This window comes from Schistocerca americana, chromosome 3 (genome assembly GCF_021461395.2).
Source record: "Schistocerca americana isolate TAMUIC-IGC-003095 chromosome 3, iqSchAmer2.1, whole genome shotgun sequence".
NCBI classification, from domain to species: domain Eukaryota; kingdom Metazoa; phylum Arthropoda; class Insecta; order Orthoptera; family Acrididae; genus Schistocerca; species Schistocerca americana.
This window is the reverse complement of record NC_060121.1, coordinates 979,419,381-979,535,210: the sequence shown is the minus strand read 5'-3', so window position 1 is coordinate 979,535,210 and position 115,830 is coordinate 979,419,381. Positions and strand designations below refer to the sequence as shown.

Genomic DNA, 115,830 nt, shown 5'->3' with positions numbered 1-115,830 from the left:
CGTCATCGGTTAATCACTAGACCGAACGCCGCTTACTTTTTTAATTTATGTTTTTCAAAACAGTAGTCATACTATTTCGTACATATTACATTTGAAAGGTAATGTGATGAAAAGACAAGTGTATTTGCATGGACTTTTACCGAATTTCCAATGTTATTTGGGTATTTGCTAATATATGTTGTCGCAACAAGTACTGTATTTATAATTATCTAGAACTAAACTACCGCACACATAATGGTTTCACGAAAATATGCCTGCAATCGGGTAAGGCACCGAAACTGCTTTCCATCTGGAAGCTTTGATCTGCAGACACAGGTTTCAAGGACGAGGGAAAGGCCTGGAAAGCCCGAGTCAGATATCGTCAAATACAAATGTGAATAACTTTACTCGCTAATACAATGAGTTACAATATGCCAGAATATGAGGGTAATGTACGATTAACCGTCGAATGTGCTTTATACAGGATTTGCAGGATGATATTTTTCACACATACACGGAAAACATGAATATAGACAGGCAAGAAATGACATCTGTCACCTTTATTTCAAGGCGTCAGTGCCACGATCCTTCATAAACCTGGAAAAACACGGACAGTCACCAGGAAGGAGAGGAAGACCTGTTTCTACACCAAGATCCCAGAAAAAGGGACCAGTTTGTAAAGCGGCAGCTGAAGTGAGATTTCAGCAACAGAATCATTGGCCGAAACTTTTGGACATAAAAAGTGCAAACGGATGTCGTTATGACATGTGCAAAAGGAAAACTAAGTATGTTTATATTGCATGTAAGGAACCTCTGTGCCCAAATTGCATTCAGTTTCCAAGAAAAAAAGAAATAATTAACAGATGAGGACTCAAGAGTTCTCACGTGCATAGCGTTCACTCCAGTGGACGTCTCTGTATTTTGCAACTTTGAGTAAAACTTCATATTTTGTGGTAGTAGACATTTTTGTTTACTATATAAACCTCATTTCAAAAAGTTTTTCTCACTTGTTAATAATTTATGCGTGACAGGGATAAAATAAGTATTTTATGTTTCCTTCTTAGGTTTTTATTCTTTTATTCATTGATCTTGTAGAAACTAAATCCATGCATGTTAACACGGATTTAGGTGATGAAAAACTATTTTTGGGTATTTTATAGGCGTGAGGCCCCAGAAACAGCTGCTTTTTGAAGCAGTTATACCTAAGATAGAAATGCTTCTTAAACCTGTTATGGAAATCTCTATAGCAATTCAACGCCATTTGTTGCTGTTTGAATAGATGTTACAGTACATTATCTGCTAAGTATAAAAGTGTGTAGAAAAATTTCAAATATATTTTAAAATTTTTTATGAATTTCTGGCTCGACAACTTTGTAGAAGGCTCTTTCATATAGTATTTTCCAATATATGCTACCAGAAGAAATGCATCACTATCAACATCATTTAATTGACAAGTGAAGTGACGGGTAGTTGACCATTGTAGGAATGTATGACGATATGATATGATAACAAATTCAGACCAAATGAAACACACATAACACAGTAAACGGTGCATATAAATTTCCATCAATACATGGTGTATGCCCTCTGGCGGCAATGCAAGCGTGTATTCTCGCATGCAAACGATCATAAGGGTGCCGAATAGCATCCAGCGATAGATTGCTGCAGGCATTTTGCGCCTTCTGTTGTAGTTCGACAATAGTTCTTGCAGATCCTGGAGAATGATCAAGTTACAACACGTTCCTTACAAGATCAACTGGCGATACATCTGGTGATTTTGCTAGCCAGAGAAGTTGTTTTACACCACTAGAAGCGTGTTGCGCCGCAGCCGCCGCATCTGGCCGTGCATTGTCCTGTTGGAAGGGGTCATCAGCTTTCTGTCGTAGAAATGGCAGTAGCCCAAGGATAATAGCCTGCCCGATGTAGCGGGCGCTGGTTACTTCACCCTTCAGAAACACCAAGTGTGATGGCGAGTTGTAACTCACGTCCCCCACACCATGAAGCCTGGGATGGGACCCGTGTGATGTGGGAGAATGCACTCTGGATTAGGCAGCTCACTGGGTCTACGCCACACTTCATCACTCACACGCAGACGGAACCCATTCTCATCACTGAAGACAACAGAGTGCCAATCATTTCGGCAGTCAACTCTTCCAGGACACAAGAGTGGCCAGAGTCACGTGTGAACTTAATCCTGCTGCAAGCAGACGGCTGCTAATGAGGCCTCATGATACAGCATGTGCAACGTGTGCCACAATTTCGGCCCTGCATGATGTTCCGGGGTCCGCCGCTGCTCGCAAAATGCGTCGATCTTGACGCGTGTCTGCCCTGCACGAATGTACAAAACCCGGTATACAGGTGTGGGAATGTTGCAGAGACCACTGCTGAAAGCAGCGACAGCCCATCGGTATATTGTGCCTAACATGTGCAGCAGTCCGGCAAGACATGCATCCAGCTTCCCACATCCCCACAATGGCACCCCATTCAATAGGCTGAAGCCGTTCAAGAGGAGTACGTTCTCGTGAGTGGGGCGTGGTTGTGCCCTATGAAGAATGTTGCAAACACTACTCACCTCGAAACTCAGCACAGTTACTGCCTGCAGAGCCAAGGCTGAGGACGCACATATAGGCCTCCTGAGCGCTATCATATCGACAAAGACCGTGACAAATGACTCATTAATACTACAAGCCGTTAGTACGCACATATTATACAGGGTGTTTCAAAAATGACCGGTATATTTGAAACGGCAATAAAAACTAAACGAGCAGCGATAGAAATACACCGTTTGTTGCAATATGCTTGGGACAACAGTACATTTTCAGGCGGACAAACTTTCGAAATTACAGTAGTTACAATTTTCAACAACAGATGGCGCTGCAAGTGATCTGAAAGATATAGAAGACAACGCAGTCTGTGGGTGCGCCATTCTGTACGTCGTCTTTCTGCTGTAAGCGTGTGCTGTTCGCAACGTGCAAGTGTGCTGTGGACAACATGGTTTATTCCTTAGAACAGAGGATTTTTCTGGTGTTGGAATTCCACCGCCTAGAACACAGTGTTATTGCAACAAGACGAAGTTTTCAACGGAGGTTTAATGTAACCAAAGGACCGAAAAGCGATACAATAAAGGATCTGTTTAAAAAATTTCAACGGACTGGGAACCTGACGGATGAACGTGCTGGAAAGGTAGGGCGACCGCGTACGGCAACCACAGAGGGCAACGCGCAGCTAGTGCAGCAGGTGATCCGACAGCGGCCTCGGGTTTCCGTTCTCCGTGTTGCAGCTGCGGTCCAAATGACGCCAACGTCCATGTATCGTCTCGTGCGCCAGAGTTTACACCTCTATCCATACAAAATTCAAACGCGGCAACCCCTCAGCGCCGCTACCATTGCTGCACGAGAGACATTCGCTAATGATATAGTGCACAGGATTGATGACGGCGATATGCACGTGGGCAGCATTTGGTTTACTGACGAAGCTTATTTTCACCTGGACGGCTTTGTCAATAAACTAAACAGAACTGGCGCATATGGGGAACCGAAAAGCCCCATGTTGCAGTCCCATCGTCCCTGCATCCTCAAAAAGTACTGGTCTGGGCCGCCATTTCTTCCAAAGGAATCATTGGCCCATTTTTCAGATCCGAAACGATCACTGCATCACGCTATCTGGACATTCTTCGTGAATTTGTGGCGGTACAAACTGCCTTAGACGACACTGCAAACACCTCGTGGTTTATGCAAGATGGTGCCCGGCCACATCGCACGGCCGACGTCTTTAATTTCCTGAATGAATATTTCGATGATCGTGTGATTGCTTTGGGCTATCCGAAACACACAGGAGGCGGCGTGGATTGGCCTCCCTATTCGCCAGACATGAACCCCTGTGACGTCTCACTGTGGGGACACTTGAAAGACCAGGTGTACCGCCAGAATCCAGAAACAATTGAACAGCTGAAGCAGTACATCTCATCTGCATGTGAAGCCATTCCGCCAGACACGTTGTCAAAGGTTTCGGGTAATTTCATTCAGAGACTGCGCCATATTATTGCTACGCATGGTGGATATGTGGAAAATATCGTACTATAGAGTTTCCCAGACCGCAGCGCCATCTGTTGTTGACAATTGTAACTACTGTAATTTCGAAAGTTTGTCTGCCTGAAAATGTACTGTTGTCCCAAGCATATTGCAACAAACGGTGTATTTCTATCGCTGCTCGTTTAGTTTGTATTGCCGTTTCAAATATACCGGTCATTTTTGAAACACCCTGTACCATGGTGCCGCTAAACATAGTCCTTGAGAGTGTTACATTTCTTCTCAGGCATTTGAAGTGCTTTTCCCAGGTTCTGGAATGAGCAAACTGCCGTAACGTTTCTAAAGATTTTCTGATACTGCCAAGATTACTGTAACAGCTACGTCAGTTTTTTTAACACTCACCGACAGACAAGACCGATTCTACCATGGGCCCAGCCGCAGCTGACACGAGGGATGCTGCCAGGATGAAGAGCGGCAGCACGTGTGGAGCGAGGACGACCAGCACTCTGCTGACCACGTGGGCTGACAGGCACAGCAGCTGCTGGGGGCGTCGGCCGTACCTGTCGGCAGCAAGAGTCAGCTCAACCCGTGTGTCGAGGTCCTGGGCAGTCCAGCTAGCAGATACACTCCCACGATTATGCGCTGCTACTTATAAAAGGATATATTCCAGTTATATGTTGATGGACTTTGTAGTTGGGACAGAAAAGAGCAGAGACTGGAGTAGCCAAGGCCTTAGACAGTTTACGAGTGACTGTTAAGACTTTCGGCTCTGTGGCCGTACGCGAAAGGGGCGCCTGTGTCGGCCGTGTGGACGGCTCCTGTATCCCGTAACGGCGCAGCTTTCCAAATGGTTCAGATGGCTCTGAGCACTATGGGACTTAACACCTGAGGTCATCAGTCCCCTAGAACTTAGAACTACTTAAACCTAACTAACCGAAGGACATCACACACATCCATGCCCAAGGCAGCATGCGAAACTGCGACCGTAGCAGCAGCGCGGTTTCGGAATGAAGCGCCTATAACCGCTCGGCCACAGCGGCCGGCGCGCAGCTTTTCCGTTTGCTGGAATGTGCTTTCCCATGTGCTCCACGACTTTCGACTGTATGATGGCTGTAGCTGTTCATATCTTGCCTTCTAGATGCAGCAGAGTTATAAGTGTGCATGTAAACTCTCATGAAGAAATGTAAAACAGGAAGGTCTTCCAACGAGCTTCAGTGCAAGGAAGCTAAAGGTTCTGTCTTTTTCCTTCTTTTTATTTTTGGAAAAGTACAAAAACACTGGAGGCAAACATCATGGACAAGGCCGGTGTAGCGTGTGTCAACCAGCTTCACAGCTACTACCCAGTCGCGAGAAACACAATGAAGTGGCGAAAAAACTTTTCTTTCCCGTTTGCGTAACGTCTACTGTGAATGGCTTTTATTTTGTACGTGGATGTCGCCAACCAGAAGACACCTCTAGTGTAATTTGTAAACGGAAGTTAGTATGGAGTTGTTAGTTGCGGGAGCAGACATTCGATCATTGGAACCAACAGCACCCTCTAGCCTGGGTAGAAATTTTGGTCGTCTTCCAGAACAACAAAGGAAACACCACGTGCTACTGTGAAGGTCGCTTTGGCAAAGGAAAGGAAGAGACTGGGAAGCGGATAAGGAAAGAAACCAGATAATCGTACAAAGACAAATTATAAGTATATATGAATTACAAGTCATCATTTTTTGTCATTGAATATGAAATGAATTTGCACTTGTGAAGTTAATTTTTTTGTTTTTATTTGTGAGATAATATAAAACTTTATCTTTGTTAGTCTGTTCCATTTACTCCCTACCCCTCCTCGACAATTACGGTCAGCAGCTCACGGTCTTCTGCTTCGCGATGCTGACTCTCGACCATGGGGCCCTGGGACGATTGCTGGCCGGGTCGGGGATTTTCTCCACTAGGGACTGGGTGTGCGTGGATTGTCCTCATAATTATTTCATCATCAGTGATGCACAAGTCGCGGAAGTTGCGTCAAACACAAAAAAAGTACATGAACTCTGGCGGCCGAACTTCTCAGGATGGGATTTCCGGCCAACAGTGTTACACGCACATTTCATTTCATTTCAAAGAAAAGATGCAGAACACAGAATGAAGCTTACAGTTGTACTTGGACTGGTGGGCCAAAGCGCTAAGACCAGCTGTTGAATATTATCATGATCACCCTTTCGAACGCATACATAAGCAATTCTGCATGGCATGAATTTGCCCAATTGTATACTAAAAATTTTCCACTGAACTGATGTTAATTTTGTGGCGAAGATATCAAAATGAATTCACAATCATGCTCGTGAAACCACTGCAGTATGGTATTGGCCTTGTAACATGGACAGTTATCCTGGTGGAAGATGTCGTTGCCGTCCGGGAACACAACAAGCGTGAAGGGATATAGGTGGTCCACAGCACTAAACATGCAGTCCACATCTGTCAAGATACCTTCGACAGTGCCACAGGTCCCACGAAAACCCATATCAGTGTCCACTGTAGCATAGTAGTACCTCCACCAGCCTGCATCCATGGAACGGTATGTTGAGGATGTTGGTGGAGTAACTTGGGAACACATAGAGGTCGCCCACTACAGAGAATCCATGTTCAGCAATGTACGCTACATGGTATCCTCCAAAACCTCGTGCCTGCACCACCATTACGCTCTGTCTTCAGATCTGCCACAGATCGCTGCCCATTCTGCTTTATGGGCAAATCTCCCACATTCCATTCTGCTTTATGGGCAAGATTGCAACGTCCGTGCTCTGTGACAAGATATGGACATTCGAAACCTTGTCACCTACTCCTGGTTCTACAGTCATTCATCCATTTTCCGTAGATACTCACAACAGCAGCATGTGAACAGCTGACCTGCTACACTGCTTCCAAGATGCTCGTTCCCAGGTGTAGTGTCATAACAGTATGCACTTTGTTGAGTCAGGTGTATCAGTGGCTTTCCCTAATTGCGCCCCACTTACACTGAGGTGGGCAACGGCCTTGCCGCAGTGGAAACATCGGTTCCCGTCAGATCACCGAAGTTAAGCGCTGTTCTGCGTGGCCGGCACTTGGATGGGTGACCGTCCGCGCCGCCATTCGCTGTTGCCATTTTTCGGGGCGCACTCAGCCTCGTGATGCCAATTGAGGAGCTACTCGACCGAATAGTAGCGGCTCCGGTCAAAAAGCCATATAACGACTGGGAGAGCGGTGTGCTGACCACACGCCCCTCCTCTCCGCATCCTCATCTGAGGATGACACGGCGGTCGGATGGTCCCGATGGGCCACTTGTGGCCTGAAGACGGAGTGCTTTTACACTGAGGTGACAAGTGTCGTCGGGTCCCTCCTAATATCATGTCAGACATGCTTTTCCCCAGTGGAGCGCAGCAACTCGGCGTGGTATTGACTCAAAAAGTCGTTGGAAATCAACAGTAGAAATACTGAGCCATGCTGGCACTATATATATCCATAACTGCGAAAGTGTTGCCGGTGCAGGATTTTGTGCACAAACTGACCTTACGATTATGTCCCATAAAAGTTCCATGGGGTTCATGTCCGGCGATCTGGGTGGAGAACTCGCTCGAATTGTCTGCGATGTTCTTCAAACCAATCGAGAACAACTGTAGTATTCCGTCGTTGTTCCGGAACGTGAAATACGTGAAAGGCGCAAATAGTCTCCAAGAAGCCGAACAAAACCATTTCCAGTCAATGGCTGGTTCAGTTGGATCAGAGGACACAGTCCATACCATGTAAACACAACTCATACAAATGTGAGGCCACCACCATCTTGGAAAGTGCATTGTTGACAAATTGGGTGTGTGGCTTCGTTGGGTCTGCTCACACTCGACCCTAACATCACCATTTACCACCTGAGATCAGGACTCTTCTCACCAGGCCAAGGTTTCCCAGTCGCCTACGGTCCAACCGATAATGTTACCACCCCATGAGAGACGCTGAAGGCGATGTCGTGGTGCTAACAAAGGCACTCGTGTCAGTCGTCTGCTGTCTTGATCCATTAACGCCAAATTTCACCGCACTATCTCGACGGTTGCGCTCATCGTACGTCCCACATTGATTTCTGCGATTATTTCACACATTGGTGCATGTCTGTTAGCACTGTCAACTCTACGGGAAACACCACTGCTCTCGGTCGTTAAATGAAGGCCGTCGGCCACTGTGTTGTCCTTGGTGAGAGCTAATGCCTGAAATTTGGTGTTCTCTGAATACTTTTGGCGCTGTGGTTCTCTGTATATTCAGTTCTCAAACGATTTCCCATGCGTCTAGCTCCAACCACTATTCCGCGCTCAAAGTCTGTTAATTCCCATTGCCTTAATCACTTTGGAAACCTTTACATGAGTCACCAGAGTACAAATGATAGCTCCTCCAATGTACTGACTTTTTATACCTTGTGTAAGCGATACTGCTCCCATCTCTATGCGTGCATATTGCTATATCGTGACTTTTGTCACCTCAGCGTAATGCTATTACTTATTGACAAAAGACGAAGAAGAACAAGAAGCAGAGAAACATCCCATCACGAGTTGAATCTGCAGTGACGAGCCAGAACATTACTACCACCACCCACCACGAGATTGTGGCAGTTCCGACGCTTGAAGCTGTAAGGACAGCACATAGGGACTTTAGAAAACAAGAGTGGCACACTGTCAGAAGAGAGTTTTATATTCCGTGTTTCCTGCAGGCACAGTTGTGCTGCGGTACGGATAAGGTGCATCAAAGCGTGCGACTGAAGTGAAGTGACTCCAAAGTTCCAACTACTTGGAGCAGCACGAATCTCTTGGGCAAAACGCCTAAACTGCATACAGATTGCGACAGGGCGGTAAATGAGAAAGGGCGGTTGCAGAGTTCTCGCGAGTGTGCATATACAAATATTGGTTAAAAACGTTATTGCAAATTGTGGCTCTCACATAAGTCTCAGGGGATGCTTTCCACACTTGGTGCATTGGTACACTGTTATAGTTTATGAATTAATTATTCACTCAGACATGAGTACAGTTTATGCTAGGGAACAAATATTTGGCGATTATTATAGCAAAATCAGTTTTTCACGACACAGTTCAGTTACTATTTATTGGCGTTGTCATTTTCTTTCACACAATGAAATTAGCGCTAGTGAGACGGTTTACAGTTTCACTTTAATAATAATTTGACTCCGAGCCCCCAGTAGTAGTAATGTAGGCTGCTATAAATGAAAATTACTCAGTCAATTCGAACAGAATCACAAGTCCCATTGTGCTCATTGTTCTAACATTTTTGGCACGAAATCACAGATCGCCACATGTTCACTTATGACGATGTATACCTCGTAAATCGTACTCACACAAATAATCGTAGCGCTTCCAGTTCATCAAATATATGCTTGCACACTTGCACTACTAAACAATACTCTTTGTCGAAATAAATCGACGCGAAAAAGAATTCTCAAACGATCGTATGGGCCACTCACCCTCCAAAACGACTGAGCAACGACTGACCCCTGGCCAAGATGGCCACTCGCTTATATAGGCTCGGTTGTCCACCCCCCTGGTTATGCAAGTACCAATCTCACCAGTTAAGGTTACAAATTTTGATACATACATCCCTCGACAGAAATAAGTACACCATCGGCACCGCGCTAAAAAGTACATCTCATTTACTATGTTACATTAATTTCTAGGATTATTCTATCGCCCATAAATCAAGTTTTAGTTTTTGCAAAATTTCGCCACTTAGCGCAAATTTGTTTGTTGGCATCTGTGCTGCAAAGTTTTAACATAGAACTGCATACAGCAGCGATTTTAGGCGTAATCTACAGCGATCTACACACTGCGCTACTCAAAATCTTCATGTCTATAATAATTAATTAATTATGGGCGATAAATGTTAATAATAAGTTGCAAACAATGAAAACTATTGCAAGTTAAGTGTATAACTTAACTAGTTTAAAATATGTGTGATGCCACCCAAAATATTATATAGTGGCGTTCTTTACGTTATGAATTTTCTATTGAATTTTATAAACAATTTCGCCTCAAACTTTGTTTATTGCTCTTTACGGGCCTAATTATTTATGAATCTTAACATGTGCCTACGGCACTCGATCCGCTATGACGAGATGTTTTACTGAGCGCTCGCTCATCTCTGTAAGTTGTTATTTGCTACTTTTATTAATTTTTTCAGTATTCGTGATATTAAACAATTTTCAAGTTACTATAACTTTTGCGTCACGTGACTTCAAATAAAGATCGATCTTTCAGAAGGTGCATGTTGCTGACCGCAATCCACTGCCGCATCGCTCTTCGCCGTAAGTTACATAGTGTTCGCGTTATGCGCGAAAAACCAAACAATGCCCCACGCTGCGGGCCACGTGGAGACGTCCCAGCGACCGTTGCAAATCTAGCGCGGGCGCGCCACCCGCTTCCGCGAATCGCGCACCATGTCGCGCGCTCGCTCTCCACAAAGCAATCCTTGCATACTGGAAATATTCACCTAGTAACGGGGGTTTGTACCGTCACAAGATTCATCACGAAATTCTGGGGTATATGGGCCACAAGCAATGTCCCGTCCGCGCGCAGAGAAATGTCGCTAAAAATTTGACCAAGGCCGCACATACATCGGTGCCGCTGACTGGGAAGTTCAGACATCCTAGTCAGCATCAGCCATGTCTGTCCGGCATTGGTCAAATTTTCAGCGGCACCATACAATTTCCATTTCTTCAGCAAGCTGAAAGGACTTCCTTGGGGGAGCGGAGGCGGGGGACAGATTTTTAAACTCTGAGAACGTTCACACAGTGCATCCTGAATGACTACCTGACCAAGGAGCAGATCTCTATCGCCGAGGAACTGAACGACTGGTAAAAAGTTTCCACTGTTGTTTGCAGAGATTTGGTGACTATGTTGAAGAATACTGTTATTTATGTGAATCACTTCGAAGTGTAGTGCACCATTCAATAAAAGCTACTCGGTCTGCGATAATAATGTGTAACTTATGTTTTGAAGTCCCCCCCCCGTATACACGCTGACTTGAAAGAACTTGAGAGAGGACAAGTTACAGTTTCGCATACGGAAAATTATTAAAGATTTTGTTACAACTTTATGGACCTCGAGTGTGACTCCAGAAAACTAACGGCCTGAGCAGATGTTGATGGAGCCTGGTAGGGCGCTAAACATGTGAGGTATTTTTATGATTCGTAGCCCGTACAAACAGCTTGCTGGGAGTTGAAAGCAATTGGCGGCGAGCCCATCCCTCGGTAAATCTTGCCAGACAGGCCCACAGCCGTACAGGGCAGACAGAGTAGCCCCTCATCGAGAAAGGTCTCCAGCAGAACAATGCCGTGATACCTGCCGTGGCGCCAGCAGAAGGCCTGGGCTGGCTGGGGCTACTGTCTAAAGGAACGTGTCTACATAGTGGAGTCATAAACCGGGCATTGTGTGCAGAGCCACACATAATAAAAATTCACGTTTTCGTGTTTGCCGATAGTGCAAGATAGGCCAGATAGCCACTTCCTTCGGCTGCCTCGGTTGTATAAGAAACCTCCAGTGTCTGAAAAACATTTAGAGATAGAATCCTTATTAAACCTCACAGCTAGGACTAACAAGCTCCAAGGCTCAGGCGATTTAGATAAAGAACTTTGAATTGTATCTGTTCACTTGTTGCCATGGCAAGAGACACGACTCCCCCCTCTGCAAAAACTTAAAAAAGCCAGTAATTGGGGGTTTCTTTTTTTTTAGAGACACAGGTTTGTGCTGCCATGTGGGAGGGGATATTTAGCGCCTATAAAGCCCTGTGATTGGCTCAAGATGGGGTGAAGGCGGTGTGTCGTTCCTGTACTTTGTGGGAAAACGGTATGTTTTTCTGGAGAGGTGCAAAGCACTCAGGTGCGGGACTTAAGTCTGGTGAGCACTTCTGGTCAAAGCTCTGGCATGTCTGGTTGGTACTTGGGACCCGTCCTGAGACTGACTTCACTTGCGTGTAGCTTAGCCTGGGGAGCCTGTGGTGAAGTTCTTACAGTGTGACTTCAAACGACTCAGACTACTCGTTTGCTTAGGGCACACTTATTCGTTTTTTGTTTACCAGCCTTGACGTTTGATATCCTTGTGGGCTCTGTCGTATAAGTGAGCCAAATTGGTCCTTGGTGCGACCAGCGAATGTGTGTGTCACACACTGAAATCTACCATTTCAGGGCTCTGGTAGAGAGTAAATTGCGATCCGTCTGCCTGATCGCTAGTCACGTTCCCACGTGAAGGACACAGGGTAATGTACTGCCACTCCGGCATTGCCAGGGCGTACAGATCTCGATCGCCACTTGCTCTCAGCTGCACCTATGTACACTCATGCTCATAAATTAAGGATAATGCTGATACATGGTGAAACAGCGCCCTGGTGGGCGGTTTGTGGGTTTAAATCACCTCGGGCTATGACCATGCTGTGCATTTGACCTATGGTCGTCGCACGGTGGTGTTGGGAGCAGTCCACACTAGCAGAGGTGTGTTGGTGCATGTCAGAGTACAGTACTGCGAGTAAGTGTGCTAATGGTGGCTGTGTGTTGAAAATGGCTTAAAGAACACGTATTGATGACGTTATGAGGGGTAGAATACTAGGGCGACTGAAGGCTGGTCAAACAAAGCAGGTCGTAGCATGGGCCCTCCGTGTGCCACAAAGTGTGATCTCGAGATTATGGCAACGATTCCAGCAGACAGGCAACGTGTCCAGGCGCTACAGTACGGGGAGTCCACAGTGTAAAACACCACAAGAAGACCGATATCTCACCATCAGTGCCCGCAGACGGCCATGGAGAACTGCAGGTAGCCCTGCTCGGGACCCTACCGCAGCCACTGGAACAGTTGTCTCCAGACACACAGTCTACAGACGACTGAACAGACATGGTTTATTCGCCTGGAGACCTGCAAGGTGCGTTCCACTGACCCCTGGTCACATGAGATCCCGTAAAGCCCGGTGTCAAGAACATACATAGTACATGGTCATTGGAACAGTGGTCCCAGGTTATGTTCACGGACGAGTGCAGGTATAGTCTGAACAGTGATTCTCGCCGTGTTTCCATCTGGCTTGAACCAAGAGCCAGATACAAACCTTTTAATGTCCATGAAAGGGTCCTGTATGGAGGTCATGGTTTGATGGTGTAGGGTGGGATTATGATTGGTGCACGCACACCCCTACATGTCTTTGACAAAGGAAATGTAACACGTCAGGTGTATAAGGACATTATTTTGCACCAGTAAGTCCACCTTTTCAGGGGTGCAGTGGGTCCCACCTTCCTCCTGATGGATGATAACGCACTGCCCCACCGAGCTGCCATCTCGTAGGAGTATCTTAAAACAGAAGATATCAGACGAATGGAGTGGCCTGCCTGTTCTCCAGACCTAAACCCCATTGAGCACGTCTGGGATGCTCTCGGTCGACGTATCTCTGCACGTCTTCAACCCCTAGGACACTTCAGGAGCTCCGACAGGTACTGGTGCAAGAATGGGAGGCTATACCCCAGCAGCTGCTCGACCACCTGATCCAGAGTATGCCAACCCGTTGTGCGGCGTCTGTACGTGCGTATGGTGATCATATCCCATATTGATGTCGGGGTACATGCGCAGGAAACAGTGGCGTTTTGTAGCACATGTGTTTCGGGACGGTTTTCTCAATGCATCTCCAATACTGTGGACTTACAGACCTGTGTCGTGTGTGTTCCCTATGTGCCTATGCTATTAGCGCCAGTTTTATGTAGTGCCACGTTGTGTGGCACCACATTCTGCAATTATCCGTAATTTATGAGCATGAGTGTAGATAAACTTCAGTAGATTATATATATCGACCCCAATGGGAGCGAGCATATCATAGACAGATATATGCGTCACACCCACTGAGCTATAGTGGGACATACAGTTCAATGTGAACCCTCGAACCTCGGTGTAACTACGCATATTTCGTAAACGAAAATCACTTCAAGATGTGAAAAGTACCAGATAAATATTGTAGGATTGACCAGGTGCCAAACCCATGACCTTTGGATCAGTAGTATAGCTCTCAACCACTGAGCCACTGAACCACGCAAGTGGATTAATACCGTATTAATACTGTTAAATTAACATTAGGTGACAATATCACGGACTGCGTAACAACAGTATAAATTTCAAGGTTAAAAATTGTCACCTCAAGTGAAGTGAACAACAAATATGCTAGTAACTGCAATGTTTTAAGCCTCTGGAACCTTGTAATCAGGCTATCGACCAGTGCTATGCACGACACCCACTGGTCGTGACCATCCAGATCTCCTTTCTGACCTCCATCAAGATGGATGGTCGGTCGTCTTTCTCTGGATCCCAGGTCATGTTGGGATCCACTTTAAGTGGAATAAACAGTTTTATGAGCAAACGGATGGCGTGGCTATGGGAATCCCCGTACGTCCCGTAATTGCAAACTTCTTTATAGAGAAATTCGAAGAACAGGCCTTATGTACTGCCAGCAAAAAACCAAATGTATGGTTCCGATACGTGGATGACACGTTTGTGCTCTGGAGACATGGCAGGGAGGAACTAAGCCGGTTCCACGAACATCTGAATAGTATAAACTCGAGAATTCAGTTTACAATGGAGGAGGAGGTAGAGGGCAAACTATATTTCCTCGATGTGCCTGTTTTATAGAAACGAAAATGGTTGTTTGGGCCACTCAGTATACCGCAAAGCCACGCACACGGACTGTTATTTGCACCGGGAGTCGAACCACCACCCACAACAGAACCGGGGTGTTATCAGGACGTTAGCGAATAGAGCTAGAAATATTTGTGAACCTGAATTGCTCGACGCTGAGATGGAACATCTCCACAATGCACTAATGAAGAACGGATATTCGTCCGCCGAAATAAAACGTGCGTTGAAGCAGCCACTCAGAAATGATAGTGACGTACAGGCTACTGCAAAATCTAAGGTTTTCCTGCCGTTTGTTACAAATGTTACGGAAAGAATAGGGAGGATCTTGACGAAGTGGAATATTACCGTAATTTACAAGTCCACCAGGAAAATACAGGAATACCTTAAGCCTGCCAATGACGCTCGCAAACCATTGGAAAGCCGGCCGAAGTGGCCGTGCGGTTAAAGGCGCTGCAGTCTGGAACCGCAAGACCGCTACGGTCGCAGGTTCGAATCCTGCCTCGAACATGTATGTTTGCGATGTCCTTAGGTTAGTTAGGTTTAACTAGTTCTAAGTTCTAGGGGACTAATGACCTCAGCAGTTGAGTCCCATAGTGCTCAGAGCCATTTGAACCATTTGAAACCATTGGAAAAGCTGGAGTGTATAGGAACCCATGCAGCTGTGGAGATGTTTATGTGGTACCACTAAAATAACTGTTTCTAAACGTTTGGAAGAGCACAAAGGCAATTGTAGAAGAGGAGAAACGGAACGATCAGCTGTTGCGGAGCATGCTTTCCAGCCAGGGAACCACAATATCCGTTTCGAGGAGACGCAAGTACTAGCGGCCACAAGCGGATATTACGAAAGGCTTTACAGGGAGGCAATCGAAATCGCTAAACACCCTAATCATTTCAATCGAAATGAGGAGGGCGTGAAATTAAACGGCATATGGATGCCGGTGTTAAAGAAGATGTGTACCACCCGCCCACTACTGGGTGATGGCAGCGGCGATCGACGGCGACGGACAGCGGCCAATTGCACTGACGTTTTCAAAACACGTGACGTCACGCCGCGGTGCGGGGGCGCGCGGACACGGAATTTAGCGGCAGTCAGTAGCGAGCCAGTGGGTGTGTTGGACCTTCCATCGAGCTACGGACCCCCTTGAAGATGTCTTCCGCAGTCGGAGACGAAAAGTTGGGAATTGACACAGAATTCATCAACTGACCACGGCATAACAGCCCGGATGATTATAATGGACATAATATTTCCTGCCGTGAAAGTCTACATTTTAATATGATAATAATAATGTACTCTTATAATAGTGACTCAAACGGTAGCGACATGTGAAGAATGTACTACGTATTTGTCGCTATTGAAAAACCAGTCATAAATTCTAAAAATAATTTAACTTCTTATATACTGAAAATAATCAGTGTGTCTTTTCGTGAATTAATCAAAATTATTAAGTGATTCATGATGGATTAAACCAGCCTTAAAAAAATGGCTACGCACATGTCGCCTATGTAGCCAAACAGTAACCCCAGGGCCACTCCAATAATCTGTGAGTAGAACAAGACGTCATTGACGGCCTGCCGGTTGTCGCAGACCCAGTTCATCTGTGACGTCACCGTCAGGGAGAACCAGGTGTCGTCATACTCCCAGCCGTGCTGGCACTTCACAGGTTCCCTGCTGCCGCCGACGTCCGTCACATCGCTCTGGTTGTACATCAGGCACTTGCTGAACGAGGCCCCTTCCCTGTAACAAGGAGGAAATAGCGGTAGGGCATAAAAGAGGAGCTCACTGCGTACTCATGCGACGCGAAAACAGTGGAAAACTAAATATCCAAAATAATTACATCCAGACAAGTAGAGAGATTCTTGATATTACCGAAGAACTTTTCGTTGTGTCATATTAACACGTGACTATTTTGTGACCTTGAATTGCCTCTTCACGCTGTGAAATGCACAAATGTTTTGAACAATGGTACACGCAAAAATGCAAATGTCTGTGGAGGGAGATGGGTAGTAGCTTGGGTACATCCACAAGAAACTAAACGTATTTTCCAAGTACACAAAGTCTCAATATTAGGCTTGAACATTTTTTTTTTCAGCCCATGTACACGCTCTTTTTCAGATGAGCTTAAGACACGATAATAGTAAAAGGCGCTTCCATTGCGACTGAGTTGACGGAGAAAGTTCAGATTAGTCGCAGCGCAACCAACCAACCGGGAATGGAAACATAATCGTAGACTAACGCGCCAAGAGAAATAGTTTCTTAGCAGTGGGAGCAGCATCGCTTCTTCTAGGTATCTGGTGGACGTCATAAAATGTCTGACCCAGTATGCAGACAGATGTCTGATAAAAGTTACAGTAGACATTACTGGAGCAACAAAAGTATTTTATGTACTGACCTAGAAGGGAAATGTTACATCATGAAGCACCATTCCGATATCAGACGGTGGAGGTGTTCATCAAGCAACAAAATTAAATGATTGATCTTTTATTCCATTCGGAATTGATGTAAATCATCAACATCAGTATGAGAAATGATAAGTTGGTGGCTAGAGTTTGGTATGAAGTATATGTCTTTCCATGACGTTCGAGGCGTGCCCTGTAAGTGACAAATCAGGGGACCAGCAAGCCGTTATGGGATTAGTATATTTCTCAAAGTGTTAATGGTGTGAACTGCAGTGTGGGGTCTCCCATTCTCCTGTAGGGTTGGAACCCTGATCATGAAAGTTATGACAACATGATTTACTGTCTGTGGTACAAGCTGTCGAACATTCAGGCCCCCTTCAACAATAAGTCCTGCTGTTCACCTCTAACACGTCTTCATACCGTGATTCCAGAAACTGGAGAGGAGTGGGTCTTGAGACTCGCTGCCCCTCTCCCCCATCTCTTCCCCATCCCTCTCCCCGCACTCGTGTCACAGGGAACTGCGCTGAGACGTGTATGTATTCTTACCGGGCCCTGAGACGAGTCAAGACTTGTTCTAAATTTACATGGTATAATCGGAAGTGACATCATGATTATGTAAGGGGGCCGTAAATCTGTTTCGTCAGCAAGGCCCCAGACAAGTCGAGACTTGTTGACGTGTTAACCCTTTCGCAACTGTGAGAGATATATTTCCCACTAATGGTATTCCTTTACTGCATTCATGGAAATACGTTTCCCCACTTCCGTACGCTCCTGGCCCCTAGTTGTAGTCCGCTGCACTACCCCTGGTTTCTGTTTGTTGCTAAACATAGCTTTTAGGGCTGTGGGAAGTATATATCCCACCAAATAATGATGTTCCCAGGGTTCTTGGGAAGTATGCTTACCACCAAAAGTCGTTTCTGAAAGGGGCTTGGGAAGTATATATACCACAATGTCTTTTGTGGTCCTTGGGAAGCATACTTACCACAAACATCGAGATACCACAATGCTTCTGGGAATATTACCACCGCTGTATTTGCCTGACATCTTGTGGTAGTACACTGTACCAGGTGTATGAAAACTGCTACAACATTCGGTTTGTGTGTATCTCGGGATCACTAGTGTTGTCGGAAGAGTTTGCTTCGCTTCTGAAGTATATGTCTGTGTCACTATTATCAGCTCATAGCTTTACTGTTTTCACATTGTGGTAATTAAATTTTAATATTGGTGGCAAATATAATTGGAACATCATATTATCACTTATTGTTCGCCTCAAAATCTTTCTTTGCTTTTCGTAGCAAAAACGTCAAAGAAGCACGCCTATAGTAAGAAATACACACCAGAAGGAGCATCGGAGTTGCTATTTTCACTACCTAGCGATCCTGAGGATTCTGAAATCAGTGCAAACAATTCTTGCTCCATGGACGTCGATATTTCTAGTGACAGTACCGTAAGTGCAGAAGAGCCATTGGCAGAAGAGGAATGGTCCGATGACACTGCTGTTTTCGACTTTCTTCGCGTTGATACAAAAGGAGAACCAGTTGTCATCCACCCATTGACAAAACACAGCACAGAGATTACTTCCTTTCTTTATTTACCAATGAGATACTGTAGTATGTGGTTCAGCAGACAAATCTGTATGCAGAGCAACAGAAACAAAAACGGCAATCTGGTCAGACTGTAAGTGAGTCAACAAATAACTAGACAAATTTATCTGTAGAGGACTTACAGGCCTGGATTGGATTGAATATCTTGATGAGCGTGGTTGTGTTGCCAAGTGTAGTGCACTACTGGAGTTCAGAACCTGCCTTAGGTGAGCCTTACATATCGAAACCTAAGACATGCAAATGTTTCAAAAAGATATGTGAAACTATTCACATAAATGACAACAGGCTGAATCCTCCAAGAGGGCATCCAAACCACGATAAACTTCACAAGGTCAGACCTCTTATAACCTTTCTGAACAACACAATTCGTAAGCCATACACTGCTAGTAAGGTATTGGCTGTCGATGAAAGCATGATACCTTTCACGGGACGGTCTTCGCTCAAGCAGTATATGCCTCTCAAGCCAGTGAAACGAGGATACAAGGTATGGTGTTCAGCAGATTCAAAGACTGGCTATGTCATAAAATTTGATATTTACACAGGAAAATCAAATGACAGATGTACAGAAAATTCTCTGGGAGAGCGTGTAGTCATTAGCCTCAACCAAGACCTGAAATATAGTAACAGTTTAGTAGCATTTGACAAGTTCTTCACCATAGTGAATCTAGTGCAAATGCTTTTGAACAATGGAATCTACTCTATAGGGACTGTCAGAGCAAACTGGAAAGGGCTTCCTTCAATGATTAAAGATAAATGTACCTTGAAAAGAGGAGAATTTCAGATTCAACGCAAATGTGGCATTGCAGCTATAAAATGGATGGACAATAAACCTGTCACTATTTTGACAACTTCAGACAATCCTAGAGAAACCGCACTTGTCTCAAGAAAGAATATGGATGGCACAACCAACATGGTTACGTGTCCCACAGCTGTGGAAACATACAGTACCATAATAGGAGGTGTAGATCACTTTGATCAACTTAGAGAACGTTATGCAATAGGTCGACGTTCTCGTAAGTGGTGGCATCGGATTCTCTATTTCCTATTAGACATGGACGTTGTAAATTCCTTTATGTTGTACAAAACTAATAAAGGACAAGAGGGATATGATGATCAATTGAACTTTCGATTACTACTCGCAAAACAATTGATAGATGGTTTTACATCCCGCAAAAGAAGGACGTCCAATAACCATTCTAAACAAGAAGAACACCGTACCAGATCACGTTCGACTGGCAAAAGTAGGCGATCATATGTCTGTTTTAGATAGAACCTACAGACGGTGCCGAAAGTGTTCAACAAAAGGTCGTGACAAGAGAACAAAATACACTCCTGGAAATGGAAAAAAGAACACATTGACACCGGTGTGTCAGACCCACCATACTTGCTCCGGACACTGCGAGAGGGCTGTACAAGCAATGATCACACGCACGGCACAGCGGACACACCAGGAACCGCGGTGTTGGCCGTCGAATGGCGCTAGCTGCGCAGCATTTGTGCACCGCCGCCGTCAGTGTCAGCCAGTTTTCCGTGGCATACGGAGCTCCATCGCAGTCTTTAACACTGGTAGCATGCCGCGACAGCGTGGACGTGAACCGTATGTGCAGTTGACGGACTTTGAGGGAGGGCGTATAGTGGGCATGCGGGAGGCCGGGTGGACGTACCGCCGAATTGCTCAACACGTGGGGCGTGAGGTCTCCACAGTACATCGATGTTGTCGCCAGTGGTCGGCGGAAGGTGCACGTGCCCGTCGACCTGGGACCGGACCGCAGCGACGCACGGATGCACGCCAAGACCGTAGGATCCTACGCAGTGCCGTAGGGGACCGCACCGCCACTTCCCAGCAAATTAGGGGCACTGTTGCTCCTGGGGTATCGGCGAGGACCATTCGCAACCGTCTCCATGAAGCTGGGCTACGGTCCCGCACACCGTTAGGCCGTCTTCCGCTCACGCCCCAACATCGTGCAGTCCGCCTCCAGTGGTGTCGCGACAGGCGTGAATGGAGGGACGAATGGAGACGTGTCGTCTTCAGCGATGAGAGTCGCTTCTGCCTTGGTGCCAATGATGGTCGTATGCGTGTTTGGCGCCGTGCAGGTGAGCGCCACAATCAGGACTGCATACGACCGAGGCACACAGGGCCAACACCCGGCATCATGGTGTGGGGAGCGATCTCCTACACTGGCCGTACACCACTGGTGATCGTCGAGGGGACACTGAATAGTGCACGGTACATCCAACCCGTCATCGAACCCATCGTTCTACCATTCCTAGACCGGCAAGGGAACTTGCTGTTCCAACAGGACAATGCACGTCCGCATGTATCCCGTGCCACCCAACGTGCTCCAGAAGGTGTAAGTCAACTACCCTGGCCAGCAAGATCTCCGAATCTGTCCCCCATTGAGCATGTATGGGATTGGATGAAGCGTCGTCTCACGCGGTCTGCACGTCCAGCACGAACGCTGGTCCAACTGAGGCGCCAGGTGGAAATGGCATGGCAAGCCGTTCCACAGGACTACATCCAGCATCTCTACGATCGTCTCCATGGGAGAATAGCAGCCTGCATTCCTGCGAAAGGTGGATGTACACTGTACTAGTGCCGACATTGTGCATGCTCTGTTGCCTGTGTCTATGTGCCTGTGGGTCTGTCAGTGTGATCATGTGATGTATCTGACCCCAGGAATGTGTCAATAAAGTTTCCCCTTCCTGGGACAATGAATTCACGGTGTTCTTATTTCAATTTCCAGGAGTGTATGTATGGTGCTCCTGCAACGTACCCCTGTCTATCGAACCATTCTTCCGACAGTTTCATGGAAAATAAAAAGAAAATGTAACAATCATTTGAACATTTTGTTGAAAAAGAATTATTACTTGTACATTTGTAATGTAAATGTTTTTGAAATAAAGTAAAATAAAAAGAAATCACCGTCTTCTTTTTTTTACATGTAATGCCAACATGTTACAGCTTATAAAATGGAAATGGGATATCTTCTTCCCACCAAAGTGTAAAGCTTACAAGTGGGAAATCGGTTTACCACCGAAAATGTAAGATTTAAAAAAGTGCTGTGGTGATATATTTACCACAATAATTTTTAGACCTAAATCACAAAAATAAAATTATAAAAAAATAAAATATAATAAATTGATCACAATTCTAATTCGATGCAAAAAAAATAGCTTCGCTGAGTCGCCACAAAAAATGCTCCCGTTAAAGGGTTAAAACTTGTACGTGTCTTACTTCTCATATTACAGAGATGCGGGCTGCACATGTATCAGGTTGCTGTCAGAGTGCAACAACTGTGTACTCACTGACTGACAAGAAAAATTAGAGAAAGAATGGCGTACAATGTTAAAAAAGCTTATCTACGAGGTAAATTCTGCACGATGAGCTACCTGGGATAGTGTAGCAATTTCATGTACATGACACTTACCTTAAGGATCTTGGTTTAACGCAAGATTTTGCTGGGACTTTTAACACAATTGAGATATGTGACTACCTAACATCAAACCATGACTTCTGTGTGCATGAACTGGACCAACAAAACAACAGTGTGATTATGAACTACGATAAAAAAAAGTTGGAATAGCTGGTTCAATACCAATGAGATTTAGTTTTAGAGTAACATGCATAATAAATTTGTATTTCAAATCACAAGCACAGGAGTGAACAATGATGAAATCTTATTGCGTTTATAAATTTTCCTTGATATGCACCTGCGAGAAACTTTTAGCTTGGCTAAAGAACAAACTATCATCAGACTGGAAGCTATGATTTACAAATACAGACTGGATGGTGTGTTGGGCCCTGTAGGGGACTAAGTGTATTATACGTCAACTTCTGTTGCACAATAAAATAAGTTAATATTGCCAGTAGAAGGTGACAAACTCTTGCACTGCACGATAAAGTTAATAACCTACTATGGGGTTACTATACTGCTTAACTGACTATGAAAAGTGGTTGAAAGTGGTTAGTTAATAGTCTAGCAAACCTAATTCTTATGAGGCAGCTTGTCGCGCTTGTACTACAAGAGGGTGGGGTCCCCACACGTGTGACTGATGATAGCGTCAGTGAAGCTGAGGTGAAGGAGCTGTGGATGGGTGCAGTTGAGGAGAGGGGAGCCAAGAACAGGAAGCCTTCTCCAAGCTGGTACAAGAAGGAGCTGCCTACAGTGCCTCGCTAACGGTCCGTGCGGGGTGTGGCTGCCCTGTGGACTCAAACAACTGAGTGGGTTGATTGGTGCCTTTTCCCGGCTGAGAGACCAGCGAATCCAGTGGAGGTGTATACGAAGGCCTTCAGATTGCAAGAGCAGCTCTAGCTGGTTGCTTTAGTGGCTGACAGTAGTATTTTGGTCGGTCGAGTGATGCATGCAATGTACAGTAAAGAGAATAGGCTATGCATTGAGTGTACTGGATGATCAGTAATATTACACATGGGAGATCTGTGGTTACGATTTAGCATGTTATGGTAGTCGTGTTGAGGTACGCTGGGTGTGCAGATGTGAGAGCCCGATTGATTTGTTGTTTATGCACCGTGAGTGAGATTGATTTTGTATGTGCCATTGTACAGAATGTGGCCTTGTTATTGTTACGCTGTGAGCGTGACATTTTGTTTTTGCCAGTTTACTGGAAATTATTTTGTTATTTTAACCTGTGCCGGTGATCTGTGTTGTACGTCACATTGTCAGAACACTGAGTTGAGGAATTTTCTTAGGGAGCCCTATAAATGGTTGAAGTAGCTTTGTTTTACTAATTGGTTGAAATTGCTTACGTTGTGCTAAAGATACTTAATGCTGTTTCTCTCTCGTCGAACCCTGCCTCCAAGAAATACACTGGCCTGTAAATAAGTTCTGTTTTGTTGTCATTTTTGTACTGGCAAGATCAAACAGTGGAAAATCCAGGGTGGAATGTAACAACATCATGAAAAGTATAGTTGTTACTCATCATGTAGCGGAGGTGCTGAACCGCAGACAGCCGCCAGATAAACACTGTCGGAAAGTGAGCTTTCGGCCAACAAGGCCTTTGTCCAAAATAGAGAAAACACACACACACACACACACACACACACACACACACACACACACACACACACACACACACACCTGCAAACGCAACTCACACACAAATGACCACAGTCTCTGGTAGCTGAAGCCATTAAGCCTTGGTCATGTGTGTGTGAATTGCATTTGCGTGAGTGTATGTGGATATGTTGGCTATTGCCGACAAAGGCCGTGTTCCCCGAAAGCTTACTTTCCGACAGACTTTTTGAGGTGCCTGTCTGCGACTGAGCAACTCCGCAATGTGGTGAGTAGCAGTTATTCATTTCACAATACTGTATTGGCAAGAAGAATATTTCATGTTTGATAAGTTAAAATTGAAGCTACGTTTGCACAGCCTCCATCCCTAACCCCACTCCAACTAAATCTTATGCCAGGAGTTGAAAGCACTGTTCAGAACGTTATTCCATCGAAGTGTCAAGAAGTCTCCACTGTGCAACAGCGTAAGTCATTTACTCACCGCAAAGTGTACCTTAACCTGACGGTCGCCCACATTTTATTGGAGTGTCCCCGACTGCGCACCCTCCGGCAGTCTTTTAATCTCCCGGGCACTTTGCCTTTGGTTTTAAGCGACAATGCCTCCCTGGCTGATGACGTTTTAAATTTTATCTGTGGTAGTCCTTTTTATTGTTCCATTTAGGGAGGTCCTGCTCCTTTCCCTTTGTGTGTCTCTTGTCCTCGAGTCTCTCGTATTTGGTTGCAGATTTTAGTGTGTCGTCAGTTGGTTGACTCTTTCCCTTTTTTGTTGTCGTGGTCAGTCAACCAGTCTCTGGTCATCTTCTTTTGTTCCGTTTCTTTTTGTCTGGTGTCTTCGTGTCTGTAGTGTTTGTTGCCTAATTTGTGTTCTTTAGTGCCTGGGGGGGGGGGGGGGAGTCTCCTTCCCCTTGGGGTTTTATCTGCTCCGCGCCTTAATGTCTCGCCTGTTTTTGGAATGGGGGACTGATGACCTTAGCTGTTTAGTCCCCCTTAAACATCCCAACAACCACCACTACCACCACCACCACCACCACCGCAGGATAGATCAATAGTATTAATAAGCGATTGGCGTGTGATGTGTACTGTTACAGAGCAATTCTTTAAATACTTTGATAAATATTAGAGACGAATTTCGGTTTCTTTAAGGTACTTTTCTATCAGAAAGCGAAGTTTCCTCTCCGCAGAATGTTGTTCTTCATTGTTTTAGTCCGAACCAACCCAAGAAGTTGCCTTACAGATTTAAGTGTTTACGATCCCAATATATGGTATTTGGTGCTTTTTGTAGCTATAGCTGCGTTCTGCCAAGATATCCTGTTTAAATGATGCATTACATAGAACATCTTAATAAAATTGGCTGCCGCTTACCTCAGGGGTAGATGGGTAAGTAGGGCAGTCACTGCAGGGCTAGAGGATGTGAGAGGGCGATGTTTTATAGTTCGTCTTTCAGTAATGTCAAATCATGGGCACGCATGATTCATTATGGTCGGCTGCTGTGGTGTAAATTTTGACACGAAACTAACACTGATTTGCGAATTGTCGTTACAGAGACGGCCATCTTCAAGAGTGGTACTTTTCTCATAGGAAGGAATATGAAATTAAGGCTGTTGTAATGGAACGCAATGAGTAGAAGGAAAATGACATCGAAAACATTCAGTTATTTTATTCATGGCTGTAATTTTCAGCAACTGTAGTATTATTTTTTTCAGGATAAATTTCAGTAATCAGTTTCAAATAGATTTTATCATCTTTACCGGTTTCGTCGAATTAATTTGTCAAACCGGTAAAGGTAATAAAATTTACTTACAACTGATGACTGAAATTTATGTTGAAAAAATATTTATTAAACGTCTGTGATCGTGTCTGATACTACATAATGCATTTAAATACTAGTACCGTTGCTGTTATTAACAAATTAATCACCCACCCACGCAGACAACACGGAAAAGCTTTGGCGGGCGATTACAGTGTCACAGCTTTGGCGTCGCCGAAGGTGGCGGCAATGTGGAACAGGGGAAAGTCGACACGAAGTTTTCCGAACGATGCCGACTTTCAACGACCAGTACTCGGATCCCAGTGGCCGACTACCACAGCCCTGCTATGGCTGGTCTGTTAGCGGCTCATAACATACCATTTTATGTAGGTTACAAATTAATAATAAGATGGGTACATATGTCGTCCGAGATGCTACCTCACAATGTCGGTATTGGCTCTGATGTCGGCCGTACTGCAGTCATCCAGAGATGATACTTTCCTGCAGACACAGTGTCGTTAGTGAACAAATTAAGAGAGTTGTTGAATCGTCGGAGAAACGACTATATTCTTACATTATGAATGGAACACGCACAACACTGGTGTAACATTCTACAATATTTATTATTTGATACGCGAACCGGTTTTCGGCTGTTACGCCATCATCAGGTACAAAAATAATTATGTGATGGAGTGAAATTTTGTTGGATCAAGGATTGTGAGAATAGGAATAAAACAAGCGAGGTCATTTCAGTGTAAATGTGATGTAAGATTATTTAAGTAAGATGAAATATTAATCAGTGTACTACAAATTACAACAGTTGTACATAAAAGAAAATAGTTTAACAATAAGCTTTGGTGACACATTACAAAGATATTGCTGAACAAAATAATCTTGTCTTTAACAGATCATAAATTATTAGCAGACGTGATATAATAGTGATATTAAGCAGGTGAGTGATGCAGCTGCGAATACACAAAGTAAAATTTTCTTTAACACAGCAAGATAAACTTTAGTAACTGAAAAAGAAAATGGATCATGCGAGTAAGAGGGGTGGTTCACAACATGGTCTGGATGGGGCTGTGAGTAGCCTCTGCAGTTAGAAGTGGTGAGTGAGGAAACTGTATCTGGTCACTCAGTACTAAACTCGGGTCGATGGACATGTGTTTATTAATTACCGTAGTTTCAACACAGTTCATCTTCCTTCCTTTGTGGATGTGATGTAATACTTCTTCTTTCATCTTGTTCTTGTAACTATGGCCTTCTTTAAGGAGGTGGTTCTCAAAAGTAGAGTCTCCTTTTATAAGTTTCTTACATCTACATCGACATCTACACACTGCAAGCCGTTTTGCTGTATGTGGAGGAGGGTACGTTGTATACCAATGTTACTTCACGCAATTGCTGCTCCGGTCACGAATGGTTCGTGGAAAAGTCGGTAGTTGGGAAGCGTGTGTGTGAGGCAAAACTATCTAGGTTTACTTTTGTGTGCCGGCGGAGTGGTTATAGGCGCTTCAGTCCGGAACCGCGTGACCGCTACTGTCGCAGGTACAAATCCTGCCTCGGGCATGGATGTGTGTCATGTCCTTAGGTTAGTTAGGTTTAAGTAGTTCTAAGTTCTAGGGGACTGATGACCTCAGATGTTAAGTCCCATAGTGCTCAGAGCCATTTGAACCATTTTTACCTTTGTGACCTTTTCTTTAGGTATTCGTTGGAGGAAGCAACACACTGGTTCTCTTCTAGAAACGTATGCTCTCAAAATGTTAACAGTGATCCAACCGTAGCACACAACGCTTTTATTGAAGTGTCTTGTAACACATGCCGAGGAGCACACGTTTTTAAACTCGCTTCCCTGGCAGTTGCAGTCCCGATGGTCCAGCCTAAGGGCAGCAGATTAAGCAGGACCACCGGCTTTCACGTAAACACACCCTCAACACGTGGCGGATTTCTCTGCCGCCAAAATACCGCACTGCTGCATGCACGGAACGGAAGAAATATGGCGAGAGTTGTCACTGAAACAAAATACAGTATGTCTACTTAGAAATCTTGGATATTTAGAGTCACACTGTCCAGTAACGTTACATTAACTTCAAAGCCACCAAACTGAGCATATTCATGAGATGAGTCCATCACCACTTAGAATACTTTTATATGCTAAAAACTGTGAAAGTTACAGCAAAATTAATAACTGTCATTTAAATTAATTCCTTAATGAATTAATTGTACGAGAACCTGAGGTGCAACAAATTCAGACAACGCGGCAAATGAAATACGCTTGTTTATACTCGTATTATAATTTGAGAGCGCGACGCAACTCTTCACTGTAACACGTATTACGAAGTCAGCACGGTGTAGGTACATCCACAAGCTGTTGTCTGCCTTAGTTATTTTATAATATTCAGTGTCCTCGATAATTATATTAACTTTCTTTAAATTTGCCATTAATGAATTGCTATGTAACTAGCCTATGGGGCATGCACTATAAATTTTGAGGGCATGAGGTGAAAGGTCGTCAAAAGCTGTTTCGGAATAACTGTTTCCTTAGTTTTTATTTAATTTGCAAACATGTTTTCTTTGTGTAAACCAGTGTTGCTAAAGGTTCCAATGTGTATTTGACAATAACTAACTAAGTAGTAAGACGCATAATGTAGTTTCCAGGCGGCAAATAACCACAAAAAAGAGAGCTATCTGTAAAAACGTTCTCTTTGCCATATCTGAATGATGGCCATAAAAGGAATTTCCATCGTGTGTGGTCTGGGTGGTGAGTTCGGAATAGGCAGTGCTAGAGACAGATTTTGTGCGGCGTATCCGCCACTCCGTGTGTGAAAGACTAATTTTTACGCTTTGTGTTGAGTTCTCAACTTAATTCAGCATCGACGGCTGACAGATGTTGGCGGACTGCGAAAACTCTAACTTTAGATAGGTGTAAGGCTCTGAAGCGAGTTGAAACATTACATTTTACAATGTTGCAATGTGCTGCAGAGAACTAAACTCTGTTTAAATTAATTTGTTACTAGCTAGCAGCGCTAAAGAGAAATTAAATAGATGTTATTTGGCCGTGTTATTATCTATTTCAATTAAATAAGGATGTTTAATTTCTGATTTTTCTGAAGTTATGGTGACTTCGGACTTCGAAACTAAGCGCCCATGTGTAATGTCTCCGTGGTACAGGAGTTCGCTTTGTTCAGATCGGCTGTGATGTTAGCTTCTCTTCACACATAGATGACTCTTGCCGACGAGTTTTTCTTATCAAATCCCTTTCTGTCTTATTTCTTTTATTGTAAGGCCGAAAATCTCAAGTGATACAACTTCATTTGTTAAAATAAACTTAATTTCAGTGATTACTACCTGTCGTCTCCAGTTACTTGGCTATAGTACTTTGCCGTATTTTGCAATTCCCATCATTTACTAGATAAGTCAACAAAATCGAACGATTCTACAGCCAAGTGGCCAAATCGTCATAAACAAAGCGAAGCGTAACCAACGTTTAGACAAGTTATCGAACCTAAAACCTCTGAGGTTACACATTTAGCCCATTTTCTGCTATTAGAACGCAATATTTAGCACTAATTATATTGGTCGAAAGAGAGCGGCCGGCTGACAGCCTTGTTCTGTAGCTGTCTGAGCATCTCCAATTTGCTTTTGCGCTAATTAATGTATAACGAAACGTGCTGCTCTTCTTTGGATCACCTCCGTTTTCTGTATCAACCACATCTGGCTCAGATCGTAAACTGGCGAGCAATATTCAAATACTGGTGGAACGAGGGTTTTGTAAGCTATCTTCATAATGGCTGACTGCACTTCCTAGTATTCTTTCAATGAATTTGGTTGGGGTTTGCCTTATCTGCGATTAGTTTTTTTTTTTTTTTTTTTTTTTTTTTTGGGCCATTCCATTTCAAATCACTCCGTACGCATTCTCTTGGATACATTATGCATGCTAATGCTTCCAGTGGTTGTTCTGCAATCGTGTAATCATACAATAAATTGTGTTTCTACCTTTTTATGCACAATACGCTATATTTACTTACGTTCACAGTGAACCACCAATCCCTCCACCAAACGTTGATTCTCTACAGTTTTCTTTCATTTCACTCCACTTTTCTAACGTTGCTTCTTTTCTGTACACAACAGCATCTTTCGCGAAATGCCTCGTGGAACTTGTGATGTTATCCATTAGGCCGTTTTTATACAGGCTGTTTGTTTTAACTTGAGACAGCTAAATATCTCGGAAACGAGGCATTGTACGAAAAAAATGTTCTTGGCGAAAAGTTAGTATTAATAAGGCTTTGCTTCAACTGGCCACCTTCTAACAACTCTTCCGGCACGAGTGGGATCAGTTTCGTATTTTCAAACCAGAAACGCCCCATTCTTATTGCATATTCGGATTATACACCAAATAGTATGTCCGATTTACTGAAACTATTGTTGCCTATTCGTGATAGGTGGCGCTGTAGTCGACAAATATCAGGTGTGCCTGCTTGTGCAATTAAGAACCTATGCATTTAATTCTACTTTTCATTTAGAACTGGCGTGATATTCCGTAGACTCATGTTTTGTTTCGTAGTCCAATACGACGTGTTGAGTTCTAGTGGTTTAAAACTCCTCGACCGATCACATTTTTGTGAAGATACTCCGTAAGGTCATATTTTGGTTCTCAGTCGACCGCATGGTTCAGTCCCGAACTCCTATTCCGAAATCTATGTGAATAATGTGACCTGCGTCGCTATTTTCATAACCAATCGAAGGTCGGCTGTATTTAGCTAAGTTTTTTTTTGCTGAAGTTGCCCTGACTCTTTGAGAAAAGTGTCTTCAGTTAGTTAGTTCCGTGTTCCATTGATCAATCTCACGATAACCTTTATGATGTGGATCGTGCTAAGTGCATAAGATATGCACACAGGAATGAAAGTTTTTTTTAAAGCTGCAAATTTTTATTTGCTACCTCACTGCCATAAATGGCACAAAATGCATATACACACATCAAAAAAAGTTTTGCATTACCCCGGTTCCCAGAACTCCTGAAGATAGCCGTTAACTGTGGATATTGCATCATAGATACTGTCCCTCTGACGTTCACAGATGTCTCTAACCCCCTCCCAAAGATGTAAACAACCATCCATGAGCAGCGCCTATTAGACAGAGGGGGTCCAACAGCCGATCACTTCCAGTTATTCCACCAGGAAGGAGGTACACGGGTCGTGTTGTCTGTAGTTCAGCCATGCCTAGACGCTCAATACCGCGGTTCGATCGCGTCCCCATTGTTACTTTGTGCCAGGATGGGCTCTCAACAAGGGAAGTGGCTCAAATGGTTCAAATGGCTCTGAGCACTATGGGACTTAACTTCTGAGGTCATCAGTCCCCTAGAACTGAGAACTACTTAAACCTAACTAACCTAAGGACAGCACACACATCCATGCCCGAGGCAGGATTCGAACCTGCGACCGTAGCGGTCGCGCGGTTCCAGACTGTAGCGCCTAGAACCGCTCGGCCACCCCGGCCGGCGAGGGAAGTGTCCAGGCGTCTCGGAGTGGACCTAAGCGATGTTGTTCGGACATGGAGGAGGTACAGAGAGACAGGAACCATCGATGACATGCCTCGCTCAGGCCGCCCAAGGGCTGTTACTACAGTGGATGACCGCTACCTACGGTTTGTGGGTCGAGGAAACCCTGACAGCAACGCCACCATGTTGAATAATGCTTTTGTGCAGCCACAAGACGTCGTGTTTCGGCTCAAACTGTGCGCAGTAGGCTGCATGATGCGAAACTTCACTCCCGGCGTTCACGGCGCGGTCCGCCTTTGCAACAACTACAAAAAAAAAAATGGCTCTGAGCACTATGGGACTTAACATCTATGGTCATCAGTCCCCTAGAACTTAGAACTACTTAAACCTAACTAACCTAAGGACAGCACACAACACCCAGCCATCACGAGGCAGAGAAAATCCCTGACCCCGCCGGGAATCGAACCCGGGAACCCGGGCGTCGGAAGCGAGAACGCTACCGCACGACCACGAGATGCGGGCTGCAACAACTACACCATGCAGGGTTGTACAGATGGGCCCAACAACATGTCGAATGGATCGCTCAGGATTGGCATCACGTTCTCTTCACCGATGAGTGTCGTATATGCCTTCAACCAGACAATCGTCGGAGACGTGTTTGGAGGCAATCCGGTCAGGCTGAACGCCTTAGACACACTGTCCAGCATCAAGGTGGAGGCTACCTGCTGTTTTCGGGTGGCATTAGGTGGGGCCGACGTACGACGTTGGTGGTCATGGAAGGCGCCGTAACGGCTGTACGATACCTCAATGTCATCCTCCGACCGATAGTGCAACCATATCGGCAGCGTACTGGCGAGGCATTCGTCTTCATGGACGACAATTCGCGTCTCACATTGTGCACATCTTGTGAATAACTTCCTTCAGGATAACGACATCGCTCGACTGGAGCGGCCAGCATGTTCTCCAGATATGAACCCTATCGAACATGCCGGGGATAGATTCAAAAGGGCTGTTTATGGACGACGCGACCCATCAACCACTCTGAAGGATCTACGCCGAATCTCCGTTGAGGAGTGGAACAATCTGGACCAACAGCGCTTTAATGAACTTTTGGATAGTATGCCACGACGAATACAGGCACGCATCAGTGCAAGAGGACGTGCTGCTGTGTATTAGAGGTACGGGTGCGTACAGCAATCTGGACCACTGAAGGTCTCACTGTATGGTGGTACAACATGCAATGTGTGGTTTTCATGAGCAATAAAAAGGATAGAAATGATGTTTATGTTGATCTCTATTCCACTTTCCTGTACAGGTTGCAGAACTCTCGGAACCGAGGTGATGCAAAACTTTTTCTGATGTGTGTATTGTACCTATTGATTTATTTATTCCTATTCAAGAATTCATCTGTGGTATAGAAAGAGTTGCCAAGGAGATATGATCCAATTTTTTTAAAAACTGTCACTGCTGTCTGTCAGACATTTTATTTCATTTGGTAATTTATTTAAAAGCTTTACAGCAGCATATTTTACCCCTTTCTGTGCCAATGATAGCTTAAGTAGAGGATAGTGTAACTCTTTCTTTCTTTTGGTATTATACTCATGAATGTCACTGTTGTTTTTAAACTGGCCCATGTTGTTGAGAACAAATTTCATTACTGAGTAAATGTACTGTGAGGCTGTTGTAAGGATTCCTAACCTTTTAAACAGATGCCTACAAGATTTGCGACTATGAGCCCCACATGTTATTCTAACCACTTCTTTTTGAACAGTGAATACTTTTTGCCTAAGTGTTGAGTTATCCCAAAATATTATTCCGTACGACATCATAGAGTGAAGGTATGCAAAGTATGTTAGCTTGCTAATTTTTATATCCTCTAGCAATTATTCTGATAGCAAAAGTTGCTGAACCTAGTCGCTTTAGGAGATACAAAATATGAATTTTCCAATTAAGATCCTTGTCTATATGTACACCCAAAAACTTGGTATGCTCTACCCTGGCTACTGACTTCTGTTGATGTGTTATATTTATTGAAGGAACTATACTCCTTGCAGTAGAAAATTGGATGTACTATGTTTTATCAAAGTTCAGAACAAGCCCATTTGCAGAAAACCAATCAATAACTTTTCCAAAGACATTATTTGTGTCATTTTCTATTGGAGTTTCTTTTACTAGATTAGTAATGTTGCTTGTATCATCAGTAAACATCGTCTGTTTAGTCTCTCTTTTCATATCAAGAACAGAAGGGGACCCATGATCGAACCCTATGGATCATCTGATGTAATTTCACCCCAGTTAGATCAAGTGGGAAGCTTCCTTATATCACTTAAACCATATACAGGAACTTTTCTCCTCCTGTTCTGTAGGTGTCATTTAAACCACTCATACACTGTTCCGTTTATACCACGGATTGTAATTAATGTAACACAGTGTCATAGTTCAAACAATGAAATGCTTTGGACAAGTCACAGAAAACTCCTGTTGGTGACATGTTACTATTTAAAGACTCTATCACATGGGCAGTAAAGTTGTATATTCCTGTCCCAGCGGAACAGCATTTTTGAAATCCAAAACGTGATTTACTACTTATCCCATTACTGCTGAGATTGCTAACCACTCTTCAGTATATTACTTACTCGACAATTCTTGAAAATGCTGTGAGCAAGGATACTGGCTGGTAATTATTGACATCTGTGGTGTGCACCTTCTTGTAGAGAGGCCTGACAATGGTACATTTTGACATGTCTGGGAAAATACCTTGAGTTACTGATGCACTACAGATGTGACTCAGAACATCAGCTGTAGCTGCTCCACATTGTTTAAATATCTTGTTAGACATGTCACCTACGCCAACATAAAATTTATTTTTCAAGGATTTAATGGTTTTCCTTATTTCACAAAAAGCTGTTAGATGAAAATTAATCTGACAAGGCTTTCTCAAAAGTGACTCTCCCATGTACTACTTGGCTTTTTCTTTTGAACTATTCTCACTAATTTTTTCACCTGCGCTTAAGAAATGGTTGTTAAGTACATTACCTACCCATGTACTGTGGTTAAGATGGTCTCATTCTCTTTAATAGTAATACTACCTTCCCCAATGGTTAATATCCCTGTTTCTCTTCTAACAATATTCCATAGTAATTTTATTTTATTGCCCGAGCTGTTAATTTCATCTCTAATGTATATATTTTTTTGGTTTTTTGGTTTTCTGACAACGTTTCTCAGTACATTACAATAATTTTTATACTGTAAAATTACTTCTGGGTCTTTACTAATTCTTGCTGCCTCACACCATTTTCTTTTTCTTTCTGAAGATACTTTAATACCCGTAGTGATCCAACATTTCTTTGAAAACTGTTTGGCGTTACATTTAGTAATTTTTTTGGGGCAACAGTGTTCAGAAAGGAATACGGTGCATTTATCATCGGCGTTTGGCTCGTCATATACAACTCCCGAATTAATGTTTCTTAAACTTTCTCTGAAGTGCCCTATAGATACTGGGTTGACCAGCCTTACACTTTTACTTAATGATTTCTGATCTGTACACAATGTTAAGTTTTGTAAGTTAATCAGTTGTGCATCATGGTCTGATAATACATTTGTCACAGGGAGAGCATGTGTCTGCTGTACAAATACATTATCTGCTAGAGTGCTACTGTTTTCAGCTATACACGTAGGGAACTTGATCAGTGATTCTAAGTTACATGTCATTGCTAACACTTCTAGTTTACTTTTCCTATCAGAATTGCTTAGAAAGTTTACATTGAAATCACCACAGATTTATAACTCATTCTTTTTGTCTGACAGACAGCGTAATAGGGAGTGAAACTTTTTGTGAATATCTCCCAGTCTCCTAATGGGGACCTGTGCACCGTTGCTAATGCCAAAACTACATTATCTAGCCGTAGCACACATGCATAAACTTCAAAGATCGACTCAAAATTTGCATACTTCTACAGTTTTGTACTTATACCCTTGTTTTGTGTAAATGGCAACTCCTCCTTTATCCATGCTTGATTTGCAAGTGTCAGATGCTAAATTATATCCATTTATACTGACACTTTCCATCGCCACAGTTACATGGTGTTCAGACAGACAAATTATATCCACCTCGTTCTTATTTTTGAGATCATCTAAACACAGCTCATCAACTTTAATTTTTATTCCCCTGACATTTTGATGAAGTAAATTGATACTACCCTTAGCTTTATCCCTATTTACTGTTCGTGAAGCTTCTTTTATTCTATTTTTCTTGATTATTGTCTGTCCGGACTTTGGCTTCAACCTATAAAACCTGTCTGCCTGATCCCATTAACCACAGGGATCGTCCCTTGTGTGGTACTGTGGCCCCCCTTACAGTGTCTGCTAACAGAATAGCTAACTTGCCTTTCCCCTTCCTATTTAAGTGCAAGCCATGTGTAGTGTATCCCCACCTACCAATAGCATCAACTGAAAGAACACTCATGTGGGACTTTGCCAGTGTCCGGAGCATCCTGTTCAGCTCATTGTTAACATGCTTTATAGCAGTGTCTACCCAAGGGCGATGATGGCGATGAAAGACCTCCACAAACCCCACATTTCTGTGTCCCGTTTCTTGTCCTATTTTGTTCAGGTCACTCCTAATACTATATCTTGGATTCATAGCCAAGCTGCTTCCTTCTCCCCTAACTGTTTTTGCCTGATCTTCCTTCCCAAACTCCCTGCATACCTGGCCTAAGTTTTCTGTCACACGGATAAGGCTAGCACTTGGTTTCACAAAACTTGTGATCTGGTACACTTCACCTAATTTCTCCTGGAGCTGCTGGCCTACACCCGTCCCATGACTGCTACCTAAAGGTAGAATCCTTCTTTTCCTATTCTGATTTGATCCAGCCTGCCTTTTTTCTTTAAGCTAATATTCTGCTTCATCTACATACTACTTCAGATAGCAAGCCCAACTGATTTGCTAACGGAATTTCTAAAGTTTTTTCAACAGTTTCCCTTTTTCACCCTTTGCTTGCTACCTTTTCCCAGCACTTCATCTCTTTTTTCTCTCTTAGCCTACATAATTTGAAACTGGCGTTTCCTAATTCAACCTTAAGGACACAAATGTTAGCATCCCGTTCAGCGATTTTTCTGTCCTTTCTACATAACCTACATTGTCGTGGAAGAGCCCCGTTTCCTCGCCGCTACATTCGCCCCAATTAAACCACAACCTACAGTCTTCACATAACACTCCTTCCTTCAGGTTTCTACGGCAACCACCACATTGGTTACAAATGGTTTGATGGAAAATTTACACAAAATTTACACAAAAGCAGAGTATAACTTGGCACAAGATCACTGAAGTTTCGTAACCTGTACTAATACGTAACTAAACGCTAATTTAAACAAACTTTTAAACTTACTTTCGAAAGTTCTAATTAACAACCTGAACTCTGTATAACAGACACGAATTAGTTTAACTTGGAACCGCTAAGTCTAATCAGAAAAATAAAGATCTACACTCGCCCGAAATTTACGCCTAAAATATAAACAAAACTAACGACTATAGGCCTTTACGAAATACTTTCTTCTCGATTAAATATGCTCAGAAAAGCGAAATCTTAAATAGATATCCTAGCGAAGAAGTAAATGCATTAGTCTAAAATGTAATACTAACTAAATTAGCTCTTATTTCAATATTAATCACTTAACTTAACGAGAGCTTCGTGGTCGTGCGTCTGCGAGAGCTATTGGGCTCTAGCGTCATTCTGTTTTGTTTTTCCTGCAATAACGTACCACACGATGAACAACAACTGTTCGACAAATATTGATAACGGACAACACGTCTAGTCATATTCTGCTTTCATATCGATATTTTGTTTCGACTTGGATTGTACTAGGGGCCTGGATAATAGGTTTTCTCGAAATATCCGCATGCCACTCGCAAAGTCGTTGCGTCAACACCTCCCCTTAGCGTTATCTTCTTCCTTATCAACCTGACCGACTGGTGCGAGTCTGAAGGTTTCGTTGCCAACAAAGTAATAAAAAAAGGAAAGTAACTGAAAACATACTTCTTGATTTTTGTAACAGGTAGTTTGTTTCCTCATGAAGAGGTTCCCGACTGTGTGACATGGTGCAATGTTTAGCACATTGCAGTGGCACTCGAAAGGACGGAAGTTCAGATTCCCATCCGGCTATACGGAGGTGTCTTGGAAAGAGATAAAAACGAACCCTTAACGCTTTCCGTGCGAGCTCTGTTTTCCCTTCTTCTTCTTTCGATTTCGGCCATCTTTGGACCACGTTCAACAATTCACTTGCCCGGCTTTTTGATCTTTTTTTCTCTCTTCCCAATATTTCCTCATCATTTCCCTTATTTTATCACTACGATCGTTTCTCCCTATAAAGATTGGCGTCGACAAAATATTTTCGCAATCGGAGGAGAAAGTTGGTGATTGATTCAAAATGGTTCAAATGGCTCTGAGCACTATGGGACTCAACTGCTGAGGTCATTAGTCCCCTAGAACTTAGAACTAGTTAAACCTAACTAACCTAAGGACATCACAAACATCCATGCCCGAGGCAGGATTCGAACCTGCGACCGTAGCGGTCTTGCGGTTCCAGACTGCAGCGCCTTTAACCGCACGGCCACTTCGGCCGGCTTGGTGATTGAAATTTCGTGAAAAGATTCCACCGCAACGACAAACGACTTCGTTTTAATGGTGTCCATCCCAAATCCTGTGTCATGTCCGTGACAGTCTTTCCTCTGTTTCCCGATACTACAAAACGTGCTGCTCTGTACTGACCTTTCTCGATGTACTCCGTCAGTCCTATCTGGTAAGGATCCCAGACCGCGCAGAGGTACTCCGAAAGACGACGGACAAGAGTAGTGGAGGCAATCTCTTCAGCAGATGTGTTCCATTTTCTAAGTGTTCGGCCAATGAAACACAACCTGTGGTTTGCCTCCCCCACAACTTTTCTACGTGTTCCTTAAATTGTTTGTAATTCTCACTACTACGTACTTAGTTGAATTTAAGACAGTTAGATTTGACTGATTTATCGTGTAACAGAAGTTTAACTGATTCCTTTTAGGACTTATCTCGATGACCGCATACTTTTCATTATTTAGGGACAATTGCGAATTGTTGCCCCATAGAGATATCTTTTCTAAATCGTTTTGCAATCTGTTTTGATCGGATGAGTTTACTAGACTATAAACGGCAGCATCATCTGCAAACAACCTAAGACGGCTGCCCAGATTGCCTCCTAAGTCGTTAATGTAGATAAGGCACAGCAGAGGGCCTATAACGCTACATTGGGGAACGCCAGAAGTCACTTCTGTTTTACCCGATGACTTTCCGTCAATTACTACAAACTGTGACCTGTCTGACAGGAAAACATAAATCCAGTCACATAACTGAGACGATATTCCAGAAGAACGGAATTTCACTAAAAGCCTCTCATGTGGTATATCGTCAAAAGCCTTTTGGGAATCTGGAAATACGGAATAAATTTAAAATTTCTTGTCAATAGCACTCAACACTTGTCGTGTGAAAAGAGCTAATTGTGTTTCAAAGGTACGATGTTTTCTAAAACTTTGTTGACTGTGTGTCAATAGACCATTCTCTTCAAGGTAATTCATAATGTTCGAACACAATGTTGTTGTCGTTGCGTTCTTCAGTCCAAAGACTGGTTTGATGCAGCTCTCCAAGCTACTCTATTCTGTTCAAGCCCATTCATCTCCGAGTAACTACCACAACCTACACCCTTCTGAATCTGCTTACTTCGCCTCCCTCTACGGTTTTTATCACCCATGGTTCCTTCCAGTACTAAACTGGTGAGCCCTTGATGCCTCAGAACGTGTCCTACCAACCGATCCCTTCTTCTAGTCAAGTTGTGCCACAAATTCCTCTTCTCACCAATTCTGTTCGGTGCCTCCTCATTAGTTACGTGATCTACCCATCTAATCTTCAGCATTCTTCTGTAGCACCACATTTCGAAAGTTTCTATTCTCTTCTTGTCGAAACTATTTATCGTCCATATGTCAGTTCCATATATGGCTACACTAAATACACATACTTTCAGCATGGACTTCCTGACACTTAAATCTATACTCGATGTAAACAAATTTCTCTTCTTCAGAAACGCTGTTCTTACCATCGCCAGTCTATATTTTATATCCTCCCTAATTCGACCATCCTCAGTTATTTTGCTTCCCAAATAGCAAAACTCCTCTACTATTTTAAATTTTAAGTGTATCGTTTCCTAATCTAATTCCCTCAGCATCACCTGATTTAATTTGACTACATTCCATTATCCTCACTTTGCTTTTGTTGATGTTCATGTTATACCCTCTTTTCAAGATACAGTCCATTCCCTGCAACTACTTTTCCAAGTGCTTTGCTGTCTCTGACAGAATTACAATGTCATCAGAAAAACCTCAGTGTTTTTATTTATTCTCCCTGGACTTTAATTGGCTCTGAGCACTATGGGACTCAACTGCTGTGGTCATAAGTCCCCTAGAACTTAGAACTACTTAAACCTAACTAACCTAAGGACATCACACACATCCATGCCCGAGGCAGGATTCGAACCTGCGACCGTAGCGGTCGTGCGGTTCCGGACTGTAGCGCCTTTAACCGCTCGGCCACTTCGGCCGGCAGGACTTTAATTCCTAGTCCAGATTTTTCTTTTGTTTCCTTTACTGATTACTCAATATACAGAGAGAATAACATCGAGGATAGGCTACAACCCTGTCTCAATCCCGTCTCAACCACTGCTTCCCTTTCGTGCCCCTCGACTCATAACTGCCATCTGGTTTTTCTGCTACTCTCTTACAGCACAAAAGTGCATGATTTTGTTCGCATGCCAAAATTTTTGATGAGGAAGCCGGAATGACGGTTGAGGCAGCTGGTTCCCCACATCTTCTGTCAGAGTCTTTTAAAGAGGAACAGAGCCGCCTCTTTAGAGCTCCGACAGGGTTTTCCTTCGCTGGCACCCTTTTTTTCCTTCTACGGCAAGGTGTGCTGCTTATATAAAACCAATTCCATAGGGCAGCAAAACTTTGATAGTTCATTGATATGCTTCAACAAGTTCTTTATACTTTGACACAAGTAAACAACAAATAACTACTCCTAAGGTAAGGTTAACACAAAATCATTTGATTGAAAAGGTTACAACTCTGCTTCCGCCGTTTGCCGATAGGTGGCAACAACGGTAAGTAGAGGTCGAAAGAAACAGATCGCAGACGTCAGGCATTTAGCTTGGACCTCAGTCAACATAACCTCATTCAAACATTAGTCGATTTGTGTCTGCATCATAAAGTTGTTCTTGATTGAAAATGTCAGTTTACGATCCTAATTCTCGTCATTTGCGGGAGGTGTTGCTGTTTTGTTTCAATATGAAGAAAACAGCGGCTGAGTCTCATCGAATGCTCTCAAGTACGTAAGGTAAGGACGCTATTAGTGAAAGAACGCGTCGTCAGTGGTTTCGACGCTTTAAGAACGGTGATTTGAACGTCGTAGACCTGCATAGTACTTCGAAGGAAACGGTCTACTGACACACACTCAACATGGGTTTAGAAAACATCGTTCCTGTGAAACACAACTAGCTCTTTACTGACATGAAGTGCTGCATGCTATTGACAAGGGATTTCAGATCGATTCCGTATTTCTGGATTTCCGGAAGGCTTTTGACGCTGTACCACACAAGCGGCTCGTAGTGAAATTGCGTGCTTATGGAATATCGTCTCAGTTATGTGACTGGATTTGCGATTTCCTGTCAGAGAGGTCACAGTTAGTAGTAACTGACGGAAAGTCATCGAGTAAAACAGAAGTGATTTCTGGCGTTCCCCAAGGTAGTGTTTTCAGTTCCTTACCTATATAAACGATTTGGGAGACAATCTGAGCAGCCGTCTTCGGTTTTTCGCAGATGACGCTGTCGTTTATCGGCTAATAAAGTCATAAGAAGATCAAAACAAACTACAAAACGATTTAGAAAAAATATGTGAATGGTGCGAAAAGTGACAGTTGACCCTAAATAACGAAAAGTGTGAGGTAATCCACATGAGTGCGAAAAGGAACTCGTTAAACTTAGGTTACACGATAAATCAGTCTAATCTAAAAGCCGTAAATTCAACTAAATACCTAGGTATTACAATTACGAACAACTTAAATTGGAAAGAACACATATAAAATGTTATGGGCAAGGCTAACTAAAAGCTGCATTTTATTCGCAGGACACTTAGAAAATGTAACAGACCTACTAAGGAGACTGCCTACACTACGCTTGTCATTTACAATGCTGCTGCGCGGTGTGGGATCCTTACCAGGTAGGACTGACGGAGTACATCGAAAAAGTTCAAAGAAAAGCAGCACGTTTCGTATTAACGCGAAATATGGGAGAGAGTGCCACAGAAATGGTACAGGATTTGGGATGGAAATTGTTATATCCTAGCCAGTAATGCCACCCGAGCCCGCTGCCAAAAGGTTGGCAGCATCAAAGTCCGGACGCCGTCCGCATAAGCAGCGCCAGCGAGACAGGAAATCGCCGCAAGTCTGCGCGCGCCACCGCTGGCTTCTGGTTTCTTAAGCGCTGGAGTCGCGAGCGCTAGGAGTTCTGTATTCGCCGCTCAGTTGTATACTCGCCACCGAATTGTGTACTTGCTAGTCAGTTGTGTGTTCATCGCAGCAGAGTTGTTGTTTGTCGTCAGCCGACGCTGACCTAGCCGCTCCGACTCGAACTAGACAGATTTCTGTAGACACGGAGTTCACTACTGTGTTTCTGTATCTTCGTTAATAAAGATAAGTACCGACTTTTATTTAATCAGAGTGTTTGGGTTTTCATCTTTCTGTTTACTGTTCCAGCGGACCGGTCGGCCCGCTATTAAAAGTGTGGCGGTGACTTCGTAAGCCGTTTCTACAACGAATTGTTTGTCGCTACGAACGCCGCCACAAAACTGGCGACGAGGGCTTCCGAACTCGTGTGCAGGGCTGGTTCAACTTGTTTCTGGTTATACTAATTATAGCGATAAAATTTTGGGGGCTGGTTTAATTTGTGTTCACTATGTCTGCCGAATTACAACAGTTGATCTTGTTACAGAGTCAGCAAATACAAAGTCTGGTGGAAGCAATCGCCAAACAAGCGGCTAATCCTCCAACACAAAAGGAACAAGCACAGGCAGCACCACCTTTCCGTGCTTTTGATGCATCAAGAGAAGAATGGCGAGAATATTTCGCGCAGTTGCAGACGCACATGACAGTCTACAAAATCACGGGTACTGAGCGGCAGCTTTATTTAATTTCCACTGCAGGCGTGGAGGTCTATCGACTACTTTGTAAGTTGTTCCCGGAATCCAAGCCAGAAGCTTTAGACTATGACGTTGTTGTTAACAAGCTTGCTGAGTATTTCGAGTCGCGAGTTCATGTGGCAGCAGCCAGATTCAAGTTCTTCAGATTAAAGAAACTGCCACATCAATCTAATAAACAGTGGTTAACAGATTTACGGGGCCTCACCCGTCAGTGCCGATTTAATTGTGTGTGTGGAGCTTCCTACAGTAATGTCATGTTACGAGACGCTATTACTCAAAACATTGCAGATTCTCGTATTCGTGCTGGTATCTTAAAGTTGCCTGACCCGTCATTAGAGACTGTGATGAACATTATTGAAGCCCAAGATACTTTTGACTATGCTGAGTGTGAGTTAGATCAGCCATGTATTTCTCAAATTGCCTGTGCTAAGCAAGTTATGTCACGCCCGCGGCCCCACCGGCAGAGTCAGACTGTAAACACTAGCCGGCCGCGTCATGTTAAACACATTCGTCAGCCGCGTGTGCAAAATGATAGAGTTAAGTCTTGCCCTAAGTGTGTTCTTGCTCATCCTCGTGAACGTTGCCCGTTAAGAAACGCGGTTTGTCACTTTTGTCAAAGGAAAGGACACATCCAGACTGTTTGTTTGCGTAAACGCAAGAACAATTCTAGTGCTGCCCAGCCCATGGATATTCATGTTCTTCAAAGCCAGCCCGCCCAGAAGGTCGCGTTTAAAGACTCTTCCACGGTTCGTGTGGGTAATAAACTTGTTCGCAATAAGCCACCCACCCAGCCCTCTGCTATGCGACCCAAGCGTAATTCCAACGCTGTAAAAAGTAATGTACAGACTGCAAGTGAAGCGGGAGTTGTTGTTCCACCCGCCCAACCCACGAGTTGTCGTAAGCAGCGAACACGCGCTAAACGCGCTGATTTTGTGTCTTCCGCCTCCGCTGCACCGATCCAGAGACAGTGTAATAAACTATTTGTGAAGCTACGCATCCAGGATAAGACCTTCAATTTTCAATTAGACACTGGTGCGTCTGTGACTCTCATAAATAGTGCTACGTATGCGGCTATCGGCCGCCCTAAACTTTCAGCGGCAAAACATTCTTTGGCTACTTATAGTGGAGAACAAATTCCTGTGTTAGATGTATGTAGCGTGCCAGCCACATTCCGTGGCAATACAAAAACAGTTTCATTCACAGTGCTCCGCGCTACAGACAGTGTAAACATTTTCGGATTAGACTGTTTTGACTTGTTTGGCCTGTCTATCCAAGACAATGTGTTGCAAATTAATTCTGTTGTTGTTCCTCAAGACAGCATAACCGATTTGTGTAAACAATACAGTGACATATTTAAAGACGAACTAGGTTGTGCTGCGAACTTTGCCGCTCATATTACGTTAAAAGATAATGTTCAGCCTCGATTTTTTCGTGCTCGTCCAGTGCCTCACGCCCTCCGGGCACCTGTAGCAGATGAACTTCGTCGTTGGCAAAACAACGGTGTTATTCAACCCGTTTCACCGAGCCAGTGGGCTTCTCCCTTAGTTATTATAAAGAAACCGTCTGGCAAGTTACGTTTGTGTGCTGATTTTAAGTCGACAGTTAATCCTCAGACTGTCATTGATTCTTTTCCTTTGCCTAGACCGGACGAGCTGATGGATAAGTTAGGGGAAGCTCGTTTCTTTTCCAAAATTGATCTCCGTGAAGCATATTTGCAATTGCCCCTCGACGAGCAATCACAACAGTATTTTGTCATAAACACGTCGTTGGGGTTGTTCCGTTTTCTGCGTTTGCCTTTTGGTTGTGCGTCAGCTCCAGCTGTTTTTCAGCGTTTTTTGTCACAACTTCTGGCTAATGTGCCATCGTGTTGCAACTATTTAGACGATATTGTTGTGTCCGGTCGGACGCCTGCTGAACATTTCCGTAATTTGGAGTGTTTGTTTAAAGTGTTGTCTCAGGCAGGCCTACGTTGCAACATCGATAAATGTTCATTTTTCCTTACGGAGCTGGAGTATCTGGGACATGTTATTAATGCTCAAGGCATTCATCCCTCCCAGTCACATTTAGCAGCTATTCGTGATTTGCCCGCCCCTCGCAATCTGCAGGAATTGCAAGCAGTTTTTGGCAAATTGACATATTATATTAGGTTTATACCTAATGCATCACAGATTGCTGCACCGTTGCATCGTCTCCGCCGTAAGAATGTTCCGTTTGTGTGGTCAGCTGATTGCCAATCAGCCTTTCAGCAGCTTAAAGAGGCTTTATTGAATGATCGTTGTCTGGTCCATTACGACCCTAACAAGCCTCTGGTGTTAGCTTGTGATGCCTCTTCTTTCGGCCTCGGTGCTGTGTTGTCTCACCGAGTCGGTAACACCGAACGTCCAATTGCGTTCGCATCTAAATTGCTAAACAAAGCTCAGTGTAATTATAGCCAATTGGACAAGGAAGCGTTGGCTATTGTGTTCGGTGTCACAAAATTCCATCACTACCTCTATGGTAGACCATTCTATTTAGTAACAGATCACAAGCTCCTGACGTCACTGTTTCATCCGTCTAAACCAGTTCCTCAGCGGACAGCTCAGAGACTACAACGTTGGGCTCTTTTGTTATCACAATACCAGTATGAGATACTGTATCGCCCTACAGCTCAGCATGCAAACGCTGACGCGCTTTCTAGATTGCCGATTGCTGCGGATGATGTCTTCGATTCCTCTGACGACTCTTGCCATCAGATTGACGCCGGTGAGCATCAATCCCTCCGGGATTTTCCGATTGATTATCGTCAGGTGGCACGTGAGACAGCTACGGATCCTCATCTGAGTTTACTATTACGTTTTGTTCAACGTGGTTGGCCGTCCAAGGCAAAGGACATATCGGATCCTGTGGTTCGTCGCTATTATCCGCAACGTCATCTGTTGTCTGTTTCGCACGGAGTTTTGCTGTTACGCACCGAGAATGACCAGCTTCGTGTAGTGGTTCCCCAAGTGCTCCAATCCAAGGTCCTCGACTTGTTGCATCAATGTCATTGGGGAGTGGTCCGCACCAAGCAGCTTGCCCGCCGTCATTGTACATGGATCGGCATTGATAAGCAGATTACGCAGATGTCTACAGATTGTTCGACGTGTGCCGAACACCAAGCTGCTCCGCCTCAACGCTATTTTGAGTGGGCACGCCCTGCCGGTCCCTGGCAGCGAGTACATATTGATTTCGCTGGTCCATATTGGAATTCTCGTTGGCTCATCGTGATAGATGCATTTAGTAATTTTCCGTTTGTTGTGCCCATGCAGTCTACAACGTCTGCACAAACTATACAGGCGTTGACTTCAATTTTTTGTATTGAGGGTCTTCCAGAAGTTTTAGTGTCTGACAATGGTCCACAATTTACCTCTGCTGAATTTGAAAGTTTTTGTTCTGCCAATGGCATTCGCCATGTTCTTAATCCGCCGTTCCACCCTCAATCGAATGGTGCAGCGGAACGTTTTGTACGCACATTCAAGGATCATATGGACCGCCTTCGTGCTACGCAGTCTCGTCAGCAGGCCCTCATCACGTTCCTGTCGTCGTACCGGACCACGCCACGCGACGGCCCTTCGCCTGCGGAGCTTCTCCACGGCCGTCGTCATCGCACCCTACTACGGTTGTTGCACCCCCCGGATCGACCCGCCGCTTCTGAGCATCGCACGCGTTTTCAGCGCAACGACGCCGTTTTTTTCAGAGTTTATCACGGTCGCCGTCGTTGGGAACGTGGTACCGTGATAAGTGTCCAGGGTCGCGGTTTTTATACTGTTCAAGGTGCTACTGGGGTGCACAGGAGGCATCAGAACCAGTTGCGCCGCGCAGGCCGCCCGGATTCTGCCGCTCGTTCTTTGTACACAGATTTGGTCCGTGGCGGGTTCCAGCCGCGCCTTCCGACTTCGCTGCCGCCTCCAGGGCAGCAGCAGCAGCCGTCGCCGCTACCACGCCGACAGCCCGTCCCGTTGATGCCTCCCGCGCAGCTTCATCCGGGAGCGCCCCAGGTGGTCGCTCCGGCGCCTGCGGTCCCTCTTCAGTTGCCACCGCCTTCGGAGCTGATGGACGTCGACCCCTCAGCCGGGCCGCCTTCCCAAGCGGTGGCTGTGCAGCCTGTCCTGCAGCCGCTTTCCTTGGGCACCCCCAAGGAGTCTGACACCGCAGCGCCTTGTCCGGCGCCCACTCAGCAGCCGTCGACGCAGCGTCAGGAGACGCTGCCTCTCTTCGTGGGTCCCGACGCCCCGTCGCGTCCAGTACCAGAAGCTGCGCCCGTGGTCACAGGCGTGCACCCTGCCCTCGGTTTTCAGTCGGTGTTTCCCGAGGCGCCGCGCAGCCAATGCTGGGGTGCGGACCGGGGACTGCCACCGACAACAGTCTCCGCCCCGGTCTCGTCCGCTACGCCTGCGGCCAGACCCCTCCCCCGCCGGTCGACGCTCGCCACGTCATTATTCAACGACGGTGCGGCGATTTGGGGGGGAGGAGTGTTATATCCTAGCCAGTAATGCCACCCGAGCCCGCTGCCAAAAGGTTGGCAGCATCAAAGTCCGGACGCCGTCCGCATAAGCAGCGCCAGCGAGACAGGAAATCGCCGCAAGTCTGCGCGCGCCACCGCTGGCTTCTGGTTACTTAAGCGCTGGAGTCGCGAGCGCTAGGAGTTCTGTATTCGCCGCTCAGTTGTATACTCACCACCGATTTGTGTACTTGCTAGTCAGTTGTGTGTTCATCGCAGCAGAGTTGTTGTTTGTCGTCAGCCGACGCTGACCTAGCCGCTCCGACTCGAACTAGGCAGATTTCTGTAGACACGGAGTTCACTACTGTGTTTCTGTATCTTCGTTAATAAAGATAAGTACCGACTTTTATTTAATCAGAGTGTTTGGGTTTTCATCTTTCTGTTTACTGTTCCAGCGGACCGGTCGGCCCGCTATTAAAAGTGTGGCGGTGACTTCGTAAGCCGTTTCTACAGCGAATTGTTTGTCGCTACGAAAGCCGCCACAAAAGAAATCATTAAAATAAAGGCGTTTTCCGTTGCGACGGAATCTTCTCACGAAATTCCAATCACGAACTTTCTTCTCCGAATGCGAAAATATTTTGTTAACACCGACCTACATAGGGCGGAACGATCACCACGATAAAATAAGGGAAATCAGAGCTCGTACAGAAAAATATAGGTGTTCATTCTTTCCGCGTTGTACGAGATTGGAATAATAGAGAAATGTGAAGGTGGTTCGATGAACCCTCTGCCAGGCACTTAAAAGTGATTTACAGAGTATCCATGCCGATGTAGATGTAGATAGTGGTGGAAGAGAGAATGTTTTCAAAGGTGCAGAACTGGAGATATCGCTGAGTGAAGACTGGCGTCAAACTCAAGAAGAATTTGCACTATTAGTGGGAGGGGCACAGCAAGCCATTCAAAAACGTCTCAAGGCTATGGGCATGATTCAGAAAGAAGGAAGTTGGGTCCCGTGTGAGCTGAAACCAAGAGACGTTGAACGGCGTTTGTGTGTTTGTGAACAGTTGCTTCAGAGGCAAAAACGGAAGGGATTTCTGCATCACATTGTGACCGGGGATAAGAAATGGTTTCATTACGATAATCCTAAACGCAGAAAATCATGGGGATGTCCCGGACACGGTTCCACGTCGACGGCCAAACCGAATAGTCACGACTCGAGGATCATGCTCTGCATTTGGTGGGACCAGCTCGCCGTCGTGTAGTATGAGGTGTTAAAACCAAGTGAAACAATCAAAAGTGCTCGTTACCGAACGCAATTAACGCGTCTGAGCAGAGCATTAGAAGACAAACCACCACAATATAGCGAGAGGCAAGATAAAGTGATTTTGCAGCACGACAGCTATCGAACCCACGTTGCAAAAGAGGTCAAAACGTAAACGTTAAAATGGAAAGTCCTACCCCACCCGCCGTATTCTCCAGACATTTCTCCCTCTGACTACCACCTGTTTAGATCTATGGCGCATGGCCTGGCTGACCAACACTTCCGATCTCACGGAGAAGTCACAAATTGGATCGATTCGTGGATCGCTTCAAAAGATGAACAATTTTTTCGGCGTGGGATTCGTACACTGTCCGAAAGGTGGGAGAAGGTAGTGACCAGCGATGGAAAATACTTTGAATGATACATGTGTAACCAATTTGTTTCATTAAAGCCTCAAATGTTGGGAAGTTAACGGCGGAAGCAAAGTTGCGCACTTTGTGTATTTTATTTTTTTTTTTGGATACTTTGCGCATCGATTGCGATTCATCGGAAACGATCGACTCGTGATATCTACCTTAGACAAGGAAAAATATCATTAGAAGTATTTTACTGTGTTTGCAACATTTCCAGTTTTACATAATTTTTGGCAGTCATTTTAAGTTCTTTTCAGCCATTTTAAGAGTCTTTTTAGCCTATTTTTGTCACTGCAGTAACACTTTGGGCATATTTGCACGGGCGTGAAGTGCGCTTCATACAGAGCAACAAGTCGTTAAGTTTTACTGATGAAAAACTGCTGCCTAAAAATAGTTGTTTTGCGACCTCAGAACCATTGTGATGGTGCTAGAACCTTTGCCATGTGTTCACTACGTCATCTAAAACTACATTCATGCCTCACGTCGGATATTACTGCATAATTTATGTGCGTAAGTACGGTAACTATGAACCTCTGTATCCCGCTAACGGATAGTGATCTCGAACAAAGTTTCAAGGCTTCCCAACACCATCGTCTTAAGGACATATGATACATATTTCTATGAACTACCATTAATAGATATTACTGAAGTGGCCCTCCCACACTTAGTACTTTTGGTACCGAAAAGTCATGGTTTTTCTCAGGAAGCGCCCGTGAACAAATGGTGCTGTTGTAAGCTGCGTAAGATTCACCCTAGACCACACCTAAAGCAGAAGAACCAATCGATCTGCTCAGTTTGCCTGCACTGGAGGAAGTGTGTATGGTTTAAATTTGACCCTGTAGTTCAGAATAGCCTTACGTCCAGCAGTAACAACAGGAGTACGTAAGAGACTTAAACTGGCGGAACGAAAAATTCTCAGCGGGATAGTGGGACCTCGAAGAACAGAAGGTAGTCAGTTTAGAAGACGTGCGAACCAAGAACTATACACCAAGGTAGAGAGAATCTCCGACATCACCAGGAAAAGGCGGAGCGCGATCTTCGGACACATCCTCATAACTGACCAGGGGAGGTTAACACAGCAAATAGTACAGTTTTTGGTGAAAAAGAGAACCAAAGTGCGCTGGACCCAATATGTGAAAGGTATCTGGAAGAAATGCGAATGAAGGAACCAGAGAATACAGCAGAGTAACTTATAAGTTGAAAAAATGCAGGCTTTCACGGGTTTAGAGAACAGACCTAGACCCATAACAAAATCATCATGGACGGAAGAGCGAAGAAGGATGCAAAGTACGAGAACGAAACAGTATTGGACAAGGAGAGGGACCAGAAGAAACGAGCTGATCCGAATTAATGTTGTCCTCACATGGCCAAAACGAGAAGAAGAAGAAGAAACTACAGCATGATCGTTCTACCTGTACGTGTACAAACGGTCGCTAGGCCGAATAGTATCCAGAACACTTGAGCCCTTATCTCTGTGATCAACAGAACCCAAGACATGACTCTCTGAAAAACGCCAACTGTCGTGCACGAACTGATTTGTATCTTTCGTGTGAACAGTGCAGACCACATTATTGTGTTGTACCGGTAGAATACATGTGAGTCTTTATCAGATATTTGTGGTCCTCGTTGTGTATATGTCCCCTCAAACTGCAGCTAATTAGTAAATAACAAATTCAGGATCAGCCTTTAGTTGGTGGTTGCAGCAACAAGAGAACAAGTAAAGACAGGAAACAGGTCTTGAGGTCTAGACACTCGGTCATAAAATATTCTGGTCCATGTGCACGTTTTCCGTAACACTGTGTGCAGTCGTATGGGGGATTTTGTGTGTTTAGCCCCACCACCCCACCCTAATACCAACCCACCCCCACTTCCGTCCCAGGCCGCTGGCAAAACGCTTAAGGGAAAAGCCAATTATACCTGTAAACCCTACATACAAAGTTACGAGATCTACTACTAACTGACGAATCTAGGCATATACTGCACCTCCTACATATGTTGGACAAAATGAGACTAATTACAGAGAGCGCAGATTTTTCCCGCGAATGTAAAAGAGGAACATCTTAAAACGTTGTAAACCGGAAGTGTCTTCTGCCGTGCGCTATGCAGTGGTTTGCAGAGTATGGATGTAGATATAGAATCTGTGCATCGGTTTTCTTACAGCGAGATTCTTGGTAAAGATAAGCTTTAAAAAGGTGTACTTCTCACTGTTTATTCAATATAAAAACTAGTTTGAGTTTACAATACCAACAGTCGACAGTAAACAACGATTAGAATTATCATAAAAATTATAATAATTAAAGAGTCAAGAATGGCGAGGTGTTTCCAAAACCCGCATAGCTGTATGAAGGTGCTTTATTCGCAACTACCGGTTTCACGTCACTATAGACGCATTTCAAGTTTATCTGCCAAGAATACAAATCGCAGATTGAAAGATTGAAATGGTAGAAATAAAGCACATTCATACAGATGTGTGGTATTTGGAAATACCCATCATTCTTGACTTTTTAATTGTTATAATTTTTTTAATAATTCGAATGGTCACTGAGTGTTGAGTGTTGGTGTTATTATTATCCACAGTACCTCTGAACTGTGACTGCCCTCCCCATAAAGTTGTTTGTAACAGAAATTTTTTCCTGCAGCTCTCTTCGTAGTGAGTTGTCTAAAAAGTTTTTCAGTACTGGTAGTGGTTATTTTTGTGCACACGGTAGTCAGACATCGTTACGGAAGAAATATCCTAATGGGAACTCATTTTTAAATTTGGAGATTAATGTTCCCACTCTCATTTTGGACGTAAGACTGTTGTGCGAAGAACTAGACGGAAGATCTGGATCCGAACGTTGCCTTTAAAATCTGTCATAGAACCGTAACTTCTCTGGATTTTCTAATACATTTTTCTCCAAGATCTGACACAGAAAGTAGTTGCACGCTATGCACACATCCCGTATTATAGGTAAGCAAGTTGCGCTATCTGTTTATTATTTTTCAAATTGAAAGTGCAACAATTTCTGTTTTCGCTACATTTTCTGAATGATAACATTAAAGCAAGATTGGTCATTGCCATCTTTTATCATCTTATGCGGTACGTACATGTATAACAAGCTGTACTTAGTGTGTTTCACTTTCCATTGAATTACTAGGCAGTTTTAGTAGATGAAAGCCAAAATTATGAATGAAAACACACACAACGCTAGTGTAATATTCAACAAGAGTTATTATTTATTTTGCAAACACGTTTTCGGCTGTTACGTGATCTACAGGTACAAAGATAAGTATGTGGTGCAGTGAAGTTTTGTTTGGGGCAAATATTTTAAACTAGTGCATCTATAGAGTATCTCCATTTCCAGAGTTGAAAAATGTCAACGTCAGGTTTTAGGATTAGAACAACAGATTTTATTTCAGTGTAAATGCGATGTAAGATTATTTAGCTAAGGCAAAATATGTGACACATTAATTAATGGACCATATACAAAAATGGTTCAAATGGCTCTGAGCACTATGGGACTTAACATCAGTGGTCATCAGTCCCCTAGAACTTAGAACTACTTAAACCTAACTAACCTAAGGCCATCACACACATCCATGCCCGAGGCAGGATTCGAACCTGCGACCGTAGCAGTCGCGCGGTTCCGGACTGAGCGCCTAGAACCGCTAGACCACCGCGGCCGGCTGGACCATATACAAATTACCACTGTTGTTCACAGAAGAAAATAAACTGAACAATAAACTTTGTTTACATATTCGAAAGGTGTGGCAGAACAAAATAACTTTTTCTTTAACAGTTCCTAAGTTACAAACAGATAAAATAGAGTAGAGAAATTAAGGAGGTAAGTGAATCAGCTGTGGTTATACAAACCATTTTTCTTTCACAAGAAAGGAAATTGTGTAACTGAAATAGACGGAAATGGAGCATGTGAGTAAGACGGGGTTGGGGGAGGGGGGTAATTTGCAACATCGCCTGGCTGGGATTTTGAGAAGTATCTGCAGTTAGAAGTGGCGAGTGAGGGAACTGTGGTCATTCAGTACTGAGCTTGGGCTGATGGATATATGTTTATTAATTTCAATTACTTCGAGATAGTTCGTCTTCCCTTCCTTTATTTTATCTTAGTTGAAAAATCTGACATAGCATTTACACTGAAACAACCCCTCTTGTTTTATTCTTAAACCTATCGTCTACATTTTTCATGTCTGGAAAATGTTCAAATGTGTGTGAAATCTTACGGAACTTAGCTGCGGAGGTCATCAGTCCCTAAGCTTACACACTACTTAACCTAAATTATCCTAAGGACAAACACACACACCCATGCCCGAGGGAGGACTCGAACCTCCGCTGGGACCAGCCGCACAGTCCATGACTGCAGCATCTGAGACCGTTAGGTTAATCCCGCGCGGCTCATGTCTGGAAATGGAGATACTCTCTAGATGCACTAGTTTAAAATACATGATGCAACAAAATTTCACTGCACCACGTACTTATCCTTGTACCTGATGATTGCATAACAGCGGAAAATCGGTTTGTGGAAAAATAATAAATAGTGTAGAATTTTACATCAAAGTTGTGGGTGTTTTCATCCATAAAGTATTAAAGATTCTACCAAGAACCGACGGAACATTCGATCGATGAAAGCTAAAATATTTACCACTACAAACCTCGGTATGGTGAGGTTCTTCCACTCCTCAATCGAAAGGTTGGAAAATTCCCTGCCAGGGACGTAGCACCAGTGATCAGGAGTCTGCATAGCCAGGTAGAACACGTTGAGACTCATCATGTCGAAGCATGAGGCAATGCAAACGAAGACAATGTTCAGCCTCGTCTGGAACTTGCCCCTGGACCCAATGGCGTCCAGGACCTCCTCGAATGCTGGAGCAGCCTTTGTTTTTCTACTGCATTCTGGAATTTCAGTCCTCTCCTGAAAATGAACAATGAAACAGGGGTTTCACTATCGCCCTCGCTGGCTGGGAAAAGTAATGAGTTCCCAGCAAAGCACGCAGACATTTATTTTTTTATACCTACAGACTCATCTAGCTAGCAGAGCAAATGAGCAACAGTTTTGTGTGTCTATAGAGTTATCTAGTCCAGTTTCCAGTGACCAACAGCAGCAAAGTTACAAGCCTCATTGACAGTAGTGAGCCTAATTATTAATTGTTCATTGTTTGCTGCAGCAAAAGTAGCTAATTTCTTTTGAAAATATTTTAATCAGTTTCATTTATTTATGTCTGTGTACAATCATGCAGTCCGTTCTATTTACTGTCTTCTCTTCCAATTCTTGGTTTTTTTGTTTGTTGGATTCAATTCTTATATGCCTATGACTCCCTCTTGTCAATATTGGGTGTCTGAAGTATTATTAATACGTACAATGGGAGATATATTCTGTCAGGTCAGCGTTCAGTCGTTAATACCTCGAGATTACCAACCATTGCGCCGTTGCAGTTATACACCCGAAGACAAAAGAAAACAAAGGCGCACCAGGTAAGAATAATCCGGATGCGACGGAAAGCGGAAATCGGTAGATAAAATGTACATGTGCTGCAAAACAAACGATTAGAATTTCAGAAAAACTGAGCGATTTATTCAGGAGAATGAGCTTCATAAATTGAGCAAGTCAATAAGACGTTGGTCCACCTACGTTCCTTATGCAAGCAGTTACTAGGTTGATCCATAAGTTCGTAGCATCTTTCCGTAAGTTTAATAAACAAAACATATGCACATAACAGGCAGTTTAGTCATCAGTAACACACTCTCCTTCACTATTTACAACAGACTGCCAGCGCTGGGGTAACTTTTCGATTCCGTGAGTGTAGAAATCACGTCGCTTTGAGGCGAAGAACCCATCGAGCCTAGTTCGGAGCACGTTTTCGTCTAGAAAGGTAGTTCCTTGAAGGCTGTTCCCTAGACGCGGAAAAGGTGAAAATCAGAGGGCGCAATATGAAATGAATAAGGTGGATGCGGAATGATTCGCCAAGCCAACTCGCGTATAGTGTCTTTTGTCAGTCTATCAGGATTTCGGGCCGCGTTATCACCATTACACGCGCATTCTTCCCGGTCGTTGTTTTTGGACTGTGTCTGAACCGTGGGTTTAATTTCAAAGAATTTTCTTGATGATTTATTCTATTTACTGGCGATTCATCAAGAACTTTAACACGTTTAATCACACTATGTGAGCGTGGAAGTAGTTGCCAGTGAGTAACTGATGAAATCATAATTAAAATGCCTTTTTAACAAATGGTAATTTTATTTACTTTAATAGAGCCTAAAAGCATTTTTTTTAAAGAAACAGATTTAAAATTGTAATCAGAAAGCACCCTCTAAATATCAAGTTACAATTTATTCAGAGCGAAGGAAACAAGTTTTAACTGTATGAGCTTTCGGGCAGAGAACCTTGCCACTCCATTTTGACACGGCCGTAATTACGACCGCTCACAACAGCCTCTGAAAGACTACACTGGTGCAAATCTGCAACACACCAGACTACTTTAAACTAAAAGTTTTAACAATTTACACAAGCTCACCAACTATGCACCCCCGTAGGAGGGATGGAAATGGTACAAAATACTAAAATTAAAATGTTAACTTTGCCACCGAAGGTGCAACTTGATTTTAACTTCTAAGAAAAGTCTTACAGTGAAAGGTTGGCAACTTTATATACTAAAATGACCATTTAAAAAAAGCCCATAAAATGCAATCTTAAATAAAATTCTACAAGTTGGCCAAACAGATTAAGATGCTCTATGGTACACAGATACGCCTCCCAAGATGATAGGCAAGATCAAAACATATTTCAGGAAATAGGCCGTTCCACTCCAAGCAATAAATTCGTCAACACACCGAATCCGACAAACATGACAGAGGCAGCTCCGAACGACAGACAGACACTAACTGCCTAACAAATGCGGACGAGAGACAGACTAGCAAGCTGGGGACGAGAGACTGACCCACTGGCGAGCTCATAGTGCCCCTTAAATGCACGTGAACAGGCAACCTTTCCCCCTTCCCACCAGAGGGAGACACCAAAGCTGCGATTGCCACAGCGGCGCCACCGCCAGAAACGGAGGGCGACTGCTTCACACTACGCGCTGCGGCGCGCTCTTCAAAACAGCAATTTTTACCGTGGCTCAATGTCTGCAATACGTCTCGGTTATTGATAATAAATGTCAACATTGGTGGTTACACCTCGTGGACGCAATTGGTATCGCACCACACCGCCATTGTTCCACCAGATACATATTATTATTTTTTGCGAGTGTGCGTAGGTCTTCGTACGAGGAGTTGCTGCTTTGTCTGGGCTCAGACATTCCTTTTTTCTCACTATGTTAGCATAAAGACACAATTTCTCGTCACCGGTAAAGATACAAGGTAGAACTGGCTGTGTTGTTCGAGAGCCAAGTGGTTACAAACAAGTAGACAGCTGATTTCTGTGGTTCTAGCTTAGATCGTGCGATAGCCATTCATCTTCCGGATTGCAAGCAAATGTCGTTCGTTGGCGGAATGATCACAGTTCATCACATTTACCAGTTCTCGAATACTCTGATGCATATCCTCCTATTTCCATCTATTGTACTATTATTTTTTTTCCTTGTTTTGTTACCTCAAGATATGACATTTCTGTGCCTTTATATATTGTAATTGTTTTACTATTTGTATATATATATTTATGCATTTATGTCGATGTATAATTGATTTGTTGTGTAAAGATTATTTGTATTTATACGCTGGGTCTGGCCTAGGGAAAACTATACTATCGAACGAATACATCGATAGGTCGTGTGGAGAACGAAAGTGTTTAGGATCTTTAGTAGTGTTAACTCTGCCGCGTGGAGCGCGGGCAGAGGGAGTCTGGCTGGAGTAGCGGTGGAGCAGGTGTGTTGTGTGACGCTCCCGCGAGTTGCCGCGCTTTCGGGGTTGGGCAGCATGTAATTGCGCTCGACTTGCGATGGTAGTTTCTGACACGGTGGCGCGGACGGGAAGCATTAGCTGGCGCACATCAAGAGCCCGTTTCGTCTGGTGACCGTGTCGAGAAGAAGGCGCGCCAACATCCAGCTTCTGCAACAGCGACGGCCGACAATGAGTGACTGTCGCCACCTCCTCGATCGACGACTTCAAACCTTCAACCAACCAACAAGGAAGACTGGAAGCACGTAAAGTTTTAGAACTGTATGGCAGACCTCAGCTTTTCAAATTGTTCCATTTGCCTCACAAAATTACAGCTACTTAGCATGAACCTTTGTTGCTCATTGTCCCAATTGCATTACCAAGCAGGGTCCCTTCCTTTTCCGAAATGAACCCGAGTGTCGTTGAAATTCAAACGCCAGCGTAATTCCATTTCACTGCTTTAAATTCAAAGTTCAGTTAAAGTATTCATAGCTGGCTACAATACTTAGATTACACAAGCGCAAATTAAGAGTGCTAGTTTTGTTACCATATTTTAGCTTACCTGTGACTGCAGCTCAGCTTGGTACGTACTAAATTTTACTATTGTTAATTGTTCAGAATCATTTAATTCAAGTTCAAAGTTAAATGTCTTATTTCTAAATTGCGCAGATTCAGGTAGCTTTTGAAATGATTGTTGAGGTAGTCCAAGACTAACCGTATTTTACTGAATTTCGATGTGCTTAAGAAAGAAAGCTTCTTATTAATTTCAGTCACTAAATTAACTTTCAGTTTTCCGGTTTTATTAATTCTTTTGCAAAATTAAGTCAGAGTGCAGCGAAAGTTATTACTTCTGACAAACTTTCAGTTTTCACACTACACGTGTCAACCTTCAGTTGCCATGCTTCTAGTGCTAATTATATGTGTAATTACCTTTCTTTTTCAGTTACTATAGTAATTGTCCTTAGAACTGGCGACCGTAATTTCCCCCAAATCTCAAATATCTAATTACCGCTAGTTAATTGTTAACGTAACGGCCGCACATTTACTTTCTTCATTAACTTTACCCCTTTTCAAAATTAATTTCCACCAGTTTCATTTGCATTTTTCCTTTCATTTAGATGTAACCCTTTCCTCCCTCTTTACCGACAGATTAACTTCGGTGACGATTGCTTTTTCCCAAATTTCCATTAGGTACACGCGGTTTAATTTTTCACTGTCATTAAGGTCGATGAGTGAGGGGGAGGTTACACGTTGTGGATAAATGCTTTCAAACGAGCTCCATAACATCCCGAAGGTCTTCCTGAATGTGGAGACTCACTAATGTCAAAACGTTCCTCCTTAAAACGGGACAACCATTTTCTTGCCGTCCTCTATCGGTGGCGTCATCCCCACATACGGCGCAAATGTGTCTTGATGCCTCGGCTGCTCTAACCCCTCTACCTAACTCAAACAAAAGAAAATGTCCGAAATGTTTCGATTTCTATACTTGGCACTCCATTTTTTGACGTCCACAGCTCCACTGATTGTCTCGAAAAGAAAAAAATTACTGTACGCAAACTCAAATAGCAACAGTGTACTAGAAATATAAAATGACAATCGATAAATATACCCATATCAATCGGAATACCAACATGCAAACATTACAGCACAAACACTGCTCTAATTAAAGTAACAGATGACCTGAAATGTGCCATCGACAATCGAAAGGCAACAATATTGACGCTACTGGACTTCAGCAAAGCTTTTGACACTGTTAACTTTGATATATTGCTCAGAAAAATGCAACAGCTTAATTTCTCTGATAGTGCAATGAGATGGTTTGAAAGCTACTTAAAAGACAGACAGCAATGTGTTGTCTGCGTAAATGAAAAATCTTCCTGGAAACATGTTTCCTCGGGAGTGTCACAAGGATCAGTCTTAGGACCACTTTTGTTTTCTTTATATGTCAACGATATTTCGTCGGTTCTGTCCTCCTGTAAATATCATTTCTATGCCGACGACCTCCAGCTCTACCTAAGCGTCAGACCTGAAGACGTAAACACTGCAATCGCTCAGATGAATGATGATCTGTCTTCGGTAGTGACATGGGCGAAAAGCCTGGGGCTTAAACTAAATGCAAAAAAGACGCAAGTAATCTTAATAGCCCATCAGAAATTAATAAGTTCAGATTTCCGCGAACGGCTACCTCCTATTCTGCTCGACGGTACTCCAATACCATATCAGAAAACAGTGAAGAACTTGGGTGTAACTTTGGATGAGCATCTCAACTGGGCGGAGAATACAGTCGCAGTGTGCCGAAAGACGTCTGCTTGTCTCTATGCTCTCAAAAAGTTTCGGAACATATTTCCACAGGACTTGAAACGCCAGCTCGTGCAAACACTCGTTCTACCGAACCTCCACTATTGTGATGTGATTCAACAAGGCACGAGTAGTGAAAACAAAAGACGGCTAGAGCTAACCATGAATGCCTGTGTGCGTTACACCTGCAACATTCACTGATACGATCATGTTAGTGCTTCATACTCCGAGCTAGGATGGCTGCGGCCGGACAAATTGCGTGACTACCACACTCTATGTCTACTTCACCGAGTCCTCGTCGCGCAAGCACCCCAGTACCTTGCTTCAGAGATTAAATACCTGTCATGTCATCATAATAGAAACACGAGGTCACTCTTATTTGGTATCCTAACTGTGCCCACTCACTAAACAAAAACTTTTGCAAACTCCTTCTCAGTTGCCGCTGTCCGCCTCTGGAACAAACTGCCCCTTACCTTGAGCAAAATTCAATTTCCTGCTGCTTTTAAGAAGAGGTTGAAGCATTTCCTACTATCATCCTCATAAAGTTCTCCACAAAATTAATGTACCAGGCCAATCCTCTCATCTGTCAAATAGCAAAGCTAGCGTCTCCTATCTTGCTCCTGAGATGCCTTCCCCTTCATCTATCTCTATTAGTCAGGGAATCTTCCTTTATATTTCCTTAATTATGTTTCATCATGTCTATTCCTCTCCTCCCTTCACCATGAGTCTCCCTCATACTCCCTGCTGCCAGCACTCCTATCTAAAATTTGTCTCTTCAATAATGTCTAATTATAACAGTACTTATGATCTACGAATATAAACTCTATATGTATGTATTTTTCCAGGTGTGCCTTTCTAATTGTTTATTTCACTTTTTGTACTAGATGTAGTTTAACATGCCTACTAAAACGTATGAATGTAAAATAAGTAGAATGCCTGGTTAGATGTAAGAGAGGGTCTGATGGCCCTAATCTTGCCAGGTTAAATAAATAAATAAATAAAAAATGCTATGAACTTACGGTTTGGCATTGATTGATGGAGTTGATGGGTGTTGTCCTGAGGGATATCGTGCCAAATTCTATCCAGTTGGCTCTGTAGACCATCAAAAACCCGAGTTGATTGGAGGGCCCTGCCTATAACGCTCCAAACGCTCTCAGCTGGGGAGAGATTGGGCGACCCCGCTGGCCAAGGTAGAGTTTGGAAGCACGAACGCAAACAGCAGAAACTCTCGCTGTGTGGGGGTGGGCTTTTTCTTGCTGAAATGTAAGCCCTGAGTAGCTTGCCATAAAGGGCAACAAAAAGAGACATAGAATGTCGCAGACGTACCGCTGTGCTGTGGGAGTGCCACGGAAGACAACCAAAGGGGACCAGGTATGAAGAGAAATGGCATCCCAGACCAACACCAGGTCTCTTTCACTGGAGTAAAATTGGCTTTGGTGGTGAGTTCCGCTTCGAACTGGGCCCCAACGAGCAACGAAGATGTGTGTGGCCACGCCCTAGACAACATCGTTGTCGCCTGCCATGCCGACCGACAACCAGCGGTGACGGTCTGCAGTGCCATTTCGTTTTTGACACGATGTCCCTCAGGAGGACATCTAACAACCTTGTCAGTCAGTGCTAAGACGAGTAACTGCTTGAATACGAACCCGAGGTGGACCCACGCGTTATGGACATACTCAATTTCTGAAGCTGCTCCTTTTGGATAAAACAACCAACTTTCTGAAATTGTAGTAATCTGCTTGTCTGTAAATGTATATCAAATCTCCCGAATTTCGTCCCATTCGTATAATTCCTTCGTTTGTCCGCAGCTACATGTCTCTACTCCCAGTACACGATGAAATCCCCGTGTCACAGTACCGTAGCACACCGCTAGAGAAGCCAGAACAAAATGGCGCAGAATGATGTATCGTGCCATAATTCGTTTTCTGCATTCAAAGGTAATTCGTTTTCGAAAGCTGCGGAAACATTACCACTGTCTCAGTCCAATGCAGACGCCTAAAAGTGTCATCTGGATAGGCCACATACAGCTGCATCTATTCCACTGCTGCCGATCAAAATTCCTTTCTACCTTAGAGTACTGACTCCCCCAGCGGCGTGTTACTCTACAGTGAAGAGGGGATTTCATTGTGTTCCTTGACGACAAATATATAAATAAACAAAATTTAGTTACGTAATTTTATTATATATCCTCCTTTCAAGACACTGTCCGTTCCATTAAACTGCTCTTCCAGGTCCTTTGCTGTCTCTGACAGAATTAGAGTGTCATCGGCGAACCTCAAAGTTTTTATATCTTCTCCGTGGATTTTAATTCCTACTCCAAATTTTTCTTTTGTTTCCTTTAGTGCTTTCTCAATATACAGATTGAACAAGATCGGGGAGAGGCTACAACCCTGTCCCACTCCCTTCCCAACCACTGCTTCCCTTTCATGGCCCTCGACTCTTATAACTGCCATCTGGTTTCTGTACAAATTGTAAATAGCCTTTCGCTCCCTGTATTTCACCCCTGCCACCTTCAGAATTTGAAAGAGAGTATTCCAGTGAACATCGTCAAAAGCTTTCTCTAAGTCTACAAACGCTAGAAACGTAGGTTTGCCTTTTCTTAATCTATTTTCTAAGATAAGTCGTAGGGTCAGTATTGCCTCACGTGTTCCAACATTTCTACTGAACCCAAATTGATCTTCCCCGAGGTCGGCTTCGACCAGTTTTTCCATTCGTCTGTAAAGATTTCATGCTAGTATTTTGCAGCAGTGGCCTATTAAACCGATAGTTCGGTAATTTTCACATATGTCAACACCTGCTTTCTTTGGGATTGGAATTATTATATTCTTCTTCATGTAGAAACAGAACGACCTGAATTACTGCAACACGACCGTGTTTTGACTATTCGGTGGAAATGCACGCAATTTCGTACGTTCCCCAAAGTAGATACAAGTACTACAGATCCACGACCTTTCAAATCAATCAGCCCAACAGATAAAAACTACGAACTATAACAGCTCATACGAATTAGAAGTCACCAAGGCACCGATGCGGGCGCAATGACGCATAGCTGCGGTCGGCCTCCAGCGCGGGGAAACAGATTTCACAATACTTCCCACAATAGTGTAGCGTGCAGCCATCCAAGCATTCCTAGCGGTATAGCCCCTTCCTTACCAGCTCTCACCTCAAACTGCTACTGCTACATATTAGAACTACTGCTACTCCTGCTGTGTCTATGACACGATCCTATTAAAAATACAGTCACCGCCGAGGCCACTTTAAAGTCTGATCACGTGTTCTCAAGGCGAATTATCGTATGACACGCTCCATCTGGTCCTGTTTAGTTGTCTCAAACACTATTTACTAACACGTTTTTGTACAACGCCAAACATTTCGTTTTTCTGCCACGAGTTCCATGCCTGTCTCATGTTCTAAACTAACATTAAGACGCCCTGATACACGGCCTCACACAGAAAACTAGACATCGCGCTGTGTAAATAATTTTGTTACTGCAACTACCATAACACGCCACACATCTGGATATTTTAAATAAAAACCCACTTACAACATAACGAAAGTGGAAGACTTTTGCGGCGTTGGCGTAGGTCTCCAAACTGATGTCCGAAAGCGAATGACGACCTATACATTTAGACTCGTCACTCACACAGACGGAATAGCTGACGACTATGCGTCCCCTTTCGACTCATTCCTCATATTGCACTCATGTACGCGATCACTGTTTCGCTGCTTGCAACCCCCAGAAGTTGCCGTCCATCCACGAAAACTTTTTCCCCACCTCAAACAAGCCATATCAGTCAATCATTATCTGCTAACCAATACAGGGATGGGATGCAAAAGACACCATCCATGTAGTCTAATAACAAACATGAAACTTGATAGGGCGAACAATTTTACACTAACTTAAACACCGGCCAATCATGTGACAGCATGTTTCCTCAATTTCAGTATCATAGCTAGACCACCCCTTCTCTACTTTTCGAGTATCATTGCGAACACGGACAGATGACTACTCAGGACGTCCATTCACAGTTGATTCTCGAACACTTAAATCATCAAACTATACCAGACACAGCGCTCTACATATTTCTAAGACCTCGAGCATAGTACTTAATTTACGATCCATCTCTCTGCGTATGGGAGTCACAGAGCATTCTCACACAGTCATTGACCAACCCGCACTGCAGCACCGTTAGAGAATTAATCTCGAACCTGTCAGAAGAAGGCCGCTACACTCCACGTCTCGTGAAAGAATAGAGCTTTCCTAGTCCTGACCCATCTAAGTGAACAGAAAACAGAGCAAACGCTCCTCGAATGTGGAGGTGACTGGATACAGTCAAATACAGTGCTATATTACGCCTCCCGATTAGTGCGTTTTGGCTATGTGTCGGCAGGCAATTTTAGAACCCAGAACGAGCGGTTGCGTCGTGATCGCATGGACAAACCTGACGTAAAATCAATAGAATTGCGAAAAATGTCTAGGGAATAGCTATAAATTGATCGCACGCCGAAATGCGGGGAAATTGAAGAAGTACATATGTATGTTCTGGTTCGCGCGAAGCAATTTGTACATGGGATCCAGTATGCGTCAACAAGTGGGATGCGAGAAAACGTTGACATCGAAACGGAGGGAAATCAGGGAGGCAGTCAATTTTTTCCCGTGAGTCAGTATTTTACTGTATGTCTATTGAGGTATCAGTGATACACGCGAGTTGACTACTGTATTTTGTGCTTTTCAGGAGTACAGAGATAGTTTCACCTCTAAACTTACTTGCATCTGCGTTATAGGATAACAGAGAGTGGAGGGGTTGATCGGCTGAGAAAGAGCTGTAGCGAGGTACGATTTAAAGATTGACTAATTCATTTTAGAGAAGGAGAAGTTGGTGCAGGCCACCGTCACACATCTCGCGTTGTTATGATGAGAAAAGGGCGAGAGAGATGTGGGCGCTTAGGGAGGCATACAGACAGTCATTTCTGCCTCGCTCGACACGCAAATCGAAGAGGACTGGAAACTGTTAATGCTGCTACCAAGTATGTTGGCCACACACTGTCAGTGGCTTATGGGCTATAGAGGGTCAGGAATTTAAAACTATTTTTGGAAATACGCGGAAAACTACGGATCGAATTTAAAAAAAGGTTGCAATGAAAGTTGTTGGTCTCGAAGGGGGACATCCAATGACACCAAACTCGATCCCAATATCCCACCCCCAGGAGGTGAGGGGGTCAAGTTTGAAACAGTGAAATGGAACCCCAGTTTCTGTTGCGGATTCTCCAGGAAAAATTCGTAACTTTCGCATTAAAATTTTTTTCAGTGCGTTATAGATAGTGCTGTAATCGACAAAAATGGAATTGCGTTAAAAACAGTTCAATCACCCATCAGATCAGGATCCCAGGAGGTAGAAAGAGTGTTATGCTAAAATATTAAATAAGAAACCGGTTTTATAGCAAAAAAGACTTGATTTTCCGGAACGCAATTACTTGGTCCACATTTTTGTTGTAATTTCTTTCACTTATGGTGCTCGACTTGTTTTATTTAATGGGGATTCTTCACTCACCAATAATGCGTATTAAACCTATTCGTTTGGCGATTTGTTTCATCATAGCAAAGTATCTGTGAAAGAAAATCTACATAGGCTGCTTGTTGTTATTGTATCCAACTGCAAATATTCAAGCGGTTTTGAAAGTCGTCGCCATGTGGTTCTTATGCTACGGTAAGTGATGCCACTCGAGTTTGTACACATGCAGTATATGCAGAACACTTATTTGTGAAATTACTGACTATCGTGCGATTTCTCCAGAAGTAAAGTATTTTTGATATAAAAACCGGTTTCACATTAAAGATTTGAAAATGATTGCATTTCTAACCACCTGGAATCATAATCTGATGTGTACTTCTTGAGATGTTACCACTTTTCAACGGCTTTTTACCCATTTTGACTTTAGTCGATTACAGCGCCATCTGTCACGTCACACCCTTGGAGGTGGGGCACGAGGGTCGAGTTTGGAGTCATTGGATGTCACTCTTCGAGACGAACAGCTTGTATTAGAAAATTTTTCTTTTTAGTCCTGACCATGTGCAATTATGTAAACACGTAATGGAGGAGGCGTTTGATGTATTGTACGTGGGTAGACGTTCCACAGTACCTCTAACGTTTGCAGTTCGCCGTCGTCGATGTCTTTCCCCATCCCTGCAAAGAGACGTCTGTTCAAAGGGAGTCACACACGCACTGACTGCGACGGCTTGTGAAGCAAGAGACCGACGTTACGCGCCACTGCAGCTGGTGTGATACTCCTTATCTGCTGACGTCCCCTGGACTAGAAAAATAACGCAATTGATAAAATACGTGTTTAACAGGGATAACAGTCACGAGTGGAAGAAGGTGTCAACCGTGAAATTACTTTCAAAATTTTCTCTTAAGAAATTTACTTCATTTACTAGCGATTCATCAAGCATTAACACATTTAATGACACTGTGTGAGCGTGGAAGTAGTTGCCAGGGAGTAACTGATGAAATCTAAATGAAATTGCTTTTAACAAATGGGAATTTTATTTCTAAAAGCCCTTTTTTTTTTTAAGAAACAGATTTAAAATTATAAGCAGAAAGCACCCTCTAAATATCAAGTTACAATTTATTCAGAGGCAGAAAGAAACAAGTTTTGACTGTACGAGCTTTCGGGCTGAGAACCTTGCCGCTCCCTTTTGACACGGCCGTAGTCACGACCGCTCACAACATCCTCTGAAAGAGTACGCAGGTGCAAATCTGCAACACACCAGATTACCTCAAAGTTTTAACAATTTACACAAGCTCACCAACTATGCACCCCCGTAGGAGGGATGGAAATGGTACAAAATACTAAAATTAAAATGTTAGCTTTGCCACCGAAGGTGCAACTTGATTTTAACTTCTAAGAAACCTCTTACGGTGAAAGGTTGGCAACTTTATATACTAAACTGACCATTTAAAAAAGCCCATAAAATGCAATCTTAAATAAAATTCTACAAGTTGGCCAAACAGATTAAGATGCTCTACGGTACACAGATACCGCCTCCCAAGATGATAGGCAAGATCAAAACATATTTCAGGATATAGGCCGTTGCACTCCAAGCAATAAATTCGTCAACACACCGAATCCGACAAACATGACAGAGGCAGCTCCGAACGACAGACAGACACTAACTGCCTAACAAATGCGGACGAGAGACAGACTAGCAAGCTGGGGACGAGAGACTGACCCAGACTGACAGACTGGCCAGCTCATAGCGCCCCTTGAATGCACGTGAACAGGCAACCTTTCCCCTTTCCCACCAGAGGGAGACACCAAAGCTGCGATTGCCACAGCGGCGCCACCGCCAGAAACGGAGGGCGACTGCTTCACACTACACGCTGCGGCGCGCTCTCCAAACAGCATTTTTTACCACGGCTCAAGGTGGGGCGTAACTAACCATCTGGCAGGTCAATAGGACAATTTATGTTCATATGTGTTTTCTTTTGGAAGTTCCTTACGCTATAAGCACAGATGGCTGTGAGCCTAACATTTTGCGAAAAGAGAGTTGGGAATCGCCTAAAAACTGCACTCGGGCTGGCCAGTGAACGAGCCGACGGTCGCTTTAGTCCGCCACGTGGATTCGACGAGCGTCTCGCTCACCCGGCAGTCTCGTTAGGTAGCGTCCTGTGAGATACTCTACACGAATAAGTCAAATAGGTGATTTGGCAATGAGGACGCGAAATTTAACCGACAGGAAGAAGGTGCTGTGATATGCAAATGATCAGCTTTTCAGAGCATTCACACAAGGTTGGCGCCGGTGGCGACATCTACAACGTGCTGACATGAGGAAAGTTTCCAACTGATTTCTCAAACACAAACAAAAGTTGACCGGCGTTGCCTAGTGAAATATTGTTGTGATGCCTCGTGTAAGGAGGAGAAATCCGTACCATCACATTTCCGAGGTCGGATTGTAGCCTATCGCGATTGCGGTTTATCGTATCGCGACATTGCTGCTCGTGTTGGTCGATATCCAGTGACTGTTAGCAGAATATGGAATCGGTGGGTTCAGTAGGGTAATACGGAACGCCGTGCTGGATCCCAACGGCCTCGTATCACCAGCAGTCGAGAAGACAGGCATCTTATCCTCATGGCTGTAACGGATCGTGCAGCCACGTCTCGATCTCTGAGTCAACAGATGGGGACATTTGCAAGACAACAACCATCTGCACGAACAGTTCGACGACATTTGCATCAGCGTGGACTATAAGCTCGGAGACCATGGCTGCGGTTACCCTTGACGCTGCATGACAGACAGGAGCGCCTGCGATGGTGTACTCAACGACGGACCTGGGTGCACGAATGGCAAAACGTCATTTTTTCGGATGAATCCAGGTTATGTTTACAGCATCATGATGGACGCATACATGTTTGGCAACATCGCGGTGAACGCACATTGGAAGTTCGTATTCATAATCGCCATACTGGCGTATCACCCGGCGTGATGGTATGGGCTGCCATTGGTTACGCATCTCGGTCACCTCTTGTTCGCATTGACGGCACTTTGAACAGTGGACGTTACATTTCAGATGTGTTACGACCCGTGGCTCTACCCTTCATTCGATACCTGCGAAACCCTACACTTCAGCAGGATAATGCACGACCGCATTTTCCAGGTCCTGTACGGGCCTTTCTGGATACAGGAAACGTTCGAGTGCTGCCCTGGCCAGCACATTCTCCAGATCTCTCACCAATTGAAAACGTCTGGTCAATGGTGGCCAAGCAACTGCCTCGTCACAATACGCCAGTCACTACTCTTGATGAACTTTGGTATTGTGTTGAAGCTGCATGGGCAGCTGCACCTGTACTCGCCATCCAAGCTCTGTTTCACTCAATACCCAGGCGTATCAAGGCAGTTATTACGGCCAGAGTTGGTTGTTCTGGGTACTGATTTCTCAGGATCTATGTACCCAAATTGGATGAAAATGTAATCACATGTCAGTTCTAGTATAATATATTTGTCCAGTGAATACCCGTTTATCATCTGCATTTCTTCTTGGTGCAGCAATTTTAATGGCCAGTACTGTAGCAATGCCAAGGAAAGCGTTTCTGAAGAAGAGAAATTTGTTAACATCGAGTATAGATTTAAGCGTCAGGAAGTCATTTCTGAAAGTATTTGTATGGAGTGTAGCCATGTATGGAAGTGAAACATGGACGGTAAATAGTTTGGACAAGAAGAGAATAGAAGATTTCGAAATGTGTTGCTACAGAAGAATGCTGAAGGTTAGATGGGTAGATCACATAACTAATGAGGAAGTATTGAATAGGATTGGGGAGAAGAGAAGTTTGTGGCACAAGTTGACTAAAAGAAGGGATCGGTTGGTAGGACATGTTCTGAGGCATCAAGGGATCACCAATTTAGTATTGGAGGGCAGCGTGGAGGGTAAAAATCGTAGAGGGAGACCAAGAGATGAATACACTAAGCAGATTCAGAAGGATATAGGTTGCAGTAGGTACTGGGAGATGATGAAGCTTGCACAGGATAGAGTAGCATGGAGAGCTCCATCAAACCAATCTCAGGACTGAAGACCACAACAACAACAACAGTGTAATTACAAATTTGATTATACACTGAGGTCACAAAACTCATAGGATACTTCCCAAATCGTGACGGACGTTCTTTCATGCAGAGTAGTGCAGAAGTTCGGCGTGGCATGGACTTAACAGGTCGTTGCAGAAATATTGAACCATGCTACCGCTATAGCCGTCCATAATTGCTAATGTGTTGTCCGTGCAGGGTTTAGTGGACGAAATTACCTCTCGGTTACGTACCATAAATGTTCGATGGGACTGATTTCGGGCGATCTGTGTGGCCAAATCATTCCCTACATTTGTCCAGAATGTTCTTTAAGCCAATCGCATACAACTGTGAGCTAGTTATATAGCATATTGTCGTCCACAGAACTTACATTGTTGTCTGGGAACATGAAGTGTATAAATGGCAGAGTATAGTCTCCAAGTGGCCGAACATAACCATTTCCAGCCAATGATAAGTTCAGTTCGATCACAGGACCCACTCCATCCCACGTAAACACAGCCCACACCATTACGAAGCTACCACCAGCCCGCACAGTGCATTCTCGACAACTTGGGTACATGGCTTCGTAGGGTGTACGGCACAGTCGAACCGCCATCCGCTCTTACCAAATGAAATTGGAACTCATCTGACCAGGCCACGGTTTACAGTCGTCTGGGGTCCAACCGATATGGTCACGCGCCCAGGACAGGCGCTGCAGTCGATGTGCGGTCGTCCGTTGTCATGGTCCAACAACGAAAAATTTCGCCGCACTGTACTAAGGGATACGTTCTCGTTATGTCCCATATTGATACCTGCGGTTATTTCACGCCTGTCTGTTGGCACTCACAACTCTACATAAACGCAGCTTCTGTTGGTCCATAACTGAAGGCCGCCGGCCTCTACGTTGACAGTGGTGAGAGGTAATGACTGAGATTTGCTGCTCTTGGTACACTCTTGACACTGGGGATCTCGGGATACTGAATTCCCTAACGAATTCCGAAATGGATCGTCTGAAGCTTCCATTCCAGTGCCAAGTCTGCTAATTCCCGTCGTGCGGCCATACTCACGTCGGAATCCTTTTCACATGAATCATCCGAATACAAATGACAGCTCCACCAAAGCACTGCCCTTTTCTACTTTGCGATACTACTCCTATATATGCATATCACTATTCCACGACTTCAGTCACCTCTGTATACAATACATTTACAAGTTACTTCTACAGTCAAAAAGATGAATTACATGTTTTCATCTGTGAGACAAAGACCGACTCCATAAAATCAGTTTTGCAGCTGGTAGGATGTCACAGATTTTTTAAAGGTACATCGTTGAGACAGAGATTTTACATATCTGTGTAATTTGTTATACAGTTTTCTTTCTCCATGATGTACGCTTGATAGCCGGCCGGTGTGACCGAGCGGCTCTAGGCGCTTCAGTCCGGAACCGCGCCACTGCTACGGTCGCAGGTTCGAAACCTGCCTCGGGCATGGATGTGTGTGCTGTCCTTAGGTTAGTTAGGTTTAAGTAGTTCTACGTTCTACGGGACTGATGACCTCAGATGTTAAGTCCCATAGTGCTCAGAGCCATTTGAACCATTATACACTTCACAGGCACAACGTGATGTTGGAAAGACTAGCAAAAAATGTCTGTTTGACCTGGTACTGTAATCGTGAACAGTTCTATTTTGAGGAAAAATGTTTCTTTTCCGCAGCATACATTTTTAACATGCATAACTACTTCCAATATATCACCTCATGAGAAGTTTTAGGATTTTTGAATTCTTAAAAAAAAGGTTTACATGGTTTTCTGCTGCTTGCCTGTTTCAAATGGTTGAAATGGCTCTGAGCGCTATGGGATTTAACATCTGAGGTCATCAGTCCCCTAGAACTTAGAACTACTTAAACCTAACTAACCTAAGGACATCACACACGTCCATGCCCGAGGCAGTATTCGAACCTGCGACCGTAGCGGTCGCGCGGTTCCAGACTGAAGCGCCTAGCACCGCTCGGTCACAGGGGCCGGCGAAAAGAAAGAGCTTTCAAAGCACTGATATTTATATATAAAGGATAATCCAAATCAGAAATCATAGTGATCTTCAAACAAAAAATTTTTGTAAAAAGTTTTAGGGAATTCTTAAAAGGCTCCATTCTATTAACATGTAAAACTGGTTTATATAATCAATTTATGACGTAATACAGGGTGATTCAAAAAGAATACCACAACTTTAAAAATGTGTATTTAATGAAAGAAACATAATATAACCTTCTGTTATACATCATTACAAAGAGTATTTAAAAAGGTTTTTTTTTCACTCAAAAACAAGTTCAGCGATGTTCAATACGGCCCCCTCCAGACACTCGAGCAATATCAACCTGATACTCCAACTCGTTCCACACTCTCTGTAGCATATCAGGCGTAACAGTTTGGATGGCTGCTGTTATTTCTCGTTTCAAATCATCAATGGTGACTGGGAGAGGTGGCCGAAACACCATATCCTTAACATACCCCCATAAGTAAAAATCGCAAGGGGTAAGATCAGGGCTTCTTGGAGGCCAGTGATGAAGTGCTCTGTCACGGGCTGCCTGGCGGCCGATCCATCGCCTCGGGTAGTTGACGTTCAGGTAGTTACGGACAGATAAGTGCCAATGTGGACTCTCCATACAGTTGACTGTGGAATTTGCAGCTCTCTGCTAGCTCTGCGAGTCGATTCTCCTGGGCTGCGAACAAATGCTTGCTGGATGCGTGCTACATTTTCATCAGTCGTTCTCGGCCGTCCAGAACTTTTCCCTTTGCACAAACACCCATTCTCTGTAAACTGTTTATACCAGCGTTTAATACACCACCTATCAGGAGGTTTAACACCATACTTCGTTCGAAATGCACGCTGAACAACTGTCGTCGATTCACTTCTGCCGTACTCAATAACACAAAAAGCTTTCTGTTGAGCGGTCGCCATCTTAGCATCAACTGACGCTGACGCCTAGTCAACAGCGCCTCAAGCGAACAAATGTACAACTAAATGAAACTTTATAGCTCCCTTAATTCGCCGACAGATTGTGCTTAGCTCTGCCTTTTGTCGTTGCAGAGTTTTAAATTCCTAAAGTTGTGGTATTCTTTTTGAATCACCCTGTATAGTAATTTCCGTAACTACGGTGCGTATAGCAATACGTACAAATCACGTGGACATTGAGTGATGTGTTACCAATTGTCCATCACAGTGGAAGCTGATAGATCGATATTAACAACAAAGCCGTCTGTACTGTGGCAGTAAATACAGGATTCCTTTCTTGATCAAAATCGCCATACAAACATTACTCACGTTGATGCACTGAAGCATGTTCCTTCATCTTGTCACAGAACCAGCACCCAGTACTTCGCTTTCAAATGGTCACGTGACCTCCCGTGCGCCATCTGAAGATGAGCCTGGAAAAATTCGAAAACCGGTTTATGGAATGAATAACTGTTTCAAAAAAGTTACTGGTTGCAGATTTCTGAATCTGTAATGTTGTTGTTTATGGGTTTGTATCAAACTTTAACACCTCCTTTCGCAAGGAAACAATAAAGTATGGTACCAGTAAGACGTCATGAAACCACTGGATTATAAAAGGAATCAAAATAGCACGTGCATCGAAAAGGAGCTGGTTTCACATCAGAAGATAGATATACTCTGTCTTTTAAGGAGAGTAATTTAAGAAAACAAAAAAATATCTGTATACAGGCCTATCTGTACGTACATCTGTCATCTCCCAAATTACCCCTTGCGTGAACGTCTTTCTGTTTTGATGCTTCATCAATTTTATTATTACAGCAAATTGTTTTATTACTATAACAAAAGTTATTTTTTAATAGTATCAACATATAGGTGTCATTTTAACAATATTAGAATTCATTTAATATTCTTGATCTTTTTAACGTCTTAAAATCACTTTTACGAGTAGAAATGTTTATGGTCGATCACCAGCATGTCGTAACACTGCCAGACCACCTTTTTCCATGATCGGAATGAGGAAATGAAACAACAATAAAGAAAAATACTCTGTATAGTAAAAATGAACGTAGCAATATTGGAAGTATTGATTTAATGTGCTCTGTAACAGTGAAATTCGAATGCATGAGAAGAGAAGTAAAAGAACAGTCTGTGTGATGTACGTAAATGCAGTAACTATAAGAGATTGAAAATCACTGAACATCATAAAATACGACCAAGTGCGTTATCGACTTCTTTAGGCGCAGCTATTAGGATGCAGCTTATGAATGCTCATTCATATGAAAATGTTACATAAAATAATGCATATAAGCTAGAATATTGAATACAAAACACTGAAACCGGTCTTCTTAAAAAAGACACTTCATTTGCAACGTACGCAGTTAAATTCCGTCCATTTCACTGCAACCATCCCTGCATTCTTCTCTAGTGACTGAGAGAAACCACAGAAAGCGATCGGGATTACCCAACGTGGTTTCACCCTGGTCCTCCTAAATTCGAAGAAGAAACGTAGATTTGGGATTAATGTCGACGACGACAAGGAAATTGGGGACGAAACATAAACTCACGTCGGGAATTGGTGTTGAAGGAAATGGGTCGTGTCCTTTTCGAAAGATTCATCCACGGAATACTTAAATCTGGATTCCTGGATAGATATGTGAACTGCCGCCTCTCTGAAATGCCACTTCGGTGTGCTAACTAGCACGTCGGTTCGCCCATTCCTCAAATTTGACCTTAATGCTTTAATCACTGTACCATTTCTCTCAGTTTCGACGGGAAAAGAATACAGATATTCCTTTTGTAAGAAGGACAAGGAAAAGTTTCACTTCATTGTTGCGTGATCTTAGAACATGTTTTAAGGGCGAAAAGAATGACACTTTTGGAGGGAAAGCAGTTTATCTCAATGAATAAGAATTAATCACTGGTAACTTTCAGAGAGTCACTGAGAGCTTTACAATTCTTCACTACAAAAAGAGGTAAGATGCTTCTTTATTCCCTCAGATAATCTATTTACGATACTTAACGATACAGCAATGCACTGTTAATTTATCGTGTTGAACACTTGCAAGGTGCCAGGGGGGAGAAGAGTTTGTACCTCTTTAATTCTGACGAATTTTGCATGACAACCAGACATGCACTCGACACCTCCTTACCTACCACATAATTAATTATACGCATAATGGTAACGAAAGGAAATGATGGAAGACCCTGCTAGTTTGTAAAGTAAGGAGTGCACACTCACAATATTTTAATGAAAATCGTAATCTACTCAGGGGGGAAAAAGAGAACTTTGTCGTAATGAACTACAGGACATGAGTTTAAGCATATATATACGAAATGATATGCGGATTAAATATTACAATGAGATTATCGACACAAACAGTAGGTTAAAGGATAGGGTATACTGAACTATTATGAGTATAAAAGTTGGCTCGAGAACAAGGGGCCCCTACTCTCTATGATGCAATAGACCAAATATAAATCCCCCTACTATATAGCAGTATCGCGATTAGTAGTGAGAGCTCAAATGGGATCACATGGAGAAACAAGCAAGGTGGACTTGTAGCAAAGTGATCGCGCGTGCTGTAGAGGACTTCAGTATAAAAATTGATAGGTCCTACAATGCCGGAGCCGCAAAATACTTTACCAATCCTGAAATCTGTAACAGGTCGTCGGTAGGCAGCATTCTGACGACGTAGGCGCCGACTTCTGCTGTGCAGCAACTCTGTTTCAAACCCTGGCCTCGAAAGCTGTCCGAGAATTCTAAGTAGTGACGAAAGAGCGCGACTAAGTCGCAAGACCGTCTGACTCTGACGATCAGTTCCCGAATGCCCTGCACCCGCGCAACGCAGGAGCGAAGCCAACATTGCTCAACTCCCTACTATCCTCGAAAACCGCGAATCAGCATTCAGTGCTGATTCCAAAATTCCCCCCACACTGTCTCAGAACATCATTCGCGTCAATAGCGACCGTTCCCTCCAATTTAGAACAGGGCTTTATGACGTCAACTAGCCTCAGTTTAAGAAACTTCCTGGCAGATTACAACTGCGTGCCGGACCGAGACTCGAACTCGGGACCTTTACCTTTCGCGGGCAAGTGCTCTACCAACTGAGCTACCCAAGCACGACTCACTCCCCTCCCCGTCTTCACAGCTGTACTTCTGCCAGCAGCTCGACTCCTACTTTCTAAACTTTACAGAAGTTCTCCTGCGAAACTTGCAGAACTAGCACTCCTGAAAGAAAGGATATTGCGGAGACATGGTTTAGCCACAGCCCCCAGGCGGAACCTGTTTTTATACATTTAGCAAAAATTAGACCAGACCGCCACAAATCTGCACCCGTCTTACTTAAGAAAAACAGTACAAGTGTTTAGCGCTCAAGGCTTCATTTGTTCTCCAGCGAACAAAATAGAGATAGCATATCGAACCGTATTCTTCTCAGTTTATATTGCCGCTCAAAGACGACGAATTACACGATTTAGGAAATTCCAACGTCGCTATGCGATGCCTTATTATACATTAATCATTCTTTATAAACTAGTATTCGCCTTCTGGCTGAAAGTGTTAACTATTTGCTGTTTTAATGAAGCCAAAAATAGCGACAATGACAGATCTTGTCTTTCCGTAGTACAATCTCTCCCCTTCCTAAGTCAAGGACAGCTTGGCGTTCATTTAGAATGTCCATGCCTATTATCAGGTCGATGGATAGATTCGGCACGACTAAGAACGGTTCTAGGCGCTACAGTCTGGAACTGCGAGACCGCTACGGTCGCAGGTTCGAATCCTGCCTCGGGCGTGGATGTGTGTGATGTCCTTGGGTTAGTTAGGTTTAAGTAGTTCTAAGTTCTAGGGGACTGATGACCTCAGAAGTTGAGTCCCATAGTGTTGAGAGCCATTTGAACGACTAAGAAATTTGTCTCTAGCCTGTTCCCCTGACATGTAAACCTCGTCTGCTTGTTGACCTCAGTGCATTTTTCTGCTAGCGCTCTCTTGAAGTTCGTCTTTTTCATGGCCAAGGTGGGCCAGTTTTCCTGCTGCGAGCATCTTTGAAATGCTACATCAGAGATCGCAATTATATGACTGCCACTATACAGAATTCCGTGTAGTCGTACGCCCCCTACTGTCACAGTAATCATAGGACAGAGATCCTTTCTGGTTGGAGTCTCTTGCTCCCTGAGCAGCAACTCTGATACGTCCTCATATTTCAACATATGTACACGGCTCTGTCCTAGTATTTGTGCGGATTTTCCGCGAGCCTAAACCGCACAGTCCTGGCGTCAATCTCGCCCACCGTTTCTGTTTTGGAGATTGGAACTCGGGTTCGGACAACGTATTTCGCTTGACTCATCCCGTTGTTCATCTGAATCTCTGCGCCTGCAGTTCGTGTCGTACTGGCGGGTATCATTCTGCCTCTGCCAGTAATTCTGCCGTCCTGAATTTTGTCTCTTATAGTCCAGCCTCCAGGATCTTCCATCACGCTGATGGATGTTATTATTGCGCAGTGCTGCACGAAAGTCGACATTGTAATAGTTATTTTGCCCTTTCCTTCGATCATGTGCTCCTTCTTTTTTCAAAAATTAGCTCCCACTCGGGCAGAAGGCTTCTGACTGTTTCGATATTCGATCCGTACTTTCCTACAAGCGCTTGCTGGTAGTTGCTTGGTAGTTTCGCGAAACAGAACTTAATTATTTCACCGTCACTATGTGGCACATCAAGAAACTGGTTCTTTTTAATTAAAGCCTCAAAGAGTTTCGCGGGGCTCTTGTATCGTGACACCTCCAGATCTGGACAGAAAATGATTTCCTGTTTTATTCGGTCTTTCATTTCGCGCGACCAATACGTTCCGAGAAACGCGTCAGTGAATTCTTGCTACGTTCGGCATGTACCCACAACACCGCGCATTTTCTCAACTGCCGTTCCCTCGATGTGCCCGCAGATAAATTCTAATTTTGCTGTCAATCTATCTTAACATAATATACGTGTAAAACCCGACAAACTTAATTCCCAGCAAATTCTTACTTCCAAAATAGATTTAATATTTCGTTTTTACAATAGCAAGATCATCTCCAGAGGAATCTTGCAAGAAACATGAAAAATTCATTCACACATATGGGTTGTTGTTGTTGTTGTTGTTGTGGTCTTCAGTCCTGAGACTGGTTTGATGCAGCTCTCCATGCCACTCTATCCTGTGCAAGCTTCTTCATCTCCCTATACCTACTGCAACCTACATCCTTCTGAATCTGCTTAGAGTATTGATCTCTTGGTCTCATATGGGTAGTTCACAAATATTTATCATTTACGAGGTGCATTCAAGTTCTAAGGCCTCCGATTTTTTTTATCCGGACTGGAAAGAGATAGAAACATGCGCATTGTTTTAAAATGAGGCCGCGTTCATTGTCAATACGTCCCAGAGATGGCAGCACCGTACGGCAGATGGAATTTGACCGCCAGCGGCGAGCATGAGAACTGTTTTAAATACTTAAAATGGCGACGTTTTCCTTGCTTGAACAGCGTGCAATCATTCGTTTTCTGAATTTGCGTGGTGTGAAACCAATTGAAATTCATCGACAGTGGAAGGAGACATGTGGTGATGGAGTAATGGATGTGTCGAAAGTGCGTTTGTGGGTGCGACAGTTTAATGAAGGCAGAATACCGTGTGACAACAAACCAAAACAACCTCGGGCTCGCACAAGCCGGTCTGACGACACGATCGAGAAAGTGGAGAGAATTGTTTTGGGGGATCGCCGAATGACTCTTGAACAGATCGCCTCCAGAGATGGCATTTCTGTGGGTTCTGTGCACACAATCCTGCATGACGACCTGAAAATGCGAAAAGTGTCATCCAGGTGGGTGCCACGAATGCTGACGGACGACCACACGGCTGCCCGTGTGGCATGTTGCCAAGCAATGTTGACGCGCAACGACAGCACGAATGGGACTTTCTTTTTGTCGGTTGTGACAATGGATGAGACGTGGATGCCATTTCTCAATCCAGAAACAAAGCGCCAGTCAGCTCAATGGAAGCACACAGATTCACCGCCACCAAAAAAATTTTGGGTAACCGCCAGTACTGAAAAAATGATGGTGTCCATGTTCTGGGACAGCAAGGGCGTAATCCTTACCAATTGCGTTGCAAAGGGCACTACGGTAACAGGTGCATCCTACGAAAATGTTTTCAAGAACAAATTCCTTCCTGCACTGCAACAAAAACGTCCGGGAAGGGCTGCGCTTGTGCTGTTTCACCAAGACAACGCACCGGCACATCGAGCTAACGTTACGCAACAGTTTCTTCGTGATAACAACTTTGAAGTGATTCCTCATGCTCCCTACTCACCTGACCTGGCTCCTAGTGACTTTTGGCTTTTTCCAACAATGAAAGACACTCTCCGTGGCCGCACATTCACCAGCTGTGCTGCTATTGCCTCAGCGATTTTCCAGTGGTCAAAACAGACTCCTAAAGAAGCCTTCGCCGCTGTCATGGAATCATGGCGTCAGCGTTGTGAAAAATGTGTACGTCTGCAGGGCGATTACGTCGAGAAGTAACGCCAGTTTCATCGATTTTGGGTGAGTAGTTAATTAGAAAAAAAATCGGAGGCCTTAGAACTTGAATGCACGTCGTACTTGGAAAAAGAAATCACATTGCATCCATCTTTCTTTTACCTAACTGAGGCAGAAAAGGTGTTGATATTTCCTTGGTTTCCCTCATATCAGCTGCCGCATTCACAATGCTTTTTAATTCTGTGGTTACGCTTAACGTTGCGGAAGATTCCTACAGAATGGGGCAAGTAAGTTTGGTAGCCATAGCTGTACATTGTGTTACAGGGTGCCTTCCACCCAGTTCTCAGTATCTACCTCTGTTCTTCCACGACCACGTGCAGGAGAACAGAAAAACAGTGAATGTGTTTGGTATTTGTGGGGAGGAAGAGGGGGGGGGGATGTTGATGGAATGTTACGCTTCAGCGAGCTGCAACATCTACAAAAATAGTAGACCGTTTACTTTCCTTATCGTTATTACGATAATTAAGTTCCTAACGTCACAAATCTGCACATAACATCACAAATCTTTCGCGCATGTAAGTGCATTACAGATGCGGCTGTCATAATTATTAGTTAAAAATAGGTCTTTTCAATTATTACACTAAAATTCGATCAGATCATTCTTACATGAATAAACATCCTCAGATTTTGTGTTTGCTACTGATATACTCGTGCAGGACGTTCCATACACGCCATCCCGCCATGGTTCTGTAAAAAGATACTCACAGTTGTAATGTTGTCATATGTTTTCTACCAAAAGAGGCATGAGTACGCTCGCTTGTAGTGGATAAAATCCTTGACCCTGCGTTTAATGTAGTGCGCTTGGTCGGCAGTCAGTTGTACAGCGCTAGGGCATTGCTGTTAGAGGCACTGTAGCCAGCAGTTGAGTTTTAGAGAAGGAGATCTGATATTTATGAATCTGGGAGAAATTATCTGAAATACTTTATTACGAAGATTTTCTTGAGTGCATGGACAGGGAAGATATTTGAAGGAATATTTCAAGATAAGCTGTGCACGCACAAGAAAAAAACGTTTCTTTGTCAGAACTATTAATTGAAGGAAATTTTTGTCTCTTAGACAACTAATAGTATTCATGATAAGTGTTAGTTTGATCTCTTCGCTTTCATTACGTCACAAATTACGCAATCGGTTTAAATGTCAGTAATTTTTTTCATGAAAGAATTTCGTAATTGTTAGAGTCATCTTATGCTGTACACGCTTTTTTAGCAATAATCAGAGTTTAATTTTTCAAGAACGCTTTTGTTGGAATTAAAACACTCCTCCATCATTTGTAGTGACGTTTCAAATGTCTTGTATTGTGTTCATTGCACCTTAAGCCGCACACAGCCACAGATTGTCTTTGACAAACAAGGAAAAATTCAGTAGCGAGTAGGTTACTTTTCTTTAGTTGCTTCATTTGCTGATTTCAATTGGCTTTCGAGAACGTCGGTACACAAGACACAAAACAGCACGTTGAGCAAGGGGCAAGCTACTTTCCTTAGAGGGCAGATCTCACGTTGCATTCTTGTCAGCAAACGGCATAAAGTCAGAATTTTCAGGTGTTGTGCTAAGTAAGCAGATTAATTTACAGTGAACGGTGAAGGTAATCTTAAACGATTATTTTCTCCGCATTGAACAATATTTATTTTGTCGATAATTCAAGTTAGATATTGCACTTCATATCACGTAATTTTCATAACGTACTTCAGTATTGAGTTTCAGTACAACAGTTTTCCATGAGTACACAACTAGTTTCTTTTGCGATTTAATTAAGTTCACTTTCATTATTTCAACTTCAGCATTTCACTATGGTTCAAGTTTTGTTTCACGATGCTATTCACAAGCGCAGAACAGGGCCAACCAATAGTCAGTCAGTACTGCACAGCAGTTAAATACGATCTCTTAAGTCTGAATACGACCTCAGTATTTCATATATAGATAAATTACATAGAAAGCTCATACAACTAACGTTGAACATCACACAGCAATCTGCGATAAACTGGAAGAATTTCGTATTGAAAAATGGTCAAAAGGTAGAACCGTTGAATAGAATTCTTTTGAGAAAGGTTACTCAGTGTTTCTCGCCAATTTGACAGTACCATCAAAAACGTTTTACGTGCCGACATTTTGACTACGCTTAAAGAGAGAAACACAACGGATGTGCACACATGAGAAACACAACTTTCGGTCATACCAAGTTGGATCCTGATCCTAATGACACTGGTTGTGACCTATCGATACACACATTCCAAGAGACAAAGAAGGCGTAGAGCAGCCATCTTGATTCATAACCACACCTCCATCACCCATAACTCTCCCTGATTGGTCAGAACTGAGCCCAAAGCTGGAAAACCTTACACAGCGGCGTGACCAACAGGATTAAAGTCAGGGTCATGTGACCTCAGGAGCCACGCAAGCAATGTTCATGGAATGATCCTCAAAACAGTCTGACAGAAGTTGGTGATTTCTTTCGTTTGAGGTGGACGTCACCAAACCTATGAAAACCGTGCCCAGTGAGATTCGTGCCCAACCAGAAATGTGTGAGATTCGCGCCCAATACCTGCTCCCTTTGTGTCAGGCTTACCCGCGCCCGGGCTGTCCTAATGACGCTAAACCACCTGCTCCTCGAACACAGGGACCTGCCCCCCCCCCCCCCCGCCCCCGGTACTAGGCACAGCTGCCCACTGTCTGATACACAAACAAAGCCTTAGTGCCACTCCACTCTGGATGTCGAAGAGCTCACATAGCGCGATTCGTGTATTTTTGACACAGTAGTTCAGATGTGGAATTTTCAACCACTAATCAGGGTAAGCCATGTTGCCACTACGAAGGTTATTCTTACATAGTGAAGAGAACTAAAGAAGGTGGGACAGTAGCGTGGCGCTGTTCAAGACAGAGAGCAAACCACTGCCGAGGAGTGATGAAAACGAAGGATTCGGCAGTGCTTTTTTCAATCAGGCATCAATGTGGACCTCCAGATGTCGCTCGGTTGGAAGTAAAGAAGACTTTGAACTACGCAAAGAAGAGGGCAAGAGACGAAGAGACATCTATTTCAAAAATATATTCAGAGGGGCTGGGTTGCCTGCATAATCGAGACTATGGTTTTGTCACTGAAATGCCAGAGCAGCAAACAACGAAGAGAGCTTTGTACTACCAGTGGGCAAAATTACAGGGAAATGAGAGAGGTCCATCGACAAGAGAAGAAATTGATCTAAAGGCAGATTTACTAGCTATGAATGATGGTAGCAGTTTTCTGTTAAGCGACGACAAACTAGGAGAGAGGATAATAGTTTTTAGTGGAAGGGTAGGAAGAGAGGCTCTAAGGACTAAACAACACTTTTTTTATGGATGGTACGTTCAAGTGCTGCAGCAAACAGTTTTCGCAAATATACACGATTCACGCCGACAAACATCCATCCAGTTGCCTTTACACTGCTGTCAAACAAAACAAAAGAGACATACGTCCGTCTTTTGCGAAATTTGATGGAATAAACTCCAGAATGTAAACCTGCAAACGTGACCGTTGACTTCGAATCAGCTGCGATTTCAGCAATTAAAGTTGTATTTCTGACAACTGAAGTTCATGGATGTTATTTCCATTTGAAAAAGTGTATCTGGAGAAAGGTGCAAGAGGTAGGACTTACTCGTGAATACAAAGGAAACGAAGAAGTGACACAACATGTTCGCATGTGTACTGCACTGGCGTTTCTACTGCCTGAAGATGTATGTGATGGTTGGCTGGAGATACATTCACATACACCGGATATCCCAAAATTTTCTGAATTTTTGACTACTTGGTAGATAGATGGTTGGAAAATGAAGAAACCCCTATCAACCTTTGGAGTTGATACAAACGGCGCCAGCAAACAACCAACTCTGTATAAGGTTGGCACCAGAAAATTAATAACATGCTTACTAAACCAAATTCGAAAATTAATGACTTTATTAGGTGTCTGAAAATAGAAGCAGGAAATTCAGCATGCGCCTTAATGAGGGCAGAACTGAGTATGGATAGGTTGGGAAAAATAGTAAAAACATATGAAGAGGATGGTGAGATCAAGGATTGCTTCAAGCCATATCCTGCCTACAGAAACTTGACTGTATTTATCAGAAGATGTACATAGATAAAATAGTGTTCAAATGTAAATAGCAATGTATATAAAAATAATAAAAATTAAAAAAATATTGATGATGGTTATAAGCTGATTTTAAACATGCATCAATGACTTTCGCTCTTTAGCCAGTCCAAAGCATGGATAAAGTGTGATGGAAGTCAGATTACTTTTAAAATACAATATATGTGTTTTACAATACACCAAAACAAAAGTGAACCCTTTTCAGAGTCACCCTTTACAATTATACTTCTCATTCAACAGTTAAAATTAAGTGACATTACTAATCGCCAAGTATAGAGTCACTTGATATTTCTGAATATTCAAGAAGAGTAGTTGTTATAATGAAAATGATGTTGATAATGACTGCTGAATGATACTGCAAGTGAAGCAAAAGAGTGTAATCTCTTGTATTTACTACAGTTTGAAGTGGTGTGTGGTAGAAACTTAATTCTCTCTCTCTGTCTGACGGCTGAAAACCCCAACTCAGAAACCTCCAGGTAGCGTCCCTCAACTCTTTTGTCTGCCGGGCAAGGGGATTAGCGGTCCTGTCCTCGTCCCTTTCTGGGCGCGAATCTCACTGGGCGTGTTTTTCACACATCGGAGGTCACCTGCGATGTGCTGTACACGATGAGACAGACGTTTATTATCGAACAGCACGTCTCCGTATCGTAGGCTGGAGAAAGAAAACTGCAGAGATACCAGGGACCCCGTGCCCTCCTACGTAAGCATCCGTTGTATAATAATTTCTCCAACATGCACCTAAACGGGGCCAAGTCAACGAACAGAATGCATCTTCTCGTTTCTGACTCACTCTTGCACGGTAGACGGTGTAGAACTGTTACATTGGCGTGACAAGACTCTCCACCACTGGCATATGTCACGTCAGTAAAGTGGTGTGTATATGTTACAGCCGGTTGACTGCAAACAACGCAGTAGAATGGATCGACGTGGGTACGTGACGTATTGAAATGTAGAAGCTATCGTCTTCGGACGTGCACATGACCACACCTTGAATAGCCCTCCCGGCTAGCCAGGCGGTCTAACGCGCTGCTTCCCGAGGGAGAAGGCGCGCCGGTGCCCGGCACGAATCCGCCCAGCGGATTAGTATCGAGGTCCGGTGTGTCGGCCAACCTGTGGATAGTTTTTAAGGAGGTTTTCCATCTGCCTCGGCGAATGTGAGCTTGTTCCCCTTATTCCACCTCAGTTACGCTGATGTCGGCGATTGATGCACAAGGACTGTCTGCTTACACCATCATTACTCTACCGTGCAAACATTGGGGCTACACTCGTCGTTCCCGAGGGGGGGCACTGGGGGCCGAACCGCACAATAACCCTGGGTTCGGTGTGGGGCGGCGGTGAACTCGGTGTGGACTGCTGTGGCCTGCTGTGGGCTTGTGAACCACGGTGGGATGAAGCCTCTCCATCGTTTCTAGGTCCCCAGTTCAATACCCACACACACAGCTTGAATAAGTTACCCGATTTGTTTACATGTCTCTGCTGATTGTCCCATATCTCTTATCAAGGAATGGTGTACTGTAACGCCGGAAATGCATATCCTCCAATTTCCATCTATTGTACTATAAAATTGTTTCCTTATTTTGTTACCTGAAGATATGACATTTCTGCGTCTTTATATATGTAATTGTTTTACTATTGGTGTGTATATATATATATATATATATATATATATATATATATATATATATATATATATATATATATATGCATTTATGTCGAGGTATAATTGCTTTGTTTTGTAAATATTATTTGTATTTTTACGCTGGGTCTGGCCTAGGGGAAACTATGCTATCGAACGATTACATCGATAGGTCGTGAGGAGAACCAAAGTGTTTAGGATCTTTGCTAGTGTTAACTCTGCCGCATGGAGCGCGGGCAGAGAGGGTCTGGCTGGAATAGGGTGGCGAAGCAGGTGTGTTGTGTGACGCTCCCGCGAGTTGCCGCGCTTTCGGGGTTTAGCAGCATGTAATTGCGCTCGACTTGCTATGATAGTTTCTGGTACGGTGTCGTGGACAGGAAGCATTAGGTGGTGCACATCAGGAGCCCGTTTCGCCTGGTCACCGTGTCGAGAAGAAGGCGCGCCAACATCCAGCTTCCGTAACAGCGACAGCCGACAATAAGTGACTGTCGCCACCTCCTCGATCGATGACTTCAAACCTTCAATCAACCAACAAGGAAGACTGGAAGCACGTAAAGTTTTAGAACTGTATGGCAGACCTCAGATTTTAAAATTGTTCCATTTTCCTCACAAAATTACAGCAACTTAGCATGAACCTTTCTTGCTCGTTGTCCCAATTGCATTACCATCAGGGTCCCTTCATTTTCTGGAATGAACCCGAGTGTCGTTGAAATTCAAACGCCAGCATTAAAGTGATATCATTCGATTTCACTGCTTTAATTTCAAAGTTCAGTTAAGGTATTCATAGCTGGCTGCAATATTTAGATTACACAAGCACAAATTAAGAGTGCGAGTTTTGTTACCATATTTTTGCTTACCTGTGACTGCAGCTCAGCTTGGTACAAAGTTCAAAGTTCAAAGTTAAATCTCTTATTTATAAATTGTGTAGATTCAAGAAGCTTTTGAAATGATAGATGAGGTAGCCCAAGACTAACCTTATATTATTGAATTTCGTAGTGCTTCAGAAACAAAGCTCACTATTAATTTCAGTCACTAAATTAACTTTCAATTTTCCGGTTTTATTAATTCTTTTGCTAAATTAAGTCAGAGTGTAGCGAAATTTATTACTTCTGACAAACATTCAGTTTTCACACAACACGTGCCAACCTTCAGTTGCCACGCTTTTAGTGCTAATTATATGTGCAATAACCTTTCTTTTTCAGTTATTACAGTAGTTGTCCTAGGACTGGCGACTGTAAGTTTCCCCAAATCTCAAATATCTAATTAACGCCAGTTAATTATTAATGTAACGAACGAACATTTACTTTGTTTATGAACTTTACCCTTTTCTAAATTAATTTCCACCAATTTCATTTGCATTTTTCCTTTTCATTTAGATGTAACCATTCCTCCCTCTTTACTGACAGATTAGCTTCGGTGTCGATTGCTTTTCCCAAATTTCCATTAGCTACACATGGTTTAATTTTTCACTGTCATTAAGGTCGATAAGTGAGGGGGAGGTTACAGTACCACACACAGCTATGTAACGCGGTGTATGAGCAGTGGTCGCAAAAATATCCTAGTGGACAGGCATTTAGAAAGTGCAGCTAATCAAATTTTTACTGACATTAGTAAGTGGTTCATAGCCAATTCACCGCCATTAAACTTTGAAAAGACCCACTATATGCAGTTCAGAACTTCCAAGAGATTTCTTTCTGGTGTGTGTATAAAATATGATGACATGGAAATAGGAGAAGTTGAGAGTGTAAAATTCTTGGGATTACAACTTGATAATTAATTCAGTTGGGAGCAACATACTAACGAACTGCTAAAGCGCCTAAACAAGTCTGTGTTTGCATTGCGAATGATGTCAGACATAGCAGATATAAATATAAAAAAACTGGCATATTTTGCTTATTTTCACTCCATTATGTCATATGGTATCATATTTTGGGGTAACTCCACAAACAGAGAAAAAATGTTTAGAGTACAGAAGCGTATAATAAGATAAATGAGTAGTGTAAATCCAAGAACATCATGTCGAAACCAATTCAAAGAACTGGGCATACTAACCACAGCTTCTCAGTATCTTTATTCCTTAATGAAGTTTGTTGTAAATAATACATCTCTTTTTCCAACTAACTGCTTAGTACACAGTATCAATACTAGGAATAAGAACAATATACATAAAGATTTAAAACCACTTACTCTTGCCCAGAAAGGAGTCCACTACTCAGCAACGCATATTTTCAAAAAGTTACCAGCAGCCACTAAGAGTTTAGTTTCAGATAAGGCACAATTTAAATATAATTTAAAAGAATTTTTGGTGGCCAACTTAGTCTATTCCGTCCATGAGTTTCTCAACAAGTGCAGTAGACCATTTTAATGAAAATTTATTATACATTAATTTTTGACAATACTTGGTTGTAACAGCCAAGTAACTACCTACTGTGTGAATGATGGATGTATGGAAAGCAGATGCAAGTCTTAAGTCTGTAAATAGTGTAAGTTTAATTTTAAATCTTGTACACAATCTGACTGCTCTTAACCGAGGATCACTGAAATGAATAATTTACTTTAATTTGTGACAATACTTGGTTGTAATAACCAAGAAACCAGCAAATGTCTGAATGATGGATTTATTGAAAACGCCGGCCGAAGTGGCCGTGCGGTTCTAGGCGCTGCAGTCTGGAACCACGAGACCACTACGGTGGCAGGTTGGAATCCTGCCTCGGGCATGGATGTGTGTGATGTTCTTAGGTTAGTTAGGTTTAACTAGTTCTAAGTTCTAGGGGACTAATGACCTCAGAAGTTGGGTCCCATAGTGCTCAGAGCCATTTGAACCATTTGAAAGCACATGTAGATATTAAACCTGCAAATATTAGAAGTTTAAATTTAATTCATGTACATAATTTTACTGTTTATTGACTGAGGATCATTAAAATTAATGAAGCTCAAGTTTTTCTAATTGCATTTTTGTAATGTGTTTTTCTGATATGTTCCACACCCAGGAGGATTCCCTCTTTTATGGGTCTGTGGAATGAATAATTAATCTAATCTAATCTAATCTAATCTCCATCGCAGACTGAGGCTTACGCCTTGCCCGTGAAAACGGTTTCAAGCCCAACAATAACTGCTGCTGTCGGTGAATACAGGTCTGTCTCAATCAGTCTCCTAGCGAACATTGTGAACGGAACAGCATGCGATGGACACTGGGTTGGGTAGCTTGCAAAAGGCTAGTGCTCATAGAGGCAAATAAAACGACACGTCTTCAGTTCGTCAAAGAACGCAGAAACCGGACAGCAATTGACTGACACCGATCTAAACTGGTGTTAGAGACAAGACTGAAACCTTCCCGTCTCCTCTATACCTCTTTTCTTACGGAACCTTCCCTTCTACATTAACCTATGAAACCTTCCCTTAGGATTTCTATCTTTTGCTTAATGATAACAAATGAAATCTTCCCTTTGAAATTAATTCTCTTTCCCAATCTTCGCATAACAAATTTAAATCCTGATTATTAAAAGTGATTTTCTGATTATTTCGACGAAACATAGAATGTGTCGTCGTCGTGGCCCTCAGTCGTTACTGCAATAACCCAAAACTGTTCCTTACCTTTTTTACTGTTACTGGATCGCCATCTGTCTGCTACATCGAACTGCGACATGAATATACTTACTCCGTTTTACTATACTCTATTAGCTGCTGGTGGGCTGTCATAATAAGTGGCTGTATTTATTACGAAAGCCGACGTTATTCTTTAATAGCAAAGCTGACGTTGTTGTCTAATTAATTTGACTGAAGTTACGTAATTCATAGTTAAACTTTTTCTTGACAACAATAAAATTTTGCAAAGTTTTACGTTGAAGGTTTTTGGGATGGATTATAATCAGTAATGCAGTATTGCTGGCAAAAATTAATTATATTCTGAATGAAATGATTTTAAACGTTCAAATGGGACTTACTTTTTACAATAATCTTACAACTAGCAATGCGCAAACATACCTTGAGTAGTCTTGAGTTTCTAAAAAAAAAAAAAAAAAATAATTCAATAATATTAGTTCCTCTTATGATAATAGTTAGCTGATGTCTCTGTACATCCGTTTATAATCTCTTGTAAATCATAGCTGGTGGCTGGCAGGCACACCGCTCCTCTCAACCTCTCGCTTCAGACCTGCTACCGACTCGCTTCACTTCTCGCGTACGACTGACTTTTTTATTTATTTATTTATTTATTGTTCTGTGGGACGAAATTAAGGAGAAGTCTCCATGGTCATGGAACGAGTCAATACATGAAATTATAACACGATATTAGAAAGAGATAAAATGAAATATAAAAAAAAAAAACATATTCAGGTGACAAGTCGTATGTTTAAATGAAGAAAATCAACAATGTAACACTGGAATTTGCTTAATTTTTTAGCTCTTCCAGGAGCTCCTCGACAGAATAGAAGGAGTGAGCCATGAGGAAACTCTTCAGTTTAGACTTAAAAGAGTTTGGGCTACTGCTAAGATTTTTGAGTTCCTGTGGTAGCTTATTGAAAATGGATGCAGCAGAATACTGAACTCCTTTCTGCACAAGAGTCAAGGAAGTGCATTCTACATGAAGATTTGATTTCTGCCTAGTATTAACTGAGTGAAAGCTGCTAACTCTTGGGAATAGGCTAATATTGCTGACAACAAACGACATTAAAGAAAATATATACTGTGAGGGCAATGTCAGAATTCCCAGATTTTTGAATAGGGGTCGACAAGAGGTTCTCGAACTTACACAACATATAGCTCGAACAGCCCGTTTTTGAGCCAAAAATACCCTTTTTGAATCAGAAGGATTATCCCAAAAAATAATACCATACGACATAAGCATATGAAAATATGCGAAGTAGACTACTTTTCGTGTTGAAGTGTCACTTATTTAAGATACTGTTCTAATGGTAAATAAAGCAGCATTTAGCTTCTGAACAAGATCGTGGACATGGGCTTTCCACAACAGCTTACTATCTATCCGAACGCCTAGGAACTTGAACTTAGTACGAACCCTAAAGTTCGGTCTCTCCCGCCCACAACGCTTTCTGGTGCAGACGATCCCTGCTACCATTACAAAATGTATCAATGCGCGGACTTTCCCGCTCTTTTCTTAAAATGTACCCATACGCGGTCTTCCCCGCCCTTTTAAAAATTATATCAATGTGCGATCTCTTCTGCCAACAATACTTCGGTGCACACATTCCCTGCTACCACAATTATTTCCAACATGACAATTATTAATTATTCCTACTTAATCCTATTGATAAAATATAAACATCTTTCGTAAATTGTGGTTTGACAATAGACAATAGAAATATACACGTCTTACAGGATTTCCTGTGAAGCTATTCCGAACGTCTTTTCTGTAAATTATTTCGAGAAGATACGGTGCGCAAAACAATTAGGAGGACAAGAATTTGGTCGAGCGTATCACGTATGTAGTCCGCGATTAAGATACAATGACGGAAAAAAATCGCAAGAACCAAGGAGTTGTGCGAAATAAACGAAAGTTGGTAGGCGTGTTTCTACATCTGAAAGACGATACCTCTTGAGAATATCACGCCAGTCGCATAAGAGTGACGCTTGTAGCGCGACAATGACGATGCAAATCAGATTCGCTCTAAACACACGCTATAACAAAAAAATAAATTAAAAAAAGGTTCAAATGGCTCTGAGCACTATGGGACTTAACATCTGAGGTCATCGGTCCCCTAAACATAGAACTTCTTAAACCTAACCAACCTAAGGACATCACACACATCCATGCACCAGGCAGGTTTCAAACCTGCGACCGTAGCAGCCGCGTGGTTCCGGACTGAAGCGCCTAGAACCGCTCGGCCACAGTGGCCGCCGGCACGCTATTACAGTCGTGAGCGTTAGATATCTATGAGATCAGGTGTGGCGACTCGATGTTAGTCAAGAATGCGTTTAAGGCGACAAAGACGCCTTTATCAACACCACACTGAGTTCTAAGAGGTCGTATGGTAGGGCTACGAGAAGCTGAATGTTCCATTTGTGATACTGCAGTTAGGCTTGGCAGGAATGGAGCCACTGCACATGGTTGCTGGCAGGGGTGGTCACGGGAATGCACGGTCACAAAGGACCTACAACTGGAGTTATCGTCTGGATGCTATATCGCACAGCAGCAGGAGCAATCTCGTGGTCATCTCACATACGCCAACTGCAAATTTGTTCGTCAGTCTGGTGAGTCGACCTGTTGTGCTGTCATTCATGAGCAGCACTCTTGGGTGTATTTTCCAACAGGATAACGCTCACCCGCATACCTCTGTTGTAACCCAAAATGCTCTACAGAGTCTCGACATCTTGCCTTGGCTTGCTCGATCACCACATTTGTCTCCAATCGAGCACATACGGGACACCATCAGACGAAAAATGCAGCGTCATCCACAAACAGTCCCTGTATTGGCGGTCCACGTGCAACGGGCATGAAACTCCATCCCACAAACTGACATCTGGCATCTGTACAACACAAAGCATGCATGTTTCCGTGCTTTCACTCGACATTCTGGCGGTTACACCGGTTATTAACGTGCCAGCATGTCAAATTCGCAATGGCGTATCTCGCGCTTACATCAACCTATGATCTTGGAATGTTAACCACATAAATACGTTACCTAGACAAACGTATTCCAGAAATTCGATTGAAGCTTGGGACACAGGGAAGGCAGGAGGTGTGGACGGGGACATACTCAGTTACCGTTGGTTGCTCAGGTATTTTTTTAAAAATCACGTACACTTTATTTTGAACCAATTTCATATAACGTTGACAGTAAGCAACAATTATCAACTTTCACTGTTAAGACAATATCTAATTAAAAATTCTTTAGACAAATTGCATTCACAGCTGAAGGCCTTATTGACCAGAAATTCAAATTATTCGTTGGCTGAAGGCCCCAATAGTAATAACTCAAAAAATAATATGATGACTGAAGGCCTAGATAGCAAATTCTTACTAAAATATTGTTAAAAGAAAAAGGACAATCATATTAAGAGACAATATCTCATTAAAATTCTTCAAACAAATTGCATTCATGGCTGAAGGCCTTGTTGTTGTTGTGGTCTTCAGTCCTGAGACTGGTTTGATGCAGCTCTCCATTCTAATATATCCTGTGCAAGCTCCTTCATCTCCCAGTACCTACTGCAATCTACATCCTTCTGAATCTGCTTAGTGTATTCATCTCTTGGTCTCCCTCTACGATTTTTATCCTCCACGCTGCCCTCCAATACTAAATTAGTGATCCCTTAAAGCCTCAGAACATGTCCTACCAACCGATCCCTTCTTCTAGTCAAGTTGTGCCACAAACTTCTCTTCTCCCCAATCCTATTCAATACCTCCTCATTAGTTACGTGATCTACTCACCTAATCTTCAACATTCTTCTGTAGCACCACATTTCGAAAGCTTCTATTCTCTTCTTGTCCAAACTATTTATTGTCCATGTTTCACTTCCATACATGGCTACACTCCATACAAATTCTTTCAGAAACGACTTCCTGACACTTAAATCTATACTCGATGTTAACAAATTTCTCTTCTTGACAAACGCTCTGAAGGCCTTATTCACCAAAAATTCAAATTATTTGTCGGCTGAAGGCCCCAATAGTAATTACTCAAAAACAATTTGACAACTGAAGGCGTAGATAGCAAAATTGTTACTAAAATGTTATAAGAAAGGACAATCATATTAAGAGGCAATATCTAATTAAAAATTCTTAAGACAAAGTGTATTCACAGCAGAAGGCTGTGAATCTGACCAAATCAAGAGGGAAGTGGGCCTCAGACAGTGTCCCAAGGATCAAGTCGCTCAACTTCGTAAATGATGAGACAGGCAGCCAAGAGTTGTATTCACTTAACTGGATGGCAACTCAAGCTAGTGACAGATTAAACGCCGGCCAACACTCTTGCAACATCTACCTAACGTCTGATAACCAACACAACGATGGAATAACCCAGGCAAGGCGGAACCGACGGACAGCACTGCATCTTCTGAATCCGCTGCTTACAACATCCAGAAGCAGAAGGACCCACTACGACCAAAGTAGTTCAAAAGAAAGAATTATCCGAACCGCAATCGAGGAGGCTGTCGAACTACATGCCTTACTGGACAACAGGGTCAAGGCGAGGGCAGGTAGATGCCGCGAAAATACGCTAACCTCCAGGGCAGGTAACTGGGGCGTTAGCGCCCACTAGGCAGAAAAATACCGCTGGTTCAACTTCATCAATAAACGTAAGGAATTCAATGATTAATAATGAAAGGTGGAGGGCGGGTAATTAATTTCGCCAACTCTAAACTCTCCACTCGGTGCTCTTCGTCTCAGCGACCCTGCGAGCAGCAATGCGCGAACAAATGGCGTGATCTCAAAATAGTGGAGGTTTCACTACTGGATTAATGCTCACTCAACTCATACGTCCAGTGGAGAACGAGGTTGTCGCCCTCTCAACTGCAGCCCCTCGATCCGGCAGTGCCTGGGTGTCGCCAGCGGTCCAGGCATGTCCTCGCGCTGCCGGACCCCACTGCTGCTCCGTCTCAACCAAACTGCCAACACACCCGTCCCAGAAAACACTTCGCGTCCTTCCAAAGATAGTACCACTGTACTAGATATAGATAACGCTGCTGCTGCCACTCGCGGACAGGCAACTCTAGCAAACATAGTGGCACCATAACACAAGAAGAAAACGAGACGCCACTATCCCTATTACACGATGCCAACCTACCAACGGCGCCAACGCAAGCTGCACATGGCTAATCCATTATTCTATATTAATTTCTTCTTCTTTTTCTTCGCGGATGGATCACTTAGGACCACGCGTAATCAACATTTGTTGGCCTTCCTTTTCGCCCCGTATTCCTTCATAAACAACGAATGGGCTAGCTTTCGTTGCGTAGACCATGTATGTCGGTTAGTTTTTTTTTTCTTCTTCCTCAAAACCCCGTGTGTTTGTGATTTTTCTGATTTCATTTCTATCATGTATATTTGGAGACCCTAATTCTCTCAGGTCTTTTTCCGTCTGTTTGTACCAGTTCGGTCTTGTAGTTTTGTTCTTTAAAAATGTATGGATTTTGTGCGTTAACCTAATTGAGTCCATTCTTTCTAAGTGCCCCATGAATTGGATTCTTCTCATGCTCATTGTGTCTGTTATTTTGGAGATATTTTTATATATTTTTGCATTGCGTTTTGGATAATGCACCCCATCTTTAGTTCTCAGTCGTAGGATTTTCCTCATTATCTTACGTTCTTTCACTTCTAATTCCTCTTTTAGTGTTCTGTGTTTAAGGTTTAGTGTCTCAGATGCGTAGAGAGCTTCGGGTTTAATTACTGTTGTATAGTGTCGTATTTTGCAGTTCCACCAGAGACTCTTTTTGTTGTAAATGCTTTTTGTTAACTGAAACGCCGTCTCCATTTTCTGCACTCTTGATCTGACAGGTTTCTTTTCATTACAATTTTCTGCAATCCATTCACCTAAATATTTAAATTCTTTTACTCGAGAGATGTAGTTATTACCAATTTTGAGATCAGAAGGTGCATCTTTGATGTCAGTCATAAATTTTGTTTTTTCAAATGAAATTTGTAATCCTATTTTAGCTGCCTGTTCTTGTAATAATTCTAGCTGTTTCTGTGCATCGGTAATGTCTTGTGCGATCACTGCCATTAATTATTTTTTGGTGTTGCCATTTTTTTCCGCCAGTGTGTACACTATTGATCTTATTCTTTCGACATGCTTTAATAATGAGGACAGTTCCCCACGACACGTTTGAAAGCAGTGGCTTAATGGTGGTATTCAGGTGCATCGTGCTATGTCTAAGAGTGAATTGGACGAGCATAGCGAGTGTAAGAAACGTGTGCGTCTCTTTACTCTTTGTGTACGTCTCATGAATCAAGATGAGGCGTCTGCCTAATGCAGAGCGTGTCCGGCCACTGGCATGACGACAGGATGGTTCGATCATCCATGTAGTGTCTACAGAGCTTAATGTTGTTCGGAGGGTTTAGAAACTATCTCGTCAAACAATTGCATACGCAAGAAAGCTAGCGCAAGGCCCAACATCGGCCGGAGACGACCGATGTGTGTTGTTCTATCCGTCAGCGCGCTGCGTCTGCCTGGGACCTACAATATGGTCTAAGGGCAGCAACTGGTTACAGTGTCAGCGACCAAACAATACGGAACAGACACCGAGACGCCGGTGGAAGACAAGGAAGACCTCATCACGTCCCTCGATTAACTGCTCGACACATGAGAGATCGACTTCGATTTGCCGAGGAACATAGGCGCTGGCAGCGGCGCCACTGCCGCAGTGTTTTGTTTGTAGACGAGTCCCACTTTCGTCTGACAAGGTGCGAAGTGTATATGTCGTCTCCGTGGTGAATGTTGTAATGAAGCAGCGGTCCAGGCAACGTACAGATTTGGCTACGGCTGTCGTGGCGTGCGGTCGCATCACAGTTGATGGCCAGTCAGACCTTTGGACACTCAGAAGTCGACTTGGTGCTCAGAGGTACATCGACGACATTGTACTGGATCTTGTTATGCCCATTGCATTTGTAATGGGTCCCCATTTTATTCTTTAACGAGACAATGCGACAGCGCTTTGAGCAGCGGCCAGCACGGGAACGTTACAGGACCTCGCGATTGAAACATCCTGAGTCCTGGCTTCAACCCCTTGTGCGTGTATGCGTTACACTGGACAGACAACTTCTGACATGTCCTGTAGCATCTCAGATTCTTGAACAACTTACAGACGTCCGTCTACATCTACATATACATCTACGTGATTACTCTGCTATTCATAATAAAGTGCCTGGCAGAGGGTTCAACGAACCACCTTCATGCTGTCTCTCTAGCGCTCCACTCTCGAACGGCACGCGCAAAAAACGAGCACTTAAATATTTCCGTGCGAGCCCTGATTTCTCTTATTTTATCGTGATGATCATTTCTCCCTATGTAGGTGGGTGCCAACAGAATGTTTTCGCAATCGGAGGAGAAAACTGGTGATTGAAATTTCATGAGAAGATCCCGTCGCAACGAAAAACGCCTTTGTTTTAATGATTGTCACTCCATTTCACGTATCAAGTCTGTGGCACTATCTCCCCTACTTCGCGATAATACAAAACGAGCTGCCCTTCTTTGTACTTTTTCGATGTCATCCGTCAGTCCCACCTGATGCGGATCCCACACCGCACAGAAATACTCCAGAATAGGGCGGACAAGCGTGGTGTAAGCAGTCTCTTTGGTAGACCTGTTGCACCTTCTAAGTGTCCTGCCAATGAATCGCAGTCTTTGGATTGCTCTACCCACAATATTATCTATGTGATCGTTTCAATTTAGGTTATTTGTAATTGCAATCCCTAAGTATTTAGTTGAATTTACAGCCCTCAGATTTGTGTGACTAATCGCGTAATCGAAATTTACCTGATTTCTTTTATTACTCATGTGAATAACATCACACTTTTCTGTATTCAGGGTCAATTGCCACTTTTCGCACCATACGGATACCTTATCTAAATCATTTTGGAAGTCGTTTTGATCATCTAATGACTTTACAAGCCGGTAAATGACAGCATCATCTGCAAACAATCTAAGACGGCTACTCAGATTGTCTCCAATGTCGTTAATATAGATCAGGAACAATAGAGGGCCTATAACACTTCCTTGGCGAACGCCGGATATTACTTCTGTTTTACTGTATGACTTTCCGTCTATTACTACTAATTGTGAACTTTCTGACAGGAAATCACGAATCCAGTCGCACAACTGACGCGATACTCCGTAGGCACGTAGTTTGGTTAGAATACACTTGTGAGGAACGGTGTTGAAAGCCTTCTGGAAATCTAAAAATATGGAATCAATTTGACATCCCCTGTCGATAGCACATACTACTTCATGAGTATAAAGAGCTAGTTGTGTTTCACAACAACGATATTTTCTGAATCCGTGCTGACTATATGTCAATAAATCGTTTTTGTTTTTTTTCGAGGTACTTCATAATGTTCGAATACCGTATATGTTCTAAAACCCTACTGCAAATCGACGTTAGTGATATGGGCCTGTAATTCAGCGGATTACTCCTACTTCCCTTTTTGGGTATTGGTGTGACTTGAGCGAGTGGTTGTATATAATTGCTAAATATTGAGCTATTTTATCAGCATACTCTGAGAGGAACCTGACTGGTATACAATCTGGACCGGAGGCTTTGCCTTTATTAAGTGATTCAAGTTGCTTTGTTACACCGAGGACATCTACTTCAATGTTTCTCATCTTAGCAGTTGTTCTTGATTGGAATTCAGGAATATTTACTTCGTCTTCTTTTGGTGAAGGAGTTTCGCAAAACCGTGTTTAATAACTCTGCTTCAGTGGCACTGTCATCAGTGACTTCACCGTTCTTATCGCGCAGTAAAGGTATTGATTGTGTCTTGCCACTGGTGTGCTTTATTTATGACCAGAATCTCTTTGGGTTTTCTGCCAGATTTCGAGTCAGAATTTCGTTGTGGAAATTATTAAAAGCATCTTGCATTGAAGTACGCGCCATATTTCAAACTTCTGTAAAACTTTGCCAATCTTGGAGATTTTGCGTTCTTTTGAATTTGGCAAGCTTTTTCCGTTGCTTCTGCAACAACGATCTGCCCCGTTTTGTGTACCATGGGGGATCAGTACCATCACTTATTAATTTATGTGGTATATATCTCTCAATTGCTGTTGCTCTTTGAAAACTTTCCACAACTTTTCTACACTTTCATGATCAGATCGGAAGGAGTGAAGACTGTCTCTTAAAAAGGCGTTAAGAGCATTTTTATCAGCTTTTTGAAATAGATATTCTTTGCGTTTCTTTTTGATGGTTGTACGTGTTACGGTATTCAGCGTAGCAGCAACTGCCTTGTGGTCGCTGATCCCTGTATTCGTCACAACACTCACTACTTGTCCAGCATAATTTGTTGCTGATCAAGGGAAAAAATTTCACAAGAAATTTTTCCCCCATTTGTCAGGAGCATGCCTCGAACATGTGAGGTAGTATACGGGCATGTGGAGGGCCCACTAGTTTAGTAAATGTTTCTTTCTTTGCCTTATGGGACTTACGTGAAGGTGTCTCCACTTTGCTTTACGATACTGTGTTAAATTCCTGGTCGTAGCACCAACGTGTGTGGTGCTGTACGGTTCCCATGGTGCCTGCTGCCGAGTGCGCTCTCCCAGTGTCTTGTTGCAGCATGATGCGGGGACCCATTAAAACTGCAGTGGGCATAACATGACCCAGTACATTTCCCTTAAATAAGGTTTCTTTTTCCAGAACAAAAATCTGTTTCACTCCAAACGTTCCTGAAGAAATAATGCAAGTGTTAAAAAGTGCCTCTAAATTTTTGAGCAGTGTAGGTAAAGAACCAAATCGTGAGGATAACGTCTTGCACCTCCTAACAACGATAGCAAGAAAGAGCCTTGAAATTTTTTTTTATCAGTTAACTCATCAATGACCATGGGTGTTACAAGGAATGTTATGAATAGGAGGAAAATATTTTTGCTTAGTAAGAATGACATTATTGTGGTCAAGATAAACACGAAGCCCACGCCTACTACAGTAGTACAAGTTTATATGCCAACTAGCTCTGCAGATGATGAAGAAATTGATGAAATGTATGATGAGATAAAAGATATTGTTCAGGTAGTGAAGGGAGATGAAAGTTTAATAATCATGGGTGACTGGAATTCGAGAGTAGGAAAAGGGAGAGAAGGAAACATAGTAGGTCAATATGGATTGGGGGTAGGAAATGAAAGAGGAAGCCGTCTGGTATAATTCTGCAGAGAGCATAAATTAATCATAGTTAACACTTGGTTCAGGAATCATAAAAGAAGGTTGTATATATCGAAGAATCCTGGAGATACTAGAAGGTATCAGATAGATTATATAATGGTAAGACAGAGATTTAGGAACCAGGTTTTAAATTGTAGGACATTTCCAGGGGCAGATGTAGACTCTGACCACAATCTATTCGTTATGAACTGTAGATTCAAACTGAAGAAACTGCAAAAATGTGTGAATTTAAGGAGATGGGACCTGGATAAACTGACTAAACCAGAGGTTGTAGAGAGTTTCAGAGAGAGTGTTAGAGAACGATTGACAGGAACAGAGGAAAGAAATACAGAAGAAGAAGAATGGTTAGCTCTGAGGGATGGAGTAGTGAAGGCAGCAGAGGATCAAGTAGGTAAAAGGCGAGGACTAGTAGAAATCCTTGGGTAACAGAAGAAATATGGAATTTAATTGATGAAAGGAGAAAATATAAAAACGCAGTAAATGAAGCAGGCAAAAAGGAATACAAACGTCTCAAAAATCAGATCGACAGGAAGTGCAAAATGGCTAAGCAGGGATGGCTAGAGGACAAATGTAAGGATGTAGAGGATTATCTGACGAGGGGTAAGATAGTTACTGCCTACAGAAAAAGTAAAGAGACCTTCGGAGAAGAGAGAACCACTTCTATGAATATCAAGAGACCAGATGGAAACCCAGTTCTAAGCAAAGAAGGGAAATCAGAAAGGTGGAAGGAGTATATAGAGGATCTATACAAGGACAATGTACTTGAGGACACTATTATGGAAATGGAAGAGGATATAGATGAAGATGAAATGGGAGATATGATACTGTGTGAAGAGTTTGACAGAGCACTGAAAGACTTGAGTCGAAACAAGGCCCCGGGAGTAACCACATTCCATTGGAACTACTGACGGCCTTGGGACAGCCAGTCATGACAAAACTCTACCATCTGGTGAGCAAGATGTATGAGACAGGCGAAATACCCTCAGACTTCAAGAAGAATATAATAATTCCAATCCCAAAGAAAGCAGGTGTTGACAGATGTGAAAATTACCGAACTCTCAGTTTAATAAGTTACAGCTGCAAAATTCTAACGCGAATTCTTTACAGACGAATGGAAAATCTGGTAGAAGCCGACCTTGGAGAAGATCAGTTTGGATTCCGTAGAAATGTTGGAATACGTGAGGCAATACTGACCCTACGACGTATCTTAGAAGCTAGATTAAGGAAAGGCAAACCTACCGTTCTAGCATTTGTAGACTTAGAGAGAGCTTTTGACGATGTTGACTGGAATACTATCTTTCAAATTCAGAAGGTGGCGTGGGTAAAACAGAGAGAGCGAAAGGCTATTTACAATTTGTACAGAAACCAGATGGCAGTTATGAGAGTCGAGGGACATGAAAGGAAAGCAGTGGTTGGGAAGGGAATGAGACAGGGTTGTCGCCTCTCCCCGATGTTATTCAATCTGTATATTGAGCAAGCAGTAAAGGAAACAAAAGAAAAATTTGGAGAAGGTATTAAAATCCATGGAGAAGAAATAAAAACTTGATGTTCGCCGATGACATTGTAATTCTGTCCGAGACAGCAAAGGACTTGGAAGAGCAGTTGAACGGAATGGACAGTGTCTTGAAAGGAGGGTATAAGATGAACATCAGCAAAAGCAAAACGAGGATAATGGAATGTAGTCGAATTAAGTCGGGTGATGCTGAGGGAATTAGATTAGGAAATAAAACACTTAAAGTAGTAAAGGATGTTTGCTATTTGGGGAGCAAAATAACTGATGATGGTCGAAATAGAGAAGATATAAAATGTAGACTGGTAAGGGCAAGGAAAGAGTTTCTGAAGAAGAGAAATTTGTAAACATCGAGTAAAGATGTAAGTGTCAGGAAGTCGTTTCTGAAAGTATTTGTATGGAGTGTAGGCATGTATGGAAGTGAAACATGTACGATAAATAGTTTGGACAAGAAGGGAATAGAAGCTTTCGATATGTGGTGCTACAGAAAAATGCTGAAAATTAGATGGGTAGTTCACTTAACTAATGAGGAGGCATTGAATAGAATTAGGGAGATGAGGAGTTTGTGGTACAACTTGACAAGAAGAAGGGACCGGTTGGTAGTACATGTTCTAGGGAACAAGAGATCACAAATTTAGCATTGGAGCGCAGCGTGGAGGGTAAAAATCGTAGAAGGAGACCAAGAGATGAATACACTAAGCAGATTCAGAAGGATGTAGGTTGCAGTAAGTACTGGGAGATGAAGAAACTTGCACAGGATAGGGTAGCATGGAGAGCTGAATCAAACGAGTCTCAGGACTGAAGACCACAACAACAACAACAACAACAACATGAATGACAGGATAGAAGCAGTAGAGTATCTGAGGAGTCAGAGTCAGATATTCAGTCCTGAGGACGCAGATGTGGACACAAATGGATAAAATTAAAAGACTTCGTCAATACGCCTTAGACAATTACGTTCCGAGCAAGGTTTTGCGGGATAAGAAAGAAACCGTGGTTGAATTTGCCGTGTAAGCTGCTAGAAATCAAAGGAAGCTTCATTATATGTTTAAGAAAAGTCGAAGTCTAGCAGACAAACAAAAGCAGAGCGAAGGGAAAATGAGCGTAAGGAGAGCAGTGAGAGAAGCTTCAACGAAATTCAAAGAGAAAATTTTCCGATCAGCCTGACTAAAACCTGTAAGAATCTTTGGTCTTATGCGTCCAAAGTACCTATGTATTTGCGTCGCTGGCACTGAAACGGAAGATGACAGAGGAAAGGCCGCAATACTAATTTCGGTTTTTCGCAACTGCTTTTTGGCGCCGAAGTGGCAGATATTTAAATAAGAAAGCAACTACAGTCCCTTTATAGTGGAAAAGCATCTGTACTAGACGAAATACCTGTCAGGTTCCACAGAGACTATGAGAAAGAACTTTCTTTTCTTGTAGCAGTAGTTTCTCGTATTTCGCTGGGGCAACGAAGAGAACCTAGAGACTGGAAAAAAGCGAAGACCATTCCCATTTTCAAGAAGGATCGTAGGACAGATGCACATAATAAACAGGCCTATACGGCTGATGTCAGTTTGTTGTGGAATTATGGAATATGTTTAAAACTGACATATTATGCTGTTTTTGAAGGGACAAAATCTATAAAAATCATTAAGGGCGGAAACAAATATTTTGCGATCTCAGCTCATTTTCTAGGTCCGTAAGATCCAGAGCGTGCAGACATAGGCGCCCAGCTTGATACCGCGTCCCTTCACTTAAGGAAGGTTTTCGAGAGAGTTACTCTCTGTCGGTAAGAGAGCAAAATACGAGCTTACCCAGCATCGGATCAGACTTGTGACTCGATTCAGGACTTTTCTTTCAGATAGAAGTCAGTACGCCCTTCTTAGCGGAACGAAACAAATAGCTATGAAGGTAATTTCAGAAGTACCCCAAGAAAGTCTGACACGACCGTTTAAAGGTACCAAACACCTGAAAATTTGCGAATTACTGGGAAGACTGAAGAGAATGAAAGATTGGTGCAGGGTCCAGCAGTTGACCATGAACCTAAAACAGATATATTGTGCATAAAATGCAAAGAAATCCACTACTGTCCAATTACTCTATTGGCGACGTATCACTGGAAACATTAACCGCCGTAAAAAGCGTATGGGCTGTGATGAATCCCTCTTACTTATCTTTCTTCTTTTCTTGACTGTTTATTTGTTTTGCCACAAAAAGGACTGTTTGTGAAGGTAGTAAGCCTGTTGGAAGCAAGTGAATCATTTAATTCTCTATGTTTTCGTGATCAGTACCTCCATGTCAAAGCAGTTAATACGGACTTTGTCCGACAATAGGTAATAAAACAGAGAAATTAATAAGGTGGACATATCAAAATGCTTGCCCTTTTTGTATCCCGTGATGAAACGTGTCACCAATTTCTGGCTGACTCGTTTGATGCAAGTAAGTCTCCACCATCAATTTCCGCCAGTCATTTTAGTGTGGGAACAGGCAGATATCAGCTGGTACAGAAGTAATTGCTATCTAACAAGTACACAGCACCCTCGTGTAAAAAATAAATAAAATAAAAACTTTGAGGTTTGCAGATGACATTGTAATACTGTCTGAGACAGCTAAGGACTTGGAAGAGCAGTTGACCGGAATGGCCATTGTCTTGAAAAGGGATTATAAGATGAACATCAACAAAATCAAAACGAGGATGATGAAATGTGTAGGTTTATTAGATTACAAAACATTAAGTGTTTCACTGTTTCGAAACAGCGTACCGAAACATTACATTGTACTGTTTTATTTGTTTCGAAACAGTTACGTGTTTCAGTTTGCCCATCTCTACACGGGATGAAGTTGGATAGAGAGTTGCATCAAAACAGTCTTCGGACTGAAAATCACAACAATGGAAATGATCGTATGGCATTGTTGGCCGGGAGGCCCCATTCGGGGGAGTTCGGCCACCGTATTGCAAGTCCTCTTTAGGTGACGCCACATCGGCGACTTGGGAGTCAATGATGATGAAAATGATTAACAAGGACACACAACACCCAGTCCGCTGCCGGGAATCGAACACGAGCCCCTTGCGTGGTAGGCGGTAATGCTGCCTCTGCGCTACGGAGGTGGACATCACAACAATAAAAGTTACGCAATGTAGCGACAGTAGTGTTTGCACATTATTTCTTTGTCAGTTAATTTCGAAGTGTCCCAGAACCGGGGGTTTGAAGCGCCAAGGGGCGTTGTTTCGTCTTTGTCGGCGAGGCGTGAAATTTTCCGGACAAAAGCGACTTTGGGAAGTGGTCTCTTCCTCCGACGCATTTATGCGCGACTGTACAGCGTCTTACCTTTACGATAGCGTCTGAGGTGTGCTCCCACGTGACGTCACGGCGGCAATTTGGCACAAAACATAGCCGTTGCACATTTCAGCTACTCAAAGCGGACTCTTTTGTATTTTCGTTGGCCTGGTCGACTAGCTCAAATTTTCACTAGAGATGGGGGCATTCGAAAAGGCTAGTGTGCTCTCATTCATAGGACGACCACTGGTTTCGGACCCCGACTGGCCGATGGCAGAAATGGCGCGCTGTTACATACACACCAAAGGAGAGTGGGGACTGCAGACGACAATTTACTCCTGTCGTATAGGACGACAGGCAGTTACAGTCTGTGACGTTCCTTTCCTCCTTCTTCACTCGCCGCTAGGAGACGCGACTCGTAACGATGTTCGTCCCCGTCGGTGTGACGTGGAACACCACCTGTAACTCACGTAAGAACACAGCTCCTCGCGTGGTTTAGAGATATTCTGTTATCTGTCCGCAACAGTTGAGGCGTAGCGCCGTATATCGATCCTGCCTTGGAGGCGGTTAAGTGAGAGATGTGTCTGAGAGCTGGATAGTGACAGATGGTGACACCAGACTGGACGCGCACGTAGTTTATGTATCAGCCGATAGGGGACAGTATTGGATAGGGGGACTGTGATTTTAGTTTCGATTGTGGCCACTAGAGTGCACTAAAGTAATAGAATGTTTTTCATAAACTGTTCTAGTATTTTCATAAAGTGTTGTTATGTCTTTTTGTGTAGGTAAATTGTTATAAATGTGTTTTAGCAGTATGAATGACGCGTGAGTGTGGTTTAAGGTTAATATGAAGATAATTGTTTAACGAGTTATGTAGTAGGATTTAGTGTGGGAACATTTCGAAGAAGTATGGATATGAACAAAGGGGATTTTTGTAGAATAGTTTTGTATAGTAAGTTTATGGTAAAGGGAAAATTAATTCAGGTATAAATAACAATAGTAAATAACTTTATGCATAAACAAAACTTCTGTATATTAGATAATTACGTCGGTAGAAAGTGCAGTCGTGAGATTTACTATTTTACGATTGGTTATGGATGAAAAGCGCTGATTGGCGCGGGAGAATGTTGTTTTGCTATTGGCTGTTGAGTAAACTGACCAATGGTAAAGCAATATTCTTCGCGCGCCTTTCTCTGCTGGTAGAGAAGACTTAGAGTGTTCTAGAGAAGGAGTGGAAGCCTAGCCATGAAAGAGATCGGACGTGTGCAGTAGTGGTTCCGATGGAAATGATAAGTTGCCGGACATGCAGTGTTTCACACGTCAAAAGTGTTGGAAAGTGACGGCATAATTACTCCGATGTGTGTGTAGAAATTTAGGAATTTTTAAGTGAATTTTGTGACAAGAAAAGACATAAATTCCGCATGGCGTATTGAGCAGGTCGGTGGCTAAAAACTGTGACTGCTTTTGGTACCGACAGACATAAAATTTGGCGAGCATTCTCAATCAAAAACAATCAGTATTTGTGTAGCTATTACGTTTTCGGGAAATGCAACACCATAAACTTGCTAACGTGAGCGAAACGGATTATGAGTGACTGTGTTAATACTAGCACGGGCTTGGCAGAGATACTTGTTCACCTAAGTTTCACAATATATTAATTGAGGACAAAATTTCCAACCTTTCATTTCGTGTTTCTCACGAAACGTAGATTAGTGACTTTAGTTGCAGCCTGGTTCACGTCGAAGTACAGTAGGTTTCACTCGGCTTTCCTACTGATGATCTGCTGAGACAATGATCACAGGTGGCAGCTGCAGGTCCGTCGTAAAGGGACGGAAAGAACCGCGCCGCCACACAGTCTTCTCAGCTTGTGCGAACTGGTAAACTGCAATCGTTTATTTTTATTTTTATGCCCGGTTAGTTCCGTGATGAAATAAAATCTTGATTCTCGATTTCATCATTACTGTCGTTTTTCACATCATACATAGTGAGGATGAAACTTTTCTGCGTACTATGCCGTTGCTACGCCCAGATATTAGCAACGGTCCGACGTAACTTCAGAGATAACTTATGTTGGAATAAATGTTTTATTAATACGCCATAATACTGGTTTAAACTAGTCACTTTTCACTGTCCATTATTCATGTGCTCACTTAGACACTTAAAATGTTTAAAGAGTCAATCAACTTGCATTAATACACATTGTATTGTCCGTTTAATGAGTTAGGCGACGCGTAAGATTCATCTTTTGACTCAGATTTTATTGTTCTTTCGGGTCTAGTGAAGCAGGGGATACAACCTGTCGGCTTTGACCAGTGACGTCAGAATTGGCCAGAGAGCATTTGTTACACAGATGAAAGAGCTGACAAGAATGTTCAGAAACAAAGGAATACGAGAGACGAAAAATATAGTTGACATATAGAAAGGCCAGTAGTATTTTCACGTTAAGGATATCGCGTGTTTGTATAGTATTATTTCTCTGGAAAATGAAAGGGAAAAAATGGATGGAAAATATTGGCAGCGTAGAATACATGACGTCACATATATATGAGTTGTATCTCGAACCTCATAAGAAGTGTATTGCTTAAGAACAGTAAGGAATACAAGTTTGGCGTAAGTTGATTTCTTCGTTTTCACTAGCATTAGTGTCCTGTTGTTCAGTTGAACTATGTATCCCCTGCTTCACTAAACTCTAAATGAAGCACTAGACGCAAATTTTACATGTGTTGTTTATTAAATAAACTTTATTTCGCCTCCGCTATCACTAACAGTCTGTTGTTACGTAGATATTAATTCTGCCGATGGCAGAACGAGCTACGTACATAATATTTGTACTCCACACTTCCGTTGACCGCTATATTTGTACACTGCTAACGAAAACGTGGAAATGGACGTACGTTATATTTGCAACCTGTACCTCAGTTGAACTACACGAAGAGGCAATAAGACGACATATATACAATTTGTATCCCGTACTTCACTATGGGGTACAGTTTTTTCTCCGGCTTCGATGCTAATAGTATCCCATTCTGTACTTCAGCTATATAGCTGTACACAACATTTGTATCCTCTCCAGTTGACATTCGTGGTGTGGAGCCATGGTGAAGAACAGCTCGGTGACTTCCTAAGACACTTGAACAGCCTCCATGCCAACATATAATCTTCCATGGAGGTAGAAAAGGACAAGAAACTGCAGTTTCTAGATGTGCTGGTGACAAGGGATGGTGAACACCTGAGACACAACGTGTATAGAAAACCGACACACACGGACCGATATCTGTACAAACTATCAAACCACCACCCGAGCCTGAAAAGAGGCACGATTAATAAGCTCGTGGTCCGCAGCACCTCAGACGAGAAATGAAACGCCTGGAAAGTGTTCTGAGGAGCAATGAGTACTCCACAAATTATATTAGAAGTGTAACAGAGCCAAACACTCGGCGAAGTAAGGAATCAGAAAAACAAATGTCAGGTACGGCCTTTCTGCCACACATTCCCAGAGTGACGGACAGAATCGGCCGTATATTGCGCAAACGTGGCGTAAAGACGATTTTCAAACCGACAAGGACGATCAAAGAGTGTCTTAGATCGGCAAAGGAGAAAAGGGACCTACTTGCAATGGCGGGAATATACCGTATACCATTCACATGCGAAAAAGTTTATGTCGGAATGACTGGACGATAAAATTCGCCGACACGGAAGTTCTGGCTGTAGAGAAGCACTATCACACGCGCTTGTTCAGAGAAGCTGTAGAATACAAAAACACACAAACAGTTCGAAAAAGAAAGAGGGAAGCCTTAAGGTAAACGGATCCTGGCTTCCCGTACTGCAGCGAACGACCGTCGCAGGTAGCAAGAGGACAACCGCACCGGAAATGACCGCGGAGAAACCCTCGGACGTTGGCGCGCCAGGTACATATAGTCTGCGGCCGCGAGCTCGGCTCCAGTTCACCTCCGGCAGTGGAGGATGAAGCTTTGACAATGCCAGCCACTCGTGCTGGAGAAACGTCAGTAAAATCATTAGATGAACGTCGACCGAAGAACCCGAGACAGAAGCCAATAAGCAGTTTGCTACCGGAATACTGGCCACTGGATGCCAGAACTTACACAACACACTACTTTGTGGAGTCGTATGCCATAAGCATTTTACGAACTATGGAATGTTTTGCTAACTATAATTGTCCTATGAAGGGGTGACACAATTGTGCGTGTCTGTGAAGTGTAACGTCAAGCTCTCTGTGTGTGTTTCGCAATTGTCACTGTTGTGCTCTAAGACGCATTCACTATTGCTTTGAAATTTACTTTATGCTAAAGGTTGCTACCGTCAGGAAATTTTCGACGAGAATTTTCAGCTATTTCCTGTGTAGCTGAATGTGCTGCTAATCAAACAAGGGATAGCTCAGTAGGCAATTTAGTTGAAGAGCAATGGACAACTTTAAAAAGGGCAATCACAAAAGTTGGAAAGAAACACATAGGTACAAATAAGGTGACACCGAAGAAACCATGGATAGCAGAAGAAATACTTCAGTTGATTGATGAAAGAAGAACATACAAAAATGCTCAGATACATTCAGGAACACAGAAATACAAGCCAAAAAATGGTTCAAATGGCTCTGAGCACTATGGGACTTAACATCTGAGGTCATCAGTCCCCTAGAACTTACAACTAGTTAAACCTAACTAACCTAAGAACATCACACACATCCATGCCCGAGGCAGGATTCGAACCTGCGACCATAGTGGACGCGCGGTTCCGGACTGAAGCGCCTAGAACCGCTCGGCCACACCGGCCGGCAAATACAACCCACTCAGGAATGAAATAAATAGGAAGTGCAAGGCATATAAGGTGAACTGATTGCAGAAAAATGTGAAGAAACCGAAAATGAAATGATTGTCGGAAGGAATGGCTCACCATATAGAAAAGTGAAAAGAACCTTCGGAAAAATAAAAGCAAGGATAGCAACATTATGAGTGCAACGGAAAATCCGGTGTTAAATGTACAGAAGAGAGCTGACAGGTGGAAAGAGAACACCAAAGATCTCTATGAGGGGGGAAACTTGTTTGATGGCGTGATAGAAGAAGAAAAAGGAGTCGTTATAGAAGACATCAGACTTCCAATATTAGAAGCAGAATGTAAAGGACTTTGGAATATTTAAAATTAAATAAAGCAGAAGAGATATATAACATTCCACCAGAATTTCTAAAATCATTGAGGTAAGTGGCAACAAAAAGACTATTAACGTTGGTGTGTAAAATACGAATCTGGCGATGTGCCGTCTGACTTGCGGAAAAACAACATCCACACAGTACCGAAGGTTGTAAAAGCTGACAAGTGCTAGAATTATCCCACAATCAGCTTAACAACTCACGCATCCAAGTTGTTAAGAAGAATATACAGAATAATAAAGAAGAAAATTGAGGATGTGTTCGATGACGATCAGTATGGCTTTAGGAAACGTAAAGGCACCAGAAAGACAATCCTGACGTTGTGGTTGATAACGAAAGCAAGATTAAAGATAAATCAAGACAAGTTCATAGGATTTGTCGACCTGGAAAATGCGGTCAACAGCCTAAAATGGTGCAAGATGTTCGAAATGATGAGTAAAATAGGATTTAGCTATAGGGAAAGACGCGTAATATACAATATGTACAAGAGCCAAGAGGGAACAATAGGAGAAAAGAACGAAGTGCTTTGAAAAAAAGGGTGTAAGACAGGAATGCAGTAGGCCTATATCGCTCTTTCTGTTGAATTTATACATCGAAGACGCAATGATGGAAGTAAACGAAAAGTTCAAGAGTCGAAGAAAGACGAAAGTAGTGAGAAGTAGCAGAAATCAGAACAGCGATAAACTTAACATAAGAATTGGGCATCACGAAGTAGATGAAGGTAAGGAATTCTGCTATCCAGGCAAAAAAATAACCAATGACTGATGGAACAAAGAGGACGTAAACAGCAGACTAGCACTGGGAGAAAGGACGTTCTTGGCCAACAGAAATCTACGACTATCAAACATAGGCCTTAATTTGAGGAATAAATTTCTGAGAATGTACGTTTCGAGCACAGCGTTGTATGGTAGTGAACTATGGACTATGGGAAACGTGGAACACAAAAGAAACGAAGTATTTAAGGCGTGGTGCTAAATGAGTAAGTTGAAAATTAGGTGGACTGATAAGGTAAGGAATGAGGAGTTCCTCCGCAGAATATACGAGGAAAGGAATATATGGAAAACACCGACAAGAAGATGGGACCGGGTGGTGGAACATCAAGAAAATAACTTCCATTGTATCAGAGAGAGTTGTAGAGGGTAAAAAGTGTAGAGGAAGGCAGAGATTGGAAAACGTCCAGCAAATAATTGAGAACGTAGGTTGCAAGTGCTACTCTGAGGTGAAAAGGTTGGCACAGGAGAGAAATTCATTGCAGGTCGTATCAAAGCAGTCAGACTGATGACTCAAAAAAACTAAATAAATAAAAAAATAAAAAATAAATAAATCAGCCCTACACCGTATACACGAACATTCACAAAAACCTGTCTCACTGATTTCTCGGATATTCATTTCCAGGTGAGCCCTAACAGCAAAGCATTATTTTGTTGCTATGCGTTGTTCAAGTGTCTCCTGGGGTTGACAACATAATTCATTGACCACGTCATGTACGTAGAAGCAATACTTTACAAACGGAGATGTACCGGTAGTTTCAGCTGAACCTTAAGCCACAGAAACTGCTTAATGAAAATAATGCTAATGAGTGCTATGATGTGTCCGAATATGAATAAATTGTGTGTGTGGTGCACTCAGTATCTCTTACGTTCTGATTCCAGTTTCACATAAATTACAAACTTTACAACTGTGAAGAGACACTATTGTCAGTAGCCTACACATGGAAATTTTGTGAATTATCGTTAATAAGAAATATAATCCTAAATATTAATTAACATTCCATAACGTAGTGTGTATGTTCGCCAGGATAGCCGAGGGCGCTAATGCGCTGCTTCCTGGACTCAGGTAGGCGCGCCGGCCCCGGATCGAATCCGCGCAGCGGCTTAACGACGTAGGCCTGGATTTGGTTTTTAGGCGGTTTTCCACATCCCACTAGGTGAATTACGGGCTGGTCCCCACATCCCACCACAGTTACACGGCTCGCAGACATCCGAACACATTCGCACTATTCCATGGATTACACTAGACACAGAGAGTTGGGGTACACTAATTCTGTCCTAGGGGGTACGGAGTGGCGGTAGGAAGGGCATCCGGCCACCGCTTAAATTAACCTAGGCAAATCCGTTTAACCTTGCCAATCCTGCGTCATTGCAGGAAAAAGGCACAAGCAAAAGAAAGAAAGAACATAGAGGTACGTTATGTTTTCATAGGAAGCTTAGGAAGTTAGGACATGGTTAAAAAGCAATTCAGACCAATGAAACTGGATGTTTGTCTAAAAATTTCATTTTAGCAAACAACTATTTTTCTCAAAACTTTGTTCCCGTGCTTTGCGTCCTTATGGTTCTCAGTCCCTCAATCAGTGAATCGATAGGACTGAAACACATTGTCACAACACTGACAATGAAAGCTTGATTCATGCACGGAGGCATGCTCACGGAGCCCAGTGCTTCATAGCGTCGTATTAACTTCAGAAGAAAGTATAAACCAGCATGCCGCAGAGAAGAGCTGCAGTTGAAAGCAGCTGTACATAACGAAGGGAATGGAGACCTGTGAGCCGCGGTAAAAGTTGCTGTTTTGAAGAGCGCGCCGCAGGGCGTTGTGTGAAGCAGTCGCCCTCCGTTTCTGGCGGTGGCGCCGCTGTGGCAATCGCAGCTTTGGTGTCTCCCTCTGCATCTACATCTACATCTACATTTATACTCCGCAAGCAACCCAACGGTGTGTGGCGGAGGGCACTTTACGTGCCACTGTCATTACCTCCCTTTCCTGCCCCAGTCGCGTATGGATCGCGGGAAGAACGACTGTCTGAAAGCCTCCGTGCGCGCTCTAATCTCTCTAATTTTACATTCGTGATCTCCTCGGGAGGTATAAGTAGGGGGAAGCAATATATTCGATACCTCATCCAGAAACGCACCCTCTCGAAAACTGGCGAGCAAGCTACACCGCGATGCAGAGCGCCTCTCTTGCAGAGTCTGCCACTTGAGTTTGTTAAACATCTCCGTAACGCTGTCACTGTTACCAAATAACCCTGTGACGAAACGCGCCGCTCTTCTTTGGATCTTCTCTATCTCCTCCGTCAACCCGATCTGGTACGGATCCCACACTGATGAGCAATACTCAAGTATAGGTCGAACGAGTGTTTTGTAAGCCACCTCCTTTGTTGATGGACTACATTTTGTAAGGACTCTCCCAATGAATCTCAACCTGGTACCCGCCTTATCAACAATTAATTTTATATGATCATTCCACTTCAAATCGTTCCGCACGCATACTCCCAGATATTTTACAGAAGTAACTGCTACCAGTGTTTGTTCCGCTATCATATAATCATATAATAAAGGATCCTTCTTTCTATGTATGCGCAATACATTACATTTGTCTATGTTAAGGGTCAGTTGCCACTCCCTGCACCAAGTGCCTATCCGCTGCAGATCTTCCTGCATTGCGCTACAATTTTATAATGCTGCAAAATCTCTGTATACTACAGCATCATCCGCGAAAAGCCGCATGGAACTTCCGACACTATCTACTAAGTCATTTATATATATTGTGAAAAGCAATGGTCCCATAACACTCCCCTGTGGCACGCCAGAGGTTACTTTAACGTCTGTAGACGTCTCTCCATTGATAACAACATGCTGTGTTCTGTTTGCTAAAAACTCTTCAATCCAGTCACACAGCTGGTCTGATATTCCGTAGGCTCTTACTTTGTTTATCAGACGACAGTGCGGAACTGTATCGAACGCCTTCCGGAAGTCAAGAAAAATAGCATCTACCTGGGAGCCTGTATCTAATATTTTCTGGGTCTCATGAAGAAATAAAGCGAGTTGGGTCTCACACGATCGCTGTTTCCGGAATCCATGTGGATTCCTACATAGTAGATTCTGGGTTTCCAAAAACGACATGATACTCGTGCAAAAAACATGTTCTAAAATTCTACAACAGATCGACATCAGAGATATAGGTCTATAGTTTTGCGCATCTGCTCGACGACCCTTCTTGAAGACTGGGACTACCTGTGCTCTTTTCCAATCATTTGGAACCTTCCGTTCCTCTAGAGACTTGCAGTACACGGCTGTTAGAAGGGGGGCAAGTTCTTTCGCGTACTCTGTGTAGAATCGAACTGGTATCCCGTCAGGTCCAGTGGACTTTCCTCTATTGAGTGATTCCAGTTGCTTTTCTATTCCTTGGGCACTTATTTCGATGTCAGCCATTTTTTCGTTTGTGCAAGGATTTAGAGAAGGAACTGCAGTGCGGTCTTCCTCTGTGAAACAGGTTTGGAAAAAGGTGTTTAGTATTTCAGCTTTACGCGTGTCATCCTCTGTTTCAATGCCTTCATCATCCCAGAGTGTCTGGATATGCTGTTTCGAGCCACTTACTGATTTAACGTAAGACCAGAACTTCCTAGGATTTTCTGTCAAGTCGGTACATAGAATTTTACTTTCGAATTCACTGAACGCTTCTCGCATAGCCCTCCTTACACTAACTTTGACATCGTTTAGCTTCTGTTTGTCTGAGAGGTTTTGGCTGCGTTTAAACTTGGAGTGAAGCTCTCTTTGCTTTCGCAGTAGTTTCCTAACTTTGTTGTTGTACCACGGTGGGTTCTTCCCGTCCCTCACAGTTTTACTCGGCACGTACCTGTCTAAAACGCATTTTACGATTGCCTTGAACTTTTTCCATAAAGGGGAAAGGTTGCCTGTTCACGTGCATTTAAGGGGCGCTATGAGCTGGCCAGTCTGTCAGTCTGGGTCAGTCTCTCGTCCCCAGCTTGCTAGTCTGTCTCTCGTCCTCATTTGTTAGGCAGTAAGAGAACTCAGCGAGTGGTCGCCCGGTCGGGGCTTAGTTCCTGCATCTGAGTCTGCGCTTTAGGCCGTTAGTCTGCTCGAGTTTGCTCGGGCAATGGTCATTGGCGGTTGGATCGATCGGTTGGTCGGTCGCGCACTGAGACACAAGATGACTTGTCCGCCTTGAGCGTCGGCGCATGTGAGGTCGCCACGTGAGTCCAGTGGGCCGCGGCGTATAGTGAAGGGTAGTGACTTCGCGGTCGACACGAGGGCAAAAGGAGTCAACCCACGACATCGGTCTGGCCGGTGCGAGCTGCGACGCCGTGAGACGGGAGATCGGCGCGCCTTCCTGCGCCCGTTGAAGCGGCTGGCAGCGGACGGTTCGGGAGAGCGATTTGAGGGTGCTGCGCCAGGTCTTCTTGAGAAATGGCAGTTTATCAGAAGTTAAGAAGTGATTGGTGATATGTTGTTTCAATTACTTGTTAAATTACACTTGTTTTCTGTGTGAGATCACCAGCGGTTTTGCTTTGGGGTCGTCCCACCATTCTTCTCTGGTTGCCCACCTGCGGGAAGGTGGTTGTTTATAAATTGGGTGGTCCGTTTCCCATTGTGGAGTAAGGGCAGGTTAGAGCAACCTTGCGGTTCGGGTTGTTCGGTAATCTCCCTATCAATCTACCGTACGTTAGTAGCTGTCTCTGGCATGTTTGTCGGATTTGGTATGTTAACGAATTTATCGCTTGGAGTGTAATGGCCTGATACCTGAAATATGTTTTGATCCTTGGAAACTTTGATATTATTGCCTATGATCTTGAGAGGCGGTATCTGTGTACTGTAGAGCATCTTAACTATTGTTTGGCCAACATTGTAGAATTTTATATAAGATTGCATTTCATGGGCTTTTACTTAAATGATCATTTTAGTACATAAAGTTGCCACCCTTTCACCGTAAGACTTTTCTTAGAAGTTAAAATCAAGTTGCACTTTCACGTGGCAAGGTTAATATTTTAATTGTTAGTGTTCTGTAGCATTTCCATCCCTCCTACGGGGGGTGCATAGTTTGTGTGCCTGTGTAAATTGTTAAAATTCTTGGTTTAAAGTTATCTGATATGTTGCAGATTTACACCAGTGTAGTCTTTCAGAGGCTGTTGTGAGCGGTCGTAACTGTGGCCGTGACAAAAGGGAGTGGCAAGGTTCTGTGACCGAAAGCTCATACAGTCAAAACTTGTTTCTTTCTGCCTCTGAATAAACTGTAACTTTGATATTTAGAGGGTGCTTTCTGATTACAATTTTAAATCTGTTTCTTTAAAATAAATGCTTTTAGGCACTATTAAAGTGAATAAAATTCCCATTTGTTAAAAGGAATTTGGTTATGATTTCTTCAGTTACTCCCTGTCAATTACTTCCATGCTTACATAGTGTGATTAAATATGTTAATGTTCTTTATGAATCGCTAGTAAATAATATAAGTTTTTAAGAATATTCTTTGAAAATAAATCACGGTTCAACCTGTTTCAAAATAAAGGAAGGAAAAAGTGCTGATATGCGCTGACAATGAGCAAATAATGGTAATGACATGCACATCACATCAATAATCGCGGAATTTTATTACAGTATTGGACAATTTTTTGTCCTTATTATTATTATTTGCGGCCATCGTACGTCAGGACTCTACGCGTTACATCCCTGTTGTTCAGGAACAGCAGTCATAAAACATATAAACAGTTTACAAAAATTTAAAAATGCGAAACATTTGCGTCTTTTTAAATTATTAAAACAAGCTATTTTACATTTCAAATTGTAAATAAAATATTGTTTTTTTTTTTAATTTTTTAAAAAATTTTTTTAACGTAAGACTTCATTTCACTACAGGTACAGAAACAGTAGATGAGGGGAAGACTGTTCCCGAAACAATGCGGGAGTGAAGAGGTGGTGAAGAGGGCCCATAGAAGTGGCGAGGAGCTACGAACTCCAGCGCTGACATCGAGAGCAAGAAGAGGATTTTGTGTGGCCGAGCGGTTCTAGGCGCTACAGTCTGGAAGCGCGCGACCTTTACGGTCGCAGGTTCGAATCCTGCCTCGGGCATGGATGTGTGTGTTGTCCTTAGGGTAGTTAGGTTTAACTAGTTCTAAGTTCTAGGGGACTGATGACCTCACAAGTTAAGTCCCATAGTGCTCAGAGCCATTTGGACCATTTGAAGAGGATTCTGTTAAAAGCTGGAAGGATGGGTCGATCTCTCGGCGAGATTTCGTGAGCACGTTATTGGAGGTGATTAAGTTTTGTTGGAATATAATGTGGAGAGCATGTAAGTGTAACAGGCGGGGAGGGGTGGGGGCGGGGGGGTAGTGGACGGGTACAGAGGGCGAGGCAGGTTGCATAGCATTAGAGTATTTTTGGAGTTAGTGTTGAAATTAAAAACGCGAGGGGAAACTGGTATGAATGCAGGCGACGTTAGCGTAAGAGGATTACTCGTCAGACTATGGCTTTGTTAGGAGTGCAATATGTAGTTTTAGACCATTATGAGGGTTTTTTTTTCTTTTTTGGATAGCGCAGTAGGTGCGGTTTCCATGTCAGTTTATTTTGGCATGTAGCATTTACTAAATATAACGCCCATAAACTATAATCTCATCCAGGTCAGGCTTAATTTTCGTGTTACTGTTTACAGATTAGAAATAGGGCTGGAAGTGCACTGTTATTCGTTCATAGCAGGCCGAGCAAGTCATGTGCACCGTCAGTAAACAGAAGTCGAAGGTTGCCAGAATCGCATTGTCATTCCTTCTAAACTAAAAGGAACTTCTGGAACTCCTTTATCCCTTGGCGTACTCTGGTGTCGGTTTGGGTTTCCAGCTCCAGTAGCGCTGTCCTCTCCCAAAGACGGCACCGTCCATTAACGTCTCCGGCAATCGCTGCAGCGCAGATTCCGGCAGGAACGACACCGAAAACGCCACCACCAAGTTCAGGGCTGCGAGGATGGCGAAGGGAAGTCGCTTGTCGTCCTGTGCAAGGGAAAGATATTTGTAAGTAGTGAGAATGAAAGACGCCAATCACAGATATGTTTGCACGTGAATTATTACGACTCTAAGACTTCCTCGCTAACCACCCAACAGAAAGAACCTATTAACTGAGCAAAAAAGTGATTGCACCCCTGCACTATCCCCCACATTCGATTAGATTAAATTTACTTTCATTCCAATTGATTCACAGTGAGGAGGTCCTCCCGAATGTAGAACATGTCGGAAAAACAACAATACATCACAAATATTAACAACTCAGACAAATAAACTAATGTACCATTCCACAGGCCTCAAGTGGAATGATCGTCATTTTTTAATGAGCAATATACGAAAGAATCATTTTACAAATACTAATGCACTGAATGTAATATAAAAAAGTTTATTTATTTATTTATAAGGTAATAAACGTATAATACAACTACTATAATATTTATTTACAATGAACACATTACTGCACTGAATTGTGCACAAGTTATATTGTACTTATATATAATATATACATGCACACAAATCAGTTGGTTCTGCTGAGAAATTCATCAATGGAGTAGTAGAAGTTGGCCACCAATAAATCCTTTAGGCTTCTCTGAAATTGAATTTCATTGGTTGTTAAGCTTTTGATGGCTACTGGCAAGTTATTGTAAATGTGTGTTCCTGAATAATGCACACCTTTTTGTACAAGACTAAGTGACTTTAAATCCTTGTGAACATTATTCTTATTTCTAGTATTGATTCTATGAATTGACCTGTTGCTTTGAAAAAGTGATAAATATATTGGGAAGCAGTAGTTAGTATCCCTAGTTCCCTAAACAGGCTTCTGCAGGATGTTCTTGAGTTCACACCACATATAACTCTTACTGCACGTTTTTGTGCCCGGAAAACTTTAGCTTGGCTTGATGAATTACCCCCAAAAATAATCCCATATGACATTATGG

General features: G+C 43.1%; 1 protein-coding gene across 1 annotated transcript; it reads right to left on the bottom strand.

Moving 5' to 3' along the window:
• Positions 1 to 2,167: 2,167 nt before the first annotated feature.
• Positions 2,168 to 64,751, bottom strand: LOC124606607 (beta-alanine transporter-like). The gene is made up of 5 exons (XM_047138591.1): positions 64,652 to 64,751; positions 52,993 to 53,252; positions 16,164 to 16,406; positions 4,410 to 4,567; positions 2,168 to 2,307 (listed from the first exon to the last, which is right to left on the bottom strand). Exons 1-5 carry the CDS (start codon positions 64,691 to 64,693, stop codon positions 2,168 to 2,170), a joined length of 843 nt encoding a protein of 280 aa, XP_046994547.1. The 5' UTR covers positions 64,694 to 64,751.
• Positions 64,752 to 115,830: the final 51,079 nt, after the last annotated feature.

Coding starts and splice junctions, on each gene's coding strand:
- LOC124606607 (XM_047138591.1), bottom strand. CDS start 64,693: ATGGGGAAAGACATCGACGACGGCGAACTGCAAACGTTAGAG. Junction 16,407..52,992: donor AAGAACCTCACCATACCGAG/GTTTGTAGTGGT, acceptor TCCTTGTTACAG/GGAAGGGGCCTCGTTCAGCA. Junction 2,308..4,409: donor AGAATCGGTCTTGTCTGTCG/GTGAGTGTTAAA, acceptor ACATTCGTGCAG/GGCAGACACGCGTCAAGATC.